This window comes from Mixophyes fleayi, chromosome 3 (genome assembly GCF_038048845.1).
Source record: "Mixophyes fleayi isolate aMixFle1 chromosome 3, aMixFle1.hap1, whole genome shotgun sequence".
Classification (NCBI taxonomy): Eukaryota; Metazoa; Chordata; class Amphibia; order Anura; family Limnodynastidae; genus Mixophyes; species Mixophyes fleayi.
In genome coordinates, this window is record NC_134404.1 from 183495196 (window position 1) to 183639374 (window position 144179).

Below are 144179 nucleotides of genomic sequence, written 5' to 3' on the forward strand. Positions count from 1 at the left end.
CAAGTCGTCTGCCAAGTCTGAGCCATCTGTTGCTGAGGGTGCTAAGTCTGAGCGGTTGCCTTTCTTTGAGGGGCACATTTCCCAACTTTGTGCCCTTCTGAAATTTGCTGCCTCTTATATGCCCTCCATACCAGAGCTTGTTAACAACCCTAAGGGACGGGTACTGTTCCTTATTTCGTATTTTAAAGGAGAAGCTTTGGAATGGGCAAATCCATTTATTGAAACCCAAGATCCCATCCTGTTTCACTTACAACGGTTTGTTGAGGAAGTAATCAAAAAGTTTTCTCCAACCCCTGCAGTGCCATCCTGTGGGTCACCTGTGCTTTCAGCAACACTACCCGGCACTACAGTCCGAGAACTACCCTTGTGCTCCACCCAGTTGGCCCAGGTCCCAACTCTAAGGAAGTCCTGTAAGAGAGGACGTAAGAAAAGAGGTGGTTCTGCAGTGCTTCAACTTCCATCTGGCATGGTCTCCTTTGCCTCTCCACCCATGGACGAGGACTTTTCTGCCGGGCCCCCAATTCTGGACTATGATTCCGATGAACTCAGACATTTCTGGTAATTGGGCATCTGGAATCCGCCCTTGAGGGAGGGGGTACTGTCACGATCTGCCTGCAGCATACTGCTTTGCATGGCAGCTCCTAACCTGGACTATCAGACTTTACTATTTTGTGTTCATTTTGTGTCTTAGCAGCAGTACCTCTGCTCACCAGAGGTGCTGCTATTGTGCCTGTTGTGCTCCTAGTACCTTAGGAGTTAACACTGTTCACTAATTATTCCATGCACCTGGGTGTGTCTCATTCCCCTTATATATACCTGTCACTCCCAGCACACATTGCTGGTTATTGATGTCATATCCTGTTGTTGGACCTTGTGGATTCTTCCTCCTGCCTTGCTCCTCTGGTTACATGCTGCATGGAATCTGTTCATACCTCCTACTTCCCTGCATTAGCTGTGTACCTGCTGGTTTCTGGTCATTCATATTACTTCCTGCATCAGCTTGCACCTGGTATCTATGACTACTCTTGATTACCTGTTATTTATACTTTTTCTGCAAATAAACAGAGTGTTTTCACCATATTCGTGGCTCCTAGCTGTACTCCTGTATGTAACCGTGACAGTATAACCAGCCCAAAAAACAGCTTAGGAGTCAGGTGAAAGTTTTTTATTCTTGGACCTTTTTGTTCTGCAATTCATTTTTCGTTTACTTTTGGAACATGTCTGCCTTACCAGCTTTTGAATTGCCACAGCTACAGGCTTTACAAATGGACATAATCCTGTTACGCTCCCAGCTGGCTAAATTTTCCACTTTGCTTATGGATCCACTCAGGAGACTGTCAGATTCTGTCTCTCCTAATTCAGAAGCTGCTGATCTGTCTCAATCCACCTTCTCTGCTGATGAACCTGTGCAAATAGCACCTCTTAAAAGTGCTTCTACAAATTTGCTGTTTTCTAAGAACTATGGCGTAACTAATTCCCAGTTCACAGGTGGCCCACGCCTCCATCTGACCGAAGAGGAGCGACAACGCAGAATAACAAACAAGTTGTGTCTCTACTGTGCCAGCAATGCACATTTTTTGCAGGACTGTCCTATCCGTAGACCACGTCAGCTTACTGAACCATCTCCTGTTGTTTCCTCTCTGCATTCAAAATGTGTTTATGCTCCACCATTCCTGTTCTCTGGGAAGAGACCCAATCTGCCATCTCCAGCCACCTGTCCTGAGGCGCCAGCTCCAGCCGCCTGTCATGAGGCGCCAGCTCCAGCCGCCTGTCCTGAGGCGCCAGCTCCAGCCGCCTGTTCTGAGGCGCCAGCTCCAGCCGCCTGTCCTGAGGCGCCAACTCCCTCTGTCTCTTGTTGCGAGGTCCCAGCCTCTGTCTCTTGTTGCGAGGTCCCAGCCTCTGTCTCTTGTTGCGAGGTCCCAGCCTCTGTCTCCTGTTGCGAGGTGCCAGCCTCTGTCTCCTGTTGTGAGGTGCCAGCCTCTGTCTCCTGTTGCGGGGTGCCAGCCTCTGTCTCCTGTGCCGAGGTGCCATCATCTGCCTCTTGCTCCAAGGTGCCATCATCTGCCTCTTGCTCTGAGTCTCCTGCCACTGTGTCCGGTCCTGAGTCTCCTGCCACTGTGTCCGGTCCTGAGTCTCCTGCCACTGTGTCCGGTCCTGAGTCTCCTGATCCTGTTGTTGGACCTTGTGGATTCTTCCTCCTGCCTTGCTCCTCTGGTTACATGCTGCATGGAATCTGTTCATACCTCCTGCTTCCCTGCATTAGCTGTGTGCCTGCTGGTTTCTGGTCATTCATATTACTTCCTGCATCAGCTTGCACCTGGTATCTATGACTACTCTTGATTACCTGTTATTTATACTTTTTCTGCAAATAAACAGAGTGTTTTCACCATATTCGTGGCTCCTAGCTGTACTCCTGTATGTAACCGTGACACTTTATTAATTTGCAGTTTGGCTATGCTTGACTCGGGTGCTGGTGGCAATTTCATGGATATCACCTTTGCACAGGAAAACTGCATTGAATCAAAGAGTACACAAGCTCCTGTAAATCTGGAGACTGTAGATGGATCCCCTTTGTCTTCTGGGCCAGTAACTCACGAAACAATCCAGCTACAAATGACTATTGAACCAGGGCATCAGGAGGCTATCAGCTTTCATTTGATTGCTTCACCTAAATTTCCCATAATACTGGGAATCCCCAGGCTGTCTACCCATAATCCTTCTGTCAACTGGGATACTCGCACTTTATCCTTTCCTTCTGAGCACTGCAAACTAAACTGCCTATCTAGAACTGTGGTATCTGTAGACCAGCAGGTCACCAAACTTCCTTCTAAAGATTTGAAATTGCCTCCGCAATACAGTGAATTCTCAGATGTCTGTGATAAAAAGAATACAGATATTGTCACGGGCACTAGGAGTCTTTACCCAGGGATCACCAGGTGATAAGCTTACCAGAGCAGTATAGGTGGTAATATGGTACTCTGGTAGCGGGGTGATCACGGAACAGGAGACAGCAGCTGATAGAGATGCTCAGGAAAGTCTATGACTAGCAGCACTGGTAATATATATGTAGTAATACACGAGGAACTGAATGGACAAAGGACACGTGAGGGTAGTCAGTGGTCTGCGGTAGCAAGTTGTACCACTGCTATAGTGAGGAGGAATGTCCAACAGAAACGAGGAGGTGATGAGAGTCAGCGGTCTGTGTTTAGCAAGTTGTACCGCTGTCTGGGTGAAGGAATGGGATCCAGGTGAAGGTATCCGGGAAGTCAGTGGTCTGCGTTAGCAAGTTGTACCACTGCTATGTGAGAGGACACTGGAACAGGTGACACTGGAAACAGGAATCAGTGGTCTGCCTCTAGCAAGTTGTACCACTGAATATATATGTGAGGAGGAGCACGGGGAGAGACTGCAATACAGGGGATACACGGGCACCTTGAACTTGATCCACAATGACATGCACAATATAGTAATGACTGAACAGCACTGCAATAATACAAAGTCATAGAAACTATCCGGGCAAAAGATAACACAGTCAATGATGGCAAAAGTCTCAACGGATAGTAAGCTCCAGAGGAGAACAACTCAGTCCAGCAAGATATGCAATACACCAGCACAGTCAATGAGAAGTATGCATACCGTGGTTCAGGAGCAGGCTGTCAGACAGGAGTGCAGAGATACCTGAACGGCTGGAGGCCGGCAGGATGCGAAGTCCCTGGAGGGTGAAGCGGTAATCAAGTAGGTGCAGCGCACAGGTAGGTAGACCAGCAGGGGAACAAATACTCAGGAAGCAGTAGTATGTAGAACTGGACTCCTGGAGGACCCTGAAGAATAGCGATGGTCTAGACGAGATGAAAGCAGTGAGGTGCAGATCCGATGCAGACTGGCGAGTAGAGACCAGCAGGAACACTGAGAAGCACGGAGAGCGGATCAGCTGCTGCAGACACGAGTAGAACTGAGGAGTAGCAGCCAGCAGGACTCTGCAGGTACACGGAGGTAGCGGATAGCAACCAGCAGGTGCAGCCACGATGAAACACGGGAGAGTAGAGCTGAGCTGGAACTGTTGAGCACGGAGAGCAGCGGATAGGAATCAGTTGTAGCAGTCTCGAGGAAACACGGGAGAGTTGAGATGAGCTGAAGACTGTAGCGCACGGAGGCAGCAGATAGGAATCAGCCAAACAGTCACGATGAAACACAGGAGAGTTGAAGTGGTCTGAGGACTGTAGTGCACGGAGGCAGCGGATAGGAATCAGCTAACAGTCACGATGAAACACAGCAGAGTTGAAGTGGTCTGAAGACTGTAGTGCACGGAGGCAGCGGATAGGAATCAGCTAACAGTCACGATGAAACACAGCAGAGTTGAAGTGGTCTGAAGACTGTAGTGCACGGAGGCAGCGGATAGGAATCAGCTAACAGTCACGATGAAACACAGGTGAGTTGAAGTGGTCTGAAGACTGTAGGGCACGGAGGCAGCGGATAGGAATCAGCTAACAGTCACGATGAAACACAGCAGAGTTGAAATGGTCTGAAGACTGTAGTGCACGGAGGCAGCGGATAGGAATCAGCTAACAGTCACGATGAAACATAGGAGAGTTGAAGTGGTCTGAGGACTGTAGTGCACGGAGGCAGCGGATAGGAATCAGCAACAGTCACGATGAAACACAGCAGAGTTGAAGTGGTCTGAAGACTGTAGTGCACGGAGGCAGCGGATAGGAATCAGCTAACAGTCACGATGAAACACAGGTGAGTTGAAGTGGTCTGGAAACCACAGGAGTAGAAGTGGTCTGGAAACCACAGGAGTAGAAGTGGTCTGGAAACCACAGGAATCAGCAGCGCTGAATACACGAGGAAACACAGGAACACCTTCAGAGGCTCATGGGGAATGAGACTCCAAGATCAGGCAACGAGGTATGGACAGCAGGTGCTTTAAATAGGGAGTGTTGCCTGATCAGCCAATTAAGTTAAAGGAACAGGTACTGAAGGTTTTGAAAGGGCTGCGCATGTGCAGACCCTCAGGATGGTGGACGGCCACGGTTCCTAAACACACGGGAAGAAGCACTCACAGTCTGGTGAGTGACAGATATATTACCTCCTCATGGCCCTTATGACTGTCCCATTGAGCTGTTACCAGGATCATACATACCTTTTGGCGACTTTATTCTCTATCCGAACCGGAGTTAAAATTCCTTGGGGAATTTCTAGATGAAAACTTGAACAAAGGCTTCTGCTGGTGCCGCCTTATTCTTCGTTGAAAAGAAAGATTCTACCTTACGCCCCTGTATTGATTATAGGGAATTCAATAAGATTACAGTCAAGAATCATTATCCACTCCCCTTAATTCCTGAATTGTTGGAGAGGCTACAGAAGGCAAAGACCTTTACAAAGCTTGATTTGCGTGGGGCATACAATCTTGTTAGTATTCGACCCGGGGATGAGTGGAAAACCGCCTTCCGGACAAGATATGGACATTTTGAGTCTTTGGTCATGCCTTTTGGACTATGTAATGCCCCTGCAACTTTTCAGCATTTCATCAATGATGTCTTAAGAGACTTATTAGATCAATTTGTTGTTGCCTAAAGCTGGGTACACACTACACGTTTTTCGTCCAATAATCGTCTCAAACAGCCGACATACGACCGCTCGTTCAAAAGTCGGGTCAGTGTGTGCAGTGACACGATGGTCGAAAGTCTGCCCAAATGGACGATTATCGCCTCATTTGGTTGGTCGTACAGTTTAATATTTCCGTTCCAATCTCGTTTCCGCTGTGTAGTGTGTATAAACTTCCGACCGATCCACAACAGTGAGTACGAAATTACAGTCCTTGCTCACGACAACATGGCTGTAAAAAGTCGCTAAAGGGACGTCCACTCTTCCCTGTATCGTTCTAAACAAGGCTAGTGTGTATGCAGTGTGTGTATGCAGTGTGTATGCAGTCCATGGACCGAGCGATCGGACCATCGATCGCATGTAAAATCGCTCGGCATAAAAAGTTGGTCGAAATTTCTATAGAGTGTACCCAGCTTAAGTGGACGACATTCTTATATTCTCTGATAATCTGGAGGAACATCACAAACATGTCTGTTCTGTATTCGAAAGACTTCGGAGGAACCAATTGTATAGCAAATTGGAAAAGTGTGAATTTGAACAAGCCAAGATTCAATTCTTAGGATACATAATTTCCCCTGATGGTCTGAGCATGGATCCCAGTAAGATCGATGCAGTCATTAACTGGCCTGTACCTAAGAACGAAAAACAAGTCCAACGGTTTATTGGTTTTGCCAATTTTTAAGGAAATTCATAAGAAACTTTTCTGGAATCGTTTCTCCTATTACGCAACTTACAAAGAATGGCGTTCCTTTTGAATGGTCACCTGAAGCTCAAGAAGCCCTTACCCAACTTAAGACTCTTTTCACATCAGCACCAATCCTGATACATCCAAATCCTGAATTACCCTTTATTGTCGAAGTTGATGCCTCTGATTCTGCAGTGGGAGCATTTCTTTCTCAACGTGTCGGCGAGAAAATGTTGTTGCATCCTTGTTCTTATTTTTCTCGCCAGATGACATCCGCTGAGAAAAACTATGATATTGGGAACAAGGAATTACTGGCCATTAATTGTGCTTTCTCAGAATGGAGACACCTTCTTGAGGGTTCTATCCACCCTGTGACAGTCCTTACTGATCACAGAAATCTTGAATTTTTACGCACTGCTTAACAATTGTCTTCTAGACAGGCCAGATGAACATTATTCTTCTCTCGCTTTAACTTCATAATTTTTTTGCCGACCCGGATCCAGAAACGGCAAAGCAGATGCACTCTCAAGAATGTTCTCTGAGCCGCATCTAGAAGAAGATTCTGGAAAGACTATTCTACCTAAGCACAACTTCTTAGCGGCAACTGTTCCTACGGACTTTCCTCAGAAGTCCTACATCAGATGTTAATTTAACTTTTAATAATGGCTACTGGACTCAGCTTCATCGCCTTTATGTACCCGAGTCAGTACGAATTGAAGTACTGAAAGTAGTCCATGATTCCAAACCCGCTGGACATTTGGGAGTATACAGGACTCAAGAGTTGTTGACGCGTTCCTTCTGGTGGCCAAAGTGTAAAAGCGATGTTAAAAAATATGTTTCATCATGTCTGACATGCGCCCGAAACAAGACTCCTCGCTCCTACTGGATAATAGTTTAAATATATGAATCAAGCCCAGAGCCCACCCGGACCAGGTGACAGCGGGTGGGGGGTGGTTGATGCGATGGTAGGTGGCTAGTCGCTCCTCTGGCCGCCTTAATTAAGGTGGCTGCGGATCGGTTGTTCCGTCCTCCCTCTCTCCTCCTCTATGTGGCCTCTTACAGTCTCCTTACAGTCCCGTGTCACATGGGACGTACACCATGTGACAGGTGCCGTCCTGTGTGTGCGCGGGGCAAGATGCAGAGAAAGGAGGTTTCAACAGCGCTGCAGTGACAAGGTTAGTGAGTAATGCTGCAATAATGATGTGTGTAAGAGTAGGGGGGAAGGGAGTAATGCTGTCAAAATGATGTGTAAGAGAAGGGGGGAGTAATGCTGTTACAATGATGTGTGAGAGAAGGGGGGTAATGCGCCATAATGATGTGTGAGAAAAGGGGGGGAGAAATACTGTCATAATGATGTGTGAGAGAAGAGGAGGGGGTAATGCTTCCATAGTGATGTGTGAGAGAAGGGGAGAGGGTAATGCAGCCAAAATGATGTGTGAGGGAAAAGGGGGGGTTAATATAATGTGTGATATGAGGGTAGGGAGGGGGGTGTATTAGTACGTGGGTGTGAGGAAAACTATTTAATGGTGGAGTGCAGGTGGAGTCTAATTATTTAATGGATGCTATTTTATTTGTGGGGTGATGGTGGGGCAATTTATTAGTGGGGCTATTTTATTATTTTAATACTGGGGCCTATTAAATTAAGATTGGGTGACGGGATCTTTAACTTAATGCTAGGGTGGTTTGGTGCTATTACCTGACTGTGGGGCTGATTTTGGGGAGGAGAGCTATTTATTAAATGTGAGTATAAATTATTTAATGCCGGTATGGTTATGAGAAATGATTATATTTATTAAACATACATGCTATTATTTTATTACTGTTTGTAGGGAGAGAAATAGGTTTATTTATTAAATAGTAATACTATTAATTTAATGTTGGGGCTGGTTGGAAGGCAATAGACCGATTTATAAAATGTGAGTACTATTATTTTTTTGTTTAGGCTGGAGGGAGGCCTAATTTTAAAATGTGGCCGGTGGTGAAGCGAGGTATTAATATCACCCTAACCAGCCTGTCCCTCGTTTCTCACAAAATGTGGATTATAGCATGTATTTTTTATAGCCCTTGCTTTTGTTCCCCAGCTCAACAGAATACCACTGCAGTGTCTAATTACATGTGGATAAGGGGACATGGTAGCTAATTGTAAATATGTATATTGTTTATTGTATCTTGTTGATATTGCATGGAAGCTGTTAGTCATTGTCCTTAAAGCGAAGCCAGGTGGGTTATGGGTAAGGATCAGATTGCAGGATACAGGTGAGGGGGAAGGCCAATTAGTACCCATTGTTCTCAACATGACTAGTTCAGACATTTTGTCTAGAGCCCAGCAGGGATCCTTAGTACAGCTCATCTCCACTCACCCTCCAACCCCCACCAATGGTTAAGAAGGATAAACCCAGGGCTTTGCCCAGGGAGGGGAAAACACTGTGGATATAAGGAACCACTCCAGGGGGGGAGGATATTCATTCTGGGACTGGAAGCTGTAGGGTGGCTGGTTTTAGAGTTGATGTTCTCTATCAGCGAAATACATTGGCAGATCCACGGTTCATCAAGTCCGGACAGCCAGGTGACTGTAACTCCTTAAGCTAGTGGGGTAAGAGACAGATAAAGTGGTAAACCTGTTATTTATTGTGTGTGTATAATAATCTAGTGATTGTTTTTTTTTACAGTAAATCTATTGCTTTACTTCTAACTGCATTTGCCTGAGTGACTAATAAGAACCTTTGAAGGTACTGGGTAGGCTTCCCTGGCATAGTAAGGCACCCGTGAGTGGCCAGACAGTGTGAAGTGGGTAGAATTGGGCCAGAAAACCCGGTATCTTCACATGAGAGCTATTGATTTATCACCGGGCTTGGTTGGAGTTGTCTAAGTTTCATGTACCATTTTTTTTTTCAAAATAGGGCCCCAACATTCCAGGATCCAGAAACTTCCTATGCACCAAGGTCATGCTCTGCTGTCCTTGGACATCTTATGGTAAGTCATTTTTCAGAAACTACAGGTGCACACATTGCATGCGCACACATACAGGGAAAGACACTGTGGATGCACACACATACAGGGACAGACGCTCTGGGCACACATATACAGTCTGTTGATGAGACTGAGGGAGGTAATGAGGGGGTTTAATGAATATGAATGAAATTAATTTAGGATGTGGCAATGAATAATTAAACTGGATGAGGGAGTTAATGATTATAAAGGGATTATTGAAGAATTGGTTTTATGATGCAACTGGACTTAACAATCTTGAAAAGAGGTTAATTCATGACGAGGGGGGTGGTATTGTGAGGCAGCCACAAGGATGGTCTTGTATTGTATATGTGTGTATATATATATATATATATATATATATATATATATATATATACTTTATAAATAAATACTGTCCATATGAACAGTATAAACCTTAATATTATGTGCTTTATTCATTTTGGATGACACACTCAAGGGGGATATTTTCATTTAATTCGGAAACCAGGTATTCTTTTCATTGTTCATGCTAGTGTGTTTACACAGTAATCACAGTTTTAATTAAAAGTATGTGTTTTATATGGGTTTTTTATGAAATCCCACCCCTACCCCAAGAAGATGTACAGAGGGCATTGGGAGGGTGGAACCTCTTTTTGGGAGTTAGGGTACACATCACCATGTGTACCCTAAGACCCCAAAGTTTTGCATACAGGTGTGCAGGGGCAATGTGTTTATTCTTGAATTTATAGTGTTAGGGAGACTTTTGAATTGGTGGGAGACCCCTCTACTATTAATTTAATTGTAGCCCTGGGAACTCCCTGCTATAGGATTAAGCTGCTCCACCCGATTTGTGTACTCCACCCACTGGTGTACTGACTCTGCCTGCTTGTGTTTTCTCCACCTACCAATGCAATGCTTTGCCTACTTGTATGTTTGCTCCACCAATTGTGACAGACAGACTCTTAACTTCCAAGCTTTTTGCATTTGTCCTGCCTAAAACCGATGTGGCTTGAGATAATGATGTGCTAACTCTGCCTACGATTGGCCCTGCCTACCATTGATTTGGTGCAGCCTACATGAGGCCACGTTCAGAATTTTTTCCAGAGCCACTTTAAGTTCCAATCCGCCCCTGTTCATGACCCTTGTTCTGTGTGCATTCAATGAAAGCCCTCTTAAACAAATGTAATATAAAAAAGTCCCTCTGTCCAATGTTATCGGCTGCCTGAGAAATGGTTCAAAGACATTTCCCAAAAAACTAGAGATGCCGGCACTGTACACATGAATTCCCGGCAGTCACTTTCACCATTATATTTTGCATAAAGTAGCAATATTATTTTTATTTTGTTACTTTTAACTTATTTGATGGAAGGATTTTCTCTACTGAAACATCATATTTTATTCTGAAGACTAAATTTGCATGTCGCTATATGAAGCCATTTCCTATATTGTGGTGTTGTATCCACTGTTTGTTTAGTTGTTTCACAGTAAATTACCACTATTTGTTAGGTATCTGTTTGGTAGCCAGGGCCCACTACGATTGACGATTAATAAGTACTAAGGCAGGTACATGACCAAAATTTACTGAGCCTCATAGCAGACTTGCAAAGTGCTTATTGCCTCCTCCAAACTATCCCCAGTTCTGAAATGCACTCTTCTAAATGAAATACCCAGGCCTGCATTTGTTACATTTTCATCAATCTGATACAGGTGTCTAAACTATGTATACATTTCTTTATTCTCTCTAGCTGTCAAATCTCATCTGAATGGCTATCTAAACTAAATAAAGATGCAATCAAAATTAATGTACCCTATATGTATGTATTCCTCTTGTTCCTGGGCACCATAAGCTATTAGATTCCATAGCATTGGCTATAACTATATTTATGCCCTTGTACTTCCGAGTTTATTTTAATTAAATTATTTTAAAATGAGGGTGCTTCTGTGTTTTGTCTGCTATTTAACACACTTATGTATGAGTCAGGCTTCTCAGAGACCCCTAGAGTAGTATATAAGCACCCAATCAATCCGTCAATAGCATTGGAGGTGGAAAGGACCCTGGAGGTGGTATGCAAAGCAACATCTAAGGTTAGTATTACTGAACTAGGTTGCCTCAGTTAGAGTCCCCGGCACTACACTGTTGGTTGTATCATGCTGCTCCTTTCCCAGCTTCAGGGATGACTGGGCTAGGAATCCAGCACTAAGCTAAGGTCTGACTTTAGGGTCAGTCCTACAACTTGAGATTAGTGGCTAGGTATAAATCCCCAGTCCATAACTTAGAACCCCCCCAAACTTATTCATGCTGTTGAAAAACCGCAGGTACGGTACCATTTTTTTCATAGAAGATGGATGCATATTAGTGAGAATCAAGGAATTGTGACTAAACAGGATGTAATTGTCTTTTTTCAGTAGGGCAGAAGGCATTTGCCTTGGGCCTCCACCAGGATTTTTCAGCATTCCTTTATAATATATATTATTTGTATAATCATATTTGGTTATTTATTTGATGTGCTGATAACAATTTTATTTTATTTACATATTTTTTCTTTAAAAAATATTAATAATAGGATTGCATTAAAAAATCTAGATGGCTACTTTTATCGCCTTGGGTCCCTTTATTTCTAACAATGACCATAGCAGGAGGAGGGTTAACAGAACACAGAACTCCTGTAAATTTGTGTACTTCAAAGAAATATGGAGAGTTACCACTATTATCATTCTTTGTGATATTTGCAGTTTTTGCGTGGGTTCCTGTCACATGTTCAAAGTCCGTCTGTCACGAAACCCGCGGATATTTGGTGGATCCCTTGTAACTGCCAAGTCATATTGCTCATTCAGGGGCGTGGAGTCTAATGGGTAGGTGGTGTTCGCCAGAGACCCGCGCAAGGGGGTATGACTTAGCTGCCCCTATCCCAGGTCGCGGTCCCCTGGATGAGTGCTGGGAACAGTGAAAGGTGGAGCCAGATGCAGAGGAGAGATGACGGCAGCTCAGAGGAGTAATGGGGGAGTAGAACTATAGTTGACTCGATGATAGTAACACAGAGCAGCAGCAGGATAGTCTCTGGGACAGCGGCAGTTCAATAGAGGTGTAGAACTATAGCTGATCCGATGATGGTAACTCAGAGCAACAGCAGATGAGTCACTGGTACAGCAGCAGTTCAATAGAGGCAATGGAGGTGTACAACTATAGCTGATCCAATGATGGTAACTCAGAGCAACAGCAAGTGAGTCACTGGTACAGCGACAATTCAATAAAGGCAGTGGCGGTGTAGAACTATAGCTGGTCCGATGATGATAACTCAGAGTGGCAGTAGGAGGAATCATGAGAGGTAATGTCCACACTGGAGCAACCGCAGGAGAGTCACACTGAAGGGAGCCAAGTCCTTACAGAGAGTGAATGAACTTGAAGAACAGGCATCGGACAGGAGGAAGTGGGAGGTTTAAATAGTACTCCCAAATGCCAGGGCCAATGGTGAACAAGTAGAAGGTCATAAGAGAGGGAAGTTGGCTTTGCACATGCGCAGAGCGAAGGGTCAGATGGTGGATTTATCCCAGGGTGTCATCAGGATACTGGAATCACCGCTTACAGGAGGAAGGTAACAACGCCGATGCCCGTCCGCGGGGCCAGCGTGTGACACAGTCTTAACATCAATGTGTCAGATTTGGTCACTTTACAGAAGTAGTAATTTAAACAAAACTATAAATTTAAGATTAGTTATGATCTTCAGTACATGCAGTCAAAACCAGCTACCAAAAAATAAATATATTATTTATACAGCGCCTTTCTCCCGATATGACATGGTAGGAATTGAATCCTTGTGAGTCAGTAATGCTAACTACTGAGCCAAAGTGCTGTCTTTGATCTATAACTTCTATTTAAAATAATTTTCTAGTTATATAATGGAACTGCACTCTCTTCTAGACTGTTATTAAAGAAATACAGGTTTCACAACTTTTGCTTCTGCCTGGGCTTTCCTCATTTTAGTAAATTTTTGGCCGTAGCACGGATAGGGTAACACGGCAAGAAAAATAAAATGGCCTGAAAACTACAAACACTTTGCTTCATGTGGGTATGTTTTTATTAAGCCAATAAAATCTATAAAGAATGATGTTTCAAAAACTTACAATTAAATACAGCTACCAATCCTGTCTGTGAGACATGGACGGGAGCAGTAGCTGGCAGGGAGTGCTGATTTTGGAGGCTGGTGGGGTACCTACAGGTAACTCTCAATTTAAAATCACTTGAATATATGATCTAATATATTGACTCTCTTTGTTTAGAGTCAGGGCCATTCTATATGCAGGAGCATCGAGAAATGGCATGTGGCTTATCATATACAGAAGTACGAAAGAAAAAGCAGACTGTGTTTGTCTATTCTTGTGACTTCTATGAAGATCAGATGACATTTTTATGACTAATTTATGCAAAAATCCACGTAATTTCTTCTTTTGAAGTTCAGAAAGCATTGCATGCTGCTTGCCCAGCAAGAGTTTATAGAATACCAAGCAGCAGGGCCGTTTTTAGACGGGGCGGCAGGTGCCACAGTCTAAGGGGTGCGCCTAGGAATTGCAGAATGTGGTAAGAGTGGCAGGGGATGCCATGCTTAAGAGGTGCTCCCTGCAAATCTGATCATCCAGTAATTGAAGAATTCAGTGACTTGGCCTAGGTAGGCGGCAGAGTGGACTGTGGATAGCTTGTTGCCTAGGAGAATCAGCTTGCAGCCATTTAGTTTGCATTGCCACAGTTTTTTGCTGTGCGCATGCACAGATCTCGACTGCCCCTCATCTCTAACTTTCTTCTAGTTTCACAGGAAAGTGTTCGCTTTTCTGCCTCTTAATCAATTGGAATCTGGATCCTACAAAGTACTGTTTTTCGGCAACAAATACCTAGCATTATCCTTAAAATTAAGCAGAGATCATTCTCTGACTTTTAGGATATGTTGAAAGTCATACTTGCCAACTCTCCCGGAATGTCCGGATCCTGCATTTTTCGAGAGTCTCACAGACTCCTGGGAGAGTGTGGCAATCTCCCGGATCTGCACACTTTACTAGGAAGTTGTCAGAATTAGGTCCCAAATGCCGCGATTCCCGGCATTTGGCCCCGCCCCCTCTGTCAAATGACACGCTTGCGTCATTATGTCATGGGGGCGGGTCCAAAATGCCACACATTTTGGAGCCCCGCCCCCCCATCACGCCCACCTTCCCCGACAGGCTCCCAGAAACCAACTTTCTAAAGTTGGTAAGTATGTGAAAAGTATTGGGGATCACATAAAAAATCTGGAGACAAATACAGACTTAATTCAGTTACATATAAACTGTATACAAATGCAAAAAAAGAAGATAAAAGTTTGTAAATTACATAGTAACCCCTTATTTCCTCAATTAAGTTTTAATAAAGAAAATGCCTATACTCAGACTCCTTACAACATTCTACTTTACATACATTGAAATAATTATTTTGCTTTAATATGCACTTAGACTCCTTATGTGCCTAAACAAAAATAATGCATGAATCTGTACACATTTTTTTAAATATTTTGACTTTTAAAACATTATGATTTAAATTAATTAAATAAAGTTTTAATCTGTAATCCAATTATTTAAAGCATCAAATACAATGAAATTTCCCATTTGTCCCTAGCCTTCAGAGAAGCTGAAAGTAATAATTTGATATATTATATTATTCCCTTATGAGTGCCTTTATATGATATTCCCATATTTTATTTTGTTTTACATTATAATTATCTGGGAAGCACCCTAAGTCTTAAAATATAGATCATTATCTGAATATATAATTAAAATTATTGTGAGCAATATTATTTAAATCTTGGTATAAAAATAAATAACACGATACAATCTCCTGGTGCAGAAAACTCCCTCCCCCATCTATTTCCCCTGTTCCCCTCTCCTCTTCCTGTTTCTGCTCCCGTCCCACATCAAAGACGAAGTGAGCTGGTGTGAGAAATGCTTGCCCACAGGTAAGAAACACACATAAGGCATAGCACCAAAGGTAATGGACAGACAGAATGCATAGCAACACAGGTTAGGGACACACGGTGCATAGCAGCACAGGTAATGAACACACATGGGGCACAGCAGCACAGGTTAGGGACACACAGGGTGCACAGCAGCACAGGTTAGGGACACACAGTGCATAGCAACACAGGTAAGGAACACACATGGGACATAGCAGCACGGGTAAGGAACACACCTGGGGCATAGCAACACATGTAAGGAACACACATGGGGCATAGCAACACATGTAAGGAACATACTTGGGGCATAGCAACACAGGTAAAGAACACACATGGGGCATAGCAACACATGTGAGGAACACACTTGGGGCATAGCAACACAGGTAAAGAACACACATGGGGCATAGCAACACATGTGAGGAACACACATGGGGCATACCAACACAGGTAAAGGACACACATGGAACAGAGCAGCACAAGTAAGGAACACACGGGGGGATTGAAGCACATGTTTAGAATAAACAGGGGGCATAGTAACACAGTTAAAGAACACAAAGGTGCATAACAGCACAGGTTAGGGACATATATGCGGCATAGCAGCACAGGTAAAGGACACACATGGGGCATAGCAACACAGGTAAAGAACATGCATGGGGCATAGCAACACAGGTAAAGAACATGCATGGGGCATAGCTACACATGTAAGGAACACACTTGGGGCATAGCAACACAGGCAAGTAAAGGACACACATGGAACACAGCAGCACAGGTAAGGAACACACAGGGGGGATTGAAGCACATGTTTAGAATAAACAGGGGTCATAGTAATACAGTTAAAGAACACACAGGTGCATAGCAGCACAGGTTAGGGACATATATGCGGCATAGCAACACAGGTAAAGAACACACATGGGGCATAGCAACACATGTAAGGAACACACTTGGGGCATAGAAACACAGGTAAAGGACACACGTGGAACAGAGCAGCACAGGTAAGGAACATATATATGGCATAGCAGTACAGGTAAAGGACACACATGGGGCACAACAGCACAGGTAAAGGACACATATGCAGCATAGCAGTGCAGGTTAGGGACACACAGGTGGATAGCAGTTAAAGAAAGTGCATGAGAGAAAACAGCACAGCTAAGGTACACACAGAGTTGATAGAGCCCCTCTCACCTATTGTGAATCACATCATGCCTGCATGATACTTGATCACAGTGTTTTGTGCAGATAAACAACAGATTACACCTAGACCCAAGTCCATAGGTCAATGATCAATTTCCTTTAAAATTTTGCACACAGAAATCAAATTTACTCCAGAAAAATAGTAAATATGAAATTGATTTGTATCTGGTCTTTATTTCCTATATACACGGTAGTATTTTGTAATTTTTCCAACTCTCACAATGGGAATTACAGTTTCTGCACCCATATTAAAATGTCTGCAGAGAGAACAGAATGGAGTGCATTAGTTACAGCAATACACAACATTATTATGGCTTGTGGTGGTGGGGAAGAATATTATATTGATCATATTAATTTAATGTTGGGACTGGTTGGAAGAAAATAGGCATAGTTATTAAAAGTGAAAGCCATTAGTTGTATATTGGGGAGAACATGATTGTATTAAACAAAAAACTCTACTGATTTAATTTTAAGATATTTGAGGGAGGGCCTAGATTGTTCACTCCCTGTTCAGATTTTCAGGAGGTAAATAATAACTTTTCCTTTTCCACACAGGGCCCCAACACTTCAGGATCTGGCCAAGTAGCAATTGAGCTTAAAACACCAGCAGCAGCGCCATGTAGGCAAAGCTGCAAGATCAGGTAGGAAAAGAGCAGAGCACCCCCAAAGTAAACTGGCCATGCCTCCTCCAGGACAGGGTAGAGCTAGTGTTCTCTCTTGTCCATGGCATTTAAGTGTCTTCTTACGGCTCTGCCAAGTATTGATCTGTCATTTTGCCACTAGCTATGTGCATCCTCCAAGTGCCTCTTACACGATTAGAGCACTAAAGTCGAGCAGGTGCATAGAAATTTTCATGATGGACGAACTGTTTAGCATGCTAGTCAGTTTAATTAGGAAGCCATAGTGCTTAAATAAATGCAAAAGCTATGCAATCTTTCCCAGGCAAATGGTTGTGGAGTTTCTGCTGGCTATTGAAAGCATGTACTTAACAAAAGTGGAAACTGCTGTGTTACTCCTGTGATATGAAGATGCCAAACTCTTCAAATCTGACAGTGCAGGTATTTAAGGAATAAGCATTTTTTATTTTATTAGGGTGGCATCGTGGTACGGTGGTTAGCAGTACTGCCATGGAGCCCTTGGAGTCAAATCTTAGGAGGATTAAGTAGGGAAAACAAAACAAAGAAAATAAAGAAAACAAAGAAAATAAACAATTAACGGATTATAGAAAAAATAGCTGAAGAGCATAGCCATAGCAGGAAGCTAGAAAGGAAAATCAAGTTGCAGGAGACAATGTAGGCATGTAGAAACCAATAGAATTAAAGTCTTCTGAGGATGGAAAAGCCTCTTTACCAAAGCCGACTATCATTTGCAAGAGAAAAAGCAACAAAATATGAAACATGCTTCAATATGAAACAAAGTTCATACAGCTATCTTGAATAGATTATCATAAATTTGTAAATTATTTCAACACCATTGACAGCATGGAATAGACTGATTTATAATATAATCCAATCCACTCTGTGTTGAAGTAATTTATGACTTTAAGGGGCCTATTTTTTTGTTTTTACAGCAAAATCCCGGGTGCCAGACGCATTTTAAAGTAAAGTTGTAATTTATTAATAGGGCATTACAGCAGTTATCTACGTTATCTGCTGCTTTGAGGACTGAATCAAAGATTTTTGGAACTTGTGCACGAAGCTGCAGCTGGTGTTAGCCATTGAAGCCTATGCGGTAGAGCATTGCGGTAGAGGGATCTTCAAATCCCTCACTGCAACTTACCGGCTCTCCCCTCCGGTCACAATCGCAAAAGTGGCCACTATAGATGAGATAGGAGGCAGGTTTTCGCAGGAATAGCAGTTTTTCGTGACTATTGTTCCTAATGAAGATTTGTAATAAATAGCCACAATATTTCAATATTTATCTTTGCAATAAGGATTGAAATGGATCGTGTTGCAAATGTGCTTAATAATACATACGCCTCTAAATGTCATGATTACCAAATAATTGTATGTAACATGGGCTTTTAACAATTGTTACAATATCCCTGCATAATATATTGAAGTCAGTATTGTTTTAATTGAAATTTCAGCTGTTGTGATTTTCTACTATTATGGACACACAAAAAGGACACAGCCATCACACACCACTAAATTATTGTTAATACACCCATGACACTAGTGATGTACTTTATCACAGTTTATTTATTTATTTTAATTCCATAAAACCAAACTGAACCACTCAATAAACCGTGGACATGGCCTTAGTTTCTCATTAACATCACAATAACTATGATTTTCCAAACCCCCCACAACCCAGACAAGTGTCTTTGAAAAGCCCCGTCTTACAGATATGTTCTCCTCCCCCTGATTGGCAGCATCTCCCCTCCAGAGACAGTGCTTTCCTCTCCTGCGACTCTCTTTGTTGTTATTTTTCTTTCTTTTGCCTTTCTTGTTACTCCACCGCCAACACCATCCCCCCTTACGCTGCAAATTGTGATAAAACATGCACCCCTTTCCCTCTGCCTTGTCCATTCTGTGTGCTGGCAGGGGCGCACTCCCCCCTGTAAGCAGACGGAGATGTGGTTGAGACACATGCGCACGTTGGCAGCGCACCCCTCCTCTCCCAGAGCGATGGTAGAGCTCACATCATTTGTCCCCCGGGCAGTAAGTAAGTCATTTCTACTTGTCCGCCGCTAGCGGCTGTCTATCTATCTTGTACAGTTCACTCGCGAGCTCTCTCCATTCACACCGATTCTTTTGGCGCTCCATGCTTTCGTTCTTTTGCTTTCGCTGCTCCCATTGATGCTACGGGCTTGCGTTTCTACTCTCCCCTCCCATCATGCAGTGATCAGGTTAGGAAACCCAACGACACACTGCATTGCTTGACAAATGAATGGATCTACTGTGGGTTAATCAATATGAATCGATGTCTTTTTCCTGCATTGCTGTTTAACTACTGGTTCAGTGTTGTGGGGGCAGGGCTTTAAAATACATGCGATATGAGGACAGTCTCATTGAAATACAAGGATGTGAGCGAAGGAAATTTGTGCTGTCAGGGCCATTTTAAACAGCCTGTTTCTGTTTAGTCACATTTTCTGTCTCATAACTGAAATAGATCACTCCAATAAAGTTATAAACTGAACTTTGAAGAAATGTGAGAACGCACATTTACATCAGTGCCATTATGGCAGATCAGTCACAACAGGACAAACTAATATGTAATTGTTATAACAGGATAAACATCACTTGCCAATTGTGTGTTTGTGTATTTAATATATTCCCTAGCGATCCTTGATTTTGAGTACAGGACATTTATTGATAAACTACTGCTAAACCACATCATGCAGGATCACCAAATTAGCAGGTCAAAGGTGACTAACTAGGCTGGAGGTCATGCAGCTCATTTTGAAGCAATCAGTTTATTTTTTTCCACTGTTTAATAAAAGCATAAATATATGGAATATATTCCTATAATGTCATTTCACATAGATAAAAACATAAATATGTTGTACAATACTATGTTTAATTCATGGCCTATAGCACAGTTACTAAATGCAATCGGATGCACATGTGTTGTCTAATATGTTTGTTATATTTACCAAAGTTCATTTATTGGAATATTACTTACTTACATTGCATTATATATATATGGGCCGACATATATACAGAATACTAGGACTGTTATTTAACAATATTTTTGAGGAATTAAACTTTTTTCTTTTTAGGTTGTGTGGGGAAAATGTTTTAGATATTTAAATGGGTGAGAACTATGGGTCTGACATTTTCATTAGTTGGATGTTTACACTTTCTGTGTTTCATTTGGTGGTAAATGTAACAGGCATGTTAGATATGTGTACCAGTACTTACCTTTTAATATTTTTCAAATCAATAACTTGTGCTTCCATGTTGGCCATTGTTTATAAAGATATCTGAGTAGTTGTTTAACAAGTATTGGTATGTAATAACTGTACAATTTATTCCTTTGGCAATGGTGATATTTCAAAGCAATTTTTTTTACAATTGGGTAATCGAGGACTTTAAAATCAGAATAAAATGACTACACTTAAATTTATAGGGATATTTTAATATACACATTTTTATGGGTTAAATGTTGGTTAAGACTTAGAGAACTAAATGTAAATTAAAATAGGTGAGGATATTTTTCTAATACTTCGCAATGAATACTGACACATGTTAATTATAAAATAGATTTCTAACAATTTATCAGGAAGTATCACTTTGTTAAAACACATGGATTTAGTGCTAAATTTTGCATTTCTATAGTCGAAACATGTCTTATTAGGCAATAATTACACAGTATATTTAATTACACCATGGCAAAGAAACCATGTATTATATTACTTTTTTCAGTTGTCATGTGTGGGGTGTCTACTCACTGACTAATGCTCTGCTTAATAGGACAGCACATACAATACACTCTCTTTTTACTTCCAGCATGGAAAGTAAGCCCAAATGTAATTATGGCAAGGAGGCATTTTAAGAGTCATGTAGAATGGAAACAGTATTCAAATTGTTAATAAAATATACATATGACAGCAAGGATTGTAAGCTTGCGAGCAGGGTTCTCTTACCTCTCTCTCTGTATGTATTACCCAGTATTGTCTTATTAATGTTTGTTCCCAATTGTAAAGCGCTACAGAATTTGCTGGCGCTATATAAATAAATGTTGATGATGATGATGAGGGAAGGTTAGCATGAACTGGTATAAAGAGTTAGCAATAACTTACTAATGACTGGCATGTGTTGAAATTGTTTAATATGATAGATTTGTAAAGTTCTTCAGAAAAAATGGCTAATGTGGGGAAATTATCCTAAAATAATATCTGCCCTAAAAATATTGTAACAAAACAAGTTTTCTGTATATAGTCTAATGCTGACATAATCATAGTGGTATGGTTATGTGTGTTTACATTATAAAATGAATTGGTAACAAATTATATTTCACTAGTTAAATGTCAAATGTTGGATGTTGGCAACAATAATATGTGATCTGTAACAGAACGGTTTTATCTGATGGTTATTGTGAATGTGTCATACTGCTTTACTGGGCCATCTATTCTTTAATGGAGTGGAGGTGATGGGCGTGGTTATTTATTGGTAGCCAACTGAAATGAACAATAACCTTTTTGTTACATTTTATAAATGTTTACTTAAGTAATGATATTTTATTGGTTGCAACATGGTGCATTTTTAAGATATCTTTAGGTGTATTTAGTGCAAATCGGGTGGAAACTGGTTTTAATTCTCTTAAAAAGAAGATGTAATGGCAAAATGTATTAAAGAATAATAGCAGTAAGTAATATATTTGTTGTAAATGAAGTAAAAGTATCAGTTGTATTTCTGGATGAGTTCTACATTTGTTTGCTCTCTGTACAGCGCTGCTGACCTCATGTGGAGGCCTATAAATAGATATTAATAATAAGTATTCAACAGCCATTACAGAAAACTATGTTTCTATTGGAGACACAACTGAAAATCTGTAGATTAAGAAATGGAATTTAAATCTATTTTAATGGAGCTACTTTTATCTGGAATATCAGTTTCACTAAATTCATTTTATTTCCTGTTTTGTTTTGTTTTTACCAATTACTATAAACAGGAAACAAAGTAAATAAAATTCACACAACAATTTTTGCAAATATTGTATCAAATGGTGATGTTTTGATTTTAAGCAATGAAGTTGTCATACCTTTTAAAAACATACACTTATATATACATTAAAATTCTGAAATAAATCATGCTATCTTAAATTTGCATATTCAGATACAAAAGTTGAAACATGAATTATGACTTGATATTATGAATATTTGTATATTCTGTTGTGTGATCATATTGTAACAAAATATCCTCATTTCGTATATTCAGACTGCTACCACATTTATCTCAACTGTACTAGTTTCTAAGCTCTGATTTAATACTTCTCTCCAATCAAACTTTCTAGTGGAATAAATATTACTTTAACATGCCTCTCACTGATTAAAATTCTTTCTAATTAAAGTAAAATAACCAAAACTAATGTATTATTATTACCATTATTATTATTTGCTCAGATAAAAGCTACATCTTCTAAATAGACGTAGTTTAGCTTACTACATTTTATATTTGCAATGCATATTTGCTTAAAAAGAAGTATAATATGCTTGAAATAGAAGTTAAGCTCATAAAAATATGCAGATTTGATAAGAAGTTTTCATGTGGATTTTATTTAGAGTTATGTGATATCTAAAATATTTTAGAGAAATCTGCAGTGTACCTGCACCAAAACTGTCCAATGCTGCTCTTGTCTGAAAAAAATTATTTTATATGTTGTAATGAACTCTTCCCCAGATTTTCATACAAGCAAATGTAGGAGACCTGAATGAAATAAATATACATCCCAATGAGCCCTTGAAAGTACATCTGTCATCACATAAATATTTTTTAAAGATAACTGGAAGATGGCTATAATAACTGTACCCCCACAATATTTAATTCAATATAAATTAATATCTAGAGAACATGTGAAATAAAGCTTATGGATTTATTGTTTTCTGTTCTAGGATTATCTAAGAATGACTCAGAGATTGTACATATCAGTAGAATATGTGATAGCTTAAACTGATTGTATTCTGAAACAGTGTATTTTTGCATGCATGCCACTGGTAGGAAGGAAAAGTGTTATCATGGTCTATGTAGTTTTAACATAAATGCTTTACCTTAAGTATTCAAATGTTTTAATCATTGATATTTTAATCAGTGATAAACAGTTATTTGTCCTTTTTCTAAAGTATGTGCCCTATCAAAGTGAGTGGCCCTTTTTCCTTCATTGCAATATTTCTTACAATAATTAATTACTGACTAAATAACTTTAAACCTATGAGAGATAAATTAATTTACAATTGAAAGTAAACATAAAGTAACCTCCTTATTTCTATTGTTGCTTTAACTTTATACTTTAAAAACATATTTAATTTTATGCACAGTAACTGAATAGTTCATGATTTGAAAAATATATAATTTGTTTTTTAAGTGGAAGAAAATCTACATGTGCACAAGGATGGTTATGAAAACCAAATAAAATACTGAAGTCTTGTTAAAGGTTTGTAAGGTATAAAATAATAACATGAAGTAGAACAGAATATTTGTAAAGTGCATCTGTTTTATTGAAGTCATAGTTTAAGCACTTTAATAATTATCATAGTTTCAGTTGTATAGATACTTCAAGTTTCCCTTTTATCTCTGCACCTTATTTTGAGGACACAAGTGTATCACTACCTACACATTTGTTTTTGTGTAGGTAAAACCTTTTTTATTGCACAATCTTTTGTAAAACAAATATCTCTGTTTCTTAGATGTGTGTCAACATGATTTACATGTCAATTAAAACACACATGGTTTGTGTTAAAAAAAATCAACAAAAACTTTCTGTTAATTTCTTAGCAATTGAATGTTTCTATATAGTTTATCTATTTAACAGATTGTTTAGTAATAGACCCTGCTTAGCAAGAACTCATTGTTCTGTAAGTAATAAATATATATTTAAATGGGGTAAATAGATAACTACCGCATTTGCTTACAACTTTTGTTTGTCAAACATGTAAACATTTATGTTTCTGCAATATTTTAGTATTTTTTGTATCAAAATACTGTTACTTGTGAAACTAAAACTTTATATTTTTTGAAGAGAAAAGCAGAAAACCTTGGTATGAATAATATAGTTACATATGTGTAATGTAAATTGACACAACTGTATTCAAGTACTTTTAGGAGAAAATATAACTTTTTATTATAGTGCCTATTAGAAGGAGTGTTTCTTGTTCATTCAACCAAGTAAAGCAAAACCATCAATAAAAAAACCCCAATAGTTAGCACAATATTTTAGCATGTCGTTAGGTTCAGTACTGCCATTAGTGCAAGTGCTGCTTCATTGTATAATACATGGAGTTTATGCTATGAAGAAAATCATAGTGATGAGCTAAATCTTGAGTAAAACTTTTAACATATCAAACTTACATGTAATACTATTTAATAAGGAAATCATGTTGCTGTGACAGTTTTTATTACTTGGTTATATAAAATACATGTTACAAATATTAGAAAAGTTTTAAGCTACAGCCATACAAGACAATATTTGGAGGTGTCTGAAGGAATAGTTGCTTTTCCAATTACTAAAAAATAGTACAACCGCATTTAAGATTGTCATTGCTTTTGAGCATTTTGTTCAGAATTGATGGAAAATAATATTGCAAAGACTTCTCTCTGTCTAATAAAGTTGTGTTACAACTAGGAATAAAAATCCAATGGCAGAGGAGTAAACATTAATCAAAAAGTAACTACTAAGCTTTCAATGGAGATGCTCACTTTGGAAAAATAACTAGAAAATGGATATATACATGCCTAAACAATCAGGTTTATTGTTGTATTTTGTTCCCTGCCTTTTGCTAGTTCTGGCTGTTAAGTAGATACAAAACTGAGAGATTTAAGTTGTGCTGATGGCATACAGTCGCTGTTTATGATAGTTGTCATCTTCACAACCTAGTATATTTGCTCACAGATACAGAGCAATCATGTCGAGAAATATGGTTGTTTTCTACGCAATTACCCCAGTGACTCTCCATGTGTGAGGCCAAAATGACCATCTAACTTGGTCAGCCAAAGTCCACAGTGTGCAACCATCTGCCAACTTACACTGAGACATTGTGAGTATTTGTCTCTTATCCATGTATGCATTTTGACGGAAAATATTGGTGATGCATCCCAGTACAAATCTACAGTCTCTGACTATGAGATGCCATTATGGACTGGCACTATGTTATACATGGAGAAATCAGAGGAAAATATATTTTCTTTTGTTCTCTGACTTTGATTTATTTTATATATAAACAGGATAACAAAAGGAGAAAAACATGCTATATGGTATTCTTCAAACTAAAAGGGACATGATAAAATTTCAGTGCTGTTCTGTGAAGGATACCATTATTAAATTAATTACTAAACATACTCTGTAAACTGATCTGTAATAGGTTAATAATATCAATATATGTTTTATCCTTAGAAACATTTAAAACAAAACTATTTGTTTATTAACAGTATACTTTTGTTCATCCATGCTTCCCCTGGTCAGGGAATATGCCATAAATGAAACAATTTGTCAGTGAACAAAATCGTATAAGGTGATTTTATTTCACTCCCTAAAGTGTGCAAGTGTGAGTTTATCTTTAATAACATTTAAAGACACAGTGTACTATTCATATTTCTATATATGTGAACTTATACTATATTTGTATACTTACTTGCATTACTTACAGATTTGACTACAACAAATAAAATAAAAAAAAAGATAAGAAAACATGATTTGGATTCATAGATACACCCTATCTGTTTGATCATGACAGGATCAGTGAATGTAGATGGCAGCGTTATCGCCTCCACTAGTACAAGAGAGGGACCGTAGGGCCACCAGCTAATATTAATAGAGAGTAGTCAGGTCGAGCTTCCAGCAGTAGTATCAGAGCCATGACATTCACCTGTCCATCACCCAACTCAAGGGGTGCAGCTTGGTGAGTTTATTCTGCCTTGCCCTATATTAGGCACCAGGCTGGAGCCTGTTACTCTGCCTTAAGAATATGAGGTTAGGGACCGTGGGATATTTTGTTATTATCATCATCATCATCATTTATTTATATATATAGCGCCACTAATTCCGCAGCGCTGTACAGAGAACTCATTCACATCAGTCCCTGCCCCATTGGAGCTTACAGTCTAAATTCCCTACTATAGACACACACTCACACACAGACAGACAGACAGAGAGGGAGAGACTAGGGTCAATTTTTGATTGCAGCCAATTAACCTACCAGTATGTTTTTGGAGTGTGGGAGGAAACCGGAGCACCCGGAGGAAACCCACGCAAACACAGGGAGAACATACAAACTCCACACAGAGAAGGCCATGGTTGGGAATCGGACTCATGACCCCAGTGCTGTGAGGCAGACGTGCTAACCACTAGGCCACTGTGCTGCCCCTGCATAAAACTAATTATTACTATAATTAGTTTTATGCATCTGACAATAATGCACAATATATTTTTTATAGCGTTCATAAACACATTTGTTTGTTGTTATATCTTGACAAAACATGATATTTTGACATTGTATTTAAATTTGTTATGCAGCTGAGGGCATCGTACTCTACTGACTGTCATCTTTTGCCACTTCCTGGAGGAGGCTAAATTAGGTTGGCTGCAAGGTTTCAGTGAGATGCCAAACTTAAAATCTTCTGTGTGTAGGAAAATATTTTTTTCCACGATTACAATCTCATTTCTGTAGTTCTGAAATCTCACTGCATGTTTATTTGTGAATGTGAACAGCAGCTTTTTATGTAAACCAACATGTATTTTAGGTTTAATGATCCTTTAAAGCTACTGAATTGTCAAATGAAATGAGAATAGTACTGTCCAAGAGAAGAAACAGCACTGCATATGTACTCATCCACACATGTCTAATACTAGCATTGCGTTTCAGAGGGAACACTGTTAGTATACGCTAGCTAAATTCCACCAGCAAGTTAACCATTGAACTGTGACACAATTTGTCACACAAATTGTGACACAAATCACAGAATCTACGCATATCCCCCACAGAGAGCTAGCATAAAACTATGTCTTGAATATACTTTCCCCCACGGTAGATTAAATTAAGCAAACATTTTTTTAGTAGCAGTCCCTTTAAAATATATAAAGTCCATGTTTAAGCTGTAACAACTAGATATACTTAATATATATCTCATTCATAGATCATTCAAAATTTGATTAGTGGCCAAGATAGTCAACCTGAACTATCTGCTTTGTAGCAAGAGCTCTGTGAAATGAACGCAGGCTCAGAAGTTGGATGTGGGAATTTTGCTACCTCATCACAATGTTTGGAAATGTGTGGAGATTTAATTGTTTGAGGTTTCATTATGGCATTTTAAATATGTAATATCAGCAGTGAGAAACAGGCTTCTGAATATTCCATCTGACCCATACATGATAAGTGAATATCTATGGTAAATGCTGTTATTATTAAATTGTAACATTTCATTGGTGAGAAGTGGTTAATTAACAGGCTTTCTTTGCACAGTGTGAGCCCACCCTTTCCCACAAGTAAGCACCAACTGTCAATATAGTGATTATGCTGTTGATACTTTATTGATGATAGATTGGAGTAGAGATGATTGATCAAAAAGTATCAATAATTCACCATGTCTGCATACTTGTGTCACTAATGTTGCTGAGAGTGATTGATTGGAAATTTGAGCAGTGACCAATCAATGACAAGACATGAATGTCCCCAATGTAGAATGTCGAATTAACAGGAGCCCCACATTTACACAACGTCATTTCTATTGACCTTCTTGTGTAGCATAAGCACTGCTGAGGAATAATAACTCGTCCTCTGGTTACTTTTTGCCATCAAATATTAATAAATGGAAAGAACACCTTCTATTGTGCTGGGGATGTGAGGTTTTCTGACCTGATACCATCCTTTGTCTACACCAGTATGATAGGACTTACACTGCCCCTTCTATAGTAGGGGGATCCTCTTGCTTAACGGGGAACACCATTTGGTTTTGGCATCTGTTGATTCGGGAGCTAGGTAAGTTAATTGGAAAATGCAATTCACAGGTCAATGGTTCACAATAGTCAACAGTCTGTCGTGTTATGACTTCTAATGAGGCATTAGAAGTAATGAAAAGCAGATAAGAGGAAATAAACCACAATTGTCATGACACTGACTAGAAATCTGACTTCTAGGTGCTGTAGAAGATGATTAGACCTTTCAAGAAGGTGCCCAAAGATCCAGGTCAGTTCATTTTGCATGTTTGTGTTGGCTCCATTTCTCATTAACCCATTTTCTACCAGATCTATCAAGTGCGTATGGTATTCTTTCTCTTTTGCCATTTAGCAATTGTAGTCTATTAATCCCTTGGATAAGAAACATATTACTACTTGTTTGGTGATAAACCATTAATCAGTATGTTCTCTACAGTGTATCTTAAATATTATGTGATATTTAGTAAATGAGTAAAACCACACCACTTTCGGTAGGTGCATATACTGTGTACGTTTTTAGTGAACTAGACCTTTTAGATGAAGTTACATTAGTAATATTTGTTAATGCTAGCTTGATATTCTCAACAAAGTTATGCATGGCAGATACATTTGCTCCTTATTCAAAAGAATATAAAGGCTTAATCTGCATTTGACAACTGTATCCTTACCGACACTACTATGCCTTTATAATCCCTGCCTCTGACTTTAATTATTTGTGCACTTTATTTGTACTGTAAAATGGTTGCAATTATGTTATTACAATTGTGTTGAGATAATTTAAAAATATTAGCAAATTCATTTTTTTTGGGCTGTGTAAAAAAATGTGTGTTTAAAAAAAACAAAACAGAAACATGCTATTATCACTTTATTAGTCTCTCTCCACTTGTAGAATTCTCCTGAGTCTGTCTTCTCACTTTGCATTTGCATGCTGGAGCAAGTGGTGGCAAAAGTCATGAAATATCAGAAAGTAACACAAGTTTAAAAAGAAAAATAACTTAATATAAATTAAACATGTGTATGTGTGTATATATATATGTATGTGTGTGTGTGTATATATATATATATATATATATATATATATATATAGTATAACGTGTGTTTGTTTATTGTGACATGCATGTTAACACAATATTACCATATTATTATAATAGTACCATAATGTATGTTACCGTATGTTGTTTAATGTCCAAACAATGTAATTTAGCAAGAAGTGCATAAAACGGAATCTAATCGAAAAGCTACTCAAAGTTTGTAATGCAATTATAAAAGAGTTAACATAATTGTGGAATCCTAAGTATGAACTGCAGCTTTGATAGGATTTTCAGGTGAAATAAGTACATCCACAAACAGAATTATCGTGGCATGCCACAGAACTAATTTTGCTAGTGACATTAAGAATTAATGATTGTATATATATGAAAATTGATTAGTTTGCTGATGACAATAAGACAATTATAATCAATGTTTGGGGATCATTTAAACCCTGCCCCAATTTCAAGTCTTATAAACAAAGTAAATAATAGGGTTTAAGAACTTAGCATCATGTGACATTCCCTGGAGATTTAATTGGCACATTGTTACTGGCCTATTCCTATATCAGATGTGTTCGTATTAATTATCAGCCTTGAATGTATTTATATACTAATCATATACTCATATAAAGGATGCCTCCACTTAATTTGTAAAATGTAGTATGTGTTGGTTGTTCAGGGAGTTAAAATAGAAAACAAAGCTTTACATACTGGGTGTCTGTCAGGGTCCCTGGTGTTTCCAACAGTCTCACATATGAATGGGAATTTCACAGTTGTGGTGCATTGACATCTGCTTGGGCTGTTTGAAACAAAACAAAAGTGGACCAGCCCCTGTACTGAATATTAACTTTTGGGTGGAGTTGTTTTCAGTTGGAAATAAATCTTGCCTGCACAGTCTTTTCTCATAAAGGAGATCAACGAACCCCCTTTCAATCTAGTTACAATTATCTGTTTTATCTGCACTCTCTCATGTTATAGATGTGAATTGACTAACTAGTTGTTTTTTGTATTCTCTAAATGGCCAAAATAAAAAAACTGTCTTAGGTCTATGCTTCTTTCCAACCTCAGAATTTCAAGAATGTGACTCATTTATTCACAGTATAGGGCACAACATAGTTGGGGTTGCAACCTGGTGTACAATTAAGTGTACTCTATGACATTTTTGGTGCATGGGGATAGGTGGGTTGTAGACTCAGTGGATAAGGGAAAAATGGGGTACTCCTAAACTTGAGTACAAGCCCCTGAAATTTGTTTGACTGCACAATCAGGAACCCCTCTTATTATATTGGGAAGAAGGGCACCTTAAGTAATTAAAACATTTAAAAAAAACCTAATAAATTGCATAGTATATAGTGCGGTAGAATAAAAAAGGAAGTGAAAACCCTAAAAACTACAACTAATTATAACAATGAGTATGAGCACATATATTATTAACTAGAGGAAATTGATAATTTCGGCTCGTATTTAGCAATATATTAAACATTATGGCATTTTGGAAGCTATATATATTGAACTGATTGAATTAAAAACGGTATAATAATTTTGCATACACAGATCAACCACAACATTAAAAATACTGACAAGTGACTAACATTGATTATCTTGCTACAATGGCATCTGTCAAGTTGTGGGATATATTAGGCAGCAAGTAAACAGTCAGTTCTTGAAGTTAATGTGTTGGAAGCAGGAAAAATGGGTAAGCATAAGAATCTGAGCGACTTTGACAAGGGTCAAATTGTGATGTCTAGATGACTGGGTCAGAGCATCTCCAAAACGGCAGGGTTCTTGTTGGGTGTTCCCAGTATGTAGTGGTTAGTATCTACCAAAAGTGGTCTAAGGAAGAACAACTGGTGAACTGGCAACAGGCTCATATGTGCCCAAGGCTCATTGATGCTGGCTATGATAGATAAGTGACAGAATACGCAGTGAATTGCAACTTGCTGCATAGCTGCAAACCGGTCAGAGTGCCCATTCTGTCCACTGCTGAAAGTGCCTTAAATGAACATGTGAGTGCCAGAAGTGGACCATGTAGCAATGAAAGGTGGCCTGGTCTGATTAATCAAGTTTTCTTTTACATCATGTGGACGGCCAGGTATGCGTTTCCTTTACCTGAGGAAGAGATGGCACTAGGATGCACTATGGGAAGAAAGTAAGCCAGTGGAGGCAGCGTGATGCTCTTGGCAGTGTTCTGCTGAGAAATCTTGGATTTTATGTTACTTTGACATGTACCACTTACCTACACATTTTTGCAGTCCAAGTAAACCCGTTCATGACAACAGTATTCCTGATGGCTATGGCCTCTTTAAGCAAGATAATGTGCCCTGGCACACTACAAAAATTGTTCAGAAATAGTTTGAGGAACATGAGAAACAGTTCAAGGTGTTGAATTGGTCTCCAAATTCCCCAGATCTGAATCCGATCGAGTATTTGTGGGATGCGTTGAAAAAACAAGACCGAGCCATAGAGGCCCCATTTCGCAACTTACAGGACTGTTTTGGCAGCAGGAGGGGAACCAACACAATATTATTAACATAATTTCAAACAGAATTACAACACAATTATTGTTATGCTTGATACAGGTAAGTTGAGTCTCACATACTGTTTTCAAAGGCAAGTACCCAGCCCCCAAGCAAGTACAACATTTATTGAATGCCAGGGGAACACGTATCGCCATAGTAATATGGAACTCACATTCAGTTTTCCATACGCACTGCATTTTAAATTCGCTAATTAGCATAACAAATGTCATAGTGGTTTTAATATACTGCTAAAAGTGAGTGCAGAGGATAAATTTTGTCTCACTAATATGTAACATATACACTGTATATAAGAGTGAGTGCATAATGTGCAGAATTCATAAGTGGTATTAATATTTGTCCCCCTCTTCATTTTTATTTCCAATTGAAATCAATGAAAGTTTCATTTAAAAAGAAATAATGGCACTTTTAAAGCCATTAATGTGAGGTTTTTTTTTTTTTAATAAAGTGTGGATGTCTAATTTAACAAGAAATACTTTTCTAGAATTACATCAAAATGAAGGTGTTTGAAAAAATGTAAACAATGAGAAATATATATATATATATATATATATATATATATATATATATATATATATATATATATATTCAAACTATTATATAATTAATTTTAAGGTCATTTTTACAGTTTTTGAGACCTGTATTTTCTCTCATTTTTAAATCTTTAGGAATGCTTAGTTGTTTATTCTTTTGTTACTGTATATAAGCTAATATATATTTTTCATATTCACATTATTTTTAAATAAAAAAACAGCACCATTATAAAAAAAAAAGTGTGCACACAGTCTTTCAATAAAAAGTTGCTTGTTAACTGTATAATACAATTTTACTACTTTTGTTTTTATTAAACATTGCCAGCTTTGCCACTATTGTGCTTATCGATCAAATCCTATCTTAGGCTCAGTGGTTCTTTAAAGTACGTTTTCTGAATTAAACAGGAATTATGTAGGGTAACTGTATTGTGCTACGGCAAATGTTAAAAGGCGATTACTTACCTTGTTTCTGACCGCAAAATTTGCAAATGTTGCAGATATGAATTCATTAATACCTCTTTAATGAAATTATGAGCAGTTTTCTCTTTCACAGTACTGGCCAGAAATCTTTATTCCGACCCTACAGTGGGTTGCACTTGATAACCATATCACAGAAAACAACATTTAATTCTTATTTGAATAATAGTGAGAATGCTAGCCAGTATACTGTGAGTAATAGCATATATAGCATAGTCTGATTCATATTTTCTTCATGAGATTATATAATGAGCAAATTAAAAAATATTATTTTGCTATAATAAAGCTGTTATTAGTTCTTTATTTTTATTACAGTTGTTTAATTAGACCTAATGAATTTTATATCAGACTATGATAATTAACAGACCACAGAAACACTGTCAGAACATGTTTAATTCAGGAAAAACAAGCACAAATTCAAAGCTATAAACAGACATATTAGTGAAAGGAGCAAGTTAACAGGTTGTATTTGCAGACTTTTTTTTACATTTTCAATAACTAGCCTTAGCAAGTGTCCAACTCGTCCAAACACACAATCACATGGCAGTTGTCATTTACTCTGTTGTACTGTTGCCTAGCTTACTCTCCAGTTGTCAGAAAAAAAGAATGTGTCTCTATACTATGTAGATGCTTTGATAATGATTGGTCCAAGCCAAGTACAGATTCATATTAAAATGTGTATTATGAGCATGACCACAGGAATAGTTTGGTCCTCTGAAGCACCACTGTGATAAGTATAACAGCACTGCCTAGTTGAGTTTTACTTATGGATATATCTGGTGGACTTCATTGATAGGGATTCCAAAGTGAGACTTAATTTTCCTTTGCAAGAACCATGTAGAGACCACCCATCCAGATTTTATACCTCTGGACTTTTGAAGGTTGATATATTATATGTTAAAGCAGTTCCTATATATTGAACAATTGAAACCTGTATGGTTCAACAACCCTTGGGAGAATTGTAAATTATTATTACTTTAATATTATATATCAACAACTCATAGATGTGAGCTTCTCTTTAGTGTGTAGTGTATGTGTATGTGTGTATATATATATATATATATATATATATATATACATATACACACACAGGGTGATTCAAAAGTCGCAGTACACCCTTTTATTTCAAAAACTCTACAGGAAATTGGGAAACCTGAATACTCCAGTAAGGTATGGGTGACGTGGTCTATCTTTTACGGTATGTACCAAACATGGGCGCCATCTTGAAATTGGCCCAATTCCTGTAGAGTTTTTGAAATAAAAGGGTGTACTGTGACTTTTGAATCACCCTGTGTGTGTGTGTGTGTGTGTGTGTGTGTGTATATATATGTATATATATATATATATATATATATATATATATATATATATATATATATATATATATATAAATTTTAGAGCACCCGACTATCTTTTGCCTTTACATTGACAGTGGTCTTAATTGTCCTGACAGCACTTTCTCTCCTAATCTTATTCACTTCTACACATATTTCTTTAACTTAAGGGAGCGCACCTTGGATATAAATATATTTAACTTCCTTTTTTCCTTGGATTTGTTTTAGATATGGGTTGGCAATTTCTACACTAGGAAGGAACATTCACATATATTTCTTAAGAGACTATTTTCTCAAGAGTAACATTAATAATCCTGCATGCCTGTTGTTATTTTCTTCATTTATTACAATCTGGTAATTAAGACAGAGGGAAAATTAACAGGTAAAAACTAAAAATGTAAATATGCAGAATCCTTAACTGATCACTATTAACATTTGGCAAAAGGTAAGTGACTCCAATAAATGATCTACTATATTGCATTATATAATGCATTTTGAGTTTTGGATTTAGTTCCACAATAATGGCTTGCTATTTTGCACTCTGCACTGCAATACCATACACATTTGTATGATTATATAGAGGGTTATTTACAAACCCTGCTCAAAGGTGTATATCTGTACTAAAACCATACCAACCAGACATTTGCTTTTAATGTCTAACCTACACTAGGCAGCTAAAAGCTCATTTCTGATTGTTTGATATGGTTTTAATGCAAATTAGGATCTTTGAGGAATGGTGGTAAATAACCATTATAGTTTTGTTTATAGTTTAGGAAGCCTGATACAGTGGACTTTCTCGCACAGCAAGTCAAGATCATGAAACAGAGAAAAATAATCTTTATATTATATGTATGCACCATTACTCACAGAACACAACCCCATATTTAAAAGTATTTAAAACATTATTTTTACAGTTATGTGCGACTTTAATAGCAGAGTAACCCTCATGCGATGCTTAACAAATAGAATTTTGCATGGAGTTTGCATGGATATAAACTGTGAATTAGTGATCAATCATCTTTTACATGACTGTGTATTAAAACAAACATGTCAAATATATTTCAAAGAAATTCTGTTGCTTGCTATGCTCATCTGTATGAAAGGTCCATATGTGTTTGCAATATCCATGTGAATGTTACTAAGCAATAAATAGATATCGCACATATATTACATGTTTGAATAAACCTTTAACGTGAACCTGTTATCAGGTTCTCAGTTACTATTTTATTTCTTTTCCACATAGTGCCTTGTACACTATGTAGCTTATCCAAAAAACAGGGTCCTTCCATGATCCCATTTGAGCAGGACAGAGCATTTAATAACAGTGAACCTAATGTATACAACAATGTGGTCAGGGAGCAAGCCAGTGTAGTCTAATGGCTCAGCTCAGATTTCCAGCAGTCAGCACACAAACCCTGCTCCCGCACTGGATTTTTCTAAACTTCATAGCTATCCTGTTCTGAGGTCTACAAGAAGCCAGCCCATAATAGAATGTAGCATGTACAGAGTGTGCCATAGGAAATGGTGGGTGAATTAAGCAATGGAGGAACTCCTTTTTTTTGCTAATTACATAGTGCGCAAGATACTATGAATGTTTTTAAAGTGAACCTGCACCAGATTATCTGTTTCTATGTTCTTGGTTCACTGCAACTACAATTAAAGCTGAAAAAGGCCATTTTTGAATAGAGGAACTGCACAAGTATGTACAAATTGTCTGTTTGGAGAAAAGCTGGGAACCAATTTTCAGACTTGAGTGAAATTTGAGACATAAATTTAAATGAAAACTCACTTCACTGGAAATGATTACATATTTTTTATGCTATTTCAGGTGATAGAGCTAATCTACCCTGTAGTTGCTTGTTGCACTTTCACTAATTCTCTTCTTTCTGCAACTATTGGTTCCCTATAGAAGCAGCTACACATGTTCCTCTGTTGTGACAGTCAGTCAAAGATATAACAGGCGGTTTCTCAATAAGGCAGCAAGTATAACCGTTTCCATAATGCACTAGTAGTTGCAGAGAGGAGACAAGTATCAGTGATAATGCCCTGCAGTTGTGTCCTCAACAATTGCCCTAGTCTATCTGTCAGTCTTGGTACACTGAATATTTTCGTTATCTTCAGAAGGGTGCTTTAGTTTGCTATTGAACATGACTTAACTAAATACTTTATAAAAATAATACTTGCTGTCGACAACTATATATAGCTATTGTATTTTATGTCTTTAGTTATAGCTACATCAGGAAAAAAACAAAAATTCTACATACTGTGTTGAGTATAGAAGGGGTAACGGTGACACAGACATTCATTTGTGTTATTTGTATCAGTTTTTCATGTGGGCAAGCTGCATAGCATAATTATAAGATAATAGTGGTGGCTTCTATTGTGAATTTATGTAGGAATCACCAGAATATGTTTTAGTTGAAATCAAAAACAACATTATCCCGGGTGCTAATATTCATAAATTGCTGTAAATATGGAGATGCACTACAAATATCAAAAGAAAAGGTCTCAAATGTAGCTGTTCAAAGGAGGTAGTGTTAATCTTCCATCATACTGAACAATATACAACAAAGCAGTGAACGGCTCAGATGATGCCTTATAAGATAACAAATTCTGAAAATCACCATAAATGCCAAGAATTGAAACCAGGTTAAGATATCTGATAAATAAAATTAAGAAGTCTTTATACCATTATTTTTTTCAGAAAAATAAAAATAAAATTTTAAAACTAGTGTTTGCTAGAGAGTATTTCTGTTACAGAAGACTGTAAAACACATATTGCAATGGGTACTATATATGTATATGTAGAATTCATTATTAGTTTGAACTTGCACTTGAATTTAATAAGATGTATTTTGTGCAGTTCTTTTTTTCTAAATCCCCAGCTTTCTCCCTAAAACATAGAAACCCAGCCTTGGTTTAACCCTTTAGCACCTAACAAATGCCTTTTTACTTTGGTGGGACATTAAAGCTATGTGCTGTAAAAACACAGCACATAAGAATGGTGGCTCCAGGCTGCTATGTGTGAACGCACACTTGGAGCCATGTTGTTAATGCCACCCTAGGACTCTGCACATATATTCAGCAAACATTATGAACAGTTGCAGACTGTGCAATTATATCTGCACAGCATCTACAGACCACAGTTCAATATATACAGGACCTCTGCATCCAATAGACACCAATAATCACATGATCACAGGGGTAACAAAAAAGTTAACCATTAGTTTCATCACAAGCTGGAGCTGGTATGTCAGCGCCAGTTAAAACAACCAGTTGCTGTAAAACAGTAAATATGTGTTTAGTGTCCCCCAAGATCTATCTGATCTTCAGGAAGGACACTAATAATAAATTACATTATGGGTTGTCCTGCAGGAGGGTATCCGGAAAGCCTTTGTGAGCCACCAGAATAGCTAGTACGTGGGTTCTATGAAGAAGGAAATATAGAGGAATCATCCTAGTCGATTAGATGAGCTTTAAATCACATTTTGCACATATGTAGAAAGCTATTTTGCACAGAGCACTTTATATAAAGTACCCGTATAACTTTACTGTACTGGATGGCACCCTTTGTCTTTTATTATTGTTAGAATTCTTTCTTGGATTCACAGTGGGTTTCACATAAGTTGGCTGCCACTTATTTCAAAAGGAAGTGTGTTAGAAGATTGTATATTTGACTGATTACTTTTCACTATTGACTTTGTTATAAACACAGCGCCACATTTTACCTTCCCTTTTTTTTTTTTTTTATAAAAGGAACTAAAAATAAGTAGGAAAAACACTCACCCTAAAGCTTTCCCTAAGCTATTAAAAATTACACATTGTATGTATCAAAATAAACAAGAGATTGGGAAACACATATAAAGACATATTTCTAAGAGCACACTAATTGCTTGAAAATGTTCATGTAAAATTAATTTTGGTGCAATTTAACAGTTATTGCCAAAGCAATAGCACAAGTTATTTTAAAATGCTAACAATCATTGTCTGCTATAAAAAAAATCCCAAAAAACCCCAAAAAACTTTTGATAGATTAGCAAACATATTATTGCCATTTAACTGGCACTTAGTAAAATGTTTTTGTCTATAAAACTACAAAGTACTCCAGTTATTAGGGGGTCATTTTACTTATGCAGTCTTCCCTTTCTGTTTACATGACAACAGAATGCATTGTAATCATGTGCCAGACTTCTGCTGACAAAATCTTCCAGCAAGTGACCAATGATTAAGAAACACCATTAATTACCTGGCTTTAAGTTACATAAAACATACAAAGAAAAAAAAAGTAGGTATAAAATGTTACATTCAAAATGGAAATGTATCTTACTACAAAATATGAACTTTTCAAAATTGTCCCACCAAATCACCTGCCCATTTCTCTGATCCAGCTCTGCTTTATTTTGATATTTTGTATTTGTATTTTAGTCTGAAATTCTAGTAAAATGATGAAGATGGAACAGTCATGACTAGAATATTGTACTTAGTACAAGCGACAAAGGTCGACACTGTACATTTTATTGCACGCTGCTATTATGTAAAACAATAATATTTACAAGTAGCTACATACATATGAGAATTGCCTTTAACCTGAAAGAAAAGACAGCTGCATATATGCCACAAAAACCTCTGTGAACAAAAAGTTGTATACAAAAATGTTTTGGTAAAACGTAACTATCAAAATAAATATTTTAGCAAAGGATTGCTCTGTAATGTACACCTGCTGTACACAAAAAGCCCACTCATTTAATAATAATAAAAAAAAGCATTGTCCCCTGATGGGAATATTTGAATTTAAAAATAGATACTAGTCAGTGCTACAGTGTAGCCAAGTGTTTTAAATATGTTTGCTATCACTTCTCTATATTCTGAAGCTAGATTTGCTAGTAGAAAATAAAATGTAACATTTTAGTATAGTTGGACAACCCTACATCTGTGCAGCTTATGCGTTCAGTTACCAATATAAATAAATGTACTTCACTTGGGTGTATTGAACTCTTTGCAGTCACTAGTGGGAGCTGTGTCAGACTGCAGGGACTGACTGATAACAATCATTCTCATAGAACTGGTTAGACCCGGGCAGTAGTGTGTATGTGGAACGGTGACTGCAAAGAAAATGGTGCCTCTGCTGTTAGGTGTAAATACTGTCACCAAAGGAAACCGAGAAACAAGCCACATTGGGAGACATTAGGAATACTACTGCTTCTATTTACGTTTGACTTCAGCATTGTGCCGGTTCCAAGTCTATAGTACCAAAAAAGTAATAATCAACTATATACTTTGTTTTTTAGCACGAAATTAGTCCATATTATTAGCGATTATAAAAAGCAGCGCCCTACGAGGCAGTGTTTTGGCGGGAACGCGTGTTGCTGACGGTAGATTGGGCGGGAAACTGCCGAGGGCAGCAGTGAGAAGGACTCGCGGTCTAGGTAGGATGGGCACACAAACCAAGTGGTGTTTTTAAATCTATTGTTTTGGGGAGGGGTAACATGTATTTCAGCTACCTCATTATGGGTATGTTAGTGCCAGTTTACGTGATGTGCTGCTATACAATTAATTAAAACCTTTTATAAAAAGGCTTATGGGGATACTTTACGTCATGTACTCAAATAATTAAAGTAACACTAACAAACAATAATGAATAGAGGAATAGGTGATGTCGGGAAATAAATTCGAACAGCCCGCGCTTCCCTGCAACACGACATTTTCGGTCACGTGTCCACCCGAGAGCCCAGCACCAGGGGTGTCCAGTGACGTCACAACGCCGCCCTGTCAATCATTGAGAGTTAAAGATCATCTTAATCTCACTGCTGCAACTGGGACACTTGTGGCTGTGCCGCCCCCATCATCATTAGCTCAACTATTTAAACATGAAATATGCGCTCGCCTGATAGGCGGTATGTTTAAGATCACTAATCTGTGTTACTCTGAGCAGGATAACTAATTGGATAGCTTTACATATGTGTCGGATCAAGCACAGGCTGTAGTGGAAAGCAGACTGGAAGCCACTCGCAGTTACATCCCTGCAATCACAGGCTTAGATTACTAATTACACGGCTGTACTGGGAGAATTGTAATTGGGAAACAAAGTGCTGAGAATCTTTGCTATATACTTGATACAAAATCGCTTGATGCCTCTTGTTGAAAACAAATTAGATAAGTCAGACACCCCTAATGCCACCAATACTGGATGTCTGCTATGATTGCCCCCGTGATCTGCAGTGATCAGTTACACACAGGAACCAGATCACACACATGGAAGGATGTTTAGGGGGATGCAAAACAACAAACGCAGGTGCCGGCGCGGATATATTTTATCGGAGATCACTTGGTGCCCACACGGCTGGCACCTTAATACTACCTCTTTAATGGTAAATTACAGGTCCTGAATGATCTTCATTGTTTTATAAATAAGAGTAGTGTCAGAAAACAATAATGAAAAGCCAGAGCGGAACAATAATGTTGTGTAGTCAAGAGCTGCACAATTAAATTACATAAAATATTCTAAGCAACGGATAAATCGGTTTGATTTTATCAATCTGCTACATGACCGGTAATTTCATAGCTGAAATGTAACATTGATATTAGAAGCGATCAAACCGGTGTCACAAGTCGCCGTTTATACCGTATCCTCCCATTCCCGAGAAGGGGATGGGAATTAGGATTCCAATAATGAAGCGGTACTGCACTCACTGCCACTTATATTGGAATTCGGTCTTGGCAATCATATGCATTCGGTTCCGTGTGCGATATTTGCCATCTATTAAACTTTTTTTTCGTTTCTGTAAGAATAGTAATCTGATTTAGTTTCTCATTAATACTAGTTTTGGTAATGCCTTTAAACACCATTAAATGGCATCATATAACGATGTCTGCTTACCATATTCTCTTATATCATTTCAGAAACTGCAACATTGAGTTTCTTGTGAGTTTGATATCTAGTATATCTTGAAATGAATTGCTGGAGAAAACAAGTAGATTTTACAAGAGACGTATGGATAAGCTTTCAGTTTAATCTGATGGTGTTTTGTTCTGTGATCCTTTACAGTGATGATCTACGGATAAACGCTTTAAGCAGCAAGGTTGGAATAAATGTGACTATTTGCAATGTAATCGGTATATTTGTTTAGTGATTGCAGCATGGCAGGCAGCGTCAAGAATCATCTATGCATCACTACACAATCACAGTCCATTGTCCAAAACAAGCGGCGCATCTATATCCAGCTTATAATTGGCGTTCATGTAAACACATTTATGCACTATATTATACAGCTTTTACCAATCCAATGTGTCACAAGGTAACATCACTTTATATTAACTATCATCTCATGTATAACAAATAACTAATGTTAACGATGTTTCCACCCAAAGATTTACTATGTAACTAGAAACGTGAAAAACATCACATTTGATTTGTTACAAATAAAGGTGGTTTGCACAGAATTTGTGAAGTTACTTCATTGGAAAATTAACTACTTTCCCTGCCACCCAGATTAACTGTTATGCGTCAAAACAAATCATTGGCTTTTATGCTGACCCGACCTAACTGGAAACATTTGTTAATGAAGTCATTTTAGCTGGATCTGAAGCAGGTTTCCTACTGCTCTCACACACCAAGGCGCATTCCCCGTGGGGACATCTTGTTGGGTTCCTGCCCCGCCTACAGTAGTACTAGAAAGGGCAGGTCTATATAGGACGCCTATAGCCAACACAACCTATTGCAAATTTACGGTTCAAGACTGCAAAGGAATTTCAGGATTAGGCTTCTGCTTCATTTGACTGATCGCTGGCATTTTATTTTTCCTTCTCCTAATAACAACGTGCGCATTCGTTATTTACATTTGTAAGCAAGCGTCAGAAAAGAAATGATTATTTAAATCGCATTTTTTAGCTTTGGAATGTGTAAAATAAATGCGCAAAAACGGATATTGAAATAAAATAAAATGTTAATTTGCGGTTTTAAAATACAATATTAATTTCATCAACGTGCCAGTAGCTGTGAGAATAGTTTAGGCTTTTCAACACCGACCTCTGCATCGTGCGATTATTATTTAGCCCTAGGCGGTAGTTATACTGTTGACATTTGCTGTGATAGAACAGAAGATGGTATAGCAGTTTATTTTGTGTAAATAAGACTAATTATGGCCGATAAAAAAACAAAACAAGAAATTAGCTTTGTATACTGATGAGATGTGTTCATCTTGGAAATACGCGGTTAAACCCTGATCTTAGGGTGCCGATTGTCTTGTTTAAATAACCTAAAGGCTTGAAATGTATTAATGCATCTCCCACACGTGCTATCCTCCACACACACAAATACCTCCTGACGTTACATAGAACTGTGGTGCCCGCTTCACATAATGCAATGGTCTCTCTATGGTAGGGTTACTGACTCGTATACCGAGGTGCCCTTTTCCCAATGACGTAAAGACCAGTGACTTACAAGTCTTGCATGGTTTGTATAGGTATGGGCAGAAATCTGTTTTTTTTTTTTTTTTTAAACAGAAGTGACAGCTCCACTGTACATTACGTCCTCAACTACAATGCATACACTGACAAGTGAACGCACATGCTATATCAATATTTGTTTGGCCCACTCCAAATTACTTTCCGTGTCTTGTGACCACCCTATTCCATTATGTTTTTTCCTTTCCCTAAGAACAATCTCTGCTGATTGAGGTCCTCTTTTCTCCTCCTTTCCAATGCTGGGCTCTTATTTAGGAAGTCATTAATCACGTCCCCTCCCCCGGAAAGAGATGGCGAGGCAAACCTGTGAAGTCCGATCCTGCACCCGCCTTCTCCCCACCCCCCTCTCAAGGAAAAAAAAAAAACACTGAAAGTACCACGTTTTAACCCAACTGCTGGCTTTTTTTCTCGTCTGGCAACGGTAGGGTTAAAAGTTAAATAGCGCCGTCCCTGCACCTCAGTGAATGCATAAGACACCCAATGTAACCTTATACCACTGCTCATCACTCCATTCCACACTTACAATTTAGCGTAATTATTAAGGTTGTAAAATAGCAAACAGCCTATAAATACATTCCAAATGTAAGCCAGTGTTTTGTAGCACATGGACTAGAATGCATTCATATATTGACAAATAAAAGGAAACTACAATGGAGTCACTAAATACTACAGGAAATCACATGCGAGCTCCTGGTGTAAAGTTAGAAACGTGCTCCTGTGCTAAGGAAGCTCAGCAGCGCTCACATGCGTGGCTACCTTACGGCAATGTATGTGTGTAAGACTCACAGGCGTGTTTGAGGCTTCATTCATAAATGATTTCCGTGGTAGCCTGGAATGAAGAGGCGATTGGCTGAGCGGAGCTCCTGCCAGCCCCTCCAGGATCCGTGGTGAAATTAGTAGCAAGAAGGCATGTAATTGACAGAGTCACGTGTGCATGAGGGGGCCAGGGAGCGAGCACAGAGAAGGGAGCAGCACAAGAGGGAGAGCACGCTAGACCATGCGAGCTAAATTTGGGTTCGCTCCAAATCAGGATGTTACATTGATGCAGCAGATTACCCTAATCAAAAAGGAAACTTTTCTTCTTTCGTTTCTGGAGCAGAGGGCATCATGGCCGAAGGTTCATTGCCTATTTTCTGTTTTATTGCAATGTTTATCTTGTAGACAATCGGTGCTGTTGAGTCGGCCGAGAGAAGGGCATAAGAAGGGGGAGGGGAGCTTCTACAACCTTACTCTTGTCGATCTGCTAAAATATAACGCGTGCAGTCCTGCTTTGAGTCAGAAACCGAGAACAGGAGGGGTGGCTTTTGTTTGAATTGCTGTTGTGGCTGAGGTCGCCTTTTTCCTACACTTAACCTTGAGAACAAATACTCCCACCTGTCCAGTTTTTTACAAGTAACGTGTAGAAGATGTCTAAACAATCAGAGATCATGTGCAATAACAAATTGTTGTGCAATGATCCCCATACGTCGCTTCACTTTCCTAACCGCGCCTTACACAAATGCCGTTTTTTAGAAGTTTTTTTTAATCTATCCTTGCTGACAGTGGATGGACCAGAAAAAACATTCACGTACATAATGTTCCTTACTAGCAATCCGTGGGATTTTGGGAGCACATGTGTTTATAAATAAACACAAGTAGACTGGGTCATATGATGGCGTGTAGTGCAAAGGCAGCGAATAGCTAGTGGTACATAACATGTTTACAGGTATGTGTGTTACGATGGCTCATTACTATTTTTAATTTTAAACATTACTTTTTCTTGGTCTCTTACCCAGGAGGGGCTGGAAAAGGTGGCGGAGAGGAGCAGGGGAAGCTGCCAGAGGAAGAGGGGGAGGAAGACACCCAACTCCTGCATGGTGCAGGCCACTGCAAATGGTTCAATGTGCGGATGGGATTCGGTTTCATCGCTATGACCAGTCGGGAGGGAAGTCCCTTGGAGAACCCGGTAGATGTTTTCGTACACCAAGTAAGTCAACCCACTTCCTCCCCCTCATTGCTAACCACCCACTAGGAGATGGATAAACCACCCACTTTGACCCTTTCAGCACCAACAAGATAGTAAAGTATCTGTTATTCTTTTATTTGATGCACTACTTTTATTGTACTGTAACAGGAATATGTTTCCTTTAGACATGTTTCACTATGTACTTATTACCACTTACACAACTAACTTAGGGGCCTATTTATTATAGCTTTCGGTGGACTGACTCATATATAAGTAATATGCACATTTATTAACAGTGATCATAGACATCTGTTGCTTTGCATTTTTTTCCGAAATACAGAGCAGTCCCTATAGATGTCTATGGGGACTACTATTTACTGCTATTTAAGAAGTAATGAAAAGCCATTTACACATACAGTAATGTATGTCAGCCCGGGCTGGCGTACATTACTGTATATATAAATTTTCAGCTCTGCTCTATGGGGAGAGCATTGCGGTAGATGGATCTTCATATCCCTCACCGCATCTACCTGCTCTCCCCTCCTGTCACTAACGCAAAGGTGGCCACTTTGTGATAATGACCATATGAACGATAGGAGATTGATCTTCGCTGGAACAGCAGTTTTTTGTGACTGCTGTTCCTGTTGAAGTTTTTTAATAAATACTCATAATCTTTCAATCCTTATCTTTGTGATAAGGATTAAAAGGGATCGTGTTAAAAATGCGCTCTTTAATAAATATGGCCCTTAGTAACATATCTATCTGTGTGTAAATACTGCCTGTCTGGACTGGAAACATACATGTTAATTTACATGTTAATACTACTATTGTTGGTCAGGTAGAGGGCAACTACCAGGATTGTGCAGATTAAATTATGTTTTCTTAAACCCTCTACCTTAAATGGACATAACTAGTCTATTAAAACCAAGTGTAACTCCGCCCTCAAATTCAGTATTTGCTACACAGTAATCTGTTTCAACTGAGATCACTAACACAGAATGACTGAATTAAGCTTCCAGGTCTGGTCTTGTTATTTAAAAAGGTCTAACAGCTGCCAAAATACAAGGAGCAAATAATCATAAAGTTAATAGCCACATTATAAGAGGGCCATGTTGCCTTTATTCTGGTTGTGAACAGTAGTAAATCTCATGTGAATCTCAGCCCTGTCTCTTTAAGGGCACTGAAGTCAAGAAAGCATGTGGCCAGAGGCGTTCATGTTTATTCTTTTCTAATGTGTGGTTTGTGCTTTACTTACATTTGTGTGTAAAATCACTGGTACTGCAATTCGCAAAACAGTCATTTCCAGATGTAACGGTTGACTTTTATGTAAAAAATGCACATTAGAAGTAGATAAAAGGTATAGCCATTATTCTGTATTTCACACCCAGAGTGCAGTAGATAGAATAATTCATAATAAGTTACTGTACTGTGCTCTTGCTTTGTTCACCTCTTTCTGAGTGCATCTTTTATCATTTTGATGGTACAAAGTGGGTGTAGTCTTGCTTCCATAGCGATTCTGTTTAGCATCTTTTCCAAAACACCCTGCCACCAACAATTAAGTTTTAGATAACATATTGTGATTGGTGTTGGCACAATCCCTCAAAAACTATGCTATAATGTTACACTATGCCTTCCAGTAAGTACACATGCATTCCTTGAGGATACCTTCTATGTAGGCAATGTCTGTTATTTGCTCATTGTTTTATTATATAGATGTGATGCACACTATATTCTTGTGTGTGTATGTATATATATATATATATATTATAACAAGGAATCGTTTCCTATTGATTGATGCTACTGATGGCTCCTTGCCCCTCCTATTTTTGCCCAATATGCTCTTGTGGTTGCTTTGATTGAGGCCATGGATCAGCCTGAAAGAAACAAAGCTCTGGTGACATGGAGCTTGATGGGTCACATGGGGACATCTCTGCTCTTTGCTGGATAGCTTGCCCCAAGGCCCAGCACTCAGTATGTTTGTCTCTTCTCAACAGATAGGTGTAAAGTGTGAAATCAAATATGTGGGGCTTATATTTATGGAAGGGTTGCTCTTAATTCATTCTTCTAATTCCCCTTTTCATTTTTCCTTTTTTTTTTTTTTTTTTTTTCTTTTGCTTCCTGCTATTCACATGATCTGAACAAGCCTGTAGCTTGCTCGTGTGTGTGTGTGTGTGTGTGTGTGTGTGTGTGTGTGTGTGTGTGTGTGTGTGTGTGTGTGTGTGTGTGTTGTTTTTTTATTATTATTATTTTTGGGTTTGCCTGCTTTTTCTTTTTGTATTAATTTTTTTTTTCTTCATCTTGAAATCTGGTTGCCTAAATTTTGGTCAGATCTGATTGCTATCAATCTCCTGGTCCCCCTTTTCATTTGAACCTCCCTTAGGTCGTTAAATTGCTTTTTACGATCTCATAAATTTACTTTATAGATGAATAAACTAAAAAAGAAAAAAAGCTTCCTCTTTGTGTAATTGTATATTCATTTCCTTTTTTATTTTTTTGAATGGCAGGATAAATATAAAAAAAATATTATTTTGTTACATTTTTATAAGAATGTTTATGAAACTGATATACCACATTTCAAAGTATGATAACATATTTTGATATATGGAAAAATGTGTTTTTATGTATATTGGTGTGTATCATTGCCACTATATTACACTCATGCCATTATGTATAGCTTTTTTTCTTCTTATTTAATGATAGTGCTTTATAGCTATGTCTAGGCAATACTCCTTAAAGTAGTATACATCTGTTACTTTTTTCCAATTATATTATTTTTTGCATATTTCCGTACCAACTCATTCAGTTGTTTGTTTAAAGCAATGTGTATATGTATGTTGCTTTTTTTTTTTTTTTTTTTTTTCCCAACATCATTGATTACTTCTCTGAAGATACAATTGCTGCCTTTGTTTTAATGCTTAGTCTTGTATCTACTTGATTGGCTATCTCAGCTGAACACTACAGTACCACAAATATGCTGTGAACCTGCTTTATATAATAGTCATTGTCCACCTAAATATTTTATATTATAGCAAACTGACACACCGGTTGCATGGATAGATGCTTTTGTCATTTTGTAAAGAATGATTTACTTTAAATGTTACAGGTGTTGCATGTTACTGCATTGTACCTTGTCTGATTGTATCAGTAAATCTATGATTTAATGTGTGGCAAAGTCTTTAGCAGATTTGTGTCCTCCAGTGGGTAGCCAGGCTCAGCTCAACATGAGTAGCTACAATTTGACTATAGGAGGTCACTGCAAAATGTTCAATTACAGAAAGTTAATTGCACATTATATGTAATATTTTGCTACATTTTCTGCTCAAATGTGACTAGTAGTATACCATGCACTATTTGAGATCCAGTGTGGATTCGGTTTAGTTAAGCAATTTTGTTTGCTAGCTGTAACTTTTTTTGGGGAAGGATATATTTATGCAAACTATAGACAAAATTTAAATCCCGGCATTATGCTAGATGCAAAGGTAAGACAGATTTTTTTTTTCATAGTCTTAAGTTATATTGAAAAAATGCTGGTTTAATTGCCAGTGTCTTTTGTTTGTATAGAAATGCAAATTTTATCTATCTATCTTTTATTTTTTATTAAATGTCTCTATCTCTTGCTATTAAGTAAACGAGGCTGCAGACAGACCTTGTCATCAGACATCATGTGTGTTGCAAAGTAGATGTGGCATGACATGTAACTGTAAGCATTAAGGGACTTTAAACCTAAAATCCTAGTTGATATATAGTGTGCTTCTGATATTTCTTTCAGCAACTTATCAGAAGTAGAGATATTTGAGAAAAACATGTAAGCATTTTCTCTATGTACATCATCCAGAATTTACCGCAGGGAGTCTTTCTGAGCCTAAAATGGCTGATAATGGAATAAATGATTCTGCAGTGAGGAAAATTTAATGTTACATTAATGTCAAGCATCTCAAGTTCATTGAAGGTATGGGAGATGTCATCTGTGTGATTGTGAGTGTTATAAAATTATTGGTTAACATTGGCTAGATGTATTTTAGGTTTACTTGCCCTATAAGGTGATAGCCAGTTGAGCAATTATATACATTTTATATAGTAAAACTTAATGTACATCCAACCCTCAAGCTAAATCACCTGTTGGCATTTGTGTTCTAATTAGTTTAGTTTATATTGTTTTCAAATGATTTAATATTATGCTTGGTTTTAATTTTATTATGACTGTTGCTTTTAGATAAAGGATGGTAGTTTAATTATGGTCTATATAATTCTATAAAATAAAAAAAAAGTTACTATTTTATGGCATCATCAACATTGATGTGTAGCGCTAAGCAGTAGTTTTTGTAGCATCATGGATACTTTTTTGTTTTCTCAGAGGGTCTTTGTCCTCAAAACTTGAACTGGTCTCCTTTTTACTAAGAAGTTTGTTGTATAAAAACCTATTTTAGATTTGAAGCAATGGTTTTAATCATCTTTTATGTGTCCATTCCTCTTTCTGTTGATTGGGTGAAGGGGACTGTAACTTATGTCATGCTAGCAAATCCAAACATGAATTCACAGGGATATATGTAATGGTTTTTGTTTCTATAAAACATCTACTCTTGTAGTTTATAATTTGAAGAAACTGTAATGTAAGCCAAGTATGCATTAGTTTAATTTGCCCCTACTATACATTAGTTTTTGGGGGTTTTTTTTGCTGCCATTCAGAATTCAGCTTTTTTATATTTAGTGTGATGTACAATGATATAAACATGTGCACATATATTGCACCAAATATAATCTAATTCCAGTGAAATAAGTCCAATTTCTCAATCGTTTTTCTAAATTGATGATGACCAAAACATTAAACATACAAATTCTGAGTGCATTGCACATACATTTGTTTGATATAGCTTGCAAGCTATCAACTTTTATTTTCTATTTACTACATGAAATGCAGATATTGTTTGTATGTTTCTTTGGATAAGACTGCATGCATTTCCTGCTGCTGTCACTTATGAGCAAAATATATTATCCTTTTCTATATGCTGTCTTTTTTATTGTTTTTATTGGCGTACAATTTGTGAAAAATGTTTTTTATTTACCTATATTTCGTGGACTTTTTTTAATTTAAAGAAATTTAATTTCCAAAGAGACATACATGTGTGCATTGTTTTAAATTGTTTGCTCTTTTCTCTTTCATATTGGCTATCAAAATCTACAGTATTAGAGATTGTGCTCCAAGTAAATCTAAGTCCTTAATTATTTTTTTTAATATGTAAAGATAGTTGGACTGAGCATAATATATTAAAACATGGTTCACTCAATTTAATGAACAATTTTATGGATCCCTAGAAAGCTTTTGTGGAGTGAATTTAGCCTAAATAATTAATGCAAACATGACAAAAGTTGTCAAATTAGGTTTCATCAGTTACCTTTTTTGTATTTTGAAGGCAACTATTCTATATACATATATGTAATGGATTATCAAACAAGAAACTTTGTATTTTTAGTTTTAAAACTACTTTTGATCTTCATTTTATGGAAAAAAAAAAATACATTTTGTAGGTAATTACAAAGTTTTGCATGGACTATGCATTTTATACACTCTGTCCATTTTCATGATAACTATGTTATAGATTTGTTTTAGTGTGTGAAATGTAGAAAACCCATGTCCTCTACTAGAACAGACTCCATAATGTTCTTTCATTAACCAATAACACAAAGCCTATGTTTATAAACAGGCATTTAATTTATATTTAGACATGTATATCTGAAAACCTTCAACGATGTCAGTTAAGTATGATACATGCTTAAATGTGTATTAGTTGCTCCCAATAAAATTGCAGGGAAAGCTGGATACTTCTTCCAATATATTGCATCATTTTGGTAACTAGACAAAATAAGTAATGATGGTCCAGAAATAACTTGTCCATTAATCTGCCACCTAGCCAGACAATTTAATTTTTTTTGCTTTATTATGGGTATAATTTATTTTTCCTTTTGTAGCAGAAAAAGGTGCCATAATTGGGAAATGCTGGTGGTTTGTGCTCCACTTAACTGCTCATATTCAATTCAAATAACTTACTGACTTAGATTATGCTTCAAGGTCTTTTGCCAACCTAATGCAATGTATTACATTCACCTGACTGTTTTCCAATTGTCACAAAGTTATCTCCTCTATCTTTAGAGAAACCTATTAGTTTCTCTTCAGCAGTAAAAGGGTTAACATTCCTTCCCCCACTCCATTGAAGATCTTTTGAATGGGAGGAATTTGTACCCTTTGGCTCAGGTTGCAGACTCTCTTGATCAAACTGGGGAAGTGAGGGTCATAGTTGTTCATTGCTTACTACTTCCATTCAATACTTTTAAACCTATTTTTTCTATAGGATAGGCCTAGTGCTGCCTTGCTAAATCATTTACTATGTTGATTCTTTGAAGATACTCTTCACTTCCATACCTTTTTTTAATTTTTGTTTTGTCATTTTGTATTGGTTCAATAGTTCATGTTACTTGCTCCAGTTTTGATCAATGCCTTAACACCAGAAATAGAAGCATAGATGTGTCAGATTTCCTGAACACGCTATCCTCTTGTAGGGGACTAGCTTTTTGGAAAAAAACAAATCCATTTCCCAGTTTGGGTGCTCCTGGTGGATTTTATAAGCTACCCATTCATTACTATTTATATTTGTAATATTCTGTTTTAATATTTTAGTGCTTAGTACTTGTTTACATTTTGTTTTAGTACTTTAAAATTGGTAGCATTAATGCTGGTACATGAAATTGGTTTGGTTTGCATCAAAAGTAATACCAGTTTACATCTAGATATAAATACTTTTTAATCTACTCTTTACCGATTTCTACTATTAACATGTTATCTATAGTCTCAATGTTCACAGAATTTCAAGGCATAGGGACCACCCATCACTAAAGTCAATGAACGCTGCTATTTGCATCTTCAAAGGTGCATATCCGATAAACCACACAGCTGATTTGTCTGTGTTTTTAATATCATAATATATATTTGTGTTGTTTTGACTATCAATAATGACTTCATCATTGCGGGTCTAAGTTCCAGAATTAACATTTGTCATTGGAAGCACTACTGGGGCAGGAAACCTGGTGGGGGAGGTGAATGCAGTTTTCACATTTTTTTATGCATTCAGGAGGTTAAAGTGGGGCCCCCATTAAGATTAACCTCAACCCATTACAGCTTTTTTTGGCATGCAAGCCCCACCCATGAATGGCCCTGGACAGCTAATACCAAGCTTTTGTTTCTCCTGCAGAAAGGGATTCCCCCCCCCCCTTCAGAAAGGAAAGAAAACAGTCCTCTCTCTCTTTCAGTGTTCTGATCATGTGACTTCCCTCTAGTGAGTCACAGATAGGGTTGAAGGTGAATCATAGGATGAATCAGACATCAAAAATCCATTTTTTTTTTATTTTTTTTTACTACTATGAAAAACAAATATGGTTAAGATGGCTCATTTGGAATATGTAATATGACTCTGTTAATGATATTGGTATGGGGCTGCCTTGTTTTAAGTCTTGCATACATAATATCGTATCTGTGCCTGAAACAGAATATTAGTAAAATAAATGTAAAAATATACCAGTGTTTACACATAAAACATTAGCAATAAAATAATGGGCTGCTTGCATGTTTGTATTTACCTGCCACTTATATTTTCTGTGTTAAAAACACAAGAATCATTGATTAGGGTAGTTTAAAGAAAGCAGATGCATGTATTAAAAAACCAGAAAATCCTGACCATTGTTGCTGGCATGTGCATTAGTGAGATCTTGGTTCAATATCTTATCTTGCTAGCTTTTGTTTTTGAGCATAGTGAACGTTACCATATTTTCTCAGAACTCACATTGCAGCTACAGTGGGGGGAGGGGTCCCACCCACCAAGCTTCTGATGGGGGCTGGGATCCTTGCTAGAGAATTGTGGTGATAAACACTCCCAACTTTAACAAAGCAACAACATATCAAGCCTGCATTTAGCAAGTAACATGCAAAAGCAATATGATTCAGTGATCAACCATTCCCTGTCTTTGTCTGCACATGAGTAAGGCTTGTGATTTGTAGTATTGCTTTTGAGGCATGTTTTTGATCCACAATAACTTGCCATATTTTTGTTAGCAGAAGAGGGTTCTCTAATTGCTGAATGATCAGAAGATTGATTGGATGTTTGTTTTTTTATTACAAATTACTTATAGTGTGGTAAAATAAAAATGTTTTTCTCTTTATGAGATTGACTTCAGTTTGAACTATGGTATAACAGAAATGTAAATTGCCATGTAACAAAACATACAGGTTAGCTATAAACACTAACACCTCCTGTAATATGTTCTTTTTGCAGATGATTTCGTAAAATTTTGTTTTCTGAATGTATCATTTATATCAATAAAAAGTTTGTTGCAGAGTTCACTTGTGTTCTAATCTAGATATTTACATATTAGAGAATCCTGTTTCAGCATGTCTGCTAAATTTCTATTGTTCATCGTCATCATTTATTTATATAGCACCACTAATTCTGCAGCGTTGTACAGAGAACTCATTCACATCAGTCCCTGCCCCATTGGAGCTTACAGTCTAAATTCCCTAATATAGACACACTCACACACAGACTCAGTCAGAGCGAGACAGACTAGGGTCAATTTTGATAGCAGCCAATTCACCTACCAGTATGTTTTTGGAGTCTAGTTAAAAAATTTGGACTTCCTATAATACAAATAAAAAAAAGTGATTTTTATTTACTTACTGCTTTGACAATTGTTTAGGGCAACTCCAGATGTTTTACAGCCTAACAATTTGTCTTTTGGCTCCAGTTGAACCTGAGCCAAGTGAATTTGGACATAAAACACCCAAAGGTGCTTTTAGGAAAGAATGGAGGTAAAAGATATGCAAAAATAAAATGGGCTTGTGCGTGTCTGAGATTAGTGACTGTTGGATGTATATCTGAAGGGGGGATGTTTATTTTTTTTTGTTTTTGTTTTTTTTCGTCTGTCAAATAAATAATTTCTTGTTTAGCAGAGGTGTGGTGATGTTTTTAGTGCATTTCATTAAATTCTAGTAACTTTATACATGTATGGTGTGTACCCTCTAAGACACCCACTTTTTTCTGCTTGGACTGCCTAAATGAAAAGGGTGTATAGGTAGCACCTCAAATTGAGATTATATTTCCAGTGTGGCTTTTTATGAGCATTGCAGTAAAGAAAATGTTAATATTGCAAGCATTCTAAAATAAATATTATAAAAGGAAACAGAATGATCAGTAAATACTTACATAAGCCAGCAATAGTAATTGCTCTGAATTTTGTGTCTGTTACGCCTTTGCTGGTTGATGCTCATTTTTAATATATTAGTAGAAAATGTTTTGAGATTTATTTATTTTTTTAAAGCAACCTTTTAAAAAAAATAAAAAATGCTGTACAGTAAATTCTTGCTTTATTTGACAGCATGGAGATAATGGTGGCTAAATCCTTTTCATGACTGCCCTTTAACATTTTTAAGTTGACCTAGGAAGACTTTTCATGAGACTCATTTTTGTTCTCTACTGGCGATATGGAAATGCTACTTCACTGAAGCTGAACAAAATATGCTGTAGGCACTTTTGCTGGCTTCCCTTCATCGTCTCAGAGTGCCTCCTCCTACCCCTCCTCCATTTTCTTTTCACCCCACCTCTTTTGGTCCTGCTATATCAGGTCCTTACTATATCGACTTAAACCATGCAGGACACTTGGCAGGTTAGAGTATGCAGCTTCAGATTAGTACTGGCGAAAATTTCTCAGAACAAAATATATTGTGCTCTCACAAAGAATTAATGAATGCAAAACAATTATTTGAAAACTGGGGTGCAAAAGGGGTGCAATCACATTCTGTGAACAATGTCATTATCCTCTGTACTCAGACATTATTAATGCTAACTATATTAAAAAAATAAACAGGGAATGTTTGTTTCACATATTGCAATACATATTAAGCTGAATTACTTGTGCCAATGTCTTCTCCTTCTGACCAGTGCAAACTATGAATTCAATCCGAATGTAACTTTATCAATGTTATGGTTTTAACTGGGTTCGAGTCTTTCCTGCACAATGCTTATAAAGACAAGTACTCCCCAAGCAGGAATCCTCTGATACAAGTTGTATGTAATGTGCCTTTTTGCTGCTGTTCGCATTGTGATCGGATGGTGTGTGTTAATAATATATGGCTTTGATTGTAAAACTATCAGATTCCAGTTACTTACATTCCCATTACATCCTATGACTTCTGAACCGGTCCTCAAAATACACTCCCACCAGAGAAAAATGGGATTATCAAAAATGCATATACTGTGTACAGATATTTACACGGATACTGTGTACAATATTTGTATGGACAGACTACTTAGGTGGGAAACAATTGTTATTTTGACTGGGAACTTTATCAAGAAGGCTTTCAACTGATTAACCAATATCGGGAATATCCTTATAATCTAATTGCAACTGATCAAAAAACCAAGTTGTGTAGTGTCCTCTCAATTAAACAAAGCTGGGTGCTACAGTGGTTGCTGTATTAATCCACAGTTGGGTATTTTCAAGAGTTGGTTTTCTTGTAAGGTAGCTTTTTGCCTACACCCCTAAAATGTTACTGCTGGTGTGGAAGCTGAGATTTGGAAACTAAGTTATTCTGGAAATGACCTAGCTTTTTCCTGCATAATTGTATTGATTAATGTCATACTTTCACTATATAAAACCGTTCAGTATTTTCAACAGCATTATTATTATGAATTGTACACATGGACAATGATCAGATTTTCCTAAAAGTTTATTAGTGTTTTTGTTTTTTTAAATTCTTCATGTGAAATGTTTACATAGCCAAACATAATTAACAATCATCTAGTCCTTGCCAAAACCCTCAAATGTAAACAAAAAAATAAAAATTATGTGACAAATAATCAGTAACATATTTTAGGTCATTATTTTATGCAACAAAAATAAGCCAACATGAAGATCATGTATTGGGGGGGAAAAAACAAAATACATCTTCACTGTTTCCATGTCAATAAAAAGGTATTTTCAACCAGGTGCTGCTGATCAAGTGAACGTCATTATTTGAGCATCGGGAAGTGTTACCACAGCTGTATAAAAGCGGAATCTTTTGGTAGTTCACTATGGGGCATTCAGGTTTATATTCACACCATGCCAAAGAGAAAACAGAATGATTTTTCTGAATCAATTTCTGTTACGTCTCGGTCTATGAAGGGTTATACAATAATTTCCAATTCATAATTTTACAGTGAGATTTTTTTTTTACAAATGTAGAATAAAGGCAGTAACAATTTTTCCAAGGAGATGGCGTTCCAGCAAATTCGCCCACAAATTATGCCTTATGATGCTCCAAGAAGTCGCAGAGAAGCAAACCAGTTTGGCTTTTGGGGGAGGTTAACAAATGCAGAAGGCAAACAGGAACTCTCTTCAGATTACTTTGCAAAAGGCTGTCAGCTGTTTTATTGCATAGACTAGAGAGAGAGAGTGCACGTATCAAGGAGGTTTCACCCTCTCCCCCTTTCCTCGGATAATATTTTTTGTGTATAGCTAGAGTTTTCATCTCGCAATCTTGAGTTGCCTTCAGGTGCAAGAAAACACGTTTGCCATTTCTGAAAGCATTACATAGTGGCAACATAGTATGAATTGCATTTAAGAACAATGTGTTGTGAAATAGATTGATACATACATACATAATAAAAATAAAAAAAAAATGCTTCCATTGCTACTAAGCAACATCTACTCTTCATGTTCATCCCTTATTCTAGTTCTTTTCAATATTTTTTTTTTTATATTGTATTATATCCATTGTTTGTTTGTTTGCTTTATTTTCCACATTGTTTCAATTATGTAGCAAATTAATAGATTGCTTCAGCTTCATTAAATTTCACTGACTGAAATTATTTATTCACTACATTTTTGCTCAACAATCTCAAAGAATAGTGCTTATGCAAGTGAATTTATAGTGTCAGAACATCGTCATAAAAACAAAGAAATCGGTCTATATACCAAGATAATTGGCTTCCATTATATTTTATATACAATTTTCTGATTTTCCTTGTTGGACAATTAATTCAAACTATTTTAGATATCACCCACGAAACTGTTTTCCATTTCGACTTCTGCAAAATACATCTTTTACAAATATTTATTAATCATTGTATGCCTATTTCATTAAAAATAGCGATTTAACTTAATCCATCAACTAACAAAAGGAAGGTCATGGTTTTTATTTAAGCACTTGTGTATTTAATTTATGTATCCATCATGTTTTTTTCTCTGGACCAGAAAGTTAGTGAGATTGTCTACTTGCAAAGATGATGTATTTTCTTCTATTACTGGACATACCGATTGTGCTATATTATCTATACAGATAGAACAGTCTCCAGTTTTGTATTTCTCAAATTTTGTTTTTCCCATATGAATGGTTCAAATTTTTTCCCCCAGCATGTCCAAAGTAGGCTTCCCAAAGCATCATAGGTACAGCTTTCAAAAACTCACCTAATTGTTTACATGTTAGGATATGAATGTAAATCTGACACTAGTTATGCATTGATAATGTTAGTACCTGATTAAGTGTGGCATCCCCAAAATGTTGTGTACTTTCTTTTCCACCTAATGAAAAACTTCTCTAAGAAGCGTTTGCATTGAAGTCTGAAATGAGTGCATGTTTGCCTCTTGCGTTTGTTGTTTGTACTTCTAAAGGTGAAAGGGAGATCACAGAACGCCATCTTGATTATACAAGGAAGTGTGGCATGTAGTTTTAAGTATAATCTTCCTTGTGATAATAGTACATTGGTGAGGGCCCCCACTATTCGTACAGTAGTAGCTATACATCAGTGGCAGGATCTCTCCATGGATCTTTGTGCTAATTGTAGTAGTGCAATATAACAAATGGTGTATCATGTGATTGACAGCCCCCATTAAAAAAAACTAAAATAAAATACCAGGCTGTGCACCACAACAAGTATAGTTGTGCGTATGCCCACTGAACATCCCACTTCCTGTAAATCTCCTGGAAATTATTAGAAAGGGTTCCTGAACTTTGACGTTTAGCCATAACTGACCAGTATTTGTCCAGCTTTGTCTGAGACTATATGGATAAAGTATTTTAGGTTTTGAAACAGCTAGACATATTAAGCACAAAAAAAAAATATTGATGGTAATTTAAGTGCTAGATTTATTGTTTTATAATGCTTATTTGTAACTGGCAAAGATCAGGTAATCTTGCATACATGAGCTATTAGGTGCTACAATACTACTGTTACAAAAATTAAAAATCACTGGTCATAGAAGATTTTGTAATATGTGTGGGTTTCTAATTGTATATGTCATGTCATCAGTGACCTAAGTATGTATTTGTTCATGGTATTCTAAGTTATAAGAAAATACTTTATGGTAGAGCAGTGTTACAGTATGCAGATATTTTTTCCACATAAACTGCCTACTCTTGGGTATCTAGCTCTATCTATCTATCTATCTATCTATCTATCTATCTATCTATCTATCTATCTATCTATCTATCTATCTATATACCTACCTACCACTGACAGACTTGCCTGCATCCCTGGATATAGTGCTGTGAGAATTGACCGTCCTATAGTAGGTGCCAACAATCTCTCAATAAAACATTTTAAGTATAACAATCATGTCTAGACTAAATACAAAAAAAAATTATGTATTTTTATTTAAGATGTTACCTTTTGTTATATATTTTACATGATCTTTATTCATTGCCTTTTTATTGTTTTTTGTTTTTTTTTTGTTGTTGTTTTTTTTAATCCAAGTCTTTTTACTGACTAGTTTTATATTTCTACAAATGATAGTGGCAAATAGAACGCACTACACTAAGGTACTTTTAGTGTCAAGTATTACCAACATTTATATAGCTGCTCATTAGTGTTGTGGACAATATGATTCAAGAGCAACCACTAATGAAATCTGTCTGTTAAGGACTTGGTATTGTTGTTTTTATTTTATTTATTTATATAGTGTGTTTTTGTTTCTGCATACAAAAGTCCATCCCTACCTCCCCCTCATTTGGTGAAACTCTTTTATTTTCTTTGGTTTATTTTTAGGTATATTGCATGTAAATGGACAATTCACTTTTTTAGCATGTAAAGAAGGTATGTTGAAGTTGCTGCTTGTGGTTGCATTTAAGCAGTGCAATAAAATATTCTTTTGTCTTGTCTTAAATAATTTAATGCCACTTGATATCACTGAAGACTCTTGTGAAGGATTTTTCACATAGGTGGACATATCCTTTAACACAAAGGAATGGAAGCATTTAAATACAAAATTCAGTGAGATCACATCAGACTACATATAATGGAAAAATGCTACTTAAATAACATCTAATATGGATATTTAATACAGGTACTCCTCACTTAACAACCTACCCATTTAATGACCACTCGGAGTTACGACCAGGTTCTCCCTGGGTCCTCATTGTTATAATTGCTGCTGTTTGTAGAGCTTTACTGTACACATGTTTATTTTCTGTTATGCAGTGTTATGTAATGTAAAGCAAACTAACAAAATACAGTTTTCTTTAGTCTCTTTCTTCATTCAGAATCAATAAAAATGATTACAATACATGTAGGTGCATATAACAGTACTGTACTCACTTAGCGACCAATTCGCTTAACGACCTAGTCGTAGGAACGGAACTCTGTCGTTAAGTGAGGAGTACCTGTATATTTATGATGATAAAGTGCAATCCCAGGTATTATTTACTTGAGATCCACTGTGTAGTAAGCCTATATCCAACATACGCTCTTGTGGACTACCTCGTGTGATTCGACCAGGTATGAGCAGTTATCCGTGCACCTCGCCTAGTGCGTATATCACAAATGACTGACCGTCTAATGCACTGGGCTTCTGATCCTTCTGTTTTCTCCAGTACAGACAGAAGCCCCATTCCCTGACAGCATACATCATGGTTGCATTAGACAACCGCTCCTGTCTGTGTTCAGTTGGGTATTCAGTAGCCTACAGGAACGCAACATAGGAACTGTTTGGAGGCATGGCATGGCAGATCACCCATAAATATGGCTCCAAATTTCACCTCAACATTAACTACATCTTCAGCTCCTGCTGAGGTTTGGTTTTTTTTTGTGTACATAGGTGGGATGGGGGCCCCTCGTGGCCTTTGCTACAATTACCTGTGGTTCTTCTTGCCCAGCTAGCTGGTGTGTATGGGCAAACAATATCAGAGGACCTCTTCCTTTACAGAAAATGGTTGCAAGATTGCTCATTAATAACACCAGTCTCCTCCTGCACAATTCTTCAGCAGATAGTAGTGCTTTCTTCACTCATCACACTCCTGCATAGTAATTAGGAATTGCCAGCAAGTTATATACCAGCTGCTGCAAGGAGCTCAGGCACAGGTTGCTTCACTTAGGGTTTTCAAATTGATCAGCTTCCCCAATCGCAGGCATGCAGAAGGCCAATTACAGAACCTCAGGACCTCCATCCCACTCTCCAGGCACTCCTCTGCTGTGCAGTAGGTAAAGGAGGACTTATATGTTTAAAAAAAAACCCCATAAAATAAGTGAAAGGAGGGAAAAAAAAGAAATAAGACTAAAGACAGTGTGAGAGTTTTGTTCAGGGAGACATGTAAATAGCAAATCCTTTATAATAAATTTTGCTCAGTGTATAATAGAGTGAGGAAGGGGCCACAGTTAAGTAGAAAGTATATTCATAAAAATGTGGTAGATACAAGGACATCTGCAGTGGAGAAGGTGTTAACTGAACTCTCAAAACTGAAAGTGGATAAATCAATAGGGCCAGATGGGATATATCCAAGGATACTTACAGAGGTTCTGGTAAAAACATTAACCAAATTATTCAACCAGTCACTAGCTATGGGAGTAATTCCAGTGGACTGGAAAAGAGCACAGTAGTCCTCCCACTGCCCAGAAGTGGAAGCAAGGAAGAGACAAGTGGGTGTTTTTTTTTTGTTTTTTAACAATAAATAATAATTAAAAAATTTTTTTTATGTGCCTGGCAGTGTAGAATATCCTCTCACCTTGAATGTCTATTAGCCCAGTGCCTCCGCCTTGGTCAAATTCAGTAGACTCTTCATCAGGTAAGGTCCTTTGTCAGTGACACCAGAGAGAGACCAAGGAACTTGTCCACCTTTTTCAATACCGCAGGCACACGATAAAAGCAATGGCAATACTAAATGGTGGGTTTTAAAAGCCACACCGGCACATTTACTGCTTAGAGCAGGCCTTCAAAACTAATTTTTGTGTCACGTTTTGGCTTTTATTACAAAAATAAAAGCTGTATTAAGAATATTTGCAATAAGCTATTCCTAAGGGAGGTATTCAATGGTTAGCGATTCGGTTGAAGGCAATGGCGACCAGTTTGAGTTTTAAACGGGAAAACTCGTGCAATTCAATTGAAAAAGAGGGAACGCTGCCCCCGCGCATTAAAAATTGTGTTTGTGAGATTTTAGGGCAGTGAAGGGGAGTTTTAATTAGGGGTGTGCACCGGCCACTTTTAGTGTTTTGGGTTCTGATTAGCTTGAGGTTTTGGGTTCTGATTTGTTTTGCCAAAACACCCGACGAAAGGTTTTGGTTCTGATTTAGGGTTTTGGGTTCTGATTTATTTTTTAAAAAGTGCTAAAATCTCGTTGTTTTTTTTTCACTCCTACGCTATTATTAGCCTCAATAACATTCAATAAGAATCATTTCCACTAATTTCCAGTCTATTCTGAACACCTCACAGCTATCTGGACTGCGTAGTGGCCCCGGTACCCAATTTGGTACCGGGGCCACAATACCTCCTCCAACTGGTCTGAATTCCACTGCACAGATGGCTGCTCCTACATCATCCAACTGGACTGAATTCCACTGCACAGATGGCGGACACCGGATGCACGTCTAACACCAACATAGCTGTTAAGACCGCAGTTATTTTTGGGTACAGCAGCAACAGTGAACGTAGTTTGACTTTTAAATAGCAGTACCTAGTATTTTTGGGTACAGCAGCAACAGAGAACGTAGTTTGACTTTGAAATATCAGTACCTAGTATTTTTTAACTAATTTTTTTATGTTTTTTAAAATTTATTTTTGTATAGGTTTTTTTTAATTTTTTTTTTTAGAACTTTTGAATAATTTTGAAATAACAATGCACTTAGCAGGACAGAGCACAGGACACAGCACCACTGGATTCAGCAGGACAGAGCACTGGACAAAGCACCACTTGACTCAGCAGGACAAAGAACCACTAAACTGATCAGGAGCTCCCTTACTACAACCTCCCTCACGAGTGATCACCGCCAGAATGAAGATGGCGCCCGCAAGGTGAGTATTTATGACATCCGAGTCTTGCGAGATCCGACACGAGACTTGGATGTCTCGGTTTGGCACCCGGAAGTCCCCGAACAGTTGTCGGATCCGCACTGTTCGGGTGGGCTCGGATTTGCGGAATCCGAGCCCGCTCATCCTTGGTTTTAATGCGGTCATGTATAACACAAAACAAAGGTTTTGCATACATTAGATTGCATTACACAATGATAATATGTGCATTACAGTACTTTCTTTAGCATTTTATTTATTGAACTTTTTTTTTTTTTTTAACCATACAACCACCTATACCATGTTAAAATACATTACTACATTCATATTTGTACCAAAAACATAAATATAATTTAGTAATTTTTTATTTTATTTATTTATTTTTTGCTTTAATTATTTTTTCACAAGAAAATCAACTTACACAAGTTAGGCATTAGTGATAAACATATTTTTACGTGATTTCAAAAACTTTTCAGAGGTTTTTTATGTTTAACACACCCCAAGGAGGTGCGAGATAAAACGGCATATTTTCCTGTTTTACCTGCCGCGTAAAAACAATTAAATAGCTTTTAATGCGGCTGCCTCTTTCACACCCTATACTTTCAATAGACCTTCTACTGGAGCGCGAGAGGACCGGTTCAAGAAAAAAATCCGTAGCTGATGTAAAAAAGGAATTGAAAAAACTTGCTGACAACTAAATACCCCCCCTAAGAGTTACTCTAATCAACAGACAATAAGTTTCACTATGAACACATCACAATATAAACTTCAATGCAGTTGTATACTTATAATTTTTCTCTCCTCTCTAAAGAGTATTTACCTTCATCATTTATTTATATAGCACCCCTAGTTCCGCAGTGCTGTACAGAGAACTCTCACATATCAGTCCCTGCCTTAATAGAGCTTAGTCTAAATACACTAACACACACACACACACACACACACACACACACACACACACACACACACACACACACACACACACACACACACACGCGCACACGTCAAATTGATAGCAGCCAATTAACCTACTAGTATATTTTTGGATTGGGGGAGGAAACCTGGAGCGCCTGGAGGAAAACCCACGCAAACATTAAGAGAACATACTAACTACATAGATAAGGCCATGGTGGGGAATTGAGCCTATGACCCCAGTGCTATGAGGCAGAAGTGCTAACCCCTAGGCACCGTGCTGTACCTTATATCAGTTTAATACTTCGATTACAGCAGCATCAATACACAGGTTTTGGTTAATCTAAACATCTCCAACTTGCACTTTAACATCAGATATATGCATATGTGGTGGTCGAGTACTGATGGGATTTCCTTCCCTTACCTTGTCCTCTAGACACGAGTCAGGTTCTTTTTTGGTCGGATATCCGGTGGTCAGGAGATAAATACTTCAATGAAAGGGACAAGGATTGGTCAAATAACTTGGGTTTATTAATAATGCGGTAAAGATAATTTTGGTAAGGCACCGCGCCACTGACCCCTTCAGCTTAATGGTAATGACAAAATATTCATTTGATCAACATAGAGCACAATAGCATTTAACATATAATATAACAGTAAATCACTTAACATCAACATTCATCTAAAACATTTGGTGCACCAATATTATCCCCGGTAACGTTACCATATTTTACACTCAGTCCTGGGCTGACCTGTGCACAGGAATTTTGTAGTACATTAGATCTGTCAGCATGGAGGAAAGCAAGTGGAGGAATCTGTGAAAAAGGTTCCTTCATATGATGGACTTCCAGCAGTAATACCTCTTATCTCTCTCAGCCTGTTCCTGAGGTAGTGAGCAGCTACAGGGAAAGATTCAACTCAGATTTCTTATCTCTCGGTCTGTCTTCTTGTCACTCATAAACCTCATCTCTCTCCCCCAGAAGTCCAGAACTTTCCTCTCCCCACTGCCTTCTGGGAGTTCAGTTATTACCAAACTCAGTGGACTTGTTGCTATGACACAAACTCCTCCTTCCTGCACATCATCCTGGACACGCCTCTTCAGTTCAACTGTCAACTGTCATTCCCACTGTGTCTCTCTCAGCCTCTAGTAACCCCTTGTAGCTCTGTATTTTAAAAGCGTTTATGTACTTCCTCTGTGCTGTTTAACAGGGTTTTGGGGCACCACACATACACATTTCAACACATGAACATTAGGTTATGCAAAATGAAACCGTGGAGGGTCCTCCACTTAATTATAGTCCCACCAGCTTCCTGTTAGTTCAACTGTAAATCCAGCAGTAAAGTTCAGTTTGAGCAATATGACCACTCAAATTAGCTGCTGTTTGCAGTGGAGTAATATCAGGCACTTTACAAAACTCTCCTCAATTCAGCAATATCTAGCCGAAAAACTTTCGTCTGAACTGCGGTTCATTATCTGCTTTCCCTGAGGTGCAATTTTCCTCACATAAACTCTTTCTAGTTCTTTCCAACACTATAATGCAATTAGCATGAAAAATCACTGGCTGGTTGATACATCCCTTAGGTGTGGCTCAGCACCGGTTCCATATAGCAATATAGGGTAAACTGGGTTCTCTTTAACAGACTCTTCCCTTAATTCTACCTATCCCTACGTCTTTGCCCTTGTCACAAACAGAAAATGGGCTTACTCATTATCTTCGGGTCTTCCCACCTGTTCCCTCAATAACTACTATAGTAATATATATTAAACTCCGTCTTGTACAATAAATAGGAAATAAAGGTTACTTATCGCTTGCAGGTTCTGTCCCCAGCTTAGATGCTCTTCTGAAGAATATTCTAGTTCTGTTCTCCACATGCACACACTGGATCCGCAAACTGTCGTTAAACTGTCATCACTCCCTCTCTGACCCTCAGCCACACAGTCTTCCACAGAGGATGTTGCTTCCACCTCTGCCAAACATTGTCGCCAATTTTATGCCCTGACTCCCTCAGCTGGAGTCCTTTAGCATAATTTATAATCCTGTCAACGTTGTCTCTGACTGCCACAGCCCTGCTCTGGCTCTCTCCACTTCCTCCAACTGCACCTCTCCCTCTCTCTCAGAATTCCAACTGCTGTATTCTACCTGCTTCTTCACCAGCTCCTCCCCACTGCATGCTGGGAGATGCTGTTCTCTGCCTGCTGGGGAGGTATCTAGCACGCATGTGTGGCCGGCTCAGGTCGCCAGTGCTACACAAGCAGCTACCATCCAGTGAGCTTTACATCAGTAGTAGGGAAATTAATGGAAACACTCACTCTCTCTTTTCTTTTTTTTTTTTTTTTCAACAGTTGGAGAATATCTGAAATCCAGAAATCTACAGGATCCAAAACAGCATGAGTTTACTGGGGAGAAAAGTAATGGATCAGGGAGGGAGGGGGGGGGGGGGTAGATGTAGCTTATCTAGATTTTAGTAAAACTTTTGACACTGTCCAACATTGCAAACTGTTGAATAAACTTGAAAGCTTGGGATTAGAGTCTAAGATAGTTGAATGGATAAGATCTTGATTGCAGTATAGAAAAGGAGTTATAGTAAATTGAGTGCATCCATAGGTGGGAAGGGTTACTAGTAGAGTACCACAGGGATCTGTACTTGGACCAGTGCTTTTTAATATCTTTATTGGTGGCATTGCAAATGGTGTTGAAGGGAAAGTACATGCCTTTATGCAGATTACACCGATATGAAACAATGTAGACACAACAGTAGGGGTAGAACTAAGGACTTATGATCTAGGTAGACTAGAGGAATGGTCAAGAGCATGGCAACTAAAGTTTAATGCCAAAAAAATGCAAAATCTTGCACATCCAAAGGCTGAGTATAGTATAATGGCACTTAAATGGAAACTACTGAGGAGGAAAGTGATCTAGGAGTCGCTATTTCAGGTGACTAGCAGGTGTGCAATGTAACAAAGCAATGATAAAGGGAAGTCAGATGTTTCGTTGCCTAGGGACAGAAATCGGTAGCAGAAAGAAGTAATAATGTCACCGTATAGGTCATTGGTACTGCCTCCTCTAGAATACTGTGTTGAGGTCTGCAGGTCATATCTCCAGAAAGATTTAACTACATTAGAGACTGTACAAAGAGGGCAACTAAAACGGTGCATGGCCTACATCGCTAAACTTGCCAGGAAAGACTAAAAGATCTTGATGTATAGAGAAAAGAAAAGGAGATGCATCGTCGAACCTTTCAACTATATTGAGTGTTTTAACAAGGGACAGGAAAGAAACATTCTTCAAAGGAAGATACATATTAGAACACGAGGGCATGCACTGAAAGTGGAGGAATATTACATCACAGAAAGGGTAGCGGATAAGTGGAATAGCCTCCCATCAGAGGTGGTAGAGGCTAATACAGTAGAACAATTTAAACATGCTTGGGATATACATAAGGGTATCCTTACAAAAAAATAAGTGCCAAATAGGGTTGAAGTTTACCATAGGCTAAAAAAAATTGGCAGATTAGATGGACAACAACCACCATACCGGCTGAAAATAAGTAGCACTGCACTGTGCAACGAACCCCACCCCTCACTGTATGGGGTCTTTCCAAGGGGGCTACTCCATGGGGTACCTGGTAGAAGAAGCTCTCAATCTCGCTGCCTTTTATTCCTATAGTGCCAGTCTGTGTCTGCTGTGGTGGTGTTTCTAGGGATACCCATGAAAGTGGGGAATCCCTCTGTTGTTACTTTGCGGTGTTCCTCTCTCTGATGTGGCTCTTTTTCTTCACTCTCATTACTTCATACTGGTCCACATGGCACCTGCTTCCATGTATTGGGGCACCCTTAGGCTATAACCCTTCTGGTGTCTCCTATGAAATATGGGCCTGCACATGCCCTTTTGGAATCCCTGTATTTTGCACCCCTCCTTCTTTCTTAAAATTTGGGCTTTTACATCCTGAGGTTCGCTTCCCCCTTTATTTAACCCTACAGGGGTCAGTAAAAATCATTAATTTAACCTACTCTATTTACTTGTGTTGAGTATACCGGTGATTTCTCTGTATGTGTCTGTATTTTCAAAGCCAAGTACCCCTAACCCTCAAACATTTTAAGTACCCTACAGTTCATAAATTATGTGAGACATTTTATTAGAAATGTTACTGTATAGCAGTTATCAATGGTGATGGGTATGCGGTTTGATTAATATTTGTCATGCCAGTGTTTTTTCAACAATGTTTGTAGAACTAGTATGGTGGTCATTGTATGTGCAAATGTGGGGCTTTGCTGTACCTTGGGTGTCAAAGGTAGATATGTGGCTTCATTGATGACTGTTCAATTTGTGCCTCCAAAAACGTATACTCTTTTAAAGAGGCTGGCTACACACTGTGCAAAATTTCTCCCGATGCGATATCCTTTAACAATTTTGTCAGCGACTGGGGGAAAAAGTCTCCATCAGCATTCCGATTCATGTGTACACACTAAACACATTTTACAAGATTTACTTTCAGATCTGTGCTCTTCATCTATCATAACCATTGTCTGAAATGATTGTGTCTCTGCACACTCCATAGAGATCTGCCTACACTACTGGTGGTGAGTGCGCACACACTGCAGAATCTGCACAACATTATTCCATCATTGAACAAGATTTTTAGTTCAATTTTGAAATCAAATGAAAAGATATGATGTGCTTTGGAATGATGTTTGTTCTAGACTGGATCGTACACACTAATGCAATACCGGGCTGAAATCATCCTTTATCGTGTGATTGGTCCACTGAAAACCATGTAGTGTCTACCCAGCCTAAGGAAAGTTACAGTTGAGTCCAATTTTAAAGAGAATGGCAGGCTGCCTCGCCTTAATTTTCCACCACCCATCAAAGACAATTTGGTCTGAATTTGTGGAATTATTTTTGTACTTAAAAATAAGAGTCTTTGGTCATTTGTATTATGTGTACTGTGCCAATTGCACCACATCAATCAGCTCAACCACCAAACAACCAGATCAGTACAGTTTTGCCAACCTCATAGTACTAAATGATAAAGTAAGACATTATTTAATATGGGGGGGGGGGAATGATGAGGTAAATGGAAAGATAATGAAAAATGGAAATGTGAGACGGGAGGAGGAAATTAAATAATAAAATGGATCAAAGGAGAGGGGATTAAATAGAAGGTAAAGTGATGGTAGCAAAAGTAGGTAGAGTGAGTGAAGTATTGTTTTTCTCAGAGTAATTCAATAGTTCTTGTACATTTCAGTTTTAATATCACTTTCCCCACTTTTACTAACTTGATTCACGCCTTCTTTTATTATTCCCCCTGCCTTTCAGTAATTCAGTTTTCATGTTTTAAATGTAATTCTTTGGGTAGAAGGTTTGGTTAATGGCAGTATTTGTTTTGATTGCTTACTTGGTTGAGTAGTACCTTCTTGTATAAATACAGAAGAAAAGGATATCTGTTGCACACACCAATGTCTCCGTATTGAGGTAAAGAAGGGTGGAAAGTCACAACATGTGGGCAGGGCACACACAAGCCCAGTGCAAAATCCAATGTTTGGATAGTATCGACACTTGCCACAGCTGCAAATCATTAGTGGAGTATTTGTTTTCCCTTGGAAAAAAACGTTGATGTGACCTTGTGAAATGACTTGCCTGGGAATTATCTTGTCTGTCACCAACTCTGTTGCATATTCCTTTATGACTGATGGTGTAAACTTTTAGATGACTATACCTTCCTTAAGTATCTGTATTTTAATCACTTGGGGTGTGCTATAGAGTGTATATGCATCTATATATAAAAGAAAAAAAAAAAAGTTGGGGCAACAAAGCTGGCTCTCACACTGAGGCCTTGAATAAGTCGGCCTCAATAATTTCATAATAAATAAAAACCATTCCGTTTGTTGTTCATAGTGTTTTAAGATTGTGTGACAAATTATAGCAAATGATTGAAATGAGCATGCAATTTATAAAGCTGGACAGAATAATTTACCTGGAGCAAAAACTAAAATTAATTATTGGTTGATCGACAACGTAAGTTATCCTGATACCCATGGCCATTTTGCTTCTTTTTCCTGATCCTGGGTTGTACTTCAGTGTCTATAAAACATCTAGACGGAGGTACAAGAACAATTCCTGCTCTACTGTTTATTCTGTATGCACTGATTGTAGCAGAGTTTTTTATCTCAATTATCCTGAACTTGTAGATCTTATCCTAACAGGTTATTGGGCCCCATTAATTCTTGTTCTGTAAGTCTTTGTGAAGACTGAATGAAGCTGAACATCTTGTAAAATGGCTGCCAGTTGAGTTTGAATTTGGCATAGCACTACTCAACAACATAGTTGCCAACTACGGATGTTCAGAATGAAAATGCTTCTTTGTAAAAGATGACTGTGGCTGGATCACTTATAAATAAATCATAGTATAAATATATTGAAATTAGTAAAGTGTGCAAATTTATATCATTGCGAATGTACTGATTTTTGATACTGTGTATTAGAAATGTACAGATTTTTGAGGTATTCCTGAGACAGTATGTCAGGTTTGGGTTTTGTAACATTTCTATAGGAAATTCCAAGTAAGCATATGTGTGGAGGGGATGTGTTTTTGAAACTGTCTGGAGACCGCTAATCTCATGTTAGTTAGACCTTTTTATTGCTGATTGACCAAAACGTCTGCTGAGCATGAAAGCACAGGAGTGATAATTAGACTTCCTATGTGTGTAAGATTTAGGATGCAAGTGATCACAGATTTATGTAAATTTTTGCAAGTTAAATTGCGTTAAAAGCAAAATTAGAGAAAATGTAATATCCTTATGATAAACATTTAATATAAAAGCTCAAGATGTGTAGCAAAAAAATTATTTAAAAATATTATTGCAGTACCGTGTTAGCCAGAAAAATATATGTGATGTTAAATACTTTTGTGTCAAAAAAGACAAAAGTATTATAGGAATGATACCTTTATTGGCTAACCAAAAAAATAATTATATTTGCTAGCTTTCAGAGCACAGAGGCCCCTTCATCAGGCAACCTTATAAATGAAGGTTGTGGAACCACTAGCAGCAATGTAAAAGGTGTTAAACCCCTCCAGACTGATTTATATGCAGGCTGCATGAAGCACCTGGATTGGTTAGATGGTCAAGAGGCTGGATTACATCCTGCCAGGATATGTGTAAATCTGTATAAAAAGCAAATGGTTTGACCTTATAATATAGTATTATTCCATCTGTACCTTTCTGGAGATCACTAGTACCACAGCCTGGTGTAACTGTCCTTTTAAGGGCTGCTTGAGCTAATAAAACATAACTGCTTCAATATCCTGCTTTGACGACTACTTACCTGTGCTGTAATTCCTGTGACCTGCAGTACAGATTATAACAACCTAATCCGTTATTCGGCTGTTCTGAGGTTGGAACCCTGCCTCCAGTACCATAGGCTGCCTGCTATCTGCAGGGCTAGCCAGTGTGATAGGCCAGGCGGAACCATCCACAGCAACCCTGATCTGAAGTCGAGGTCAGGTGTACCTGCCCATGTGCCCAGCAAGGGGGTACCCTAGCAGCGAGAGTTACCCGGAAGGAAGTGGTCCTAAGTGCCAGTGAAGGAGCATAGCGGTGGCAGCAGGGCACTCTTACTGAGGTTAGAGGGGCACAATTTTGTATAAAGAAACGGGATGGTGGCAGGCAACACCCAGCCGGTCCCCAACAACAACAGACAGGGTGGCATAGGAGGTCCATCCTGACACAATGACCTGTGAAAGTTACTCCGCACAGGGAAACCTAAAAGTAATGCTGAGTGGTTGGATAAAATAAACTGTCAGGCAATAGAAAGAAACCACAACAAAATGTATCTGGTAAATACTGCAGACACTGCATTAAATTTACATACTAAACGCTACCTGCTGTACAAATTGGTATATGATGTAAAACTCTAAAAGAATCAGGAAATGCAGGAGCAGAACACAATGCGATTCTAGACGTTTGAGAAGGGAAATACATTTTCTAGGGATTGGAGAGAACATTAAAGATAGCTTTATGGCCACTTTACACATGTGCAGGCTTCTTGAATCATATGGAGCTTTAATTTACGCCACTGAAACTACCAGAATTGGTGCACACTCTGGAGCTTGTCAAATGGCAAATTAATTTATTAATACATCTGTAGGAAGGACCACCGCAGGAATAGAGACTGGGAACAGAAATGGCTCTTAAAGATGGAAAATGCCAGTATGTGTGAAAGGAGAACAACTACTTAATAAAACCGATAAACCTGTTTAACCATGTGATGGGTGGATTCACAAAACGGTCTTCAACTAGAGAACAAACAAGAAACTGAAGGTCAAACTGGTTAAAAAAGGTATACAGCTCATGCATTGTCATACAAGGCTTATGCACAAGAAATATTTGATCCTAACGTCTGGGTAGCCAGCTGAATGAGGAATTGGGGAAAACGAACAAAAGAGATCTTGTAAACAATAACACTATTTCTTCACTAAAACAAAAAAGTAGAAATGGAGAAATTCCAAAGCCCGACTAATTGTCAAAGGTTATTTACAAAAATTTGAAGATAGCCTAAAAAATTTCTGTCAGTGAAAATACATTTTTTCTTTTTTTTTTTTTGCTTCAAATTAGAACATCTGCACAAAGAAACTATATTTCTGTATAGTGAAATTTTTAGGTTCTATATTGAGCAAGCAATATGGTGTGTCATTTCCAGATATTTATTGCTAGAAGGGAAGTTACGGTTTTTATGAAAGCACTTGGAGCCTGGAGCCATGTTCTCTTGCATGGAAGGTTCACTAGGTGAAAAGCAGATCCTTGTCTTTTCAACAAGCAATAAGACAATAGATGAATACATGTTGTGATTTACACGGCGGATGTGCTACAATGATAAGTAGAGGGTGGGACAATTGCAGTATTGTTGAAAAACTGAAGCAAAATTCTGAGATTAAGGCTTTGGGAAATGTCACTTATTAGACAGAATACAAAATGTCAGATAAGGAGGGCATTGCCACCTCTATTAGAAACATTAAATTCAAGAAATAGTAACCTGTTCTAAAATGGAAGAGGCAAAGGAAGTGAAAACTCCTAGCTAGCAAACTATTATTCCTATCTGCAAAACCAAAGCCAGACGCTGCGACAGTAGGGATATGGTGCAGAAATGTTGCAACTCCATTTCAATGCATCTGGAATGCATTGAAGCATATCCTAAAATAAGTAAAATTAACTATCAATTAGAAATTGAAATTGACAGCAAACCGTTTGGGAAAGTTTATGTATATGCAGACTGGGCCAGTCGCACAACACTGCAAGTCAGCAACTGAATTTTTGTTTCAAGTTGGGCATGGTACTAAATCCATGACTAGTGCAAAATAGTTTACCTTGCAACTAAAGCTGACTATATATCTGCAACTCTAGCTTGTCAAAAATGTATTTGGTTATGTCAAATCTTGATGGACATGTACAGTGTATTCACTATCCTGAAAGACAGGTATGTTTTGCGTTGGTAGAGAAAATGAACACACACACTTAACACCAACCCACCAAAAAACCCTGAATTTACTGTGTAGTTTGGGTATACTAGGCATTTGCTGAAACTGCCTGCTTTACAGAGTCAAAATGCTGTGTGAACATTTTTGTAATTCAGCTTGCAATTCTGAAATATTGTGGCAAGTTTTTTTTGTTTTTTTATTAGCTCTATAGCTTGCACTAAACAGAAAACCCACAATGTAAATTGTGTGAAACAGTACAATCCATCATATATCTAGATATGCATACATGTGTGTTAAAGAAATTGTAAAAATGGAATCTGCCTTAGCTGACTGCAAGGTGGAATCCTTTGATTGAGTTGATATTACGAAATTGGAGTATCGCAGGAAGGCGAATGGAATTGGTCTGTAGGGGCAGACATCATTGACAGCTAGGTGGGATTCATCAATTGAGACATTATATTCTTGAAGAGCTACGTCCCTTCCCTGCATTTAAGGAATAGTGCAGCTGGGCTGGTGTGTGTGTGTGTGTGTGTGTGTGTGTGTGTGTGTGTGTGTGTGTGTGTGTGTGTGTGTGTTTGTGTGGGCGGGGGGGAAGGGTTTTTTTTTTGTTTTTTTTAGTGTGTTTTTTTTGTTTTTTCCCCCCTCCAGTTGAATATTTATAATATAGAAATTGGCAGTGTCTTTTAGTGTTAAGCCCTCCCATTTCTCTCACAAACCCAATGCTTGAAGAAATGGAGGATGTTTGGAGGTGATGACTAGAGACTCCAGAATTGGGCAGGTCAACATTCAAACTACTGCATGTGGATCTGGATGTTTGCCTCTTTTCAACCCTGTGCCCCTCCTCCTCATTTCCATATAAATCTGTTGTCTTCTTTTTTTGTAATATGATCAATAAAACAAAACTCTATATTTTATTTTGGGCAGTGTTACAAAGCAGCCAGATGTACATGCAAGCATTGTCTGTGACAATGCCAGTGTCAATGTGCATCCAACATTCTTGACATGTCTGGCCCTGCTGGTGAGAATGAGATTTTCATTTTTGGCACTGAAAGGGTTAAGAGCCACAGCACGCAGATGGTTTTTTTAACCAGAAATATGTGGACATTGGTATGAGGTGGAGCACTGCATTGAGTGGCAAATATGGTTTTTCTTTCACATGGAAAGTGATTTGGTTGTGAATCAAAGCTCTTCGTACATAAAGCATGCTAGAATTATTTAAAACGGTAATATAAGAATATGTAATTCATGTTTGTTTATACATCTACATTACATTGTAGGTGAATCTGTGTGGAGTTTGTATGTTCTCCTGTGTTTGCGTGGGTTTCTTCCGGGTGCTCCGGTTTCCTCCCACATTCCAAATACATACTGGTAGGTTAAATGGCTGCTATCAAATTGACCCTAGTCTGTCTGTGTGTGTGTATATGTTAGGGGATTTAGACTGTAAGCTCCAATAGGGCAGGGACTGATGTGAGTGAGTTCTCTGTACAGCGATGCGGAATTAGTAGCGCTATATAAATAGATGATGATGATGATTACATTTTTATTGCTGATGCAATCTTCCTTCGCACACGCTCCCTCCAGCCAGGGGCACTATTAGTTCCTTCCACTTTTTACTGAGCCATTAACAGTCTGGTTTTGTAAAAATGAAAGTCCTGATACAGCACATCTCTTGAACAACTTTCCATTCACTACTTAAATAAAAATCCATACTCAATGTAAAGATATGCCAACATGTTATATAATATGTTAACAAATACTTGAATGTCAAAAAATGCTCCCTCCTCTTGTGAAGTATGTACGGTCACAGAACTCTCTTTTAAAAACTTTTATATTTCACTGTAGTTGATACATAATTTATAAATGTCTGGAGAATGAACCTTGTATAACAGACTTAATAGAAACACACCTGTACAAAAAAAGGAAAAATTAAACCCTTCATTTTTTTTCCTGTCTGTTTGTCTCACAGAACATAAAACATTGGATAACAAACTGATATGCTTTTGCCGGTGTCTAGGTCATTTTCTTTATATTTTTGTCAATATGCCTTTTATATTTATATGTCATCTTTATAAATATATTATTTTAATTTGTTGCAGAGCAAACTTTATATGGAAGGTTTTAGAAGCCTGAAAGAAGGAGAACCAGTAGAATTTACCTTTAAGAAATCTTCCAAAGGCCTTGAGTCATTACGGGTAACAGGCCCCGGTGGGAATCCCTGCATAGGAAGTGAAAGAAGACCCAAGGGAAAAATAGTTCAAAAAAGAAAACCAAAAGGAGATAGGCAAGTATATTTTATTTTAAAAAAACAAACAAAAAACAACAACCCAAAATGCTTAGACATGATGTAGGTCTGAAAACAGAGGTTTTTGTGTTTTTATTTGTTATTCTCAAAAAGCTGAAGTCACATAGGCATTTTATAAAGCTTTATGCCAAAGTTTCTTTAGTGACATCCAGCTTTCAGCAAGTGACTTCCACTGTCACACAAGAAATGCCAAGCTTCTATAATGCACTTGTATGATACCAACCTAATGATCATTCTAGTAGTGTTTCTAAATGTAGCCTTTGAGATGATTAGTTCTGAAGTCAGCTACACTTACTGTTTTTATAGGTGTTTTAACACCATCGTTGCTAAGGCTTTTTTCACCCCTGTGCTGAGCCTATTTCATGTGCTGGCCACATTCAAATATCATGCAAGTTATTTGTCTATGCAGTACCCACACAAATCACATCTTGTTTTTTGTTGTTGTTTTCAGAAGCTTTTGTAATTTTCAAAAATGGCATTGTTTTTTTCTGGATTATAAAGAAACTATGTTTTTTGTGTATCTACCATATAAGTTTAGAAAATGTTTACATAAGATGAATTGTCTCAGCTATCTTATAAAATGAATGGTACTGTTTGCCCCCTTACAGTGGTGTTAAGCCCCACTGCTTGAACGGAAAAGGCTAAAGTTATTTTCAAATATAGTTTGTCATATTTATTGAAATGGTCATGTTTTGCTGCTCATAAATAAAGAGAAAATTCAAAATAGAGAACATATAACAAGTGCCACATCCCCATTTATTAAATACAGCTTACCAATATGACTATAAGGTAGATTAATGCTTTGTACATATCCATTTTTGTTGACATCCTTTTTATCCTGAGCTTAGTCTGATGTAACAAAATACATAGATTGGTGTCAAAGATAGTGTATGTTTATCTATTTTGTTTTATTTTTGCACAAGGTGAGGGAGTCTTTGCACTCCCCTATGTGAACATCAGACTTATACTTACCTGACACTTGGCTCAAGCTACAGAATATCTTTTCAATTTAACAATACTTTGGCCAAATAGGATGTCCTCTTGACAGTAGGTGCTTTGATTAAGTGGATGGATTTAATATGAATACACACAGGCCAATAGTGGCCATCTTCTGACCATATTTACAAATGACCCCAATAGTTAGTCAATTGATTTTGACAAAGTTATTGCCTCATATGAAGCCAGGATAGTAAGCCTCAATCCATATTCCAACCTTAAGGACTTGAGTGAAATTCACATTTAGTTTCTTATGCGCAAGAGAACTAGACTATTATAATTTCCTCTTTGCTCCCAGAAAAGTTTATCCTAGTCCTACCCACCCATCTTGCCTCTTACAGTGCACACAAAACAAGGTGTTCTAACACGCTGCCAAAAAATAGGTCTGAAGAAGCCCCAAAATTTGAGATACTTAATGTCTGTTTTAATAAATAGACTTCTTACATTCTGGCGTAGCCACTGCATCATTCTTAGTCTCTTGGTATTCTAGCAAAAGTAGGTGTTATACACTCTTTAAACTTTTATTACCAAGCAGAACTGCACGTTGTGCTTAGTGCAAAGTTGTTTACAAAGCGTCTGCATGTATGCGCTCAATTACTATTTATGCCTGTTGTTTACATTTTTCTTAAAGTCTGGTAAATTATAGACCAAAGGGGAGGCATGTAATTCTCCAGCATGTCTCATGTGCTGCACTTTTCGTCTAATAACTGCTTGCTGTCTTTCCAGTGTGTTACAGCTGATTGCGTTTTATGTAGGAAAGTCAACTCCTTAGTGGTGGAGGTTGGTACAGCCTCATTTTATACCTCTTGAAAGTGATTACCCGCTTTACACTCTACCCTTCTGTTTGTCATAACTGTGCTGAAAGCCCAGTTTCTCTATTTAGTCAATCTGCATGTTATTTGTCAAGCATAGTTGTTCTATGCAAAACAAAAACGGACTCCTTGATCCATTCAAAATCTCACCTTCACAAACATTTGGCAATCAAAACAATAAATCCTTGGTTTCCCAGGCAGATGGTGGGCGTGAGAGTGTCCGCATTGGATATTACAACCTGTAAATGCTGGGAGCATATCTTGCCTGCTGTTAAATTTAATTTACAGAAATCAAAAATATAAAACCATGAAAAGCAGAGAGCAAATCACTAAATTCCCCATTCAGACTTTTTATGTTAGAAATATTCTCTGCTGAAGTGTTTATGCAGCATTTTCATACGTGTATGTAACGTAGGGGTTGCCTGGCAACCTGAAAATGCGGATCTTGCATGATCTGCAGTATTGGGTAGAGTTTTTTCAGACGTCCGTGCTTGTGTTGCTAGGAAACATGAGGTAATCTGAAGACCCTTTAAATGAAAATGGATGCTATTTAAAATGAGATTGCACTCCCAGGTTTTATCACAACCCCCAACTAATTGTGAGCTGACATGAAATGAAGTTACTTAATTTTCTGTGCGTTATATCTTCCATCTATATTTTCCCGTTTTTTTTTAGTTTATTGATTGGGCAAGAGGCTTAAAAAGGGATTCTTGTACAGGAAAAAAGGCATATATTTGTAACTGCCATATAACCACTTTCTAGATATAGCTGATCTATATTATTATTAGACTTTGTATTGTAGCCCAAATAGGTGCTTTACGCCATCACCCCCACCACATTAATACTCTAATCCAGCGGTTCCCAAAGTGTGCGCCGCGGCTTCCAGGGGTGCCGCGGTGCTGTCACAGCATCCTCTTTTCTCCCGCAGCTTGTCACTGTGACTGTGAGAAAGGAGGTTGCTGGGTCCCGGCGCTGCGCGGATTTGTAAGTAAGTTTTTGTTGTGTTTGTTTTTTTCTCTGGCTGGCTGCGGCAGAGGGGGCAGAGGAGGGGGACAGCGTGACAGTGGGCAGAGGAAGGTGGCAGCGTGGCAGAGGAAGGTGGCAGCGTGACAGTGGGCAGAGGAAGGTGGCAGCGTGACAGTGGGCAGAGGAGGGCGGCAGCATGAGAGAGGGGGCAGAGTGTCTGGATGCAGAGGGGCATTTTTGCATACAACTAAATAAGTATTTCTGTTCGGACCTAAATACTTATTACATTTTTTTGACCCAACTACTTCTAAAACAGGACTGCTCAGTAATTATTTTGGAGGGGTGCCTTGAAAAAATTATGGAGACTCTAAGGGTGCCACGAACTGCAAAAGTTTGGGAACCACTGTTTTAATCCATATGTACTTTTTGTTTTTGTTTTGTTTTTGTCATTTTCCACATAAAAACCATATGATGTGAGGGGGGGGGGGGGGCAAATAACCACATTCATTCAATACATAATGAGCTGTACCTTCACTTTAACAATCAATGATATCATTAAGTGATTATTAAATTGTATCAAAATGTAGAGTTAATGACAGTAACCAAAAGTATAATTAACATTACATTATATTATTTTACAATGTTGTTGCAGTGTACAATATAGTTTAAAGTAACTAAGGCACCTCTTTGAAATTAAATAGCTCTGGCTAGGCCAATTGCAGCATGCCAAAATATATACAACAACAATTTATATTGAAGAAATTACATCCCTTGTGTAATTACCCTAGCAAAATTGCTAGCTTTGTGTGAAGACATGAGCATTTGGCCAATGCATTAGAGAAATAATTGAATGTTCTGTTTTTTTACATTCCATATAAGACATGCTATTCTTACTGCACGTTGTCCTAGTGTTGAGTTTACTCCACTTCACACATAAAAAATGAAAGCCTTGGCATTTGTGGAATGTCCAGTCATTTTGAGTGTTTGATGAATCATCCCTCCTTGCTTTCACATGCTCTTCTGTACAAATATATAATCTGTGTATGCTTTGTCTGCTTTGAATTTTTAAATCTAAAAAGAATAGAGAAATCCAATAATTAAAATTGTTCACACCGCAGAGCTGAAACAGTTTCTGTGCACAACAGAACAATTAACACTTTATAGGAAAGTCTGCTCACTTTATGACCGTAATACAGTGGCTATAAAAACTTATCACCCCTTTGACATTTTTCACATTTTATTTTCTTTAATCATGGAATATAAAATCTAAACTGACTTTTTTTTTTTTTCTTACTACTGATCAACACTAAAAAATCCAGTGTTAAATAGATTCTCAAAAGATTTTTTCTTAATAAATACAAATGGAAAATATGCAATAATTGCATGCCTGACTGCTGTTACCATTAGGTGAAGTAAGGCCCAAAGGGACACAGATTCCATGGTGCCTTAAAAACTGTCTTGTCACTCAGTTAGCTTTCTGTCTTTTTTTATTATATATTTTTCCTCGCAGCACCCTTATGCTGAGCACCAAGGAATTTAAACACACCACATTCCTCATTAGCTAGCAATTGGAAGAAGGGGTTGTGTTTAATTATTTAAATCAGCATGCCCTAAATATTATTGAGGTTTTTTGCAGACTCTGGCAAGTTTTCCTCCCAAGATTTGTCAAGTCAAGTATCTTGTTCCATCCATTTTGCTCTCTATTTTCACAAGTTTTCCAGTCCCTGAAGCAGAGAAGCATCCCAGTGTTATAACGCTCTATATTGTTTCACAATAGGAATAGTGTTCTTGGGATGATGCGCAGTGTTGGGCCTGAGATAAACATAGTGCCTTGCAGTGAGGTTAGATAGGTCACTCTTAGGTGTAACCATGACATCTTCCACCACTTGTTATGTGGTTGTCCCACTTGCTTTCTGACATACTCTAGGCCAGTGTTGGCTAACTAGTGACACTCCAGGTGTTGTGAAACTACAAGTCCCAGCATGCTTTGCCAATATATAGCAGCTTATTGCTGGAAGTGTATGTTGGGACTTGTAGTTTCACAACACCTGGAGTGTCGCTAGTTAGCCAACACTGCTCTAGGCAATATTTCATGTAACCTCTCTTCAACCATTGCTTTTGTCCGCGTCTGCTTATATTTGTGTTGTGCTCGGACTGTTGTCCCACTGACAGTTTCTCACATCTCTGCCGTAAAAGACTGTAACTGCCACAGTTGCTATTGGACCGTTTGATTGCCGTCTTAACAAATAACCCTTCTCATATGAATGCTGCGTTTTGGAGGATGCCCTACTTCAGACATTTACATTTGTGCTATATTATCACTTGAATTTGACCATGCTTTGGGCATGCAAAATATTTTTGTGCTTTTAAAAAAACTTTTTTTTTTTTTTTTTTTTGAGCTTCATGATGCAGCTCGTTTTTTGGAAATGCAGTAACAAACAATAGGTTCTTACACAGATTGGTGTATTTTAAAGTCTATTGAATGCAAAAGGACGTCAATCAATTATGTGACCATTGGAGGCAGCTGATTGCACCATGCTATATTTCGGCGGTCTTTAGAGATCTGTTAACAGATTTGTTGGGGTATTTTTGTTTTGTTTTACATTCACCCTTTTGTCACTTGTAATTAAGCGAAAGCTGTTGGTTTTATTTGATTATCCCTGGTAAATTTTCCAGAATAAAACCATTTTAATTCCTTGCATTAAAATGTGCAAAATGCCAAAGGCATTGAATTTTTTTTTTATAGCCACTGTCTGTGACATGCTAGAATAAGCATGAACAAAATGAGGAGAAACGGGTATGGGAGTCTTTCTTTTGTAACTAACTACATCTCCAAGGGAAGTTTCCAAACTTTTCAGAACTAAAATGAATTTTTTATAGGTGTGTGTGTATGTGTACTAACATTTTCAGTCACACAATATTATTAAATTCAGGCATATCCGTTCCTATACTAGTCTAGTTTATATTCGGATTTGGGGAATTGATGCAGAGACAATGACCCCTGCAAAATGGCATTGTGGGGTACAGAAGCACTCGCATACATCAGACAGCTAAGTTAGTGTTAGGTTAACTCAAGTGAATGGTCGCCTCCAGAACTAGGGAATGGCAAAAGTACAAGGTCTACAAAGCCTTGGGACTGGTCTCTTTCAGAGGATTGTTTATTATAATTGAACCAGTGATAATCTATAAACAACTAAACCAAAATGTGCACCAGAGAAAAAATGCAGCCCACTCCACTTCTGAGTCACACCCACAAAACTCCAGTATAAACACAGAAATAAAAATGAATAGAGTGACCGCGCCAATGTCCGATGAAACTGTTTCTCAGATGAAATTTCACTACATGAAATTTCGGCCATGGTTGATGATTTTTTTTTTTTTTTCCCCACGATTCATACAAGTTGAATTAGCATATGATGGGCTCAATTGATATGTTTTATTTTATTTTTTTGAGAACTTTACATAACAAGTCACTTCAAAGGAGACTAAACAACAAAAAGGTGCAATCTTAGGGCAAAATGACAAGATGTGAAGTAAAGATCCTATATCAACACAGCCTCTCCAGTACATCTGACCTTTTTAAAGCAGAAACGAGAAAATATAGTGTTGGAGCTGCTTGCATGGAACAATGTTTGTTCTGCTTCAAAATATTTTGATGCTACCTACATTAAATGCAAACTCGAATTCTGTTATTTAAGCATGGTTTAAAATGAAGCTTGTTGCTCTATATTTCTAACATAAACCTGCACATGCAGCATTTAAAAAGGTGCTTTTAAAGCATACAATATCAGACCGTGAGTACCTGCTGGTTAGTGGATAGTAATTGCAAAAAATGCATGTGTTTTTCCATTACTTTTCTTTTTGTTTACATGGTTCAGTTTTAATCTGCCATCTGATAAGTTTCCATCAAAAAAAAAAATTGGCAGCTTGAGGCAGAAAAAGTTAATTGAAATGTGCATTTTTATGTGTTTATTTGTGTGTGTGACTTTTTTTTGGTTTTTTTTTCTATAGAAATCTTTTCTGATAGACTTCAAAACTGATTCAGACCTGTCCAATTACTGTTTTGCAATGTAAATCTCTATTAATACTGGAACCTAATCCTGGGGACACTTTCTTTAAAACCTCAAGATTTCATAATTAAAAAGACTGTTCTTAAAGCCTGAAGTTTCATTCGATGAAACAGCATCTGCTTCAGTTCATGAAGCTGCTGCTTGGGCATTGTTTACAGATGCAAATTATTCATTGGGTAAAATGGTTACAGCTTCATACTTGACCAAATGGCCTGTGGTTGCAATGAAATCATGGCTGCAGACAGATGACCTGCCAGTTATAGGATAAAATCTATACAATAAGTGGAAAGAATTAAAACTGAATCAAATTAATTTGTGGAACCTAAAATATTAAGAGGCTTGGGGCTATATTGGAAAAAATGAAAATTGGAAGTGTGTGTTTAGGGCGTGCATGTGGAACATACGCTCAAGATGATGCTTGGCTTTTAATGTTCTTGTTGTTGGAAAATTACTTGTAATACATATGGCCTTTCATAATGTGGATCTGAAAATACAGTGCTCTATAACTAGAATACATTAACAAAGAATTAATTTATAATGGTGTTAGAAAGTCATTGCAAATATATTAATATTCATTAGTGAGCCAATGTGTATCCCATGTCTATGAGCTGCAAGTTAAATATCACTGAGGTTCTCAGGACCACAGTGTTCTAAAGAAATCACATAGTCAAGCTTTCATTTTTATTAGTCTCACATTTCTATTAAAATAACTTATTTTTGTAGGGTTGTTTAAAAATATTTTAAAATTCATATACAGTAATGCTTATTCTTTACACTTTACTAGATTCAATATTTACTGTACAGCTTTCATGAAATATGTTTGTGTGTGCTATATAATTTTGTGCATCTTTTTCCAAATGCATCTAAGTCCTTAGCAGTGAGAATAAAAGCTTCATCCAGCATTCAAGTCGTTTAGCTCTCCTCTCTAGAAAGAATTGCATATCTATTTTACAGTAGTTGCTCTGACAACCGCTTGCAAGTTAATAGGCGATCTGCCAGGATGGATAGACTTTTTTAGCCCAGAACATCGAAGATGAGAAATCTTCACTAGAGGTTTGAGCCTAACCTGTTCCATGCTAGATAGAATGCTGCTGTGTTTGTGTGATTTAAATGTATTGTTATGCTAGCACAGTTGGTTACAAAGCCATTCTTTGTTTCAAATGAGGAAGGTTATTATATTGGTCTGGACACCAGCTGCAACAAAAACAGAAATTAGAAAGCCATTTCATCAAACTATTTTTAGATGAATTTCTCTGTTCATACAATTGTTCATACTTATTTCCTTTTTTTTTTTTTTTTTTTTTGCATGAAACATATGTATGTATTAATTTAGAGCTGTGTTCTTAATTTGGTTATATCTATGGGTAGTTATGTAATGCATTTTTTACTATAATTTATAGCTATTTTAAATGTCATAAAGTAAAAATGCATTTAGCAATACAGCGGAATACTGATATGTTAAAAAAAGTAAATACAATGCTGAATAGTTACTGCTGTTTTTTCAAATTAAGGGTGGATGGTAAAAAAAATGGAGCAAAAGCAAATTATTTTTTTCTAATAGATGATTTAGGATTACCAAAAACATATTTTTATTATGTTTATAATTATATAAATTATACATACCTCTAACAGATTTAGTTTTTTTTTTTTGTTTCATCATAATTTTGTTTTAAAAGGATTTTTTATAAACAAAACCTATGTTTTAAATCCATATCTAAATTTTTTTATTTGTTTTTAAGGGGTCGTTCATAGCAGAACAATATGTGGTAGCTCCGTGACCACCTTTTAAAAGAAAAAAAATAGATTTGTTAGATTTATTTATTTTTTAAACTGCGCAGTATATGAACATATTTAAAGACACATGTTGGTTATGTTCTGAAATATTAAGTATTAAAGTATTATATTAAATATAGAAGTATTTTGAAAATCTTTAAAAAGAAAATGAGAAAAAAGTCTGCTGCTTTTTGTGATTTAAGAATTCTTTCAGGCATGAGTTGATGGTCTCAATCTTTTGAGACCTGTCTCTTTATAACCCCTGACCTTTGTTCTTATAAAGTCAACATCCGAGGGCAGGAGATTAAGGCAGTTTAAAGACTAGAGTGGGAAGTGAAATGGAAAAATTAGCTTGCATATTTAGGATGGAAACATCAAAGTCCAAAAAAATGTGCTTGTTGTGAATCTTGTGTAAAGGCTTAATCAACTTTATGCTGTGAGCTTCAAGGTGGTTAACTCTGTTAAAGAAATATACTAAGAACTCAGTACGAAGAAACTGTTAATATAATATTTTTTGAGAATGGAAAAACATATTTCTCTTTAAACCATTTCACACATACATGTGTTTTTTTTTTTGATTGTTGTTTCCACCCAATGATAACTAGTCAAAAGAAATAAATATATGTGTGTATATCTCCTACTTATCTCTATGCTAGATTGCAAATTTATCTGGCCATAAACATTTCAGATAAATGTTTATCAAAATGATTATTCCATCTTGTCTTTAGTAAGCTGATCTAGCATGGCAGTCTGAATTTTAGCTGTAACTATTACACATATCTTTCATTTAGAAGTGCAGTCACATTATCTCTGTTCTCTGTCCGTTCTCAAAATATTATATATACACTTCTTTTTTTTCTTTTTTCCTTTTGTATTTTTTTTTATTTTTCTGAATGATTGGCGGGATTGTTGCATCCTGTTCCACACAGCAACATGCACACCACAAACTGATTCAATCAACCAGCTTGTGACTGTGTTTACTTTAAAGGGTGTTGCATGTCCACAAAAAAACACAAAATACATAATAGAAATAATCTTTCAACCAGCAAGGCTACATTTTCTGCTATCTCCAGAAATTGAGAGGCTGCTAGAGGCCCCAAACTTTTATTATTTATTCACAGATGCTGGTTAATGATAAAGCCATTGCCTATTCTAATAGGCAGGAACATAGACTATCCTGGTGAGCAACTGCATCAGAATTACTTATTCCAGGACTTACTTAACCAGTTATGTGAAAAACTTTTTAGGGCTGTAAGCAAACCATTTCCCGGGGTTTAACAAAAATGGTTGCCTGCCGCACATTGTTTTATATGATTATATGTAACTTTATATATGTATTTTCCAATATATTGGTTTAGGTCAAATGTACATACTTGATTTTGTAGCAACATCATAGTACTTCTGTTTTTAGTTTATTTGAAACAATGCTGCATCATAGGTGGTTTATCTTGACAAACTATAATAAACAGCATTAAAGGATAACACTTATAGCCCCAGGGTTGCTTGGCAAATGCCCTCCCATTTCAAGCTGTTATCTTCTCTGCAACTGTCATTTCTGTGAATTAAGTATACAAACTAGTCCAGTTTTGGTCCGCATGCAGATTGTGGATGATCTCCCATTGGCTTTCTAGATACTGTTTACTGCTGCTGCTGTGCATAATGGTATCTATAGCTTTTACCTTAGTTCATTGTACATTGGGATGGGAGGCAGGGGCTTATCTGTCACCACTACACCACCTCTAGACTGGTACAATTTTGGGCCAGCTTACCATGCGGCTACACCGTATGGCCTTTGCTTTGAAGTACATAGAGGATTTTATTATAAACGCCACTGGACTGGCCAGTCCTTATCCTCTGCTTACTTCACATCCAGATGCGGCCATGCATTGTGCAGCCGCACTGTTACTCGCATTACAGCATACATCGTTGGTGGATGTTGCTGGCCATGCAACAGTGTTGGATAGTTCCAGTGCCAGCACAGAGAAAAATGTGTTATTCGTTTCACAGTTGGTAGAAGAAAACAATTTGTCCACTCTCAAAAAAAAATAATAAAAAAAAATCACCCAATAGTTTCTACTGTAGAGGACAAGAGGCACAACACAAGAAAAGCCTAAAAGCAAGATATTAAGCACAGTACAATTGATTATTTATATAACTAAGTGTCAAACAAAACATGCAATACGCCTGATACAAGATAGAACAGGTGGATGAGGTGGAACGGAGAAGACAGGAAAGAGGGGGCTTTTTAGGCACATGCCTGGAAAATAACACCTTTGTTAGACTGTAACTCGGTAACAGAGCAGATCCAAAGAAGGGAACATCTGTCTGTCACTCTGTTATCCATGGAGTGTGTTAGAAAACACCTTATACAGGTCTCCAGCTTTGTCAGTCCAGTTACAAATCTAGAATAAAGTGATAAGTGAAAACCCTCCAGGTTTCTTACTGTAAAAACATATATTCTTGGTGATGTGTGCTTCCTTCCTTGTGCTAGTTATAGGCTACAGGACTTTTGCAATCTTTATCCAAATTTCTGTAGGATAACTCAAATTCTTGGTAGGGCATGTGCAGTTGTGTTACCTGACAACCTTTTTTAGTTAATTAACATAAATTAGACTGCCTGATGCCTTCTTCTGTTTTACTACTGTAAATCTTATTAATTATTGTTAAGCAGGTGGATCTACTTTTTATTAATGTTTTTTTGTTTAATTGCTCCCTTTATTTTAATTTACCCATTATTTGTACTTTTACTTTTTTTTCTATTCTTATAATTGACCTAGCAAGTGACCTGGTTGTTGCCTGCTGTGAGATTATGCCACATTGTAAGAAACACATCTAACTTCATTATTACACCATATAGTGTGGCTATGCTACAATGTAAGCCTCTTGCAGCTTAATATGCCTCTAGACATCCATATAATGCAATGTCATCATCATTGGTGCAGCTTGTCACTTTCTGATTCAAGCAAACTTGGGAATACCTGTAATGTTAGGAGAGGCTGTGATCCAAACTGTCTCATAGCAAAACATTTCAGTGCAATCCTCTGTTTTCTGAGGCATTGAAAGCTTGGGATAAAAAGATTATGCGCACTCTGCTATAAACAATAGCTAAAACTTATTGCTGGGTGTAGTGCTACAGCTAAATAGAATCACATAATCTAATATGAGCGCAATGTTGTTCATGACTTCTTTGCTGTACTTAAAAGAACCTGTATCCATGGAACTTCTGACCATCTCTTTCTATAGCTGTCACCAGGACAATGTATACAACAGACAGGTTATACAGGTCTACTGTACTATTATTCTTTGCACATAGTCTCAAATTGTCTAAACAGCCATATCTTACCCACTTGTGCTAGCTGGGCCCTTCCTAGGCAGGACACTTAACTACCCTGACACTCACAAGGCCTTTGCCACTTCAAATTCTGCAACATAAGCATATGTGGAACTATGACCACTTCAGACTGTTTGATAAATCAAGCAAAAATCTTCAGAGTAAAACAAACAAACATGGGCAGTACTTAGTCAGTGTTGATGAAAGTGTTAATTCTTTTACCCTCTTCATGTTAACACAGTGCTGCATTTTACACCCAAATGACTGTAATACTAAATGTAGAGAATAAAATATCCCATGTCTGTGGAACCTAGTCTCCTATTATACTAGGAAGAAAAAGAATAGAAGAGTGGACAATGTAAAACTCGCTATTGTTGCTGAAAGAAGCGAACCAGTTGTAGTATTTGCTCTGACTTCACTACAGCAACCGACAGTGACCCGAGCTGCAGTTTGATGTGACCATTTTGAAACTGAGCCGTTTGAATGAAAATTCTTAGTAGCATCCTGCATCCACTCACAAGTGTGTCTGTGTCCCATATTTTAACAAATCTATCATTAAAGAGTAGTTAACTAGCTGGACCCAGACAAATATTGTGGGAACTTAAGTTTGTCAAAAATTGGGGTGTCCAACTGACATCTATTAAATGTGTATGGTCCGCTATGAACATGCTTCATTTGCGTGTTCATATTATCACATACACAGCCAGATGTGGTCATCATCCACATCTACCCAGGGCTGCCAAGAAGAATTCAGGGCCCGGGTACAACAAATTCATGGGGCCCCCCTCATAGTCAAGTAAGCCCCAAAAATTTTTTGCGCCGCCTTACGGCGGCGCAAAAAAATTTGGGTGTATGGTCATACATTCAGGGGCGTAGCTAGCCAAACGGCGGTGCAAAAATTTGGGGAGGTGTGGTCATGCATTTGGGGGCGTGGCAAACGTGCCATTGGGCGTGGCTAACATAAAAACCACTAGGCTCTCAATTCGCCGGAGCGTCACATATGTTCAAGCACTCCTGACTTTCAGGACATCTACCACCACAGTGTAGATTACAAACAATGCAGTGTGTAAACAAACAGTTCAGTCTTGGCCTACACCTTACATTGGGCACAACATTCACCAAAAATTGCCATTGTCCCTACTAGAATCACAACATTTCACACACTGTGCTGCTCTCTCCTACCTGTTCTTCTCACTTTCTCCACCTGTGGCTGCTGGTTTCTTTAGTTGTGGCTTGTCCGGATCAAGAAATGTTGAAGGACCTATTTTGAAAAAAAAAATGGCTACATTTAGAAAATTACAGCCAGCCCCGGCGTTAAATCAATAGCACCCACGATTAATAATTAGGCCTTCCTCCAGCCCCAACATTAAAATAATACTATTCACATTTAATAAATAAACCTATTTCACTTCCTGCAAACAGCCCCAGCAATACCTATTTCCCGCAACCATCACTGCCATTAAATAATTCATAGTCACATTTAATAAATAGACCTCATTCTCCCTAAACTCACCCCAAGATTCAATAGCCCCCAAACCACCCCATCTTAAATTAATAGTCCCTACTATTAAATTGCCTCACCATCACCCTACAAACAAAATAGCGCCTATTAATTAGCCGCCACCTACCTCACACACACTACATTGCAACAAGCCCCCTGTGCCATCACACACACAATACTGTGCCCCTTCATCACAACTACACTGTACCCCCTTATGCTCACACTGCGACCTCCATGCTGCTTTTCCCCCTTCTTTTTTACTTTGTGCCTCTCTCCCACTTTTTTTATTCCTCTGTTCCTCTCTCCCACTTTTTTTCCTCCTCTGTTCCTCTCTCCCACTTTTTTTTCCTCCTCTGTTCCTCTCTCCCACTTTTTTTTCCTCCTCTGTTCCTCTCTCCCACTTTTTTTCCCTCCTCTGTTCCTCTCTCCCCAATTTTTTTTTATTCCCCTGTGGCTCTCTCCTTTTTTTCCTCCTCTGTTCCTCTCTCCCACTTTTTTTTTTATTACTCTGTGGCTCTCTCCTTTTTTTCCTCCTCTGTTTCTCTGTCCCCTTTCTTTATAGTACTGTCCCTCCCTGTTTTCCTCCCCTTGCCTCTCCGTTTCTTTACTTACCTTTTGTCAACTTCTTTCTTTTCTTTTCTGCTCTTCTGTCTCCTCTTCTGTCTTCTTTCTTCATGCTGGCTGCGGCGCTCCTCACTGACTGACAGGCGTGACTTGATGACGTCACGCCCGGCAGTCAGTGTGAATGGAGGAGAGGAGGGACACGGCGCCGCGCGATCACGTGAGTATTTTTTTTTTTTTTTTATTTATTCTTTCTTCCAGCCCCCCCCCCGCCACCCCCCCCCCCCCCCCCCCCCCCGCGGGAAAAAAAAATAAAAAAAGTTTAAAAAGAATAGCGCAACAGAGAAAAATAAAATAAAAAAAAAATAAATTTAATTAGCAGCGAGGGCCCGGCCCGGGCCCCCTGGCATGGCCGGGCCCGGGTAAACTGTACCCGCTCCCCCCCCCTCTCGGCGGCCCTGCATCTACCATTTATCCCATTCAACATTTGGTGGCTGTCCATCAGATAAAAATATGGATCAGCTGATTTTTTTTTTTTTGTCTATAAACATGGTGTTTATGTCTAAACCAGTTTAAATATGGGTCCAAATATTACAACGATTATGGGTCTTCTCTAATAGAAACAAATTTCCTAGTGTAAATTTAGTCATTACAGGATCATCTCACATTGTATTATATCGTCTGCAGGTCAAAGAAAGACTGCTGGGGAAATGGTTTTCAGAAACCCTGTTTTAAAATTATTTTAAAATTTTCAGTATTTTTATTGTTTCTCTTTTTTTTTGATATTTTTGTTTAGTAATTTTATTTTCATAGTTGGGTGGTTAATAGGGGGGATGCATTTTGAAATATCCCAGCATCTTTTTTGTTGGCTTTAAGTGATTATGTGAATAATTCCATTGCATATAATTTACTCGCTATATAATAGCTTATGTGCCTGCATTTAACCTGCATCAAACAGTCTCCAGGATTGACCACTGCAGAAAGCAGGTCACAATCTCGTCGCCCAGATCTGGACTATTACTCTTCCATTTAGAATGTTGATGCTTTTTTTTATTTTTTATTTTTTATTAAGAGGCTTCCGTGGCGTGACCTCTTCAGTCACATCACATTCAAGCATAATTCCAGAAAGCCTGTAAGTATCTATGAAAAATAGCAGAAATTTGAAAGATAAAAACCAATAGCTTTATTCCCATGGTGCTTTATTCCACTCCTGGCCTAGCTCTAATAATCTAGTACATGTAAAAGTTCTGCAACTTTAGGTTTCCTCTAAAGAGCCATGACAGATGACTAGATTTGTGTTTGATTTTCCCTTGAAGATCTGGCTGTTTCTCTTCCTGTCTGGACAGGGTGCATAGGATCAATATACAGCTAGATGGTGGAAGTGGAGACATGATGGTGCCAATCCTCTCTAAGTCATGGTTTTAAGAGAAGATAATTGGAGTACAGACAAGACAATCCGAAATATGAACAGATTGTGCTGTGCAGAATAGTGAAGTGTGTGTTTGTTTTTAATACACTGAGGTACAGAGCTGTACAAATAGTTATTTATACAAAAACACATTTTTAAAAATAGGCCACCAGCTAGATAAAATGGCAAAGGAGTCTGCAAGTTGAGTCTAGAGAGAAGTGGAAGTCTCTACAAGTGGAATAACATCGGAGTAGTTAAATAAAATAACTTTAATAACTTAGAATGTTGTCGCCAGAGTAATCTACAATGGCTTGAAAAAGTCCTGTGGGAACTAGACAGGCTTTGACCAATTAACATTTACACTCCGGTACGTATGTTTTATCAGATCTCAAGTTTTGGTCCAGCGTTATTCATTACTAATTTAATGCCTTATAGAATGTGTGAATAGCAATTGAACAATGGCTATCCATTTTGAGTGCCTCTCTACTCAATAGAAAGAGGTGTTAAAGCTGCTAGTATGAATGCATGTGCAAGGGTCTTTCATTTGTAGGACATCACCTCTGAACCGAAGTATCTCTATCATTGTGTGTAAAAAGGTCTGGATGTGTTGTGTGACCATACATAACTGCTTATGGGTTGGTTTGCCATATTGAAAAATAAATAGCTAGCACTCCAATATTATATCTAGGCTTAAGTAATTAAGGCAATATGATACTCTATCTATCAAGAAGCCTACCTCAAATCACCACTATAATAGTAGCAGGAAGTCAATGTCTCTGCCTTCAGGACTCTGCGAGGAGCCCATCTGATCTGTGTTTTTACCAATAGGTAACAGGAACATAAATAACAATTCCAGTCACTGAGATCGACTTCCTTAGGTATGTCCATTTTTCCGCCCTAAGGGTGAGTAAAGCTATCTGTCCAGGAAGTCACTCAATTAGCCTAGGTACACACTGGAAATTTGTCCAACCAATCTGATATCTACAACGATTGTACCTGTGACTGAAGGTCCGACCCATCGGGCGATTCATGCATACACACTACACACTATTTACCTTCAGATCTGTGCTCTTCATCTGGTCCTCTAGTCATTTAGAGCTTGACAGCACAATAGTCACTCACTCATTCATTTTTCTCACATTGATTATAACCACCTTGTTATAGCTATCCACATGTTCATATGTATTTCGTTCGCTTCTGTGACTGAGAAATTTTTTTCAGTCTCAGAACAAACAAACTATTCCATCCACAGCACTCTCTACATTGAAGTCACTGGGACATGTTCAGTGCTGGCATGGACTGCACAAAACCATGACTCTAAAAACTCTATGGAGATTGTGAGTGCATACACACTACAGGATCGGAAGGTGATTGGAACGAGATTATTAAACAGTATGAACAATTTATACACACTAATGCAATATGTGGCTGAGCGGTAGTTTATCGGATGATTGGCCCGATACTTGGCTGAAAAACATCCAGTGTGTACTTAGCCTTAGTCAGCTGTGTAGATAATTCTATAAAGATAGAGCTGCATGTAGTGGGGAGCAGATTCCTTGGTAATGGAGGGCTTAGCTACTTCAAGCTCATGCCTTCCAACTGTCCTAATTTTGTTGGGGCATCCTGATTAACATAGAAGTGGGTGGAGCGAGGTCTGACGAAGTTATGACCAATGCCATCCTTTTATAATCCTGTTCTTTACATTAAAGTGAATACTTATGTAACATGGGCAGTAGTTGACAATATTAAGTAGAACAGCTAAATTGTAATGTGAGCAATTGCAAATATTGTTTATATAACAAACCGTACATGGTACACTATACTTATCTGGTCTCTCCCTGCTCTAAAATCAAGATTAAGTTGGTAAATAATCATTTTCTGACTGAGTTCTAAATTATTTAAGGTATGGAGCTTGCAGGACATAAGCTGGATACAAACCTATGCAATATTACTTCAGATACAGTTTCTGTAACGATTTTACAAACAACTGAGGAGCCCGATGAGCGTGCAGATTCATGTGTGCATACCTACACGATTTACCATCCAATCTGAGATCTGCATCTCCCATAACTATCTGCTGAAAAGATAGTGACTGTACACACTCTACGTATATACAGAGGAACTATCGATAGAGATGTTGGTCAAACAGTCATTGGTGCCTACACACTTTCAAATTTGCACAACATTGTTCCATCCTTGATTGTGACTCAGCCCAAATGGTCATTTATCATGTAAGTTGCACAATAATTGCATAGACGTGTACCCAGTTATAATTCACTGAACTCATTTTATGGAAAACATGACCATAAAAGAAAGGGAAATGATGTGGAGAAACAGCACAAAATGAGAATCTGGTCATAAAGAGACGCACAAAAATCAATGACAGACTCCATCTTGTTTCTTAATTCAAGCAAAATGAATTGTATCATTACTACATTCCACCACTTGGCTCTTTCTGACAGATATCTATCTATTTAATTCTTATTAGTTTGTGCGATACATTTCTGAACATGTACATAAAACAATCTGAACAAATACATTTGTCACTACTAATATAATTTAAAATATTTAAGAATATACATAGCTATTTGTTTTCCCCAAGTTCCCAACCAGTTAAACCATGGCTAATTATCTATCTTACACGATATGGGCAAAAGTATTTGGCCACAACTGTTAATTATTGAATTGAGGTGTTTCAATCAGACCCACTGCCAAGCACCTAGCCATGCAGACTCCATTTGCAAACATTTGTGATACAAAATGGGTCATTCTGAAGAGCTCAGTGACGTCAAGCGTGGTACTGTGATTGGATGCCACCTTTGCAATAATACGGTTTGTTAAAATTTCATCCTTGCTGGATATTCCACTGTCAACTGTAAGTGATATTTTTACAAAGTGGAAGCGTTTAGGAACAACAGCCACAAAGCAGAAGAACACGTCAAATCACAGAGCGGGGTCAACGACTGCTAAAGCGCACGGTGCATTGCCAGTGCTCTGCTGATTCCATAGCTGAAGAGTTCCGACCTAATGGAATGGGTTTCCATGGCCAAACTGCTATATGCAAGCCTCACATCAACAAGACCAATGCCAAGCGTCGTATAGAGTGGTATAAAGCACACCAACACTGGACTGTGGAGCAGTGGAAAACGTGTTCTGTGGAGTGACGAATCCTGCTTCTCTGTTTGCCAGTCAGATGGGCGAGTCTGGGTTTGGTGGATGCCGGGAGAATGTTACTTGTCTGACTGCATTATGCCAACTGTGAAGTTGGTGGAGAAGGAATAATGGAATGGGGCTGTTTTTCAAGGTTTGGGCTAAGGCCCTTATCTCCAGTGAAGGGCAATCTTAATGTTTCAGCATACCAAGTCATTTTGGACAATGCTATGCTTCCAACTTTGTGGCAACAGTTTGGGGAAGGTATTTTTCTATTCCAACATGACTGTGCACAAAGCAAGGACTACAAAGACATGGTTTGATGAGTGGGGAAGAACTTCACTGGCCCACACAGAACCCTGACCTCAACCCCATCAAACACCTTGGGAATAAACTGGAATGGAGATTTCGAGCCAGGCCTTCTCGTCCAACATCAGTGCCTGACCTCATAAATGCTCTACAGAATGAATGGGCACAAATTCCCACAGAAACACTCCAACATCTTGTGGAAAGCCTTCCAAGAAGAGTGAAAGCTGTTATCCCTGCAATAGGGGGACCAGCTTCATATTCTGTTTTCCTTTATCCTGGAAGTGTCTCTACAGTACAGCGGCTACTTTCCTGGATGCTGGCAGTAATTTCCTGTTTTGCTGTAAGCATGCACAATTACTTCAGTTGGAGACCATCCTGTCCAAGGCATCCACTGTAACCATATGTCGTCTACCTCTTACCATAAGTAGAGGAGTGAAAGCTGCTTCTATTTTCAGTCTGGGGATATTCTGACATAGTAGGTATGTAACTTGCAAGGATGATATGTATGTATTGAATGCAACATTTAGTTGGATGACACATGGGACCTGTGTAATCATGTGCCATGTTGAATGTGCACCTTCCTTCTTATGCAGTTTGAAACATGCCCATAGTAAAACACAAAGCTGCTTTTCTTCATCAGTGTTGGGTGGCAAATGTTATCTTGTAATGGTGGGATTCCCAAGTTACCAGGATAGTACTACTAGTACAACTGACCAATGCTATTAGAGATGCAGGGAGGTTGCCTTAGTTTTGTTTTGAGTGGTCATAAAGCCCTGGCCTCTCCATCTTGGAACATATTGGATACAATACTTTCTACCACAAAAAATCATGTACTATGTTCAAAAATATAGATTTAAATGTCTCCTCTACTGTGCTGTCGTCTGTAACTAGCTTTCCTGCCACCAAACTATTATGCAAAGTAATTATCCACCAGCACTGTGCTCAAATGATTGCAGAGAGGGTCATAATGCAATATTCTTTATTTAGTCCCAAATATATGCACAAACATTTTACTTACAGCAGTGCGATGAATAACAATATAAAATCCAATGTATGTGCAGATGCTGATATTGTTCCCTGTCTTTTCAAACCATTCAGCTTATGACGTGACTGTGTCGCGCTGTACGTGAAATAATCCTAGAAAAAGTCAGTCAAATCTAGAACCCATCAATGTCTATTAAGGAGCCAGGGAAGATGTTCACCCATTGTTGATTATAGAAATGACTCTCATAAGTTGAAACATAGCTGATCATACTTGGCAGTGAGCCAAAATGACCTCTGTATTCTAACAGGAGTTTGTCTCACCTCCCACTTAATATACTAAAGATGTGCCTTGAACTATACCAGTCATGTGCCTATACTCCTAAAATACTGCCCATGTGCATCATATATAAAAAAAATCTTGCACTGTGCAACATATATAAACATGCCAGCCATGTAGCAACATTTTGTTGTGCCAACACCCTCAAATAATCACCCCTACATGACCAAGCTTAATGATTGTTATGAAGTTCTTGTGATGGCAGCGTCTTTAACATTCACTGTTTTGACAGAGGCCTGTAGGTCATTTGATGTCGCTTTTGGGTTCTTTGCAATCTCTCTGAGCTTCAAAAAGTCTGATCTTTGAATTTGCTGGGACGTCCACTCTTGAGATGACTGGAAACTGTGTTCAATATTCTTTCTCACTGTGAAATTATGGATTTCAAATTGTTTGGCAGTGGCCTTCTAACCCTTTTCATACTAATGAGCAGTGACAATTACTTTGAGATAATTGTAGGTTTGGCATAGTGTTAACACAGATATGACTGCTCCAGACCAAACTAGCAAAGGTTCTGCTTTTATAGAGTTGATGGTACTTTCTAATGGTGAAATAATGAAGATTACTTAATTAGGAGAACCAGGCTGGGATGACCTTCTTTATGAATTATTAAGCAGTTAGACTGGGCACACAACAGAAAAGTTCTCCCGATGCCATATAAGTAATGATTTTACCAATGACTGAGAAAAAAGTTTCGATAAGCATGCTGATTCATGTGTACACACTATACATGTTTTAAACGATTTACTTTCAGATCTGTGCTATTTATCTGTCAAAATCATCGGTATGGAGATCCTGATCGTGAGTGCATACACACTGCAGGATTGGAAGGACATCATTGAACAAGATTTTTAATCCAGTTTAAAAAACAAAATGATACAATGAGCTTTAGAACAATAATCGCTCTTCATTTCAATGTACATACTAATGCAATATCGGGTCAAACTGTCGTTTATCGTGTGATAGGCACAATAATCAGTTGAAAAGCCTGTAGTGTCTACCTTGCCTAAGGGTGTACTTACTGTACTTATTTTTTCACACATGGCTTCTTGTTGGCTTATTGTTATAGATTTGTTACATGAGACTATTTTTCTCACAGCTTGACTTCGTGAGAAATAGAAGATTGTTAATTGTGTCATGATATGTATAAAAACACAATAGAAATATGTTGTATTTAGTAATAATAATGTACTAGTTTACATTAAACTTTTTTTAAAAAATGACAAGTGAAAAGCAACCTTTTAAAATGATTTCCAGGGACATTTTGCTGCTTATCAGGTTATATACTACACCCTCTGAACGTGATGCAGGTTTGGCGGATCAATTACAAATCAAAAAATATTCTGACTATAATGCTATTTGTTATTATTTTAAAAAATTCTTCCTAAACCAATGTATAGAGCTCAGAAAATAAACATAAATGATTTAATGCATTGTATAGATTAAAAGAGAAACTATGCTGCACAGAACTGAAAAATTGGGACATGTCCAGAAATTAGTATTTAAAACTAGGGACCATTGTTTGCAACTACTAAAATTCAATATAATTATTAAAAATATTAAATGTGTGAACCTATGTTTTGTACTATTGCTTTAAATGAAGAAAGCTTGAATAAGAAAAGAAAAAGCTGGATTACAAGATCCTTGCCTACTATCCTAGATTTACCAGTGGACTCACAAATTTCGGGGAATCCTTTCGGAGTCCTTTGTGTAGCCCACCCACTTCCTAGGGTGGGAGCATGGATGATGCGATGACCCTCTCCCGACCCCTGCACTTGCCAGTTAGATCTCCCCTCCAGGAGCTCAAAGAAGGGAGTTAAAAAAACTGTCATATATGCACAAAGATAAACACAGGCGCTCTTTAGCATAGTGGTAAACTTCTTAATTGTTATGTATAGTAAGGACATAGATATGCTTTTAATTTTCCTGTGATTATTTCAACTGTTTATTTTTCATATAACATACCCCATAAACCTAAGATATATCCATACCGATTTGTTTCTTGTACAGTTTTAGTTTGTACAAATAAGTTTGTGGGTTTTTTTAGTGTTCATAGCAAACATTTGATTCTAAATGATACAGGTTTAACATGTGTTGTGGTTCTGCATGTGTTTGGCATGAGTGTTTTTACTATATCTTCATGTATCTACAGAGAGTAATTCACATAATATTACATATTACTTATTTGAACAGTCATGATTGCCAGGAAGAAGCTTCAACTTGTTCCAAGTTCTGGTTTTCACCAAGAGTCTAACAACTACAGGAGGGTTAGAGGCTTAGATCAAAACAAATAACAAAAAGTGCCAAGCAAATTACTCATCTTCCTTAGTAGTAGATTTACAGTGACACTGGAAAATACTTATTTCTCAGGAATGTTGGTTCTTGTGTTCCTGCTAACATCGGCTCCTTAGTACTTTCTGCTACTTTTATTTAATGTGCAGTTTTGGATAAATCATGTCATTGCTTGTTCATTTTTCACAAATGTTAGGGATTTGAATGCTTAAGTGTATGGGTCCCACCTAATGTTTCACTAATAATTCAAATACGTGCTGAGTTCCATCATTTTGTATTCATTAAAATATTATTTTAATATATGCCTCATATAAGTTTCGCAGAGCATTTTGTATTGTGAGCTTTTGACATTATAATGGATGTCCAGGCTGTGTAGTTGAAAAAGCATTTAGAAGTTGCCCATTGCTGTGATCATGTTCATTTTCTGCATTTTGAGGAAAATGGCAGCTCTGTCAGTAAAGACTATATATAAATAGAGATGCTCACTGACCCCCGTGTTCTGGTTTTGGATCTGGATTAACTTAGTGTTTTGGTTTTGGCAAAACCGCTCTCGTGTGTTTTTGGTTTTGGATCTGTATTTTTTAAGCAAAATTGCTAAAATGTGCTAAAATCACATAATTTGGCTCTTTTTTTGTTCCTACATTATTATTAACATCAATAACATTAATTTTCAAGTCATTTTCAGTCAATTTTTACCACCTCACAAGTCACAATATTATTTTAATACACTTTCGGACAAATACTGCAGCGACCTGGCTGGATGCTAAGCGACCGAGCAATGACTCAAACACACGGCAGTTCCTAGTACATCTAAGAAGCAGTGGCAGAAAAGAAAAGTGGTGCAAGATGGAATTGTCCTTGGATCATGAAACCAGTTCTGATTCATTTGATCGCTCCACCCGTTTCTTGGATAACTGGGGTAATTCTACAGCTAATACATGGCAATGATTCCCCTGGGATGCATGCTTTTATCAGACCCAGACCAATCCAGGGTGCCAGACAATGAACTAAAAAGAGCCATTGTAATTCCCAGCAAAAAAGTTCATCACTGAGCTTCGAATCGGCCCCAATTCCCACAAAATTATAATATAGTTAGGTACCTTTGACGGAAAGTGCAGTTTAAAACACTTTATGAAACAGCAGCAAAGTGGAAAGTAATACATATACACGTCTATTTAGACATCCATGCTTACATTACTTCAGCAAGCAACATTGTTCTTTGTTAATAAAACTGTTGTCTTTATACCGTTCAAAAAAAATCTAAATAATCCTCCACCATTCTTTGGATGTTGATAGTTGATAGTAGGATCAGGTGGAGTTACAGCAGAGGTGTCGCTAATTCTGGTCAATTCTTTTACAGTAGACAAGACCAGATGTCAAAATGTTGTGCTGAGTCATCTGCATCACCAATGGGTGTCTAAGATATTTGCAAAGCACACAACAGTATATAGTACATGTAGGTAACATTGGCACACAATGGTAGCTGAAAGGAAAAGTGGTGCAAGATGGAATTGTCCTTGGGCCCTCCCACCCACCCTTATGTTGGATCTTAAAAAGGACATGCACACTTTAACAAACCAAGCCCTTCAGCCACAAAAGTGCCACTCCTTGTGGCTGAAGTGCTTGGTCCGACATACTTAACGTAATTGCTTTGTTTCATCTCCTCCTTCAGTTTCTCAAGCTGCTTTTCCAAAAGTCTAATTAAGGGAATCACTTGACTCAAGCTAGCAGTGTCTGAACTCACTTCCCAGGTGACTACTTCGAATGGTTTCAGCACCTTGCACAACACAGAAAGTATTCTCCACTGCGCTTGACTAAAATACATCCTCCTTTCCCAATGTCATGGCTTTTGGAGTAAGCGTGGATGGTTTTTCGCTGTTCCTCCATCTGCAGAATCATATACAGGGTGGAATTCCACCTTGTCACCACCACCTCTTGCTTCAGTTGGTGGCAGGGTAAATTAAATTGCTCTTGTAGCTGCTGCAATCTTCTACATGCTTTTGCTGAATGTCTGAAATGTCCAGATATTTTACGGGCCACAGACAGCATCTCCTACACTTCCCTGTCATTTTTTTAATAAGCTCTGCACCACCAAGTTGTTTGTGTGAGCAAAACAGGGAATGTGAGGGAATTCACCCAGCTGTCATGCTCTCACAATATTGGTTGCGTTATCAGAAATGACATATCCTGAGGAGAGTCCAAGCGGGATAAGCCATGTTGCAATGACATCCCTTATTTTTTCGTAACAGATTATCAGATGTATGCCTCTTGGTGAAGCCGGTGATACAGAGTAGCCTGCCTCTGACAAATGTGACGTACTTGGGTACATGCTGGTGAAGGCGAATCACCAGCCCAGTGGGCTGTCAGTCATATAATCTTTAGTTTACCCAGTTACGTTTGTCCACATATCTGTGGTTAAGTGTACAGTGGATAGAATGGCATTTTGTAGCCCAATAATTCCATTTTTACGAACCTTCTGGTAGAGGTGAGGAATAGCTTTTCTTGTGAAATAGTGTTGTGATGGAATTTGATAACTGGGACACAAGACCTCAAGTAACTGTCTAAAACCAGCTGCATTAATAGTGGATATTGGACGTAGATCGAATACTAGCATAGTTGCCATGGCGTCTGTGATCCACTTTTCAACTGGGTGACAGCTTTCATACTTGCTTCCTCTTGCAAAGGATTGTTTAACAGTCAATTATTGTAAACTACTAGTAGTCTTCCTCTTGGTCTGCTTCTGGGATGAAGATTCACCCCCAGCAGCAGCAGTGCTACTAACACTCTAGAATTCTTCTGAGGAATCCATAGTGGAGGAGTCGTCTAGCCTTGCCAACTTGGAAGCAGGACTAATTTCGATCACTACTGAGGATATTGATGAGGACGGTGTTGTTGGGGTAGATTTCAGGTGTCGGGATGTAAGTGAGAGATGGACTGCTTGTTATTTTTTTAGCATAAGTTTCTGATTTTCCCAACTGCTTGCCATGAACTCTCTTCAAATGGCGTAACATGGATGAGGATCCTAGATGGTTAAGGTCCCTACCTCTACTGACTGTGGCTTTACAAATGGCTAGACAACTTTTCTCAAGATTTGGGTAAAATTAATTCCACACATAAGAGGTGGCTTTTTGGTCTTATGTCCAGGCATGACAATGGCCGCCTTCTTATCATGTGCAAGAACTGCTTCCACCGGTGCAGGACTTACACAAACAACATCATCCTCTTCAACCTCCTCATTAGCGCCCTCATCGGCTACACAAATATCCCCCTCATCCTGTTGCAATTCCAAAGCGGCATCCTCAATTTGTGCATCACCGGCTACACTTGGGCTGTTCAGGCACACATCTGCAGAAATGCTGAAAGGGGCCTTCGTTATGGGTACACTATCAGACAGGTCAGGATTACACATAGCTCTCGTGGTTGGACTCTCCTCAGGGATTTGTGTCATTTCAGAATCTGAGCAAACGTTTTCCTCTAATGCCTTACTGTTTTCTTCCAGCTCGGCTTTTACACGTAATAGTATTTGGACACCACTTTTGGAGTCCGAATGATATGGTCTTGCTTGGTCACGACTGACCTTACAAGAAGATGCTTCAGTGAGAGTTGCAGAACTAGCACTCCTAGAGAAAGGCGAAGGCCTCATTCTTTCCTTTCCACTGCATGTGTAGAATGGCATGTTGGCAATTTTTTTCCTGTAGATAACTTTGCCTGGATTACAGGCCTTTTTTTCTTGACCAAGGTGAAAGGTGTTTTTTTACATTTTGGTTTCCCTGACTTACAAACACTATGCCCTTTAACATAGGCTTTAACAGATGACGTAGAGGGATTACTATCATCATGACTGGTGCCAGCAGCTGCTTAGTGCTCCTGCTCTTCTGTGTACTGCTGTGAATCCATTTTGATAACACCATACACTTTGACAGCAAATTCAGAAGACCAAATCTGCCAGCCCTATTATTTCTATTTCAGCAATGACAATTCGCAATGAAGCTCTCCTCTTTGTGTGTTACCTATATAACACCGTACAATGTGACTGCAGATTTACACCAAACCTGCAAGACCTATCCATTTATTTCAGGAATGACAATTGGCAATGGAGTTCTCCTGAATGTCAAAGTAGATTTTGAAGAACACTGCTACCCCCCTTTTCTTTCTATTCTACCTATAATGCTGCTCAACTGCTCTACAGACTACCAAGAACTGTGCTACCCCTTCTGTGTCCCTCTGTAAAATGGCACTGGATTGCCGTGGAGGGCGGTACTTATAGAATAAAAAAATCGCGAGATTCGACGACGTAGCAAATACGTTTTGCCTCGTTTTCAATTCCGAGGGCGCGCAAAAGTACCAAGCCGGCTCGGCTCGGTACTCGGATCTGCTAAGTTCGGGTGTGTTCGGTTCTCGGGAAACCTAGCCTGAGCATCTCTATATATAATGTTATATAAATTTGAGGCTTGCACAGTTGACATTTATATGGTTTCACCAATAAAGGTTTTTAATTGGCTATATGTGGGCACATGGAGGTAATGTACCCGCCTTGGTGTCCGTTGTGCTGTACGCCTCTGTCTTCACCGTTCCTAATTGGTAGACAGTTGTTTGGTTGCTTTGCTTAAACTTGCAAAATTTGAATCATAGGAAACATCCTCATATTATAGTTACTGTGTCTATCAAATGCAGGTCATACTTGACTTATGTTTGGCACCTGGCCACTGCTTAGGAACTGGGCCATGAAGAGCTTGTCAAAATGCTGCTGAACTTGAGGACAGAGAACAGCTACTTTTTAAAAGAGAGAATGACTTGGATGGAAATTTTGGTCGTTTTATGCCTGTTTTTTTATTTTATTTTGAGCTTTCACCTCGTCTATTGCTGTGCTGCTTTAAGAAATCAACGGTTTACCTACTGGGGGGGGGGGGGGAATAAGACCACAGTAAACATATTTACAGATATTCAAAGTGCGTATGTTTAAATCCTAGTTTGTTTTTTTTCAAATATATGATAACATTTAGGCCAGGGAAGAGGGAGAGGAAAGGAGGTGGGGAAAGCATCCCTGTATGGAATAGACAAGTACAGTGTGGAGTCTATCATTTTTATTTATTTTTGTTCCTTCGCACATACAGCCCCATAAAAATGAGGACCGATACAGTATCTGAAGCTTAGGTGCAAATTAAAATTAATCACAAGGTTGTGTGCAAGCAACCGTAGCAATGATTTCTGTACCATATTTGCCAGTATTATTGGAGAAACGTCTTACAACTAGTTGTATCTGCCCCTTTTTATGTAGGTAACACATCTCCAGTGAAACATTGGATGGGATAGATTTAACAAATACGGGTGTATGATAAAACTGCTTTGAAAGCTTTTCTCTTGGATTGCTACTAATAGGACATGTGTTGATAAATTAAACTGTGTATATATGTGTGTGTGTATATTGTATATGTATATATATATATATTATAGTGTATACAGTCATGGCCAAACGTTTTGAGAATATCACAAGTATTTAATTTTCACAATGTTTGCTGCTTCAGTGTTCTTAGACCTTTTTGTCAGATGTTGCTATGGTATACTGACGTAAAATTACAAGCATTTCAAAAGTGTCAAAAGGCTTTTATTGACAATTACATTAGGTTTATGTAAAGAGTCAATATTTGCAGTGTTGACCCTTCTTTTTGAGGACTTCTGCAATTCACTCTGGCATGCTGTCAATCAACTTCTAGGCCACATACTGACTGATGGCCGCCCATTCTGGCCTAATCAATGATTGGAGTTTGTCAGAATTTGTGGGGTTTAGTTTGTCCACCCGCCCTTTGAGGATTGACCACAAGTTCTCAATGGGATTTAAGTTCTGGGGAGGTTTCTGGCCATTGACCCAAAATTTTGATGTTTTGATCCCCGAGCCACTTGGTAATCACTTTTGCCTTATGGCAAGGTGCTTCATCATGCTGGAAAAAGCATTGTTCATCACCAAAATGTTCTTGGATGGTTGGGAGAAGTTACTCTTGGAGGATATTTTGGTACAGTTCTTTATTCATGGCTGTGTTCTTTGGCAAAATTGTGAGTGAGCCCTCTCCCTTGGCTGAGAAGCAACCCCACACATGAATGGTCTCGGGATGCTTTACTTTTGGCATGACACAGGACTGATGGTAGCACTCACCTTTCCTTCTCCGGACAAGTGTTTTTCCAGATGCCCCAAACAATCTGAAAGGGGATTTATCAGATAAAATGACTTTACCCCAGTCCTCGGCAGTCTAATTCCTGTACCTTTTGCAGAATATCAGTCTGTCCCTGATGTTTTTCCTGGAGAGAAGTCTCGTCTTTGCTGGCCTTCTTGACACCAGGCCATCCTCCAACAGTCTTTGCCTCACTGTGTGTGCAGATGCACTCACACCTGCCTGCTACTATTCCTGATCAAGCTCTGCACTGGTGTTGCCCTGATCCCGCAGCTGAAATTAACTTTAGGAGACGATCCTAGCACATGCTGGATGTTCTTGGGCGCTCTGAAGCCTTCTTCACAACTATTGAACCTTGAAGTTCTTGATGATCCGATAAATGGTTGATTTAGGTGCAATCTTACTAGCAGCAATATCCTTGCCTGTGAAGCCCTTTTTGTGCAAAGCAATGATAACTGCACGTGTTTCTTTGCAGCTAACCATGGTTAGCAGAGGAAGAACAATGATTTCAAGCACCACCCTTCTTTTAAAGCTTCCAGTCTGTTATTCTAACTCAATCAGGATGACAGAGTGATCTCCAGCCTTGTCATCACCAGCATTCTCACCTGTGTTAACGAGAGAATCACTGACCTGATGTCAGCTGATCCATTTGTGGCAGGACTGAAATGCATTGGAAATGTTGTTTTTGGGATAAAGTTCATTGTCCTGGCAAAGAGGGATTTTGAAATTAATTGCAAATCATCTGATTACTCCATGACATTTTGGAGTATATGCAAATTGCCGTCACAAAAACTGAGGCAACAGACAATATTTGTCATTCTCAAAACTGTTGGCCAGGACACTGTGTGTGTATGTATGTATGTATATATGTGTGTATATATGTATGTATATGTGTGTGTGTGTGTGTGTGTGTGTATATATATATATATATATATATATATATATATATATATATATATATATATATATATATATATATATATATATATATATTTATTATTTAATCAGTGTCTATATTTTTGTGTGTATATTTTACATTATACAATTTTAAATAACAAATTAACACATTATTGGGTGGTACATGATTTTTTATTTTTTTTTAATAGAAACACAATGTTAGGTTCATGCACCACTCACACAGTGACATACATATGGAAATGAAGACCTAACTATAGCGACAGCTGTTCTAAACTGGAGGTGTGGAAGGGTCAGAGGAAGCAAGAGATCTGGTCAAAGCAGTGAAAGTCCTGTTTTCTGATTCATCTCATATGGGCTTTAATGTTTTTATATATCATTGTGGCTGCTACAATGTATTGTGCCATTATTTTACTCTGGCTTATACAGTACATGCATTAAGCGGAAATTATAAGTAAAAATATATTGTGTGTGATCTAAATGTGTAGATAATTGCCCCTACAAGTTCCCTCTTCCAAATGGCAGCTGTGCTACTTGAAAGCTCTTGGAGCAGCTGAAGTGAAGATGTATGTGTGCTCCATGATCCATAGATAATAGGTTCCCAGCTGACACTACACATGTCCCTATGTCATAAACTGTGCAAAAAATACAAATATCTAGTGTGTGAAAACAATTAAGCTTAATGGAAGGAAACATGCTATAAGACTGCCTCAACACAATTATGTTTTGGGGGTTTTTTTTGTTTTTATCTTGGAGAGAAAAAATGTATGTTGCTGCAAAGTTGCTTATGTATGCTGGACCAAAGCATCAAATTAAATGGCATAACTTGTAAATGGATAATATTGTAAGATGTTAATACTGGGTTATGTGCATGAGAGGGATTGGTTGATAAGGTTTCCATTCTACTGAAATTCCCTTGTGTGGAAAAACATCTCAGGACTGGTGTGACTTGTGCTGCTTATAGGGATGATTGACACAAAGTGAATAAATACTCAAAAGGGTGGAATAAATGCCTCCCTTCCCCCCTTGGCTGGCACTCAAACAGGAGCAGATAGCATCTAAGGCATCGCCTCAGCAGGGAAGCAAGTGTGATGGGGGTTAGGAATCCGGAAGACTACATTGTGTAGCAATTAGAATTTTTCTGTGCATTAAACAGTCCATATATTTAAATCTTTAAGCAACAACCTACATACTGTTGAGCCAGATTGCACTTGCAGTGATAAATCTAGCAAACGGTGTTTGTTGAATGGAAAATACTTGACATCAGGTTTTTGATCATTTTGCTGATTTGAAATGGTTCATTGAATCAGATAACAGTGCATGCCATAGTGAATGATTAAATTGATTTGTCTATGACTGCACCCAGCACCACTGCAGAGCCCCTTCAGCGGTTTTCCCTCTTGAGGTTGAGGTCAAAGGGAACACTTTTTAGCAAAATGTTAATTTATTAATATAGTAAATAAAATAATAGTTTATTATAAATGAACTGAAGCTATATTGCATCAGTCTTGAATTATGCATTAGATGATGGAGTCTCATTAAGGCTCTTTTTTTTTTTTTCATGCTGCTGTTATGTATTTTTGGCCCTTTTCCTACTTCACATAAAAAACACTTAGTTACAGGATTTAGTTTTTTTAAAAAATCTTTTATAGAAAGTGCTATATTAAGTGTCTATGCATTTTAAAACATTCCTATTTTGGCTTAAGTTAACGGCTTCCTTTGTGTACACATTATATCGCATAAACCAACAGTGGTTGACTGGAAAATATGAATTACAACCAAACTCACTTCTAGCTTATTTTAATATCCAAGTAAGTATATAGTGTATTGATTATAGTTTATGTATGTGTGACTTAATGTTTAATCCTGTGTTTAGATTTGTTTTTGTGTTCTATTTTTAATTCAAAGCAATGGGTTTCCTAGCTTATAAACAACTTGGCTCTGTGTCTTGAATTAGATTTAATTAGTTTGAATTGAACATGAACGTTATCATCGGAGATGAAAATAGAGATACTGTATAGTTGTAGGCTCTTGTGTCCATTTTTTCATATTAAGACATGCTTTTTTGTTTTATGTAAAATATGATACAAGTGTCATGAAATGTAACATAGTCCAATATAGTTGTTTTTTGTTTTGTTTTTTATATAACTACATTTATTTAGAATAAAATAATTTTAGCTTCTACAGCATAATAATAAAATATAAGAACACTTTAAAATATGTGCAAATTCAAAATAGTCTGAATTTCAGAAAACCTTTTGTTTGTGTCTTTCCAATAGAGAAAGCTAAAATTGTTGTGATTGTGACATATATTCTCTTACATAAATTGAGAAAGTTAAAACAAATGACAAAAAGCAGTTGTGGTTTTGTTGTAGGTTTTTTTTTGTTGTAGGTTTTTTTTTCGATTTCTTAAATTTATTTCTACAAAATTGCAGTCTACAAACACCTCTTAAATAGACTTCAGATTAGATTGATTAGTTATATGTTGCAATTGAATATGGGTAAATAATAGACTTCAATCGTTTTTATTCTGTTCTACACTGAATAACCATCCATTTTTAAGGTACAGAATTCTAGGACATTTAATTTTTCAGGTTTTATTTCATATTTTCTTTTATGAAATTCTAGTAGCAAAACTGCTTAGAATTTCTTCACTCGATGCTTAACATTCAATTTACAGTAGTAAAAGCACATTCACATTTTCACCAGGCAGAGTTCCGTATTGCTACTTAGAATTTAACTTTAAGCAATAATTAAATTAAGGTAGCCTGTGTCTGGTGGAAGAAGTGTGTGTGTGAGGGAAGGGGGTAGAGGAAATTTGTTCATATTATGAACACCGTATTACTATAGGTTTACATTTCCAATTTTTCCAACATTTAAATGAATAGATCGCCACCTTGTGGCGTTCTAATTTCTTTTCTATTTGGAGAACGATCAGAATAAAAATAAAAAATACAATTGAGAATAAGTATATTGTTCTTGTTAGTATGTTTTTAAAATAATAATTTCTCACATTTATTCATTTGATGAATTGCTGTTCTGCATATGGAGGAGTTAGTTTTTTGTGGGGAGGGGGTGTTGTTTGGTTTGACTTTGTGTATTGATGGGGCAGATAAACTTTCATCCTCTCTTCTGAGGGCAATTTATGTTTTTATACTAATTTTATTATTTCCTACGAATTGGGAGGGGTGGGAGAAACAGGATTTTATTTATTTTTTTGCTAGCGAGTGACATTCCACGTAAAACAATTATACTAAATTTGTACTTTTTTTTTTATTACTTTGTGTTTAATGTTTGGAAGATGTCTCTACTAACAATTATGCTAATAAACATCCTTTTTCAAATATAAAACTATTCAGCAATGTTGCAGGGCATTCATATTCTTCTACATCATGTAGTACCTAGCATGGACTGTTTGGATTGAATTCTTATTGTTAGTCACATTAGAGTAGCACCTTTATATATTTAAAATAATTTGGTGATGTCCACTACCACTTATTCTGTATATACATAAATGTTTCCCACTGTAAGTCTTTCTTGTATATAATGAGAGTGATGTAATTACATTCTGTTATCTACTTTCAATTTTTCAGATGCTACAATTGCGGTGGCCTTGATCATCATGCTAAAGAATGCAATCTCCCTCCTCAGCCAAAAAAGTGCCATTACTGTCAAAGCATAATGCATATGGTAGCCAACTGCCCCCACAAGATGGTTCCACAGTATCCAGCAGCCTCTCAGGGAAGATATGAAGCAGAACAGCAACCTTCCACTTCTGCTTTTCAGCGGGAAGGAGGAGGGGCCTTTGGCTATTCATCTCCATCATATTCTCAGGAGGGAAGATCAGAGCTCTCAGAACGTTCAAGCAGGTCACCGCAAGAAGCCTCCTTAAGTAAGATATCTACATCGCCTGAAGAACAAAGCAGAAAGGGGCCTTCTGTTCAAAAAAGAAAAAAAACTTAGCTTTTTCTCCGTGTCTCCCTTAAACTTGCCTTCTCTGGGAAGTTCTACCTCATACAAGTACAGGGGAAGTCATTTCATTGTTCGCAACTGGCCTGGAATTTTAACTACTGTTGAGGAACTGTGAATTAAGAAAAATAATCTACAAATGGACAAATCACTCCAAGCAAACTGAACATGCAGGGTGTTATGTGTTTTTTGTTTTGTTTTTTTAATTGTTTTTTTATTTTTATTTTACACCTCATTTGTACGTGTGTATGTTTGTATAATGTCCATTTGTACACACATCTCTAATTTCAGAAAATTAGTATAATTAGACGTGTGTATGTACGCGCGCGTGTGTGTGAGAGATATATATATATATATATATATATATATATATATATATATATATATATATATATATTTCACAGCAATCTGCATTTCTTGGATACATCACAGAGAATGGAGAAATATTAGTTTGTTCTTATTTTGACTTCAGTTTTTCTCTATGGAACACTCCTGCTATTTATTTTATTTTACCCCACAATCAGATTTGTATTGTGTGTTCAATGTGTTTTTGCTGTGTAGACGGATAATATACTGACACCCATAGTATTAATACGTCCCAGAATGGATGGTGGTTGTTATATTATTTTATTCCCCTCCCCCTGCCCTCCTTAATTTCTTGGCAAGTGTGTCTACCAGGGCAATATTGTTAGCCAACATTGTCTTATGTGTCTTTTAAGATGTTTTCAGCTGCAAAAGATGCAAAATATCCATAGTGAATAATTTTCTCTGATGTAGTATAAAGTGCTGTGCTTAATATTATGAATGATATTGTTGGTTGTATGAAGATTAATAATGCAGTGATAAAGTGAGGCTCCGTTTGTTTGTTGTGGGGAGTCCAGACAGCAGTAGCACACAGATTAATGCTTCAGATTCTGCCAACTGTTCATGAGCTTAAATCACACCAGCACATACAATCCTTCATTTTGTGAAAATAAAAAAAATTGTGGCGTTATAAACTTCTCAATTTAAACAGCTGATTTAATGTGGTAACATAAGCACATCATGTTTAAACCCTAAGATTCGTTCTCAAATGAAAATGATAAAAAAAAGAAGACTCTCTCAGATAAAGGGGTAGTTTCAATTAGCCGCAAGGGACAGATGTCTCTGCAGGATGTTTATGGCTAAAATACTAGCTCATTTTTGCAAAGATTTCTGTACCATAATTGCCAGAATTGTGCACAGAAACATCCGTGGCTAATTGAATCTGCCCTAATGTGTGCATACCTGTAAAAGCTATTGTGCAAACTCCCATACAGTTTCAGTAACTATATTTGTGTATACTTTTAAGGTATACCTTTTTTTTTTTTTTTTTTTTTTTTTCCTTAAATATATATTTTTTACAATTTTGTTTTTACATATAACAATGCATGCAACTTATGTTTTATAAAAGCATATTGTAAATTAGTTCATGAAAACCTATACCCAAACTGTTACAAATTGCTATGCAAATTTACCTCAGCACAAATTTATTTTTAACCAAAACAATCATAAATGTTTTACAGTTACACATAGTGGAAATAATTGCAATACAAATATTTCAAACTTATTGGATAACCCTGTATTTTTTTAAAATAATATTTTAAAAAACATATTCAAGTGACATTTAGTGTCAGTAATATGACTGCTTGCCACAAAGTTCATGTTTTTGTGTTTTTCTGAAAGTTAAAAAAAAAATGGTGTGTTATGTTCACAAACCAACTGATTAACTTGGGGCACATATTTTTTTTCCCGTCATTGAATGAACATCACAAAATGTTCAAGGTGACTATTGATTCTAACATATTTTTGCTGTATTTAATTTTATATGTAGTACTTTGTATACCCGTTACTTATGACTGCAGTATAGAATACATACCTTGGCAGAACAAATTTGAAGCCCATTTCGGTACCTTTTGATTAGCCAATTAACCTGTCATCTGTGTACTACTGTCAGTGTACATATGTGTCATACTTCTAACATTAATAATGTCAACTTAATGTGAAGTTAACTAGAAGACTCATTTTCTCTTGCACAAGGAACATTTGACTATACCATTCATTGGGGCTTATGATATTCCGCATCTTTAAGAACACGTTTAATACGGATATCATTTCTTAAGGAAGACGTTGTAAGTGGTGTTTTCCAGCAATTCTCAAAACTAAGAAGAACTTGGTTGACAAAGGATAGATGCTGGCGTGGAAAGAGACACTAATAGAAACACTTGCTATTCCTGTATAGGCGTAAGGTTTTTCTGACTGCATTGTTTGGACTTTAAAATTGTGTTCATTTGAGCCAACCAATCTTTATGTCCAGGATTTGTGCATTTGAATCAGGCAATTGGTTTTCTTAAACTGCAAGAGAATCTTAGATTTTGTGAACAATGGAAAAGTAGTGGGGACTGCGGAAATTGTGGCATTTTTGTATTCGTATGACCTAAAATATTGTATGTAACGTTTGAATGTTCACTTACACTCCCCCAACCCCCCCCCCCCCCCTTCCCAACTGCATATAGAAGCAAGACTATTCTGTAGTGAGGAATTTTTGGATGTGTATAGTGCTGCTTATGGTTTGTGTGTGTCTGGCATATGGTGGCACAGTTAATCATTATGGTGAGCTTTGCTTGACACTGCATCATCTCAGAGTCTACTTGCTAGCCATGAATTTGCTCATATGCAATGTACATGGGACTAGAGGGAGGATGCTTTTGTCCTCTTATGAAATGACCACCATTTCCTATATATGATTCGGATTGGTTGAATATGCAGTATTAACATAGTATTGCTGCTGCTCATTGTGATTATTTTATCTACCAGGCACATACCAAGTCACTACACTTGAATACCATGACTGTGTTTTCTCAATGGTTATACTGATTCTGTCAGTGTGGTCTAATGCAAAGTTTAACTTTTGACAATATTGAATGTGATGAATTGATGGAATACTTCTTTACGCTAAGTAAGGAAAAAGTTGTCTTATTTAAGTTTATGTAGACGAATCAAAGTAGAGTTGCCCAACCTTGGGGCAAGTGCAGTAAAGTGCACTTGGAATTGTCCGGATGCTCCGGTATTATGGGTTTTGCAACGAATGCATGAAATAAAATCATACAATGTCACTGCATTTTTAAACCAAAGTTTCCTCACTTTCTGCCAGTAGAAGGTTTGTGGAATTTGAAGAGTGGGCATTCCCTGTTTACATAGAGTTCGGAACTGAGATCTAGTGGTCAGTAAGAGATGTCAGTTAGGGGTACTACGGCTCATATTTTCATCATAAGCATGTACACCCCACCCGACTCCCAGTACTGAACTACACAAGCACATATCAAACCTATGTTAAAACTAGGTTTTATTTTTCTATATGAGAATATTATCACTATTTCAGAACATACTCAGGACTAAGAACTTTGCTCAGGGAACATACCATGTGATATTTTTTTCCATTATCGAATCGTCTACAGACCTGCTATGTTGAACCAAATAGATGTAGACCTTTATATTTAATATATTAAGTGTTATATACTGGTATTAGTAACTACCTCTCACATTTTAGATCAACCACAATTCTGATAATCACATCAATATTTTTGTGTTTATTTTTTATTTCATGTGTAAAACTGTTCATATTCTAATTATTTACTGTATGTGAATATTTGTGATTTTGATTCTCAGTTTGGTTGTATTCACAATGCTTACATACATAAAGATTTGTTTTTAATTCTGTTTACAGCAAAAGGCTACCTCATATAACCACATAGCATATTATTTGCTGCTCCAGCCTTATAGGTAATTGTCATATCAATGGTACATTTTTGTTTGTTTATGTATTTTAAGGCAAGTTAATCCATATGTTTATCCATGAGTCATTAAAATGCAATTGGAGTGGGGTGCAATAGATGACTGCACACTTTGTATTAAATAACTCCTATACAGACTTTTTAAAAAGTGTTTCTGGTTTATGTTCATACCTCCAACTCTACATGCATTCACTACTGGTCAGTAAGAAGTTCCTATTGAAGAAATGATTAGGGTGGATTGCTGTACAATGCTGCTCACACCCACCCCATCAAACTCAAATGTTTGTTATCAGGAATATATTTTTCTTTAATGCGCACATGTCCAAGAACATGACTATGGTACACAAGTGATTTGTGCCATTTAAACGTAAAACTTTTTTTTATTTTGTAATAAATAATATCCGCTTGGAACTTCAAATACTTTGGTAAGGTGCCATAATAAAGATACTATTCGTTAGGGTTACTAGAAACCACAGCTGCTGAAGGTACATCAAAAGTATAAAAATAGTAATACTAAGGCCTCTGAAGTAGCTGTGTTATACTAGTAATTGTTGCTGGGTTTGAACCTAGTCAAACTAAAAGCCACTGTGAATAAATTTCACAAATATTTTGATGCTTTGAAAGACCTATGGCCTATTGGCATTATTGAAAGTCTTCAGTTGTCTTCCCATTGCACCCAAAGAGTACACTCTGATAATCTAATTTTTCTATATTCAGCCAGTGGTTGGCAGAGGGAATATCAATGTGGTGATTTTGGAGTATTACGGTTTTCTTCCCTTTTTATGTCTGTCTTTGGTGAGATATTGACACTGAGCAAGGACACTTATGGCCATAATGTGACATTTGGTACAATTATTAAATGTTATTCTTGTGATCAGATTTTTGTTCTTTAGAGTTTTCTATGTAGGTTTCCTTTTCACTATTACTTTTGAGACTTTTCTATTATCGAAATTATACAACTAATAATACCATTGTGTTTTTATTTAGATAGTATTCTATAATGTTTTTTTTATGCAGCATATAACATTCTTTATTAAAATAAATAACGAACTGAGGAATCTCAATAAGTCTTAAAAGTAATTTAAATTAATTTATCTCCTGTAAGAAATGTTTTTATCATTAAAGTTATATATGTCAAAAGACCCATTTATAAAATAGATCAGGGTTGGGGAAAATGTGCATATGCACTGGGATCTGTATGTAGATGTCTTTCACGAATAAGACACATTTTGGACAAAGCAGACTTTTTAGATTACTGAGTTGTACCTCTCCAGTAATTGCATGTATCTGTAGCCACACAAAACACGTGTCTAACTGCTGAATAATAGCAAGAAGTTTGTCATGCACCACATACAGAAACTAAATAAACCATAATGCTGTATTTTAGCAGGGGACAGTGTCTGGAACTGTACTGTGTCCATAAGTTTTAACTGCTGCTGAACCCATTGATGGACATTTAGGCTTCATACACACTGGCGTTTAAAATTCTAAATTGAAGATGCACTATGCACATGTAAATGATGTGAAAATAGAAATCATTACACAAACTTACATGATGCATTTCAATTTTTCTGTGCTTTTAAAATGTATTAAAGTGCGTTTAATGCTTCCTGTTCATTTAAAGTACATTTGATGCACATAAACCATGTTGAAAACTTTCATCTCAATACAAGTGTTCTGTAAACACAATGAAATGTGGTTAAATGTTTAGATATATGTAAGACAAGGCCTGTTAATATAAAATGTGTACAAATATTCAGTGGGGTTTGTAAATGGTTTTACTTGCATTGTAACAGGAAACTATTAAAAAAAACAAAAACCGGTGCAAATGCCAGTGTGTAAGTAGCGTTAAAGGGTTGAGTACACACTGCCTGCTTCCTTGATGAAGGTCAGCATTTTTTACCAGCTTTAACATAAAAATATTGACTACCTCTTGATTTTAGCAAGAAATGTTTCAGAGAACAATGATGTTCTCAAACTGATATTCTTTGCTATTGGGAAAAATAAAAATTGTAATAACCACAATAGAGACCAAAGTAAACTCTGTCCCATGTGTTCAAAATACCATATCTTACATAGTTTTTAAATTAAATTTTGTAGCTTAGAATACTTTTAATTTTTCATTTTTATTAAACCACGTTTACACAATAATAAACCAATATTGCTTGAATTGTATGTACTCCTTTTTGTTTAAAAGAAAACAGGAAAAAAAAAACCAGTGAATTGAAGATATGGGTCATAATGCCTGTTTACTGTCTTCTTAATGGACTAAAGCACTGATTGCCTTTCTGCATATCATGTATTTTATATTTTCATTTCATGTCTTTTTATATCTGTCAATCATGGAAATTGTGAGGTTTTAAATGAATTACTTGATTTCAAAAAATAAAATGTATAACTTTGACATTCATAGGCTTGCACAGGTGTTTGTCTTTTTTCAAGCCATAGTGCAGAATACAAAAACTAATTTTTCCATTGAGTTTCTTGACATGAAGCCTAGGTGTGCATGTCTTGTTCTTGTACTACTGACAATAGTTTAATAAACTTGCATCATCCATTTATCAATTGTTTAGACACTCTTTAATCATCCAAGCAGTCAGCTTAATTCCTGGATCTTTTTTATCACCCTATATGTGGAAGGATCTGATGTAGTGTCGCAAAAAAACAATTACAAGCTATTCATCTATTTTATAATCAATAAATTATGATGGTAGAACCCTACCATTATCTGTATCCTTTAGAGTAGGGGGTGTATGATCACATATATAAAAGTCACAAAGGAGTTCCATACAAGCATGGGGCCGCAGGTTGAATGAGTCTATACAGATCAAGGAACTAACTCTGAGGTGACGTTTTACACATCATAGTTTACGGTATGGCTGTCTTTATCACTTACTTTTTTTATTGTATTTATAATATTTTTGTTTACACCACTGTAACAAATCCTCCCATCAGCTTGTTAAATTTGTACAGAAATCAATATTAAGGCCAGATTCTCACTCTCCCTTTTCCAGATTTACTTTTTACTATACAATGGAAGCAGTTGCTTTATGTGGACTGAGGCGTGTTACAGTCATGATGGAATGTGAGCACTTTGTCTTAGGTAGTAGTATTCAAGGAGCTGCACGGGGTGAATTTAACCACCTTCCAGTACAGCATGCAAACCTCTGAATACATCCCTAAAGTTTCCGTCTCTGCCTTTTGTGTGGGAAGTGTACAGAGGAGTGGGGATAGAGAAGTTCCTTTGTCGATGCTCTCATAATTTCACTACTCCTACACAGACAGAAGGAAGTCTGAGTAGGGCTATATTAGGGTGAAACATATGTATTAGAAGGTAATTTTGTTTGTGTTTTGTTATATTTGTAGAATTCTTTACTAGTTTGTGTTTGGTTGCTCTAAAAACGATTTTCTTGGATGTGAATGCCATTACATTTAGTAGTTTTATTTGGACATTTACGGGCAAATGCGGAGAAGAGCCTGCAGTTGCTGTTCCTCTGGGGCAATTAAAAATAATGTAAAATGTATGGTGATAATTTGCTTGTGTAGGAAGTGGAGAGAATTTACAGTAAAAGATAAACCTGCATATTTTTTTGTTTAAATAAATTTGTGTAGCAAGACACTACAGTTGTGACTAATGTATTTAACATATTTTATAACCTCCTCTAATGCACTCAGTTACATTTTTTGCAGTTTTGGAAAATCTGGCATTTTCAGTCCCCTAACCACAGCCACATACACATTCTCACATATTTAAGCTATTTGTTGATGGCCATTGCAACAGTTGCAAACACTTGCACTCTTTCAGTAGCTGTAAAATGATTTCTGTAGGTGAGGAAGAAGATTAGATAAGTAATGCATCTTCCAAAGCAGAACTTTTCATTCCCTTTCCAATGAAAGTTCTTATTATTGTTTGCACTAAAATCCTTTATAAACAGTAGTTGAAGTGGGGGTGTATACAGTGGTATGCCATACCGCCACTTCTCCTACTGCCTCATTGTTAAAATATCAAGTTTCACTTACGTTTTACATACCACAGTTTCTAAATTTCCGTGTCGTCACTTCTAAATTTACACTTCAACCACTGATTGGTCTTTCTTTTACAAAGCACAGAGTGAGTGTGTGTTTTACAAAGAATAGGAGCTATATAGCTGGTTACAGTTAATCTACGAATCCATGACTGTCTTTTATATGCCATGAAGAGCAATTCAGCTTAATTTTCTGAAAATGGCACGTCGAAGAATTACTGAAAGTCAACATAAGATGTGGATCATCAGCCTCTTAAGTATTCCTTACTATCCCATCACAAATTTGCCAGTTCCAGTAGGAGGACAGCTGCTGGTTTAGCAAGTCAGATCTGGACCGAATAGTATCTGAAACACATTTCTTGATACATTCATTCATATTGTCAACATAGGAACCTCAGACTGATTTGTCATTGTGGAATGCATATGTATTCACTTTTTTTCTGTTTTTGTTTGCATTACTGTGTAGAATCGCGCATTTGCTGTGCTTGTGTGGGCTTCCCCTAGGTTTGGTTTTCCTCCCACAGTCCAAAAACATACTGGTAGGTTTATTGGCATCTGACAAATGTTATCTCCATTCTATACTCTCTACACTTTTGCACTCCACATTATAGTCTTGCCACTCTGTTAAAGACTTTGTCCATGTTTATATATCGCCTTCCTCTCTGTGGCCATATTTATTATTTTGAATTTTTCTCTATCCATCTTGCTTGCTGGTATGACTTTTGTTTGTCCCTATCTAAACCGTTACAGCGGGTGAAAAAAGTATTGAACACATCAACATTTTTCTTAGTAGATATATCGTTCATGTTTTTGTTGTAATGAAATTTACAGCAAATGTCAGCAACAGCCCTTGCAATCCACACATGCAAAGAAATCAAACCATAGATGCTCATAATTTTAAGTTTTGTGTAATAATGTGAAATGACAGAGGGGAAAAAGTATTGAACACTTCTTGAAACCTATTTAATCCTTTCTACAAAAGTCTTTGTTGGTAATTATCGCTTCAAGATGCCTTCTATATGGAGAAACAAGTTGCATGCATTGCTCTGGTGTGATTTTGCCCCATTCTTCAATGCAAATAGTCTTCAAATCTTGAAGGTTCCGTGGGCGGCTTCTATGAACTCCAATCTTTAGTTCTTTTCATAGATTTTCAATTGGAATCAAGTCAGGTGATTGGCTGGGCCATTCTTGCAGCCTTATTTTATTTCTCTGAAACCAATTGAGTGTCCTTGGCTGTGTATGTGGGATCATTGTCTTTCTGAAATGTCCACCCTCGTTTCGTCTTCAGCATCCTGGTAGATGGCAGCAGTATTTTTATCAAGAATGTCTCAGTACATTTTTCCATTCATCCTTCAATGGTATGCAGTATGCCAGTACTGTGGGCAGAAAAACAGCCCCACACCATGATGTTCCCACCTCCAAACTTCACTGTTGGTATGATGTTTTTGGGGTGATGTGCAGTGCCATTTCTCCTCCAAACATGGTGTGTGTTATGGCTTCCAAAGAGTTCAAGTTTGCTCTCATCTGACCACACTATATTCTCCCAGTATTTCACAGGCTTGTCCAAATGTTGTGCAGCAAACTTTAAACGAGCTTCAAAATGTTTTTTTGTTCAGCAAAGGAGTATTGCGTGGTGAGCGTGCATACAGGTCATGGCGGAAGAGTGCATTACTTATTGTTTTCTTTGAAACATTTGTATCTGCTAATTCCAGTTCTTTCTGAAGCTCTTCACAAGTGGTTCTTGGACAACTCTTCTGATAATTTTTTTCACTGTGTCAGAAATCTTACGAGGTGCACCTGGTCGTGGCCGGTATATAATGAAATGATGTTCTTTCCACTTCCAAATTATGGCCCCAACAGTGCTCATTGGAACATTCAGCAGTTTAGAGATTCTTCTGTAACAAATCAGTATGTTTTGCAGCAAAAAGGTAGCAAAGGTCTTGAGAGAGCTCATTGCATTTAACCATCATGAGATGTTGGAGAAGTAGGGCTACTGGACCTGAAATCTATGAGGACCCCATTCATATCATCTCAACAACCAGCAAAGTGGACCCCGGGGATATATAACTACAATACAAACTAAAACAATCAGCGCTGAGTGTGATTCGGCAATTCCTCACCAATGACACATGGATTAATATAAAAAAATATATCATTTAATAAACATATATAAAAAACGGATAACACATTTATCCTAGGATGACCAGCTGATACAAAAATAACAGTACTCTAATGAGTCAATGATGGTCCAACACGGAGTGTTATAAAAATATATATTGGCCAATATATTACTCCTAGAAAGACTCTATCAAAAGTGTCTCGAATATTCAGACTCGAGCTGAGAGTGTTCATCAATGGAGCCCTCCTGAAGTCTATGTAGCAGGTGTGCCTGGTAGACCGATAATGATTCTTTGTACACGAATCAACCAAAAATGTAAACTAGCCAGTGTAATGATAGATCTATACGGCTGGCTAAGATGAAAGTTGGGGATATATGATACACACAGATGTTACTGCAATTCATCCAATGTATAACCAGTAGAGTCTCCACTACATCAAACCCAAACAGAGGGTTCCTGGATAAGCAAATCAGTCGCTATAGGTATAACAACTTTTTCCGGCATTTAGCAAATAAGCAGTACGATACCATGTTGTAGTGGATCTCCGTAATGGTTCCTATAGGTTATGCGAATGCTTCACCAACGGACCTTTGGAATTCAGATGTCTCAGTCCAAAAACCTCCTTAGAAGTAAAGGATTGGTCCCGGTCTATAGATGTTAATAATGGAACATATCCAGGATAGTGAAAAGTTGGAGACACCCCGGTCTCTCGTTGCTAACAGCACACCGCTCAATAGACACTTCTCGAGTGAGTTAGTTCAGCTGGTCACGTGACCTGACGCGTTTCATCACCAGGTGGTGATTTCATCAGAGGTACTAGATAGTTTCCTTTGGTTTGGTCTTAAATACAATCAGGTTAATTGTTTACTCAATTAGTGATCAGAGTCTTTCATGATCTCATATAGATGTCAGAATCTTGTTACAAAAATAGAAAAATATTAATCCTATTTGAATCTGCAATATAACCACTGAAAACATATCTATAGAATAACACATAAAAATCAATATTAAAAATTAAGAATCCATGTATATATATTAAACCCATAAACGGTAGTACATATATTTTTAAACTTCTAATACCGAAGTAGATTACATAGGATACACAGAACAATATATCAATACTTATAACCACTTTGATCTTATATTCTCATTCTCTAAGGGATATTACTAACTTAAATCCAATTTTATATCTAATACAAGGTGGTCTTCCCCCTATAATATCCGAAGATATCTATGCCTACAAAAAGGTATGTAACCCCAAAACGAACCCAGACTAGAAAACCTATCCTAGACAGATGAGTGTTACGAAAGGACATCATTCAACTCAAGAGCTTCGTTCAAACCTACAGGACTCAGGGCGTTCAACTGATGTATCCAAAACACCTCTTGTGTGCATAACCGTTTAAAACGGTCGCCCCCCGCCCTTGTGGTATGTGTAACATGTTCAATTCCACAAACCGTGAGACCTTCATCTCTACCATTATGCACTTGATCAAAATGACGTGAAACACTATGATTACTTATGCGATTCAGAATGTTTCTCCGATGTTCCATATATAACTACAAGCTGTTTATCCACTTGTATCTGGCAGGGACCCTCATAATCCTATGGTCCAGATTTTATATGTTGTTTTTTATGTTATTTTATTCTTTTTTTATGCCATGTATGTGCAATAAAAACTTTGTAGCCAGACGGTATCACACTAGATCCGTTTCTTTTTCTTTTTACATCTAAATATGGAAAATATCTACTTGGGAGAAAAATCCCTATAGAGGACTTCGAAGAAATTTGGACCTAGGCCCATTATCTCTTTCCATCTTGTAAGTGTTATCACATAAGAAGTTGGGGGAAGATATTATATGAATCACATTGTATGGAATACGTTTAATTATTCAAGGCACGTGTATATCTTGTATTTGGTGAGTGGATTCACATAACAAGAAATCCTTGGATTGAAGTTGATTAATCTCACATTCACCACACAACATCATCTGTTGTTACTATATCACACTATGTTGTGTTTTTGTATTTCTTTCATCCATCTGGGGGGACACTTAACCATGGGGTTGAGTAGGGAAGGGAGGAGTCTGGCACCTAAACAGTTAACTTTTTTCTGCTGACAGGCATATCACCCCCACTAATTCCCCACATACCTCAGTTTGAAGTAGGTGCCCTAGGAAGTAGGGCTGAACATCAGAGAGCTCCACAGTGAACAGGGTTCACTGTTAATAGGCTTTTTCTTTTCTTTACAAAGTTTTCTTCTGTTGATTAGCGGCGAGAGGCTCTGTTGTTTAACAGAGCTGGCTCGTGGGAGAAGCGCCTGTCAGCTGGGGGGCGGCCCCGCAGGCAGAGGAGGTAAAACGCTTCTCACAGTGGGAAGCAGTCGGCAAGAGACTCTCCCCGCTGATAGCAGGGTCAAGCGCTGCTATAAAGGCAAAAAGCGCCAGTACTACTGCCGTTCCCCGGGGCCAGGCTGGAGCATACCAAGTCCCTTCCTCCAAGAGGAGGGTAGGGGGAACTTGAAGGATGGCCGCGCTATGGAGAAAACTAGAGCTTTTTTGAGGGGAACATAATCCTAACAGGATTTCACCTAATAAAGGGGAAATTGTTGTTAGTAGAGACACAGGAGATGCCAGTGGTAGGGGAATGTGTTTGAGAAGCACCTCTTCCCCTCCCCCACTGAGTGAGCAGGTGGAAGATCCCTTTTTGGCGCCAAAATACAAAAGGAGGACAGATACAGCAGTCATTTGGAGAGAAGTGCACTGCTGACACATATCTTCCCCGCTAAGTATCACTATATTTCTTCTGTGTATGCATATGTATTGTAAGACAATAATGTTTTGAGAGAGCTTTAGATTAAAAGAAAACTATAAGCTCCCCAACCTGTCTTATTTAATCAGAAATACTATATGTTTAAATAACCTAGTCAGTATTTTCTGATAGACATTGTGGAAGTGTTTGTGCGTATGAAACGTGATTTTATTTTTTTCTTTATCTTGATGGCTGCTAAAAGTAAAACAACACGTGCCAAACATATTGTCTGTTCAAAATGTAATGTTGAATTAACAAATGAACGGCTGGATCAGGGGGGGCTCTGTGCTGGCTGCGCTGTGACGCCTGTAATGCTGCAGCCTAAAGACAGCTCCATTCTGACAGAACCTCCCGAATGGGCGGCAACCTTGTCACAAGGGGTTAATACCCTTGTAAGACTGTTTTCTAAACCAGTAGAGATCCCATCTACATCGGTGGCATCCCGGGGTATAACAGGAGGAATGACTGAGGATTCATTTTCCCCAGGGGTCGGACAATATCCCTCCCCGGCTCTCCAGGAGGCACCCCAGATAGGGGAGGTTGGTTGGTCGGCAGTGACTAGAGGCCTAGACCGACTTAACCAGTTACTGGAGAATCCCAGACATATACGCAGTAATAAAAGACGTAGACCATAATAGAATCAGAGAAAAGCTCTAGACACCAGGGTATGGACGATCTGGTAAAAGCAGTTCGTCAGACCTTGGGGTTTATTGAAGTAGAAGAGATGAGGTCCTTAGACCGGTCTCTCTTTAAGAAGGCTTCTAAGCAGGTGGTCAGGTTCCCTCCCTCAGCAGAATTGAGAGGTATTGCAGAGACCTCTTGGAAGTATCCAGATAAGAGGTTCACTGTGCCCAAAAATTTTGGCTCTTTATATCCTCTTCAAGAGGAGGATATGACTCGATGGGAACAGGTGGCGAAAGTGGATGCGCCTGTAGCGAAACTGGTTCGCCAGACCACACTACCTGTACCAGGGTCGGCGGCCTTACAGGATGCTGTCGAAGTCGTATAATTGGATGAACGAAAGTATATTGGTTTAATATTGGTTTGCCGTGCGTATTGCAAAGCGTACGCCACGTGTTATGTGGTGCGTTCGCACGGTAAAATACGCACGCACACACTCGCATTACAACAGTTAGTTATTTATATAATTTCATATTGGTTCTGTTACACTGTAATTCAGGAGCAGATAGTATTCGGTTTATTATTAGTCTATAGATAGATAGATATATATGTTGATTATATGTACATTGTAGTGTTATTAAAGGTTTAGGTAATAGGAAAGGTGTCATGCCTGATATATTGAAGCCCTAATCATCAGCAGCTGTCTGGTGCAGTCGGCAAAGAGATCGCACTATGCATACTTTAGTTATTGATATTAGAGAGTAAAACCTTTGTATGATACTGGCTATGAAAAGGAGCAGACCTCCTGGAGAGAAGACCCCCACCTTTGGATTCCTTAGATTGAATCAACCTATTACCTGTCTGGCCTGGACCCACCCAACGTCTGGACCTATAGAAACAATCTACGTCATCTCTATTGTTCACAATGAAACACTGACTGTATATATATATTGGCTGCATCTCACTGGGGCCTCAGTCAGCTCTGACACAATATTCTATACAGAATATTGTCCATCGGGTCCCGTGGTTGCGCAGAGTGCGCAAGCGATTGCAGCGGTATGTATGTATTATCTTTTGGTATTGGCTGTGCTGTACTGTACTTTATCATGATATAATAATATATTGAATTGTTGACTATTTACATCTGTTAAAAATAAATCACTTTGTGCTTTGGACACACATTCAATTGATTGGGCAATGCTTATTTTAAAACGATAGAATTACTTTAACAATTTGGGGGCTCGTGAGTTAGGAGTTACGTTACCGTCAGGTATGCAACGCTTACGATATTCGGTTCCTCAACAAAGGGTGGATTGACGGACGCGTCGCATAAAGCAGGAAAGAACGTAATGCGTCTAATACCTGTGGTTCACTGTGTGTTGCGAAACCGAATGTCCGTTGTTGCATAGACTGAAGGAACGCTAATTAGAATCTAGGGACAAGAAAGAAAAAATGTTTCTTTTTATTGTCGTTTTAATGGTTTAAAGTGTATTGCATTGCTGTGCGTATCTGTACTTCCTGCTGTGCGTACGCAAACTTCCGGTAGATTTGCCACGTGGTTGAACAATTGTTTTGATAGTTATTATATGCATAGTATAATTACTTGTGAAAGCCTCTGAGACATTATTACGGTTGTTGGGAACTTTCAATTTTCTGCGCAGAAAAGGTGTATAGTGTGCGATTTTGTAACGTAGATACACTGTTTATTGTTGAGGTGCTCAGTTGCTGTCTGACGAGGCGGATTGCCCAACTGAAGGACGGTATACAGGGCAGGTATACCGAATGCGAAAACCGGGTTTTCGCAAAGCGCTACCAATAGATCGCAAGGTTTGCTAATAATTAGTATTGGTAGGCAGTGCGATCCAATCGCACTGTTAGTGCGAATTGGTGAAGCAGCTAGGAGGAATTATACTGGAAAGGCAGGTTGATTGTATTAACTTGCGCTCCCAGCGATAATAAACTCAGCAGATTTTTGTGGTTGAGCCAGGGTATCGAGGAGCTGATAGCCCTTGGGGCCCACAATGATATTTCTGTATTAGGGATCCTCGCCAGGGGCGAGAAAAGCGAGTGAACGCGGCTAAAGGAAATACGTTCACCGAGCATTATAGATCTCTAGCGGTGAGTATAGCAACAGAGTTGAAATTATTTAGTGGAAAGAACAGAGCATTGCGGTGTGTCTGTATTTCACATTTGGCCGGAAGGAACAGAGCATTGCGGTGTGTCTGTGTTCCGGGTAGAAAGTATATTGTGCAACATGGGTGCTAGGCATACGCTAGAGATTGCCAATTTACTGCCTAAGGAAGGTCTTATTGAGTCAGCGAGATTTCTCATGTGTGCAAAAAATGGTGCATACGCAACTGTGTATTGTGACACGTGGGTCGAAATGACCAAAGATTGTGATAGGCCTTTCCCAACAACAGGGAGTTTTAATGCAGAGGAGCTAAATACCGTAAAAGATAAAGTACGGTTGATTAAGTCAACGAAAGTGAGAAATGCACATAATCATTGTTTAAAATCGTGGCAAATGGAAGGTAACACGTGGCAGAGCAGCGAACGCACAGCGGAAGTGAGTGTAAGGAAAAACACGTGTTCAGCGGAAGTAAGCGTACCGGAAACAAGCATTCCGGAAGTGTGCGTTGCAAAGCGTGGCGAACTGAGCGCAAACACGCCCCCGATAAATTCGGTCGGGGCGGGAAGTACAGCCAATACCAAAAATGTAAAAACTGTAACTAGTAAGTTGTATGTTGTTTTAAGTAACGTTAAAGGTAATGTTTCAGGAAAAAGAAGAGGAACGGTCCCACCAATAGGGGCAGCTGCTGAAAGTGGTGAGAACAATGAAAAGGTTAACACAGGGGGAGACATCCATTGTACTGCAGCAGCAATTTCAGCAACTAGTTTTAGTGATTTGGTAGACTTACATCCTGTCTGCACAGCAGCAGTTCCCAATGGGAAAGCAGACAGGAATAGTGATGTTCCCTTAAAACATGTAGCAAAGCATGATCCATGCACTAGGTCTGAAACATTTTCAATTTTGTCTGATTTCCCTGATCCTAGGAAAGATTTGACCAAATGTCAGCAGTTTATTAGATATTATGGTAATGTGTATGAGCCAACTAATAAAGATTGGCGAGTATTATTGAAGGCCTGTCTTCCTCTCAATACTGATATACAAAAGTTCATTAATGATTGTATGTTGGAGGAGGATGAATCCTTAACCGAGGATGATAATCAGGACAATATTAGAAATATAATCACACAGTTGGCCATATATTTCCCAGTGATAGTGGACTGGAGTAAAATTTTTAGTATCCAGCAAAAAGATAGTGAAAATGCAACAGACTACTTTTGCAGGGCTCTGATGGAGATGGTCAAATATACTGAGGTACCAGACATAAAAGATAATGAAGATTACAGAGAGGTTGCTGTTCACGTTCTAATGGATGGACTCAGGGAAAACTTGAAAAAAAGGGTGCAAACTTCATTACCATACTGGAGAGGAAGTACTGTAAGTGTTCTCAGGGAGTCAGCTATAGAACATGATAGAAGTATGAATAAACAGAAAGAGACACTAAGTGATAGGGTAATGATAGTAAGTATCCCAGCACTAGAGGGACTGCACACATGACCACCAGCATACAACCCACATAATAAGAAACATAGAAAAATTAGGTGCTTTAAGTGTCACGAAGAAGGCCATTTCGCAAGAGATTGTAAAAAAGAAGAGAAACAACATGAGTTGAGAAAGTGTTTTAGATGCACTAAAATGGGACACCAAGCACAGGACTGTACAATGACAAGAGCGGAAGCAACGAGACTTGGCCCATCTAAGGGGGAATCACATAGACACCCACAGAGACGGCGCACACAAGTCTCGGAGACTTCTCAACAGTTTCCTGTGCACCTCATAGCAGCCAATTCCTGGGGGGAGAAATATAGCCGACTCTAGAGTTAATCTGTGGTGAGCATTAAGGTGCAAAATGTAGAAAGAAACTTATTTTTTTAAAAGTAATCTTTGTTGATTTTGTTTGTTCGTTTTATGTTGTCACATGTTTGTTTTCCTAAATCACTAGCCGACGGCAAAGGAATAGAAATGTTTGTTTTGTTTGCTGTTTTAAGATAACTATCTTGTTTTTCTTTTCACAGATAAAGGGGACACAAAAGAAGTATAGACAAAAGGGGTGAGATAGAGAAATAGAAGAATTACTCTTGAAAGACTAATTAACAATAGACAATTGGAACACTCTTTTGTTTTAGGCTGCAGTGACTCGTGATAATTTGTTTGGCTGAGAATCATTATCCAACAATGAAGTATGTACATACTTTGCTCCAAAATATCGTTTTATGTATTTCAGAGAAAATATGAGTCACTAAGAGTACATTTTTACATTTCTCTATTATAAGTTAGAAAAGTCCGTTGAAAAGGTATGTAGTCAATGAGATACCGAGTTCTTAATGAACAAATGACGGACGACACTGGATTGCACTGTTAAGAACCCCTAGTCAAGTATGGGGAGGGGTCATAGTTAGCAAATAACTAAGGGAAACAGTGGAATGAATACAGCCATTTCCCCATAGAGTCAGAGTCCAATCCAGCTGTCATTTTGTTGTAAAAATCTCCCTTTCTACATGTATGTTTGTATTCAAACCTTTGTATTCCCATCATTCATTGCTTTTCTATTTCTCATTCTTTACACAAACGCTAGTCTCTTTCTCTCTCCCGCCCCCTCTCTCTCTCTACCCCTCTCTCTCTCTCTCTCTCTATCTCTCTCCCTCTCTCTCTCCCTCTCTCTCTCCCTCTCTCTCTCCCTCTCTCTCTCTCTCCCTCCCTCCCTCTCTCTCTCTCTCTCTCTCTCTCTCTCTCTCTCTCTCTCTCTGCTCTGGTAGAGATAAAATCAGACACAGTCTCAACAATGGGGCTTAAACATATTTTATGTTTTTACATAAGACAAATTCAGAGATACACACACTAGATTGACATGAGTTACAGAAACAGTCAGGGGTTTTGTTTTCATGTGTATAGAAACTGCTGATTTTAAGCAGAAAGGTTCTGTTGTGGAAATACGATTCATGTGTTATAGATTGCATATCTGTTTTGTTTTTTTGTTTTGGCTCGTGCCTCCTGTACAAAAATGTGCCTTTATATGGATGCACAAAGGGTGGGCAGGACAGGAGGACAGAAGAATGCTAGAGGTGAGGCATACACATATGCATCTCTGTATAGAACATTGGAGTAGGATTTTTACCACAAGATACGACATAATGTGAAACCCTAGAAAATGTAGAATTTTCATGTTTTATATTTTTTTCACTGTTAGACAGACATGTACTGGATACAGTTATATTTGAAGAATGTGTTATAGAAAGAGACCCCTTTGCCTTTCCCACCTAGTCAAGTAGCTGAATATGAGGTACTGAGAATGACATGTGAGTTGGCAGAGGGAAAATCGATTGATATACATTGGTCTTTAGCATTTTTTCTAGTCTAGAGGGCGATGTTGAGGTGACTGAGAAATCGTTTTATAGCAATACCAGCACATGATTAGGACACTACATAGAGGACTTCATACAGTGACACAGTTACCAACTGAAGTAGCTGCTAGTAAAGTCCACACTTACACACACACGACCATACATGGCTGTCACACCAGGGAGAACATAACTGTCAAATAAACAGCAGGGTTTTATGTGACAGCTAACAAATCTATGTTTTGTTTTGTTTTTCGTTGTATTGTTTTAGTTTTAAAAAGGTGAACACACACACACACACATGCACGCATACACATATTGGTTAATATAGGAAGATTTGTGTTACCTGAGGGATAAACTGTCTGGAAGGTGAAGAGATGTGGTGAGGAGTCTGGTGGACTCTGGAGAGATGGACAAGGTAGACTAATAGAGCCATCCCATATCCCTCCTGCTGATGGGTTTTCCTCCAGGTAAAACAAATGCACGTCATCCAATTACCACCATGCAGGATCCTCAAGTAAACACAGGTGTACCAATGAAAAATGTCTGGATAGAGGTGTATTGAAATGTGTCTAATGTATTACTGTATCATACTCAAAGCTTTTGTTATTCAATGTGATAGTCCTAGAGTTATAATAGATGATAGGGGTATTCATGTTATTGATAATAGATGTATAATGTATGAGTAGTGGTAACAAATCACATACTTTCAATTAGCCATAAACCAGTGTGAACATAAAGTAGTGGTACTCGGTAGAATGAATTGAATAGAATAAGAGTTGGAACTTGATTGAAGTGCCACTAGTCCTTTCCCGCTACCAAGAGATCACCCCTGGGCAGACTCCTAACCTGTCAGTTTTTGAAATGTTCTTGACCCCTCGTGAGATGAGATTGTAACTGGGAGGCTAGGTTAGACCTTGAGAGAAGGTAAATAGTGAGACAGTAACCAAGAACGTCCAAAACACTGTTTCCTGAAAGGTCACACTAACTGTCAGGATGTTGGATCGGGAGAGTAAGTTGTGGAGCAGAAATCTCTTAAGCTTAGGTTATTTGCCAGACAGGTACCAGGTGTAGGCTACCAGCCTCACGGCTTTAAGGGTAGCAGAGACACACTGGTGCCCATACCACCCACTGCAGAGGGGCCAACACTCAGAGAAGGGTCCAAGGGCACTCATGAGTCTGTACTGGAAGGCCTCGAATGCAGTTAGTAGCACCTGAGCCAAAGGCTAAGACTGTTGTCCAGCATGAAGTTGTAGTTTTTCCTGTTTTGTGTTCTCTCATTTCATTTTCTTCTCAGGGCGGTTAATTCTTTCGATTAGTAGCAGGTTACAGAGACTGGTTCAGGTAGTGATAAGGAGGTGTTGGGGAGGAAGAAGTTAGTAGCATAATCAGTCCGGCCAATTACTCTATTCAATTCAGGGGTAAAGGAAAATTTAGAAACCTTGGAGCTTGGAGAAAGTGCGAGGGGCTATTGTCTGAGTAGCATTACGTCCGTAAGTACGGCGACCCCATAGTTAAAAAAGAGATACACCCAGCGATGCCAGTCCAGTAATATCCGGACTCGAGCAGGCATCCTTGAGAATGATTATCATTCTTGGGAGGGTAAGGTTTTAGACCAAACAAAGTGCTGGGGGTGCTCACACGTGCCTCAGTGATTTTATCAAGTAGGATTAGTTCTCTTTCCACTAAATATTCTTGAGGTACCCGAACTATAGGCGGGAGGTCACTAAGGGAAAAAGTAGGACACCTAGGTCCCTTAGTCTGAAGTCTCCCAATGCTTTGCAAGCCGATCACTGTTAAATCTGAGTATTGAGAGACTGGGAAGAACGAACAGACAATAGCCCGCCCACAAGTGTTGATGAAAAGAACTGGTGACATTATTAGATGTGTGTATATTAACGCAAGCTGAAGGAGATTGCATATGACATTATTGATAGACATAGGATGATGCTATTGATGAACATGAAATGTTTAAATGTATTCTGAGCTTAAAGACATGCGTTGGACAGAAGAACCTGTTAAACTTGAAGAACTGTAGTAGAGAATTCTGTATAGCTGATACACGTTCTACTGTACCTTGTACCTTTCCAAATAATATATTAAGTGTTTTATTGCACCCTTGAAGGGCATACACAAGGTTATCTCCAAGCTCCAGAAGTGTACGGTTTATAGTAAAAGAAGAAGTCGTTTAGAAGATTAAGACTTTCTCTTATGATAACTTGTTTAGATCTACGAACAGCGTGGACATACACCAAGGGGGATTTGTATTACATAACAATGAAACGTGGTACTGATATCCTGCTTATAACATCTTTAAGGTGATAGTTTATTGTACTATCAAAGGGTGGACTGTCGAAGTCGTATAATTGGATGAACGAAAGTATATTGGTTTAATATTGGCTTGCCGTGCGTATTGCGAAGCGTACACCACGTGTTACGTGATGTGGTGCGTTCGCACGGTAAAATACGCACGCACACACTCGCATTACAACAGTTAGTTATTTATATAATTTCATATTAGCTCTGTTACACTGTAATTCAGGAGCAGATAGTATTCGGTTTATTATTAGTCTATATATATATATATATATATATGTTGATTATATGTACATTGTAGTGTTATTAAAGGTTTAGGTAATAGGAAAGGTGTCATGCCTGATATCATATTGAAGCCCTAATCATCAGCAGCTGTCCGGTGCAGTCGGCAAAGAAATCGCACTATGCATACTTTAGTTATTGATATTAGAGAGTAAAACCTTTGTATGATACTGGCTATGAAAAGGAGCAGACCTCCTGGAGAGAAGACCCCTACCTTTGGATTCCTTAGATTGAATCAACCTATTACCTGTCTGGCCTGGACCCACCCAACGTCTGGACCTATAGAAACAATCTACGTCATCTCTATTGTTCACAATGAAACACTGACTGTATATATATATTGGCTGCATCTCACTGGGGCCTCAGTCAGCTCTGACACAATATTATATACAGAATATTGTCCATCGGGTCCCGTGGTTGCGCAGCATGCGCAAGCGATTGCAGCGGTATGTATGTATTATCTTTTGGTATTGGCTGTGCTGTACTGTACTTTATCATGATATAATAATATATTGAATTGTTGACTATTTACATCTGTTAAAAATAAATCACTTTGTGCTTTGGACACACATTCAATTGATTGGGCAATTCTTATTTTAAAACGATAGAATTACTTTAACAATGCGACCGACCGTAAATTAGAATCCCTGCTGAAATCGATCTTCTTGGCCGCTGGTACAAGCTTCAGACCAGCATTGTCTTCAACCTGGGTAGCTAGGGCTATGGAAGCCTGGGCAGGGCAGTTAGAGTCCGCATTGCAGGATTCGGAACTACTACCCCTGGCCATGCAACTGAAGGAGGCAGCGGGTTATGTATATGAAGCGGGCCAGAATTCGGCCTCTATATCATCGTCTATTTCTGCTACAGCTGTAGCAGCGAGAAGGCCGTTATGGTTAAGGACTTGGACTACGGATGCAGAGTCAGAGGTCGTTAGAATCCATCCCGTATACGGGTGGGATGCTATTTGGTCCGGAGTTGGACTCCTGGATTTCACAGGCTTCAGAGGGTAGGAATACGTCCTTGCCTGTGAATACTCCTAGACCTAGGGCTCTTAGGTTTAGTTCTTTCAGACAGCCCTTTTGCGGGGGTGGGTCTGGCAGAGGCCAGACTGCCAGTTTAAGGGCCGTGGGAAGCAGGAGACAGTCCCGTAGAGGAAGGTCATCCTTTGCCTCTGCAGCAGGAAGGGACTCTTCCGCCAAGCTGCCGGATAGACCAGCAGCATGACTACCACCCGCCTCTGGTTACAGAGGGTGGGGTGGGAGGACGGCTGCTTGGGTTCGCCCAGCAGTGGACAAAGTCCTCGGCGGACTGGTGGGTCCAGGGGATCATGAGAAGGGGTTACATGATAGAATTCACGGGGCCAGCTCCTTACAGGTTTTTTGTAACCGGGTTACCCCGCTGTCCTCAGAAAAGACAGGCAATGCTCACAGCTGTCGATTTGCTTCTTTTAAAGAAGGTTATTATACAGGTTCCGGAGTACCAGAGAGGGAAAGGGTTTTATTCAAACCTATTCTTGGTACGAAAACCAGATGGTTCGTACAGACCAGTGCTGAACCTCAAGCAGCTAAATCTTCATCTGAGGGTAGACTCCTTTCGGATGGAATCCCTGAGATCGGTCATAAATGGCCTGGAGACAGGCGGCCAATTCATGGCATCGATAGACATCAGGGATGCCTATCTCCACGTTCCGATCTGGGAGAGGCATCAGCCTTTTCTCAGTTTCACGATAGGCACAGCTCACTATCAGTTCAAAGCTCTTCTGTTCGGGCTGGCCACAGCCCCAAGGGTGTTTACAAAAATTATGGCAGTTATGGCGGCACTTCTTCACTCCAGAGGGGTGCAGTTAGTGCCTTATCTGGACGATCTGTTAGTCAAGGAGGCAACAGTTCAGTTGTTGGAACAACATCTTCGCCTTACGGTGAGGGTGCTGGAACAGCACGGCTGGCTCTTGAATATAACAAAGTCACAGATGATCTCTTGTCAAAGAATGATTTTCTTGGGACTAATAATGGACACAGCACGCAGCAGAGTGTTTCTTCCACAGGACAAGATAAGGTCCTTGATGGAGTGGGTAGGCAAGGTCCTGTCAAGCAAGAAGCTGTCAGTACTCGTGTATGAAGCTGCTAGGAAAGATGGTGGCATCTTTCGAGACACTGCCATACGGAAGGATCCACTCCAGATGTCTTCAATGGGACATTCTGAGGAAGTGGTCAGGGTCCTTCCTTGGTTTAGAGTGCCAGTGGATGAGGTTATCTCTAGGGGCGAGAAGGTCCCTCAGCTGATGGTTTTTGTAGGACAACCTAACAAAAGGCAGATCCTTTGCCCCGTGGGCGTGGGTCCTGGTATCTACAGACGCCAGTCTGAGTGGTTGGGAGACAGTGGTCCTTCACCTAAGGATACAGGGCCTGTGGTCAGAAAGACAGTGGGGTCTTTCCATAAATGTGCTGGAGCTCATGGCCATCTTGAAGGCACTACAGAGAGCTCAGAGTGTTCTACGAGGAAGGCCGATCCGCATCCATTCCGACAATGCCACGGCAGTGTCATACATAAACAAGCAAGGAGGCACCAGAAGTGCAGGATCGATGAAGGTCACGTTTCAGATTTTTGCCTGGGCACTGTCAGCAGTGTTCATCCCAGGGAGACAGAACGTACAGGCTGACTATCTAAGTCGGCACAGGGTTCTATCAGGGGAGTGGGCATCTGGAGGTGTTCAGTTGCTAGTAGACAAGTGGGGACTCCCGGATCGAGACCTGATGGCGTCAAGAGCCAACAGGAAAGTCCCAGAGTTCTGCGCAAGAACAAGAGATCCACTGGCAGTGGCAGTGGTTGTCCTAACAATGCCTTGGGACTTCAGGTTAGGTTACCTGTTTCCTCCCATAGCAATAATTCCCAGGGTCCTTCGGAGGGTCAGGCAGGGGGTTCGACCAGTCATTCTGGTGGCTCCAGCGTGGCCACGAAGAGTATGGTTTTCGGAGATTCTTCTGGTGACAGTAGGTCAAGGTTTTCGGTTGTCCCTACGAAGAGATCTGCTGACCCAGGGACTATTCTTGCATCAAAATCTGAACCGGCTGAATTTAATGGCGTGGCTTTTGAATCTAGTCTGGGGAGAGCGAGAGGGTTATCGGGGGGTGTAGTAGGCACTCTCATGAATGCCAGGAAGCCAGTTTCGGCCAGGATCTACCACTGCATCTGGCATGGATATATAAAGTGGTGTAAGAAGAAATCTTGCAAATCAAAATCCTTTTGTCTGGCTAGATTTCTCTCCTTCTTACAGTGTGGTTTAGAAGCGGGTCTTAATCTGGGAACATTAAAGGTTCAGGTGTCAGCATTGTCAGTGTATTTCCACAGACGGCTGGCGGAGATTCCGGATGTTAAGACTTTTCTACAAGGAGTGCTTCACATCCAGCTGCCCTACGTACATCCGACGGATCCTTGGGATCTTAATCTGGTCCTTTGCTGAGAGTAGAGGTTCAAAGGGAGGCTCCTGCAACATGCTGAGTTGCAGTTCTTGACCTGGAAGACAGTCTTCCTGCTTGCTATTGCCTCGGCTAGAAGGGTCTCCGAGCTGGGAGCTCTATTTTGCGAAGAACATTATCTGGTCTTTCATAAGGACAGAGCAGTTTTAAGGACTATTCCGTCCTTTCTCCCTAAGGTGGTCTCAGGTTTCCATATCAATCGGGAAATAGTTGTTCCGGTGTTCAGAGAGGAGCCTCAGACTCCAGGAACGAAAACAAATAAATGTTTGGACGTAGTGAGGGCATTACGTATATATGTTAAGAGATCTGCAAAGATACGTAAGACAGATTCTCTATTTGTATTATTTGACTTTTCTAGGCAGGGATGGCCAGCGTCTAAGCAAACTATTGCAAGATCGCTTACCCTGTCTATTAGGGAGGCTTATGTTCATATTAATCTTCCTGTGCCGAAGCGTATTGTTGCCCATTCTACCCGTTCGGTTGGGGCGTCTTGGGCGGCACGGAATGGAGTCACGGCGGACCAGCTATGCAGAGCAGCCACCTGGTCCTCGGTCCATACGTTTACGAAATTCTACCAATTTAATGTATTTGCGTCTGGGGACGCCTCCTTCGGCCGTAGTGTTCTACGTGCGAGGAGATCAGAGCGGTCCCACCCTTCAGAGGGATTGCTTTAGTAAGTCCCCATGGTTAAGCAGTGTTCCCCAGATGGATGAAAGAGAAAACAGGATTTATACTTACGATAAATCTTTCTCTGATTCCATCTGGGGGACACTGCGGTCCCCCCCTTCTCGTTGGATTTTCTTTTCTCTCCGCTCCCCCCTCCTTTTGAGTGGTGTATCTTGGTTGATTGGCCTATCGTCCTAGGGCTTTGGTAATCAAACTGAGGTATGTGGGGAATTAGTGGGGGGGATATGCCTGTCAGCAGAAAAAAGTTAACTCTTTAGGTGCCAGACTCCTCCCTTCCCTACTCAACCCCATGGTTAAGCAGTGTCCCCCAGATGGAATCAGAGAAAGAGATTTATCGTAAGTATAAATCCTGTTTTTTTTCATGCTATGTCATCACATAATGGAGGAAAGATCTGCACAAAGTGACCCACAGATCTACTCCTAAAATTTAAGTATTTTTTTATTCACTTATATGTTAAGAAGATAAGATTGTTTGGTTTCTTTTTCTATATATATATTGTTTTATTGTGGGACATATTCATGTGATCACAGTCGACAGCGCTGAAACATCCCTACATAGATTTAATTTTATTTAATGTTTGGAATATTGTGTGATTCCTATAGGTGTGTTTAGCAGCAGTTGTTTATTTGCGCACTCTACCCCTTCTTATATATTACCTTTATGAGATGTTTCTTGTGAGACACCTTCGTAATGAGACACCTTTTTATAGGCCATCAGTTGTGGCTGAGCCAGCTGTAAGGATTGATTTCTAATTACTGATAGATTTCAGCTGGTGTCTTGGCTTTCCATGCCTTTTTGCACCTCCCTTTCTTTTTGTGTTATTTCACATTATTACACAAAACTTAATTTATGGACATCTATGGTTTGATTTCTTTGCATGTGTGGGTTGCAAGGGTTGTTGCTGACATTTGGTGTACATTTCATTACAATGGCCACATTAAATATATATTTACTGAGAAAAATGTTGATGTGTTCAATACTTATTTCACCTGCTGTATTTTACTTGATCGATTTACAGAATTTGGGTGCTGTATTGTCAGTAAACACTATTTTTATTGTTATTGAATATCACTAACAATTCTAACGTAATAGTCCTCCTCAAATCTGGAAAATGAATCACTCCAAGACAAATGAACAGGACCTTTTCAGGACCCTTTAAAAGGCAAAACAAAACAAGATATGCTAGACTACCACAAATAGTGGAAGACACAGCAGACAAAGTGGAAGAAACACAGAGAAAGAAATCCCTATAACCAGCAAAGGAGATGCTATTTCTAAATGTACATAAAAATGCAGAAATCTCAGGTTCAGTATACTGGAAGGGACAAAGTTGGGAATCAGGACTAGAGCAAATAGGTTTGCAAATGACAAAACTAGAACAGGTGAGTCTTCGGCTTTGACAAGGCAAATTTTCAGTAACAAAATAGGAGTTATTTAAGGAAAAGAGGAAAAGGCAAATCCTCTGGAAATTGGTCCTAAGAAAAAGAAAAGCTGATGTGTAAAGGAAGTGGATGCTTTTTCCAGCACAATGTGATGAGTTCCACTCGCAAAGTGGCTACAGTGAGGACTTCCAGTTGTCCAAAAAACCCACTTCAGGTGGTTCTGAGGCTGGTCCCTCCCGCAGGTCTGCTGTCTTACTGAACATGCCTGGCGATCTCACAGATCCATTCCCCTCTGTGCGGAGCTGAGAGGGAGGGTATAAAGAACTGGGGACAGGAACGCATTGTGTCATGCAAACACCTAGGGCGTTTCTGTTACCAGAAAACCACTTCCCTGCACGGTGGGATCACTGGGCTCCTTCCATTGCATCATCTATATACAGGCCGACCTCCACGCCGGCACATACCATTGATCTTCTGGCTTCTAAGAAGCATGCAAAAGACTGATTCAGCACACAAAATGCTCAGACATGATAAATTCTGCTAATTGTTGTAATCTGCAATGGAGGATTGTTGTGAGGACGATAGATTTTTTTTTTGATTTTTTTTTTTTTAAGTAATGGTTGTTCAAGGGAATAGAGAAAGTGTAAACACTTGGGGTACATTTAACAATCTGTGGGTTTGAAAAATGGAGATGTTGCCTATAGCAACCAATCGGATTCTAGCTGTCCTTTTGTAGAGTCTACTAAATAACTAGAATCTGACTGGTTGCTATAGGCAACATCTCCACTTTTCAAACCTGCAGCTTAATAAATTCACTCCTTAGATGTGAAAGATGGACTGAGAAAGATTCAGAGTATCAGTAGGTTGGTATAGGCAGTGAGGCTGTTTATGGTGCAGTGGATTTAAATGGAAAATATGTGGACACACCTATAACAGTTTGTAGCAACGCTTAAACTCTACCCTAGGCATCTCTAGTAATGCCCAAGAAGTTACAGTATTGGGATCCGAAATTTCTCTTGGCAAACGTGTGTGGCCGTTTTGTTGTAATCAATAATTGGAGGGGTGGCTTTGAAGAATAGGACAGTCCAGTGACTGCAGTGTCCAGTGGTATGAGGGAATGGAATTCTATTCATTAAATCTCAGTTCTAAGTTTTAAAATCCTACATGGATTTGTATCTTGCATGAATACAATTATTAAATATTTATAAGTAGGCATTTTAAGATTTAAAATAAATAGAACTAAAATTGTCAAAAAAAAATTACACCAAACTATTTTTCACAAAGATTCACCTTGCGACGACATGCAAAATAAATGGGGAATGTGGGGGCTAGTCCTTTAATAGTGGGTGGGAGATATTAATGGTTTTTGGGGGGGGGATTTATTTTAATAGTGGAATTATGATGAGGTCTATTAATCTTAGGTGGGGTGATAGGACGATTTAATGCTGGGTGGTTTGGGGTTATTAATTGAATGTAAGGGCATGTTGGGGGGGAAATAGGTCTATTTGTTTATTCTTAATGCCATTAAGTTAATGTTGTGGCTGGTTGGGGAGGAACAGGTCTGTTTATTAAATGTGAAGAATAGTAATTTAATTTTGGGAGGGTTGAGGGGAAATAAATCATTAACATTTATTTATATAATGCCAGCAAATTTAGTAGCACATTACAATTGAGGACAAACAGTAAGAAAACAATACTGGGTAACACAAACTGGTAAAATGACTCTGCTCGAAAGTTTACAATCTATTGAACAATGGGAGTTTGATACACAAGGGTAAGTGCTCTATCATATTGCATATTAGTCCAGCTAGAATGCAATGGTAAAAAGTATTTAGTGGGCCATGTGATCAGTCACACAGCAATGTTGGTCAGAGGGTTGTTGTCTTTTGTTAGCTGTGTAGAGGGTGGTGATAGGGTAACCTAGGGAGATTAAGAGAGTGGTTGAGGAATATTGTAACCTTGTCTGAAGAGGTGGGTTTTCAGAGAAGGTTTGAAGACTAGAGAAAAGACATATTGTGGGAGGGAGGGAATTCCACAAAGTGGCTACAGCACAATTAAAAGTCCTGTAACCGGGAATGGGAGGATGTGATGAGAGTGGAAGAGAGATGCAGATCTTGGACAGAATGGTGGTGTCGGGTTTGGAGATATTTTGAGACAAGTGAGGAGATGTATGTTTTTGTGCAATTTTGTTAATGGCCTTGTATTTTAGTAAAAAAAAAATATTTGATTAATTGAAAAACAGGCAACCAATGTAGAGTGACAGAGTGGAAAAGCAGAGGAAGATCAATTTGCAAGGAAAGTCTAGCAGCTGTGTGCAAAATAGATTATAGTGTGAGTCAAGGATTACACTTAGGCAGCAAGCTTGCACAGTGGAATTTATGGTCATGTTGTCAACAGAAATAGAAATGTCAAGCAGGAGGTTTCTGTTGGTGGATGGGAAAATTATTAATTCTGTTTATGAAAGTTTGAGTTGGCGAGAGGACATAAAAGACGAAATAGCAGAAAGACAGTCAGTAAGGAGAGACAACACAGATAGTGAGAGATCAGGAGAGGATAGATAAATTTGTGTATCATCCACAGGGGTAGGCTGGCAGACTTTAGCCTGGGGGCAAGCACACAGCACTGGCCCATAAGTAGCGGCCCATCCTTAAAGGGTGGTTTTCGGTACAATATATAAAAGGTGTTTGGAGGCTGAGTACAGTGGAATTTATCAAAATGCAAAAAGCCTGTTTGCTTTAAAAACCTGATGTTTTTGCTAAATACTACTAATAGGGTTATTTGTTTTAGGGCTAACCAAAAATAAATAATATGATGGGTGGTACTGAGAGGAGAAGCAGAGCACTAGGTGTCAATCTGACACCCTGGCCCACAGCTGGATTAAGGCTTTGGGGGTCCCGGAGCACTCAAGACAGGTGGGGCCCTATGATGTAACAAGGTTATCATTTTAGACAAATTGTAGACAAATACATAGGCAATACCATGTGCAAGTTTGCCCTTACAAGTCAGCGCCGCTTTAAATCTTAGCTGCAAACTCGCCGATTTCCGGCGAGTTGAAAAAAACGGACTTTCATACATTTACCCCGGGTCTCTGATAAGCCCACACAATAGAGACGAGAGGATCCGCAGCGTGCGGTCAATGATAGAAGGTGGTGGCTGGTACTGGAGGAGAGGCCAGCCAAGCAATACAGACGACCGGTCCAAAATAGACTTCTTCTGTCTGGCCCTGACCATTCGCATAGAGATGATACTGAAATCCAAAGGAGCTTATTAGTTTTCTAAGAGAATTGGTGTCGATAGAGAATAGCAGAGGACCTTGGACTGAGCCTTGTGGTACTCTCAGACTGATAAAGGAAGAGGAGCAGAGGTGGGTCCAGAGAAATTAACACTGAAAGAGCAATCAGATAGGTAGAATGAGAACCAGGATAGGACAGTGTCTTGAAGAACTAGGGATTGTAGCGTTTGTATAAGGAGAGTGGTCAAAAGTGTCAAATGCAGCAGAGCGATCCAGGGGAATTAGAAGAAAGTAATGGTCTTTAATTTTACCTGTGATCAAATCATTGACAACCTTGGTCAGCACAGTCTCTATGGAGTGTTGAGGGCGAAAGACTGACTGAAGAGAATCCAATAGGTTGTTTGCTGAAAGGAAGTGTGGAAGGTGAGTGTAGGCAAGTTTGGAGGGGCATGGGACCTGAGAGATGGGGTGGTAATTTGAGAGAGATATTTTGTCATAAATTTAGTTTTTTTCAGAATAGGTATAATCACTGCATGCTTGGATAGTGATGGAACGATACCAGTAGAGAGAGATTACAGATTTTAGTTAGTGGTGGAATGACCACAGGAGACAGGGACCTACCAATTTGGGAGGGTATGGGATCGAGCACAGGGGGTAGAGTAGGAAGGTAGGGTGTCAGAGGATGCTGCAAAGGAATTGAGCTGATTGCTTGTCGAGGGAGATGATACTATTTCAAGTCGGATCTTATCAATCTTGTCCTTGTAATAGGAAACTAAAACCTGAATGAAGAGTCACTGGAGCCACTTGATCAAGGGCAGTTGCTAGGGTTTGGCGAAAATGAGGAACTGCTATATTAGGGGAAGAGGATGTAGAAATTGGGGAGAGAAGGTGTTGAAGAGAGGTGGAAAACTGTTGAAAATCAATAAAGTTAATATTTCTGCGGGTATGAGGAGGCTTCGGAAGATTTTGATAGAGAAGTTAAAGAACAAGGGGTTGAGCGAGTAGCTAATAAGGTGATTAGGCAATTTAAGGTGAATAGTATCAGATTTTTAGCATGTAGGCATTATGGAGGTGTCTGCATTTATCCAGTCGACAGGATTAGTGCAGACATTTCCGTTGCCGGGCTTTCGTACCCAACCCGTATAATTAGTTACTACAGAAGTACAATGTAAACCAAATGTAAATGTTCATAAAGTTTACACTCATCTACTTTGTTTAATGTTTGTGCCATCCATATGTGATTTTTTTTTGTCATTGACATGTTGACTTCCCGTAGAAATGTAACAAAAAGTCGCTTTCTTATTTTACTATAACTATGACACTTTAACATTAGTGTGCCCTTTAACTTAATGTAGACAAGTTTGTGTTAAAGAAGTGAAACCTGAAGATGATTTGTGGTTAGGGTGAAAATGAAGACAAAGGTGGAAATATGAGTGAAAAAGAGAACGGTAAAAGTTATGCGATTTAGAAGAAACAATAGTTGTCTCTATTTGGACAGTGATTTAGATCTCGGCCTTTCTATGCTCTTAAATATAAAAACTAACATAAGGGAAAGGCTACAATAAGTCAAGGAAGAAATAAGGATATGTCTGTCCTATATTCCACTTACCATCAAAAGGATCTGCCAATTGCACCAAACCTAAATAACTCACTAAATGTTATAGATCACAATAAAATTAACAAACTAACTTGTCTTCTGTAAGGCTTGTCTAAATACAGACTAACACGCTTTTATATTTTATATTTTGTATGTTTTTGTTTTTATTATCATTGCTATTATTGTTAAGACTAAGTACTCTTGGGAAGGGATTCTAATAGAAAATTGACTAGGGCTGCCATAGAATAAGATATAGTACTTGAGTGTGCAATCACTGAAAACAGGTTGAAAACTATTGCCTTTATTTGTGATGGTGAATTTTTAGAGTGGTGGTTTCATTATCCACTGTTTAGGCTTGGCATATACACCTAAAAAAAAGAAAGAGCTTCAGCTCGTTTATATTGTTAGCCTATAATACTAAGGGTTACCTTGACAATTTACTTCTTTTGTAAAGAGCCCATTGTTACCTTCATCTTAATTTAATTTCTCTTTAACTAAAATCGAGTGACTGGTATCTTAACACAGTCGATCAATGTTGCCTGCGGATGTTCTCCTAAATACTTTTCAACAAAGGAAAACACTAATTTGCTACTTACTTTGATATGCCAGGAGCAGGTTTAAATAACACTACAGTGTTTTTTTCAGCCGATTATTGGGCCAATTAAATGATAACTGTTCAGCCTGTTATTACATTAGTGTCTATGCTGCAACGATGAACATTTATTGTTTCAAAGCATGTCATATCATTTCATTAGATTTGTAAACCGGACAAAAATCTCGTTCAATGATGAAATGATGTCATTTCAATTCTGCAGTCTATATGCACTCATGACCGACAGTGTCCATAGATTTCTATGGAGTGTGCAGTGTCCTGATCTTTTCAGCTGATGGTTATGACAGATGAAGAGCACAGATCTGAAGGTAAATACTGTAAAATGTGTTTAGTATGTACACATGAATCGGCATGCTGTTTAGAACTTTTTATTTTTTTATCACTGGTAAAAACGTAAAGGATATTGCATCGGGAGAGATTTTGTATAGTGTGTACCTAGCCTTATTCTTTAGGAAACTATTTCAACTAACTGACCTATATTAATTGTCACGCTACCTGAAGTATGGCATGAAAAAACAAAGAGTATAATTTATAAGAGATTGTCGATCTCCCTTGGTTTATGTTATTATGACCAGGTTATCTATATTAGAAAGTCTCCATCAACCTCAATAGATCTGGAAGCACAACAGTCTGCAAACTTTAAGGATGGCTTCAGTAATTTCACTTGTTCCTTTAGTTAAGATTGCAGAGGTATTTCATTCAGATTCTTCCTCTTCAGAAAATTGTCAGGAGCCTTTTGCCATGTTCTGGACTTGGAGACTTAACAGGTTTGTCCGTGGCAGACATTTCGCATGAAGTCTGTCAGGCGCTGTCCCCGCGCTGCTGCTGCGGATGGATGCTGACTCCTTCCAGCCGCAAGCATTCCGTTGTCTAGCAATGGGACGCAGTGTTTTTAGCTGTCTGCATGCATACGCTAGGCTGCCCCATTGCATAGATGCGGGGACGCTGCCTGTCTGAATCTGAAGGCTGTTCTGTACACATCTGCCTATCCGGAGCTGGCTTTCCTACACTCCAATAAAGATCGTCCTGCCTCTATTTAAACCTGCCTCTGACACTCCTAGAGTGCCAGAGTATTAGGCTCACAGCTGATCTCCAGTGTTGTTCCAGCCTCCTGTTTCTAGTATCCTGTTGACTGGGCTTGTTACTGACTACGCTCTGGATCCTGATTTGTCACGGACTGTGCTCTCCTGGTACTACTCGGCTCCCCTGACTACTCTTTGGCTCCTGACTTGGTACTGCATCGCTCTCCTTGGCCTGTCTGACTATCTGCTGTTTACCTATCTCGCTGGTGACGGTCTTGGAGAACCTCAACCTGCGCACCCTCTGCAGCCAAGTCCATACCTCCTTGCGGGGGTCCCTGGTGAATACCAAGGGTGCATTAGACTCCGCGCCTCCCTGCTCAGTAGTGTCCATATACTCTGGCCATGGATGGACAAGGTAAACTCTCTGCACGGGATTTGTTGTTACACCTAACACAGCGTGTTGAACAACAGGAGAATAATCAGACTCAACTGCTGCAGTGCATTCAAGGGGTAGTTTCGCACCTGGATGCATGGATCCCTCCTTTCTCAGGCTGCCACCACATCTTCTACTGTTTCTGCTGCCCCGGTTTCTGTTTCTGGGAATCCAAGTTTCAGGGGTCTTCGCATTCCCACACCTGACAAATATGACGGAGATCCAAAGAAGTGCAGTGGTTTTTTTGAATCTGTGCTCGATCCATTTTGAACTTGCTCCTGAGAACTTTAATTCTGAAAGAGTAAAGGTCGCCTTAATAATTTCTCTTCTCTTCAGTTAGGCTTTAGCCTGGGTATCCCCTCTGTGGGAACGTAATGACATCCTACTCTCCAATTCCACTTCCTTTATGGAGGCCTTTCATAAGGTTTTTGACAAGCCTGGTAGGGTGTCCTCTGCTGCTTCCAGTCTGTTGGCCTTACGGCAGGGGGTCCTTTCCGCTGGTCAATATGCAGTCCAGTTCCGGACCCTCATTTCTGAGCTGAAATGGAATGATAGAGCCTTGACTGGCCCCCTTCTGGCAAGGTTTGTCTGAGCGCATTAAGGACGACTTTGCTTCCAGTGATTTGCCGACCAAGTTGGACCATTTGATCTCCCTTTTTGTGAAGGTGGACATTCGTCACAGGGAGCGTTCTCAGGGGTGGGATCGTTCTTGCCACTTTACTCCCCGGCTAGCTCCTCGCTTCCAGACACCTGCTCTGTCCTCCACCATGCCACCGGAGGAACTTATGCAGCTGGGCCATTCTCGTCTCACACCCGAAGAGAGAGAGCGCCAGATCAAGAATTATCTCTGCTTATACTGTGGCGAGGCTGGGCATGTTCTCTCTGCTTGTCCAAAGAGACTGGGAAGCGCTCTTTCCTAGACGATACCAGGGAGCTCACCCTAGGATCCGAATCCTGTACTCCCTGTTTCCTCAGGAACCCCGATTTTTTTTTTTTTTTTTTTAATTTTTTTTTTTATATATGCATGTTGCCCTCCTCTCCACCCAGGGTTCTCACCATCTCTCTGCCTTTTGTGAATTTCAGATGAGCCGGGAACTTAATTTCTTCCTGTCTGGCAAGTGAACTCCATCTTCCTTTGTTTCCATTGCCACAGCCTTTGGCCCTGACGACAGTTGATGGCAAACTGGTCTCTAATGGCTCTATCTCATCCATCACCGGCCCCATTCGGCTGCAGGTAGGAGTCCGCCATTGGAGTGGATAAATTTCCTAGTTTCACCACAATCTGTCAACTTCATTATCTTGGGGTTACCATGGTTGAGAACCCATTCCCCCCAGTTTGACTGGCATCATGCTCAAGTTGGTTCTTGGGGGTCCTTTTGTAGCATGCACTGTCTTGCCTCTATCATTTGGGCTAGACCTAATATTCCGTGTCTTTCCCTTGCTGCCAACTCTGGTCTTACCTCCTCATCAGCTGTGGGATTGTCCCATTGACCTTTTTACAGGCAAGAAGGTTCCTAGAGGCAGAGGGTATCTGTTATCTCTTCCTGAGACTCAGGCCATGGTGGATTACATCACTGAGAACCTTCGAGGATTTATTCATAAGTCCACCTCTCCTGCAGGAGACGGGATTAATTCCTTCAAAAAGGACGGAACGCAGAGACCTTGCATTGACTATTGCCAACTCCATTCTATAACCATCAAGAATCGCTATCCTCTTCCTCTGATCTCTGAATTATTTGGCAGAATTCGTAGTGCTCAAATTTTCTCCAAGCTTGATCTCAGAGGAGCATATAATTTGTTTTGCATTAGACAAGGAGATGAGTGTAAGATAGCCTTCAATACTCGTGATGGCCATTACGAGTATCTCGTCATGCCCTTTGGGCTTTGCAATGCCCCAGCTGTGTTCCAAGAGTTTCAGTGAAATCTTTCGGGACCTGCTCTATCAGTTTGTTGTCATCTACTTGGATGACATTCTCATCTTTTCCCAGGATATCTTTACCCATCGAAGCCACGTTTGTGAAGTCCTTTCTCATCTTCATGAGAATGATCTTTTTTGCAAACTTCTTGAAAAATGTCTCTTTGAATTTCCGCAGGTACCCTTTTTGGGCTATCTAATCTCCAGCTCTGGTTTTCAGATGGATCCTAAGAAGGTTGATGCAATTCTCTTCTGGCCTCTGCCCTCAAAGCCACTCAACGCTTTATTGGCTTTGCCAGTTATTTTCAATTTATTAAGAACTTCTCCACCATATTTGCTCCTATTACGGCCCTCACCTGTCTCGGTGCTTATACAAGATGCTGGACTCCGTCTGCAGTTGCCGCTTTCAACACATTAAAAAAGGCCTTTTCCTCTGCGCCAGTCCTCAATCGACCTGACCAGAGCAAATCTTTTTTTCTGGAGGTTGATGCTTCTGTGGTTTGTATTGG

The 144179-nt window shown here is 38.4% G+C and overlaps 1 protein-coding gene and 1 long non-coding RNA gene across 3 annotated transcripts; both read left to right on the forward strand.

The window, feature by feature from the left end:
- The first annotated feature begins 19004 nt into the window (after positions 1 to 19004).
- On the forward strand, positions 19005 to 41356 carry LOC142142827 (uncharacterized). Of its 2 annotated transcripts, none has more exons than XR_012689345.1 (3): positions 19005 to 19089; positions 28216 to 28264; positions 40827 to 41356. It is a non-coding gene; the product is annotated as an uncharacterized LOC142142827 (long non-coding RNA). The 2 variants fall into 2 exon arrangements; XR_012689344.1 differs by lacking the exon at positions 19005 to 19089 and adding an exon at positions 23452 to 23520.
- A 2728-nt stretch (positions 41357 to 44084) lies between these two features.
- On the forward strand, positions 44085 to 108179 carry LIN28B (lin-28 RNA binding posttranscriptional regulator B). The gene is made up of 4 exons (XM_075200917.1): positions 44085 to 44094; positions 44165 to 44355; positions 74115 to 74299; positions 107483 to 108179. The coding sequence occupies exons 1-4, from the start codon at positions 44085 to 44087 to the stop codon at positions 107850 to 107852; spliced, it is 756 nt and encodes a 251-aa protein (XP_075057018.1). The 3' UTR covers positions 107853 to 108179.
- Positions 108180 to 144179: the final 36000 nt, after the last annotated feature.

What these genes read in the sequence shown, in the direction of transcription:
- LIN28B (XM_075200917.1), top strand. An exon ending in TAGATGTTTTCGTACACCAA is followed by an intron (nt 44,356 to 74,114) that starts GTAAGTCAACCC and finishes AATTTGTTGCAG; the next exon opens with AGCAAACTTTATATGGAAGG. An exon ending in AGAAAACCAAAAGGAGATAG is followed by an intron (nt 74,300 to 107,482) that starts GCAAGTATATTT and finishes TCAATTTTTCAG; the next exon opens with ATGCTACAATTGCGGTGGCC.